General features: G+C 41.7%; 2 protein-coding genes and 1 pseudogene across 14 annotated transcripts in view; 1 reads left to right on the top strand and 2 right to left on the bottom strand.

Moving 5' to 3' along the window:
- Positions 1-32,669, top strand: part of Tmem266 (transmembrane protein 266) — a 110,719-nt gene extending 78,050 nt beyond the window's left edge. For all 13 annotated transcript variants that reach the window (XM_076851173.2, XM_076851174.2, XM_076851169.2 and 10 more), the window contains 6 exons: positions 1,125-1,181; positions 2,347-2,485; positions 7,131-7,246; positions 20,279-20,468; positions 30,115-30,177; positions 31,507-32,669. In XM_076851173.2, the coding sequence (XP_076707288.1) occupies positions 1,125-1,181; positions 2,347-2,485; positions 7,131-7,246; positions 20,279-20,468; positions 30,115-30,177; positions 31,507-32,090 (1,149 nt within the window). In that variant the 3' untranslated portion in view covers positions 32,091-32,669. The remainder of the gene's footprint in view (positions 1-1,124; positions 1,182-2,346; positions 2,486-7,130; positions 7,247-20,278; positions 20,469-30,114; positions 30,178-31,506) is intronic.
- An 11,383-nt stretch (positions 32,670-44,052) lies between these two features.
- Positions 44,053-131,041, bottom strand: Etfa (electron transfer flavoprotein subunit alpha). Its single transcript, XM_076851168.2, has 12 exons — positions 130,889-131,041; positions 115,617-115,763; positions 112,803-112,884; positions 112,624-112,706; positions 107,557-107,656; positions 105,963-106,073; positions 105,040-105,141; positions 103,651-103,719; positions 99,167-99,249; positions 54,528-54,593; positions 50,994-51,074; positions 44,053-44,312 (listed from the first exon to the last, which is right to left on the bottom strand). The coding sequence occupies exons 1-12, from the start codon at positions 130,925-130,927 to the stop codon at positions 44,274-44,276; spliced, it is 1,002 nt and encodes a 333-aa protein (XP_076707283.1). The 5' UTR covers positions 130,928-131,041; the 3' UTR covers positions 44,053-44,273.
- A 4,940-nt stretch (positions 131,042-135,981) lies between these two features.
- LOC143394160 (heterogeneous nuclear ribonucleoprotein H2-like) lies at positions 135,982-136,802 on the bottom strand (annotated as a pseudogene).
- Between the last annotated feature and the right edge of the window lie 7,377 nt (positions 136,803-144,179).

Here is a 144,179-nt window from a genome sequence, read left to right as displayed (position 1 = left end):
ACTGGTTCACTCACAATGCACACCACACAGGGCTGCACCGTGCCAGGGAGGAGGAACGGGAGGGAGAGGTCACCTGGTGTCTCTCAAGCCTTCATTAAGGGATGGGGTGGGTGATGACAAGACATGACACAGAGCTATGGGAGCATGATGTACAAAGCCACAGGAAAGAGGTACCTAGGGAGCCAGGGGGACGGGGAAGAGCTTCACAGAAGTGACTTGAGGCTAGAAGGACAAGAGGGGAGAGGACACAGACCAAGATGCTCTAACAAGAAAACCAAAAGCATGGGCTTCAACAAGGCAAGGTTCATATCTTTCGTGGAAGGACAATTTTCGGGGTAGGCAATTAAGGCTGGTGGTGGCTGGGGGCTTTGGGAGACCCAGAAGTCTTCCATATTATTACCTGGCCTCTCCTGGTTGAAGATGGCTCCCCACCACACCCACACACTCATATTCTAGTCTTTGGGAAGAAGGAAAGAGGAAGAAGAGTAGAGCCTGGTCTATTGAAGGGCACAATCCAGAAGCTATGCACAGTGCTTCTGCTCAACAGCTATTGGTCAGAATCTAGTCACATGCCCACTCCTGATGCAAAGACAGCTGGGAAATGTAGTTGTTAGCTGGGCAGCCAAGCCCCCCCCTGCAATCATCCTAAGATGTACAAGATATGGGGGGAATCAACCCTCAGCCTCTACCACATGCAAAAACAAGGCAATAAGAAAGAGAGTTTTCATGATCAAAGATTTGTAAGGAGTTTTGTGTTATAATGGGAGTGGCAGGAGATGACGTTGGAGAGGGAGAGAGACATGGTCCTGAGATTCATTCTGAGGGATTCGGAGTGTGTTCTGTATGTACTGTGAGCTCTGAAGGGTTTTGAGTGAGGGCTGACATGAATGGTGGTCAGGAGTGGCACAAAAATGTGTGGGAGGGGCCAAGCCTGTGAGCAGAGAGGCCACCATGAAAACTGGAGGTGGGCACTCCACTTGCATTGGGGATGGGGAGGGCACGGGAGTGGGGAAGGCATATCGCTGAACACAGAAACGGTGCTCTGGATTCTGAGCCCTGGAATCTTCTCTGCTGCAGGGAGGCATTGCAGAACAATAACCATTCTTCTCACTTCCTCTCCTCAGACTGTTCTACGGATTGTGGTCCTGGGGATCTGGGATTACATCGAAAACAAAATAGAGGTAAAGATCAGTGGCTTCCCCAACCCCCAACCCAGACATCCTGGCTGCTGGAAAGTGTCACTGTCCCATTCATTCTAGTGTGGGAACCATCAAAAGGCTCAATTCCTCTCTACCCTTGACCCCAAGAGTCTCCTCAGCTGTGCATGTGGGATGGAGTGAGGAGGAGGTGGAGGCTGGGAAGCAAAAGAACATTCTAAAACATTCTCCTTGAAGTTCTACAAGCATGTAAAATTTATTCTTGGGCTGAGGGTGTAGCTTGGTGGTAGAACATCTTCTCAGCATGCTTGAGGGGGTGGGATCCATCCCTAGCACAATAACAACAACAAAATTATTTTTTAATCAACTTGAAAAATTTTTGAAATGTGTTTTAAAACAAATAACTCCATTCCAAAATGACACAGTGGTCAGGAGCTGCACAGGGAAACTAGAAGTCCCTCTCACCTAGGTTTCTGCTCTGCTTTAGGTAAAAGGGGCTGGGTGGGGAGCAGGGTAGAGATGAGGTGCAGGGAACCCTGGCTGTCGCAGGCAGTTTTGTGCACTCGGGCCAATGCAAGGTATCCAGGGTCTGCTGCCCTCTCCTTCCTCCCCTCAGGCCCAGTGCAGGAAACTGGCTTGAAGAGCCCAGCCTGTGAACAGCTCCAGCCAGGGCCAGGCTGGGGCAGGCAAGGGAGGGTCAGGGCCCAGTGGTGCCAGCTGGGCCCCCTCCTTTCTTAGCCCTGCCCCCATTCTCCATGGGGTTAGGAACTCTGTACCTGTCAGAGATGACATGTGGGCCCTGGACTCCAGCTACCCATGCAGAAAGAAGAACCCCCCACACCTACATCAGCCCCCCCCCCCTGCCAGGGATTCAGTTCAGCTTCTGCCCAGGGTCCAGAGCACAGAATGCAGGCCCCATCCTGAGAAGAGACAAAGACCAACCAAGGCCACCTGAACCAAGAGCTGGAGATGGGCTACAGTCACTTGGAGGACCAAATGCCCGGGAGCAGTTCAGTGAGGAGGTTCCTTAGGACCGAGGAGGGTCAGGAGAGGCAGCTGGAGACCGTTGACCTTCTGACAGGCTCAGGCCCCCTGGAGAAGATGACCTGCACCAACTGCCTGCCAGGCTGCTCTCTGGTCCTGGACACGTGGCATGGCCCAAAGCACTGAAATATGCTTCCTTTTGCAGGTGTTTGACGGGGCTGTGATCATCCTGTCCTTGGCCCCGATGGTGGCATCTACCGTGGCCAATGGGCCCAGGAGCCCCTGGGATGCCATCAGCCTCATCATCATGCTCCGGATCTGGCGTGTGAAGAGGGTCATTGACGGTGAGTGGCCTGAGAGGGGCCAGTGAGACTGACAGAAACCAGATCAATCAACTGAAAGAGGAGAGAGCCCTGGGGGGCAGGGGTGTCCCCATCCTTGTTGTGGGGCACGTCAGCAGGGAGAGAGCCAAGCCTGCCCCTGCCATTCAGCATTGTGTATTTGGGATCCACTCACACACTGCTCAGGTGTCACATGTGCACACCTGAGTTTCCAAACACCCCTTGAGAGGGCACTCATTCATTCTGACCCAACCATGTATTGTGTGCCCGCATGGCCAGCCCCTCACATAAGAGCCTCCAGCAGGGCCTGCCATGCTGGGAAGAGCAACTTTTTATAACCCAGGTGTTTTGACGCACACCTGCTGCTGCCCCCACACCCCATGGCCCACAGAGTCAGTGGTGAGTCTGTCCAGGTCATTAAGTCGAGGCTTGCCCCTGCCGGGTCTGTGTCCCTCAGCGACAAGGTGGGTGCCCCGAGCCTGTCGACCTGCCAACAAGCAGAAAACATCCCCATGGGAACGGCTGGCTCAGGCTGGGTTTGGGCCGGTGCTTCACTCATTTTCGGCATCTTCCTATCTCTGCGTTTCCATTCCCAGAAAGAGTCTGATCTGCTCCGGCTTTGTCACTGCCTTTGCTCCTGTCAAGGCAGAGGCTGCCCTTCCCACTCAGCCACCCGTCCCTAGAGAGCTGTGCCCAAATCTGGGCAGCTCTAATATTCTAGAATTGGTGACAACCCAGAGGAGAGAAGCCTTGGTGGGGAGGGGACTAGAAACCTCAAACCCGAAGAATGGTGTGGGGTGTTGGGATGGGGACCCAGAGGACCAAGACACAGGAAGGGCGGCTGACATCATCTCAGGGAGGAGGGAAGAGCCAGGTCTCTGGGTTTCAGAGGGTGCTCCTTGGTTGCAGAGATCATGACAAGGAGGCCCACCTTCTGTCAACCACACTAGGTACAGAGCCAACCACAGAGGTGTTGTCTGACTTTCCCAGCAAGGTCCCCTCCTGGAGTGACATGGAAATCCTGTCACAGTGATTCCCAAACTTTTATCTTTTTCAGTGCCAAAGTCACTGGTGTGTAAAGTGGAGCTGCTTTGGTTGAATCAGAGTAGACAGCCCAGAGCCCACCTCCTTGCCCTCTCCTTGTCCCCAAGGCACCTCTAAGGAGCAGTTGGGGCACAGTTTAGAACCACTGGGATAGATGTCAAGGTCTTTTCCAGCCCTGAATTTTGACTGCTAATGATAGAAACTGTGGCTATGAGATCTGCCAACAGCATTTGCCCAGCACTTGAAGGCAAGCAGGGATGGCCTTCAGGGTTTCCCCTCCCCAGGAGGGCAGCCTCTCCCTGGTCCCCACCCTCCATCCCACCCTGTGAACACAGTGGACATTGATCCTGGTTTCCTCACTGTCATCTCATCTCCAATACAGAATCTTCATCAAACTCCAGTGAGCCGTGGTCCAGCTTTGGAAGGCAGGGAAGGCTCTGGAGATCATCTGGTCCCTTCCCCTCATTTGACAGATGGGTAAATGGAGGCCAGAGGAAATGGGGTCACACAGTGAATCAGGCTCGGAGCTACAAGTGGAGCCCAGGACCTGTGACACCCTCCGGTGCTCTTCTGGCGGTTCACTTCACCCCATCTGCTCAGGGCTCTGCTCTTGGCACCATCCATGAGAACATCCGCTCCCTTCAGTGCAGGAACGGCGCCTTCTGGCTCCTTCTGCAAGCTGTGGACAGCTGCACACCCTCATACTAATGGATTTTGACAGCCCCACTGTGAACACCCTTCCCAGCTGTTCCCCCTTTTCCCTGACACCTCAGGCACTGGGAGCCTCGCAATGGAGACTCACTGGTGAATGCAATGGGTGTTAATTTGCTACTCTCACCCTGGAGTAAACTGGCTTCATCAGGAGCTGGGAGGTGATAGTTCAGGGCAGCTTCTGGACCTGGAGAAAGGTCTCAGGGACACGTGCCCTACTCTTAAGTCTGGAAGCAAACAGAAAAGTCCTGATTTTCTTCTTTGCATGATGCCTCAAATATCCAGAGAACATCTGGAGGTGGGGATGCCGTGGGCGGAATGGGGTCCTGCAGAGTTCTAGAATGCAGTGGCAAGACCAAACGCATCTGAGCAAAGTTTCCGAAGAATCAGGAAGGGCTGGTTCTGAGAGGTGTGAGAAGGGTGTAAAGGTCAGGCAGAGGTCAGGTTAAGTTGATCCTGAGACTTCCAAGGAGCCCATGGCTGCTAAACTCAGAGAACTTCCAAGGGAGGGATGCAGGGGCTGCTTCTAGCTGAGAGATCATGGGGCCTCATGCTCAGAATCTAGCTTTCTCCTCCGGGTCTTACTGTGTGTATGAGTTATGAGTAGGATCATCTGTAAAGGGCCCAGAATAACAATGACCTAAACAAAACAGAAGCTTATTTCTCTCACATGGAAGTCTGCAGGTAGATGGCAGCCATCACTACCGACAGGTATTGATATGGCACTCATTCTCTGCAGTCAAGACTCCAGGCTCCTATTTTGTCACTCTGCTGCACATAGCCTACTTTTCAAAGTCACCTCATGGTCTAAGATGACTGTTCCAATGCTAGACATCACTTCCTCATTATAGCCAGTAGGCAAGAGAAAGGAGAAAGAAGATAAATAAAAGGAAGGCCGACTGCTATGTGTTTATCTATCTGAGAAAACAGCTTTGGTTGATGGGTTGTCTCCAGAAACCAAAAAGACTATGTCCTCATTACCCACATTACCCGCCTCCAGGACCTCACCCTGCTCCACCTGGGAAGGTGATTTAAATTGCCGGTTGGTTTTCCAAGGCCCAGGCCGTTCCCCTTCCTGTGCAGCCTAGCATAGCAACCCGGAACTATTTCCCCCCTTACCTGAAATCCCAGCAACTCAGGAGGCGGAGGCAGGAGGATTGCAAGGTCAAGGCCAGCCCAGGAAATTTAGCCTGACTCTGTCTCAAAATAAAAAATAAAAAGGGCTGGGGGTATAGCTCAGGAGCATCCTTGGGTTCAATTCCCAGTGGCACACACACAGAAAAAGAAGAGGGGAGGGGAGGAGTGTGGGGGGAAAAATTTAGATGCATATAAAGAGTGATACATGGGCAAACAGGAATGTAGCCCATCTGTGGCCCTCAGCACAGTGATCTTTCACTGGCTACAGTGCCCTGTGTGAGATCATGCCTTTCTGAATCAGATCAGGGATTTCCACTGCCAGCCACGAGATGTGGCAGTCCAAACTTGGATGCCTTTCTAGCCCGTGAAGCTTTGAAGTGATTGTTGAGGTGTATTTCTCCACCCCTGTACACCTTTACTGTCTTTCCATCCAGCAGGGAGTGCAATTTCTAGAGCAGTAGTGGAATGTGTGATAGGAATGTCATACTCGATGTCACACTTCTATTTGAAGAGTCATGGATGTACCAGCAATTTCCGAACCACAAGGTCCCTTCCTTGTTGGACTCCAGTCAGAACCAATCATAGTCCATTCTTGTTGTCCTCCACATAGTGGAGAAGGGACTGCTATTTCTCCTTCAGTCACTACACCCATAACTCACAATTTTGGGGTCCAGGTACCCTTCAGCTCTGGGATCCCAGACACGACATCACAGGTCACGTGTCCTTGTCTGCCATCTTGAGCCAGAATACAAGAGCTATCTTTTCTTTTTAAACAACTAAATTGAGATGTAATTCTCATGCCATAAAATCTACCCATTTAAAGTAAGCAGCTGAACGATTTTTAGTATACTAATAGTTTTGCAACTAACACCAAAACCTAAGGTTAGAGCATTTTCCTTTCTCCACAAAGAAGCCTGATACTCCTGAGCAGTCGCCTCCATGCCCCCTCAGCCCTGGACGTGTGTCTGTTCATCTCTGTGAAGTTGCCTACTCTGGGCATTTCAGATATATGATATGTAGTCTTTTGTGTCTGGTGACTTTTGCTTACCTTACTGTTTTCAAGGCTCATCTGTGTTGTCACATTTAACAGTACATCATTCCTCCCAGAGTGTCTCCTTGTAGAGACAGGACACATTGTGTGTATCCCTTCATCCCTTGATGAACATTTGGATTGTTGCCACTTTAGGGCTATTATGAATGATGCTGTCAGGAAGGCTCATGTCCAAGTGTTTGTGTGGCTGTATGTTTCCACTTCTCTTAGGTATGTAGGCATAGAATTGCTGGGTCTTATGGCCACTCTCTGCTTAATATTTTGGAGAACTGCCAAACTGTTTTCCAAAGTGGTCGCACCCACAGCAAAGTACGAGGGTTCCAACACCACCGCACCCCATCAACCCCAGCTGCCTTTTAAGGAAGGCTTCTGGATGCCACAGCATGCCTCCTCCGGTGACAACCCCATTGTCCAGAATGTGTCTTGGCCACTGGTAGCTGCACAGGCTCCCCAGCATTATTATTCCAGCAGCTGTGCACACCTCCAAAATGAAGGGTTTTATCCCCATGGGAAAGGAGGAACATGGATCTCTTGGACACCAGAAGTTCAGGTTGTACTTTCTGGGGTACCTAGATGTCCCCCCTCCCATCTTCAGGGAACTGAGCCAGGGCCTCAGAGCTGATGCTGGCCAAATGGAGGGCCGACTCCTCCCCAGCTTGAGCCCTGCCCCTGCCCAGTTCTTCACGGGCTGTCTCTTTCTTCCAGCATACGTCCTGCCAGTGAAGGTGGAGATGGAGATGGTCATCCAGCAGTACGAGAAGGCCAAGGTCACCCAAGACGAGCAGCTGGAGAGACTGACGCAGATCTGTCAGGAGCAAGGGGTAATGCACTGCCACTCTCAGTTCTGTCTGGTTGTGTCTAGGCCTTGCTGGGGACACTGCTGTGCCTAAGCCCATGTCAGAACTCAGGAGCCCATGGCTGGGCTCATGGGGAACCTAAGGCCCAGGAAGGAAAACACATCCCCATGGTCACTGGTGTTCAGCCCAACCAGGCCTGGACTCAGCCCTGACTCCCATGCCAGGGTCCTTGTCATTACACCATGGTGACCCTTCAGCTCCCCAACCTGAGCTGCCAAGTTACCAACTCAATTTACAGAGTATTCTCAGAGGAACAGAACCTCAGGCGGGCACTAATTCTGTGTGTGAAGGGGGGCTGGGTACCACTATGTACCAAGGACGTGCCCGGTGGAGCCAACGGGAACAGGCAGCTGGGCCAGGGTGGGGCACTGCCCCAGAATCTAGTACCTGCACAAGGTGCAGCTCCACAGCTCCCTCTCACAGGGACTTAGCCACATGATGCCACCTCTGCCCTCATCTGTAAAGTGAAGGGGTAGCGACAGCCCCTTCTACAGGAATTCAGAGGAGGGGGATTGGGGTGCTCAGGGGGTGGGTACTAGCTGGGATCTGCAGTAAGCTGCAGAGTGGGTCCTCACTTAGCCCGGCAGCTCCCAGTGTGGCTCTCATATGGTGGGTGCTCGCCACCATGAGTGGGCATGCACACAGGGGCAGCGTGTCCCCTGCACTGGGTGCTCCTCAGGGTAGGCCTGGCTAGCTCACATGTGTGCCCCAGCCCAGCCCAGCCCAGCACTGTTTGAGGTGGGGCTGGTTAAATGCAGATTCAGTGATTCTCTTGGTCCTCCTCCCCAACCTCTCATAGCAGATGGGGGTGGGAAGTCTGAGGAATGTGACCCCGGGAAAAGTCCCCACAGAAACACACATGCAGCATTTTCAAAATCATCCCCCTGGAATTTCTGTCACAAACCAAATCTTTTTATCTACTTTGGGGACACAAAACCTTTCATTTTAGTATAGGGTGCCTCTGAGTGACAAGAGGGGCCATCAGGGACTCCACCCACAGGAGCACATTGCCCAAGGGACTCTGGGAGCAGGGAAATCTATTAGGGGGTCCTAGACTGAGAAGGTAAACATCACAGCCCCCACACAGCTGCCATCGGCTTCATTCATTCTCTCAGCAGTCCTCCTGCCGCCAGGTCATGGTCCCTGACCTCATGGGACTCTGGGTGACTCAGGGAGTTTGGCAGCCCATGTACCAACAGCAGCAGTCCGGTGCCCTTCATGCTTCTTTAGGGAATTGTCTGGGGCTCTGTAGGCCAGGATGGGGAAGGGTTTGCAGAGGAGTTGACCTTGAGCAGGGTCACCTGGGAAGGGAGCCAAGTGGAAGGGCCTGTGCAAGCCCAGACGTGGGTGTTGTGGTGGGAGCACGAGGCTGTTCTCAGTGTGAGCAAGGGGAGCAGCCAGAGGGCTTGGGGTGGGCCTGGGAAGGGTTCTGGGCTGACCAGGGCATTTGGGCTTCATCTCAGGGAAGAGGAAGCCCAGAGGGCTGGAAGCAGGGGTGGAAGCTGTCTTCTCCAATTTGAGTTTTTGATGGAATTTTCTGGCTGCAGCTGGGGATGGGCAGGAAAGGATAGAAGGGGGACAGGAAGACAGGGTCGAGAGGCCATTGCAACCAGCCAAGTGAGAGCAGGGCTGGGTTTGGGCAAAGCCAAGTGTAGGCCGTGGGGGTAAAGGACGATTCTGGGTGTCAACATGAAACCAACCTGAAAGGATCAGGTAGCTCTCAGTCCACTGTGCAATGGGCAGATGAGTGCTATCCACTGCTGCAGACGGCAAGGGGAAAGACCCTGGCCCAGGGCTGCATCCACCCCTGGTAAATTTATAGCGCTCAGCAGAGAACACGCCAACCTGCCATACACCTCACATCCACAGCACATGTGCCATGTGCCACGTGCCCAGAGGAAAATCCTAATGGCAAGCTCACCTCCCACAGTTTCCACCATGACCCCCGTCCTGAGCCCCCTGGGGACCCCCAGTTTCTGTAGTTCAAATCGCTCCCCACATGTGGCCTCCTTCCCGGGGGGTCTTAGCCAGAGGGAGGCTCCCTTGGCTCCTGCACAGGAAAGAGCCAATAAATAAAGACAGATTCCCTCTAGGTAGTGACATCTGGAAAAGACATGAACAGAAACAAGCCATTTTAATTTAAAAAACACCCGAAGGCTGTCATCTCAGTTAAGACAGCTAAAGGGGCCAGACGGGCTGGAATCCCAGGGGGACACTGGGGAGGCCTGGGTGAGCAGGGCTATCCAGCTTCTGCAGAGAAACCGGGATGGCCACTCTCCAAAGCTCCGGTGCCCACTGCCCAGGGGGAAGGATGGGGAGACCCTGACTTTTCAGCAGTATTTTGAGACCAGATTTGGGACTTGACTGGGCAACAAGTACCCTTAAAGAGATGACAAATTGCCCGTGGAATGTGGGGATCTGCACTTGGATAGCAGCCCATGGAATAGTTAAAAATGGACTTCAGGGGTCAGGGCTGTAGCTCAGTGGCAGAGCACTTGCATAGCATGGGTGAGACACTGGGTTCAATCCTCAGTACCACATAAAAATAAAATAAATAAAATAAAGGCATTCTGTCCATCTACAACTATAAAAAAATTATTTAAAAAAAATGGAATCAGGGACAGACCCAAGTTCAAAACCAGCCCTGCCACTTACTGATCTTGTGATTTTGGAAACGGATTTTGCTAATGTGATAAATGGGGATAGTGATAAAATCCTTGAAGGATGGTTGTGATATTTTAAATAGTGACAGTAACACAAATGGCCCGCCACACCCACCCAAGCTCTGGCTGTCCCACTCACCATTTTAGAAATTAAAAATCCGAATAGTGGTGACTTGCCCAGGAGCACTCAGCTCATTCAGGGCTCTGACAGCCAGAAAAGATCCAAGTGTTCTCAACACTGTCCCCCGTAGCCCACCTTGCTGAGGGGCAATTTACCCAAGTGACCTCTCAGTGCTCCATGAAAACACTGCCCAGATCAGACCGGGCAGCTGGGTCAGCAGCCCATAGCAGCTCTCCCTCCCCGCCCGCTTGCTGGGTTGTCTCAGTGGTATTTCCAGTCTGCTGCCTGCTGCCCACCCAGCCTGTTCCCATCCCCTGTCATTCTAGTCACCTTTGTCACAAACTTGTTCTCTCTCTCCCTGCTGGAGTTCCCAGAGCTTCTTTAACAGAACAGTTCCCAACCTTTCTAAATCCCCTGTTGCAATTAGTTGCCACACCTCCTTGGGCTCCTCTTGCCTATTTCTCAGTTTTTCTTTGTTTTTGAAGATCTTAATGGTTTTGAGGTGCACTCAAGAGTATTCTTGCAGAACATCTCACTGGGGTTCATGTGAGGTTTTTTCTCATGATAACGCTAGGTTTTGGGTTTGGGAAAGGAAGACTGCAGAGGTAAAATGCCATTCTCATCACATCACATCAAGGACATATCTGTCAATGTGATTTGTCACTGTCAATATTGACCTTGATCACCTGGCCAAGGCAGAGTCTGTCATGTTCTCCATTGTAAAATTACTCTTTTTTTTTTTTTTAATCTTAGCTTTTTAGAAAAATTAAATTGCTTCTTACTGGAGACTCTCTGGTGACATGGCTTTCCAATTTGCATGAGACCTTGTGCATTTCATCTGTATCACATAGCAGCTCGTTTCTTGCCACAGGCCCTGCCCAAAGTGCCCCAGAACACCTTGTATTAAAGACAAGAGGCCAAACCAAGATTTGCAGATGGGGAACCCGAGGCCCAGAGAAGGGAAAGTTGTATTCAACGTTGCACCATAGTTTGGGGAGTGGGATGGAAACAGAGGTCTCTTATGGCTCTTTCCAGTACCATCCATGCTGGACCACAGGGTCTCTCCAGTTGTGACAGGGATTCACTGCTTCCCTCATTCCCATGATTCCCACTGTGTGCACTTCATCTCTAAAAGACACCTACCCAGGGAGGGGAGGAAGGCACTTCTTGAGCTCTAGCCAACCCTCACAGTCTGCATCCAGACTGTCCATTGCTATGACAGAGGCAAATCACCCAAATCCAACACCCCCTCAGCTGAAAGCTCTTGTACTCACTTTTACTTGGCTCTCTGTCTCAATTGCAGCCAGAAGTTTCTAATCTCACTGGTACACAGAGGGATTCTCATGGCTGACTCTCAGGGATACAGTGTGAACTTTTTGTCTTTGTCCTGGCTGCTTCAGGAATCAAAGCTAACTTAGACGCAGCAGTTAAATCAATGCAACATTAAATTCTTCTGGCTCGTCTTACAAACCCACTTCTGAAATATTATGTACATCCATGCCCAGGATCTTGCTCTAATACTGAAGCACATTCTGTAACCTTTCTTCTACCTGCCCTTTGCCCTTTAAGGTTTGTTGTTGTTATTGTTTTTTGGTGCCAAAGATTGAACTCAGGGGCACTCAGCCACTGAATTACATCCCCAGTCCTGTTTTGTATTTTATTTAGAGACAGGGTCTCACTGAGTTGCTTAGTACCTTGCTTTTGCTGAGGCTGGCTTTGAACTCATGATCCTCCTGCCTCAGCCTCCCGAGTGCTGGGATTACAGGCATGTGCCACCATGCCTGGCTGCCCTTTAGGTCTTGCAACAGCCTTTGGTCCAACATCATATGATCCAATCTGGTTCACTATGGGAGTTAGTCTCTCTTCTCTGCTTTTTCCTTCCTGGGCAGCCTGAGACTGTTAGCAAAATACTGAGGGAGGAACAGAGGTTTTAATGTAGGGTGACTTAGAGCCCAGCCTCCAGGGAGACCAATGGAACCTGTAAGCCCCTTAGGACAGGTCTATAACTTATAAAAACCTCAGTTCCTAAAAGAGGAGTTGCCTGTAGGTAGTTGGAGGGTGGAGAAAATTCACTTACACAGGGAGCTGGTGGGTTCAATCCTCTGTCCCCAAGACTCAGGCTTTTCATTGGATAAATATAGGCAACAAGGCTGTATCATGTGGATGCTGTGAGGGTTACACTAAATCCAGTACTAGATATAGAGGCTCTCAGTAAGTGTGAAAGAGTACAGATAATACTGATTTGATGTGCATAATGGTGATCATTTACAAATGTGCTGTCATATACTTGAGTTCACGTTGATGTTGATGGTTAAGGTTGGGAAGCCAGGTACTACTAAACCTTTACAGGTGGAAAGACTGAGGCTCAGAAGCTGCCCAGGTACACTTTGTCAAGGAAGGGCTGGGAACAGACCTTGAAGCCTCATCTCCCTAAGTGGAAGTGGGGCATCCATGTGGGGCATTTTAGTCAGGGTGAGTGCCACTAACTGCCACATTAAACAAATCCAGAAATTTCAGCAGCCTAACACACAAAAAAGAGTGCATTTGTCACTAACAGCATGGCATGGGCTGGTTGCAATGTGTGGGACATGGAGGATCTTCTGTTCTACAGTCACTCTGGCCCCCAGGCTCCTTCCATCTTGTGGCTCCTTCTCTCCTAAGGCCACTGGGTCTTCCAAAGTCAGCCAGTGTGTGAGCAAGGAGACTGGAGAATTGGGCACCACAGGTTTTTATTGGCCAGGCCTGGAAGTGGTGATGTTGCTTCTGCCCCTATTTCATTGGCAAGACTCAGTTACATGGTCCCCCACCTAAAGTACCAGATGCTGACAGAAATGGTCTGTGTGCCCAAGAAGAGAAAACAATCACCTACAGAAGTCACCTAACCCATAAACCAAAGAAACAGGCTCAAGGACTCCCTCGCCTTTCCTCATTCCCATACAGCAGGCACCTGGTGGACAGCTCAGCTCCCTGGCCTGTTTCTTGAAGAAACAAAAGATAATGTTTTTTCAGCACTGAGAATTGAACCCAGGCAATGCTCTATCACTAAGCTGCACCCATGGTGGTGATCTTGACTCTTTCTGTTAGAGGTAGGCCGGGGAAAGGAGGTGATATCAGGCCACTCCCTTCCATACTCACATGCAGGGCAGACGTGGTAGGTGCAGGGGGGGTTAGGATGGAAACTGGGGCCCACCTCCCTTTCTAGCCTTGCCCTGGGCCCCGGTGTTCATCATCTCTGAGAGAATGTCCACAGATCTGCACAAACCTCTCACCTTTGAAGATGGTTCCATAATTGGGAGAAGGAGCTTTGCAGGACAGAAATAGCAGGAAAACAACAGGCAAGAGGTTCTACCCTGGTGTGAGGAGGGGGCTTGACAATGGCTTGTTCCAGAGAGTTCCTTCTTTTCCTGCAAAGGCCCAAAAACCCCCAGCTTAGCACAATAGCTTTTGTTACCTGGATTATTCAAGATCTCTACTGTGGAAAGTGATTTTTTTTTTTAAACATGGGAAGTGATTTGTAAAACAGCCGATAGCTTTAATGACAAGCCTATTTAGTTGATAAAATTAGCCATCAGAGGAATAACTTATGTTATCCTTTTGCCATAATTTAAATTTATGGCCAACTACCCGTCATCTTCACAGTGGATGGAAAGGGGCCAAGGTCAATTTCAGCTTCACCCTGCTCCTAAATCATTAGTTTGCAACTGTCTCCTGATTTTTATTGTTACCAACAATGGCAAAACTAATGGAAATAAACATTGGATGCCATCCCAATAGCAGATGGGTTTGAAGGCAGGACAGCCTGTGCAGACAGCACTAATAGGATGGAGCAAAATTATTACATTGCATTAGATACCGTCGAGCTTCTGGCCAAAGTGTGCATTGATCAGGCCAAGGCCCGTGTCAATTGGACTCCACAACCACAGCATTAAAGGCAGAGAAGAGCTGGGTGTGGCCACCCTGGGCCCCAGTGGGTCTGGCCCTGCCAGGGCATGCATTAAAAACCCAGCCCACGGAAGGGGCCCATCCACTCCAGTAATGCACGCTTCGGGCTTCCCTGTGCATCTCAGCTGATCTGGTCAGGTTATCTGATTAGAAATGCTTTGCTAATGATGTGCATTAAGTGGGGCTGTGACTGCACTTTAATTCTGTCCAAGTCTGGGGATACTCTTTTTTTCCTGCCAGTCCAGTTTACCAATGGAAGATTGGCTTTATTCCATCATCAAAGCCACTGTGCATCTTTTCTCCCAGAGGCCAGGCCCATTTGAGCCCTGGGGAGCTGGAGTGCTGTGGGGTTTCTCCCTGTGTTTTCAGCATGTTGACTGCAAGGCGTCTGGGTGTGAGGGTTTTTATCCTACTTAGGATATTTGTGGTTGTTGTTTTTCATTAAAGTTTTTGCCATGATTTCTTTTTTGTTTTGATTTTGTTGGTGCTGGGGATTCAACCCAGGGCCTCACATGTGCTAAGCACATGCTCTACCACTGAGCTACACTCCTAGCCACAGTGATTCCTTTATTTTGTGCTTCCCATTATTTCCTTCTTCTCCTTCTAGGACTCTAATTTTGTAAGTTAGGTCGATTGAGCACATCTCACATCTTTCTCCATCCATCCTGCATTCATTCCCTCCCTTGCCCCTCTCCTTCTGGGTTGTAAGTTTTGGCATTCTTATAAGCCTACCTTCAAATTCAAAAACCCTGTCTTCTCCTATGTCCAGACTGCTGTCACCCCATGCAACTAGGTGCTTAATTTCAGTTACTATATATATTTAAAAAAATTTTTTTTTAGTTTTAGGTGAACGCAATATCTTTATTTTACATTTATGTGATGCTGAGGATCGAACCCAGTGCCTCGTGCATGCTAGAAAAGCACTCCACCACTGAGCCACAACCCTAGTCCCGAGTTACTATATATTAATGTTCTCAAAGTTTTACTCTATTGCTTTTTAGATTCTAATTCTCTGCTGGAATGCTGGATTCACTTTGTCCCTCTATTCCGCTATTTTCTTTAACATATTAAGCATAGTTACTTTGAAGTCTTTAATTGTTAACCCAAGTATTTACATGGGTCTCTTTGTCTTGGTAGTTGATCATTTTTCCCTGATGATTTGCCTGATCAGCAATTTTTACTGTGTGCTCTGCATTGTGGATGATGCATTTTAAAGGTTCTGGATTATGTATCTTTCTCTAAAGAGGAGGTCCTCTAGGAGTGGGACATCTCAGCAGGGAGCGGGGTGGCCCTAAAGGCAACAGCCAGGATTAACTAACACCTGCACTTCATCCTTCCCAGCTCAGGTCCCAGAGCTAGTACAGAGCTCCCTGGAGACTCAGAACTCCGCTAGTCTTTCCTCTTATTGGACACACAGTGAATTGAGGCCAGAGAGGAAAAGGGACTTAGTCAAAGTCAGAATGAGGGAGGGCTGATGGGCCAAGAGCTCAGGCTCTTGCCTCTAGCCCTGACTTTGTCCTTGCTCTTTCCTGGAGCCTGATTCCATCAAGCTGCCCTATACTCTGGCTGAGTCCCTTCCATCTCACTGATGAGGCTACAAGACCTGTGACCCAACACCATAGGGCCTGGAAGCCAGAGGCCCTCTGCTTCCTGCTTGCTGCTGAGGCGCCAGGTAGTCCTAGCCTTTCCCTCACTCTCTCCCCCAGCACGTGGGACTCCTTCCCACTTTCAGGCCTCAATTTACCCATCTGACTGAAGAGGCTCCGACATCCTAGGACCTTTTGATCACCCTTTGGTTGGCTGGGGAAGCACCTGCTACCACATTAAGTATGGAGGGAGTCAGGAGCCAGGTTCGAGGGTCTCCCTAGAACATCCTGAGACCACTGGCCTGTCTCAGGGTTGAGAGCCATTTGGTCATCTGCAGTTTCCCTCTCAGGAGTTAATCATTCTTTCTCAGGGTGAGAGCATCCAGCTCTTAACTCACACCCTCTGGATATGAAGCTTATAAAAATCTGTACCATAGTAGGTACCCTCTCCCTCATCCCCACCCAGTTCATGCCCTGTGCTGACTTTCTCACCTCCTAAACAGTTCTCTTGTCTTCCTCCTCTCTCCATCTCCGCTGTCTCCACCTAGTCCAAATCTGGTCCTCTCTGACCTGGACACTGCAGTAACCCCAGTGTGTTTTCCCATATCCCCCAGGCCTCATCCGACCCATCTCCCTCCGCAGTCAGTGTATTCCTTTCAAACTGCTCATTTGGGTCACTGAACCAACACTGCCCCTGCTCCACCCTTCTGGGTGAAAGATTCCAGTGGTTTCTTGCTCTTTAAGTAAAGATGGAAATCCTTAAATCATCTCTCCATGGCTAAACACTCTGCCCAGTGGCACCTGCCAACCCCGACCCCCACCGCCAGGAGCTGATCATCTGTCTCTTGTACATATCATGTTTCCTCTGTCATAAGCACCACCCCAGGGTCAGCTCTTGTGACTCTCATAGGGGACTTGTTCCCTGTTGTATAGCAGATTTCACATTCACCCCTATCTTGCTGGAGTCATCCATCTTCAAGCTGGGACAGGAATTTTCATTGCAAAATATATAACAATTCTAACATGGTCTGCACAAGGTTTCCCCTGACCTCTTAGTGAATGAATGAATGGGAGAACTACTGCACACTTGGAGTTCACATCTTTTGTTTAAAACTTGTTTCTGTGTGTGTGCCAATGTGTGCACATGTGGGCTTGGGGCTGGGCAAGCCCTGGCCTCCAGCTGTCTGGCCTGAATTCCAGGGGGACTCTCTAGGGCAGCTCCATATCAATTACAAGCCATCAATAATGCATCCCTTCAGAGTGGCCGAGGAAGCCATTAGCAGGGCCTGTAGGACCAGTTGTGTGGCCTTGGAGAAAGCAGGCTGGGTGTGCCCATGGGAAGTTCAGATCAGTCTGAGAAGGAGGGGCTCCCGGCCCAGCAGAGCTCAGCAGGGTTACCTCATGGACCTTCCATGACCTCTAAAAGATCTTGCTGCCAGAGAGGTGGCTCACACCCTTGCCCCCTACACAAAAGACCACTCCAAGACCAACTCTCTCTGAGACTTTCAGCTCCATTTGCAGGCTGGGTGTTGAGGTCTAGAGTCTGAGCCCAGTCTGAGACCAAAGTTAGGGCTAAATCTATGACCAGGATTTGCCTCCGTTTCTGATCCAAGTGAAGGCTCAGAATGGGACTACGATCAGGGCTCAGTGCATGGCCAGGGTCAGGGCACAGTCTTTGTCTCTGCTTTGGGCTAGCATTGGTGTTCAGGCTGTGACTAGGGTTAGGCTCAGTCTGAAACCACAGAACTGAACTAATTAGTTTTATTCATTCATTCTTTCTTTCATTTACCAATCTACCCAGTGCTTCCTGTGTACCAAGCAATAACACAGGCAAGGTCCCTGGTGTTTTGGAGATTATACTCTATGGGGGGGGGGTGGTGAAGGGTGTCAGTGGTGGGGAGTTGTCCCTTACTTGTGTACATTTCTTCCATATTCCCTATGATATCATGTCAGTGACTTGAAATTGGTCATGGCAAGAGTATTTACATTGTAAAATTATCATACACAGTGAATAAGGCTTTCTTCTTCTTTTTCTTATCAGCACACCACTGGAAGTGAAGGAGAGGTAAACAGATCTTACAGAAAATATGGAGGAACCACAATAGTTATCTGTGGTTTTTTTCTTGCTTTTTTTCTTTTTGCACTATCATTTTACTAAAATGATAGTGAAAGTGGAAAAGGCATAAGAAGTAAACTGTCTCTTTAAGTTTTGTCCAGAAGGAGAAAAAGGAAAGAGATTTCAGGGGATTTAGAAAGGTGGAGAATAGATGAGAAAGTGTAACTGATCTAGCAAAATGGAGAATTTATAATTAACGTGCCTACAAAGGAGGGTGGTGAGGGGAAAGGAATAATTCTCCCCGTAAAACCCTGAGGCTCTAGGAGGAGGGCGATGTGGTGAGAATCGACACCAGGCAGGGGGTTGGCTGAAACTCTTCACACACAGTTTTTAAAATCCCTAAGAACCCCTCCCACATCGTAAAGGACCAGGAAACTATGCCGCACCCTGCAAGAGTCAAGAGGTTTGCCCTCTGGAGAAACTGAACCAGGAGACTCTACACGCAGGCAGTGGGTGAGGCGGGGGTCTGGGGAGAGGTGCAGGCTGAGCCTCCTTCCCCTAGAGTAGTGACCTTCTGTTGCTTCCCTGCCCTGCTCCCAGCCCAGAGGCAAACAGAAGAATATCCCCAGGCAGGAGGCTGGAGAATTCTGGAAAGCCCGAGTGGTCCCAAAGACCAAGACACACAGACACTGACACTGGGAAGTTGTCCAATGCTGGTTTGTTGCCTGGCCACAATAGGGTTAGTAAATGCTTAGTTATGTGTATATTCTACTTTCATAAAAATAAAAGTAATTAAGCTGGGGTTGTGGCTCAACCATAGAGCACTCACCTAGCATGTGCGGGGCCCTGGGTTTGATCCTCAGCACCACATAAAAATGAATGAATGGAATAAAGATATTAAAATAAATAAGTAAACACACAAAATCATCAGAATGTGGTAAATGAAATGTAGAGAATCACATAGGCTGATGTGACTGAGTGCCTGGGTGGATGTGGTATGAGAGTCAGGGAAAGTCCTCTGAGGACTTTCTGAGTTGGCCAGGTGATCTGGGTTAGGGGAGCAGCTGGGAAAGAGGCCTGAGACCACCTGTGCTTGGTGTCCACATGGAACAATGAGAAGGTTGTGTGGTGGGGGCCGAGAAAGGGAAGATCAGGTGAGATGCAGTTGGTCAGGTGGGGAGAGCCAGTAAATGCACCCGATTTGTGAACCAAAGGTGAGGAGATTGGGTTTTCTCCTGAGTAAGGTGGTAAACCATCGACACCTATAGACAGGTGTCATGAGGTGGTTTAGGTCTGCCAGAATCCCTGTGGCTCCTGTTGCAGATGGCAGTTGAGGGATGCAGAAACTGTGGCTGCCAGGTGACAGCTGGCAGGAGAGGTGGGGAGTGGGCAGCTTGGCATAGCATTTGGAGGTGGAGCTGGGTTTGGGGAGCAGACCGGACACTGACTCCAACCAATATGAGATTAAAACACCTGAGGAGCAGGTTTGGGGGGAAAGTGGAGTCCTATTTTGGCCAGGTTGAGTTTGCAACTCCTGTGAACTGCTACATGGTGCTGCCACATAGGTAGCTGAAGGTGTGAGTCTGATATTCCAGAGTCCAGTGGGGTTGTGGGTGGTGGTTCAGAGCTTGAGATATGCTTCTGGGCATGAGTGGCAAGTAGAGAACCTTCTAGGGAAGGAACCTCACCCTGGACTCTGCTAGTCCCCTCCCTCCTGCCCATTCTCACTGCACAGAGGCAATGCAATGGGAGCCCAGGACACTAGGTGGCAGTGAAGGCTCTTCAGTGTCAGCCCACCTCCACCCAGAAGTCCTGGGAAGGCTGGGAGTGTGAACAGCCATCCCAGCCACAAACCCAAGAGGCATTTGGAAGCCTTTCTAAGAAGCTCTCCCCAGCAAAAAAATAAAGAAAGAAATCAAAATTAAAATGTGTAGTTTTTTTTTTTTTTTTACAAAACCCTTAGGAAGCAGCTAAAGTCCTCAGGTGAAAACTGCATTTACACACAAGGAAACCAAGACTGGGGAAGGTGAAGGAAATTACTAAGGCCACATCCACAGAGCTAGGGACCACTGCCCAATCCTGTCTGCCTGAGGATCCTCCCCAACACCTCATGGGAGAGGGAAGTGATGTTACTGAAAGGGAAGCCATTGGATGGACAAGCAGGCAGGTGATACCAAGATGGGCTGGTTGCATGGGCCCTGGGTCTCCCTGGGTATCCTGTCAGTACAAGGCACCTGGCGAAGGCTCTCATTTTGTCCAGCACCCCTGGGGGTGGTACATCTGGGCAAGCAGCTAGCACCAGATTGAAACCCAAGTTTCTTGACTCCCCATCGAGGGGTCTTCCCAAAAAAACACGGTTGTGTTTCTTCTCATGGCCTCACAGTGGGGTCCCACGATGCTGTATCTGAGACACAGGATCACACCTTACTACTTGGAAAAGGCTCCATAAACATAAGAAACTCTCATTGTTGGGATATTTCTTCGGAGCACACAGCATTCAGCCTTTGGATGCTCAGCTCTCTCCTCCCGCCTGTGTCCCCCATTCAGGAGTAAAGTGTCAGGGTACAGGTCCCTGTTCCTCCCCTGCCTCTGCAGGCACACCCAGCCCAGCCCTTCTGCCTCTTGCAGTTTGAGATTCGGCAACTGCGGGCACACCTGGCGCAGCAGGACCTGGATCTGGCGGCGGAGCGTGAGGCTGCGCTGCAGGCTCCGCACGTGCTCAGCCAGCCCCGCAGTCGTTACAAGGTGGTGGAGGCCGGCACGTGGGACGAGGAGACAGCCGCGGAGAGCGTCGTGGAGGAGCTGCGGCCCTCGCAAGGTGAGTTCCGGGTCCCCAGAGTCTCAGGGCATTTCCTGCCTCGCTCCCACCCGGCCACGCCCCCCATTCTGCGCATAGATGCTGGGGCTCAGCGGAGCTCCTTGCAGGACTGCGCCCCCTCCTCTGCCTATAGTTGGGAGGCACCGCCAGGCCAGTGCCCTCAAGAGTACCTTTCCAAGTCTAGGACAGAGCATTTAGTCAAGTGACCCTGATCCAAACTAGAACATGATCTTAGAGACTTGTACTGGATGCGTGCTCCAGCAGCACAGGCCGCTCTTTGAGGCTTTCTGCGGCTCACATTGCAAGTGACAGGGGAGGCATGACTTCCCTGTTTTACGGAGGAAGAGATGGAGACACAGGAAAGCCATCCAAAGACACGTCACGAAGAAGGTGGAGCCAAGATGCCTGGGACTTTCCTATTGTACTGCCACCTACCAGGGCCCAGCTAAGAAGTCCAGTCCTGGGGCCAGAACAGCCCAGCACCTAAGTTTTGCAGATAGTAGCAAATTTATGGCCACAATGTGGGTGGAAATGGGAACCGGGGCCACAATCCAGGGCAGGGCATTGTAGAGAAATGAGATGTTTCTAGATCCAAATCCCAGGTTTTCTGTCAGCCAGCTGTGTGGCGTTGGGCAGGGATTTAATCTTTATGCACCTTGGTTTTGCCAGCTTCAAATGGGAACAAAGTGAGCCTTCCTCATGGGGTGGTTGAAAGATGTACTCAGGGTCTTGTATCCAGGAAAGGGTAGAACTGGGTTTGGAACTTGGATTGCAGAACCCAAAACCCCAGTTTGATGCAGTGTCTGGTGGTGACTTCGCCTTGGCATGCCATGTCCCCTTGCTGGAGCAATGAGCAGGTTGTGGATGGGCTCTGCCACTCCCCAGTCCCATGTCTTGAGGCTTCAGTGCTCCTTCCATGAAGTGGACTCAGCTCCAGCTCTGTCTGCCTCACAGAAAGTATGAGGAACTGGTGGCTGGGAGGAAGCTCTGCGGGCTGATGCTGCTGAGAACCGGTGTGGGCAATGAGCTTGCTATGTGATGTTCTGATAAATTTTCAGATCTTAGAACCACAGAATTTGGGGGCCAGAAGGGACTGCTGAAACTAGTTAGAGAAGCCCATCTCTAACTCCCCCAAGAGACCATGAGACCCCCAGCTCACCCTTCTCTAAGAGGTACTTAGCACCTCCCTGAGCAGCCCACCCCCCTTTAAATGGCTCTAAGACCTGCTTCCTAAGACAGAGCTGAGGCCTGTCCCCCACGTGCCTTCCCCTCGTGGATGTGTTTTTTATGCACAGAGAGGTGCCCTCCCAGGTGCGACATCCTTTCACAGACTATTTTCCCCTCCGGGTATGGTCACCTGCATCCTCACAGCCAGTCCTCAGGACACAGACTCTCCAGGTTCTTGCTCACCCTCCCTGCCCTGGGCTCTCCAGAGTAACATCCAGAACTGAGGCAGCTGTTGGGAGCTCCAAGGCCTGGGCAGTAATGAGGGGCCATTCCTGCTTTTTTGTTCTGGACCCCAGACTCCCAGATGTAGTCCAAAGGCTCCTGAGCCTTGCGCTAACTCCCTGGCCTGAGCTCCCAGCAGACCCAGGCTTCACGCTTTCCACACATAGCTCTGCTGAGCCCCCATCCCTGCAGCCCACCTGCGAGCAACTGGCTGTTCATATTCCCATGCTGAACTGGACACTCATCTGGGTTCCGCCATAGCTTGTCAAGTCCTGCCTTCACTCCAGGGCCCGGTAGATGGGATTCACAGCCCATCACCAGTACCTGCTGGGTTTACTTCCTACATATACCTTGAAATGTTCCCTTCTTCATCTTCACTACTCAGTCCTCACCATTTCTGGACCTTGCAAGGCTTCCTGATCTCAGCTTTGTCCCCTAGGTGCCTTCTGCAGTCCCTTCTCCTCACTGTACAGCCATCTTCCCAAAATACTTCATGCCTTGACACCCTTGACTGGTTTCCTGTGTCCCTCAGGAAAACACCCAAGTCCTTTAGGGTGGTATATTTGTTTTCTGGAACCCCTATGACAAAATGCCATCAACTAGGTGTCTTAATAGCAGAAAGTTGTTTCATGGTCCTGGAAACTAGAAGTCTGAGAACAAGGTTTGGCAGGGTTGGTTCCTCTCAGTGCTGCAACAGAGAGCCGGTTCCTAGGTGATTCCTGAGGTTCTGCTGGTGGCTGGCACTCCTTGGCCCTTCTTGGCCTGTAGGAGCATCACCCAATCTCTGTCTGCACATGGCGCTCTCCCTGTGTGTCTGTGTCCAAATTTCCTCTTTTTATAAAGGTCCCATTCATGTTGGATCGGGGCTACCTACTCCAGTATGATCTCCTATTGACTAATTACCCATGCAGCCACCTTGATTTCAAATAAGATTGCCTTCCAGGACTAGAGTTGAAGACTTCAACATCATGAATTTGGGAGGAACACAGTAGTTCATCCCCTAATAGGTGGCAGGAGACCCCTGCTGATCCCCAACCTCACCTCCTTCACCCCTCTTGCCTTTCACCCAGGAGCCTCTGTCAGTGTTCTGAGTCTTTCCACACACTGTTCAGTGGATGGCCTGGACTGTGCCAAACTTCTCATCCTTGGAATCCAACTCTGTGTGCTCCTCGATCACCACACCCAGCCCTCAGGACCTCACATCAACTCCTACTAGGCCCCATGCAGGGCTGCCCTGTTTGTCTATCTGTCTGGCTCCTGTGTCTCCAGGGCTCCTCCAGGCCTGAGCCTCAGCTGCTCTTCAAATACACTGAATGGAGTCTACCAATCTATAACTGAACCAAGCAGGGCTCTGGCTTCATCCCCTCTGGGTCCCTGCAGCTCAGCTTTCTTGGTGCTCAGTGGCTGCCACACAGTCCACACCCAGACACCCCAACCTCCTAACTCTTGACTCCCCAAGCTGAGGCATGTGGAAACCACCATCTTTTTCTTTTTGGTACTGGGCATTGAACCCAGGGGCACTCTACAACTGAGTTACGTGCCCGTCCTTTTGATTTTTTGAGCCAGAGTCTCACTAAGTTGCTTAGGCCCTTGCTAAGCTGCAGAGGGTGGCCTCAAACTTGCCTTCCCCCTTCCTCAGCCATGTGCCACTTCCCCCTGCTCTCTTCCTAAGGAAGGGAAGAACTTTCTGAAAGTTCTTCTGGAAAAGAGCAACAACTTTTGTCCCCTTGGTCTGGCTTCCACAGAAAAGGAGGGGCTGATTTGCAGTCATGAGACCCATCCTGGATTTCCCTCCCTGGTGGAGCAAAGTGAGTGAGAGGCTGCTGTGCGGCTGTCCCTGCTGAAGCCTCACTGCTGAGGCTCACGGGGCTTGGGCCTGCCCAGTTCCCTGAGGCAGGTCTGAACACTTCTGCCCTCCCCAGTGCCTCTGATCTCTCTCATCAGAGCTCTTGGCTCTGAAGATGAGAGTGGGATTGTTGTCCCTTAGCCAGTGGCCTGCAGATGCTGGACTCTGGAGACCACAGTTGGGTCCAAACACACGAAGTCTTTCAAATCCCACTACACATTCTAGCAGTGCAACAAAGCTCTGAGTCGCTGTCCATCCTGCTCCTCCTATCAGCAGCCCACATAGTGGCAACTTCCAGGAGGAAGAGGGAGGCAGGGGCAAGCCCAAGGGTCAACTTTTTTTGGGTGCATGTCATTAGCCAGGTGTCATGGGGGTCTGTGCTCACCTCTCACCCTCCTAAGCACTGGGGAAGAATTCCAAATAAGCAGGCTCAGGTTCCCTGTAGGGGGATCCAACATGCATCCCTGGGAGCAATTGCAAATGTCCCTCCTGCCCAGCCCTGGAACCCCACCTCGGCTGCCTGGTACCTCCTGTGCAACATCACCTGGGCACCTCCTGCTCCACAGGTGCTCACCTGCCCTGCCCGTGCCCGTCTATGCAGCCACGTAATGCATTCCCCATCTACCACTTCACAGCCAATTCCCAGAGCCCTCAATAGCACAGCCCGTGCCTCTAAGGCTGAGGACAGAGCGTGGGGGTGGATGGGAGGCATGAAGGATTCACAGCCTTGAGTGGCCCAGGGCATCCCCTAGCTGAGCTCTCTCTGACCAGGAGCTGTGTACAGGGAGGGATTTTCAGGTCATTAGAAATTATGGTTGGACAAACTGGGGGCATTCTGGGCCACTCTGGAGATTAAGAAAGGGCAGCGTTTGTTGCCTTCCATGACCTTCAGGCCAGTAGGGCTCTGAGACCTGCTGTATTCACAATAGGACACAGGATCTGGACATAAACCTGCAGACATGAGCGATGAGTCACAGGAACCTTGGGAGGGGGCCAGCATCTCCCCTGTGAGGCTGTTGCTCCCCAGGAGGGTGGGGGTGCTGGCCCCAGCAGCAGCTTCAGCCTGGAGAGGAGGAAGTGGCTTCTGCAGTCTCAACAATTGCCAGCAGGTCACAGTCAGACAACGCGGACGGGCTTCTGTTTAGACTTGCTGTAGCACAAATCATTTTTAAAACCTGGGCTGCAAAGTTCCAGGCTTTGGGGCCTGCCAAGTTCACAGTGCCCCTGTGTAGTCATTAATACTTCTCTCCCAAATTTATTAGTCTTGAAGCTCGCCCATAACTTATGAATTACAGCCCCGGTAGGAGTGCCACAGATTTCACTGTATATCACAGCGAGCGGACCTTGGCGTCTCCCCCCACACTGCACCAGCGTCCAGGGAAACTGTCAGAGTTGCCTCCGGCCAGCCCTGGCTGAACCTTCCCCCCACGAGAGCAGTGGGCAGGGAGCTGAGCTGGCTCCAGGGTTTACCTGTGGAGAGGACAGGACCTGTGTATTCCTGGGTGCCTCTGCTGGCCCCCAAGTGTATGTGTGCCTGATGGGGGCGCTGGGATCCCAGGGAGCCCCAGATCTGTAGCACTAGAGCTGAGAGAGCCTCACAGAGTTGCATTTGAAGCAATTATGGACATGGTTCAGGACTCAGGTCCAGGCTGAGTCTCAACTTGGCCTTGAACAAGTTCTCTGACCTCTGAGCTGGGTCGGCTTCATGGACGTGATCTGCGTGATCACACAGGGACCTGAGCTTGGTTTGATGCTCTACTATTGCCCTCTTGAAATTCTTAATACTTTTTGAATGAGAGGCCTGTAAATTATGTGGCCGGTCCTGCCTCTGAGCCCCAACCTTCCCAGAATGAGGACAGCAGCAGCGTCTTTTTGCTGAGGAGGGTTGGGCATTCCATCCTGTGCTCAGCTTTCATGCTTGGTATACAGTAGGTGTTCAGTGTGTGCTGTCCCCTTCAGTGAGGGCTGTCAAGCCAGCAAACTCAGAACCCCAAACCAGGAATCAGGGCTTCCCCCGGGTCTTGGGGGCTTGGGTCTTCAGAGGATGTGAGCTCAGGTACCTTCTGCCACTCTGTCACACAGAGCACGTGAGGCACAGCTGGTTCTGTCGCCTCCAGAAACCTGGCCCAGCTGACTCACCAGCCCTCTCTGTCTCAATAGTAGGTTGGGGCTGCTGAAGGAGTAAAACCCACGTAATGAGTGTTGGCACCTCACACTCCAAGGGCTTTCAGAGGATTAGTCAGGTGGGTTTGAAAGTGCTCACACCCCAGAAGAAAGGCGCCAGGCGGCAGAGAGCAGCAGCCACAGAAGCCACCAGAGACTTTGGGCCAGGGGTAAGCACTGTGGCCACTAGACACGCATCATCTCGGGTTTTTGTTTTTGGTTTTTTGAACTCAGGGCGCTTAACCACTGAGCCATATCCCCAGCCCCTTTTTCAGTATTTTATTTTGAGACAGGTTCTCGCTAAGTTGCTTAGGGTCTCAATAAGTTGCTGAGGCTGGCTTTGAACTGGTGATCCTCCTGCCTCAACTTCTGGATCCACTATCATCTTGGGATCTTTACAGGGCACCCGCAGCTAAGTACTTGCTATTCCCATTTTATGAGTGAGGAAGCTGGTCCTAGGGATTTGCCTAAGGCCACAGAGCAAGTGCCTGCAGAGCTGGAGCTGGTGCCTGGGCAGTTTCGTTGAATCCAAACAAACCCTGCAGCAGGAGCTTAGGTGGAAGAGGGCAGCTCTGGAGGCTGGCTGCACCTGCCTCCCCGCCCGTCCTGTCTCCCAGGCTGCCAGACACCTGGCACTTGTGGGTCTCTCAGTAGAAAGTGTGGGGAGGGGTGAGGCTGCAGGCTGACCAGTGCAGACAGCATCCCCCAGTGGCCCTGTGGCATCTTGGAGTGGGGCCAGGGAGGCTAGGGAGTCTTACAGGCCTCTGACTCAGCCACAGCCTTCTGTCTAGGCCGCCATCAGCACCTGTCATATGCCAAACTCCAGACTGAGTGACAGGGAATCTGAGTAAAGTGTGACTCCTGAGACCCCTGTGGGGGCGCAGACAGAACCCCAGCCCAAGGAGTCAGTTCTGGGAGGTGAGAATCTGGGGGCCAGTGTGAAGCAGAGGGCAGATGAGGCCCGTGTCAGCACTCCCAGGGATGTCTGGACAGGCCCCCTCCCAGACTGTGACACAGGTCTGGATCAGACGGAGTGAGGGCAGGGGGAGAAAGTGCATACTGGTCAGAGTTTCTGTGGCCACCTGGGGCCCAGGCTCTTTGTCAGACACCTGTAATGAGTGAGTGATCCCATTCATCAAACCCACGTAGGGCAAGAGCCCAAAGGGGAAAATGTGAGGTCTCACTTAAGGCTGGACACAGGGCTGCAGCAGAGGGTTCAGGGGTCCCTTGACTGGCCACGACTTAGTGGGAGTCAGGGTGTTGGTAAAGAAAGAAAGGAGGCACAGAGAAGTGACCAGGGTCCCACCGCAGGTGGGCAGAGGAACTAAGTCACCAAGGCGAAGGATGCTGGAGGGGAGGGAGAAGCTGTGTTCAATTTTGGACTTGTTGAGTTAGAGGCACCTGGAGGCCATTCAGGAGAAGTTGCCTGGGGACCAGGAAGACCAGTCTAAGCTCAAAAGAGAGGTCTGGGGGCTGGGGCTGGGACTCAGTGGTTGAGCGCTTGCCTAGCTCATGTGAGGCACTGGGTTTGATCCTTAGCACCAAATAAATAAATAAAGGTATTGTGCCCATCTACAATTTTTTAAAAATTAAAAAAAAAGGTCTGGTCTGGAGGTCACCAGGCTCAGGTTATCTTTACTTGGATTAAGATGTGAGCATCCTCAAATATGTATGGGAGAGGGGTCAGAGACCTCAGCAGGCTGAACCCACACTCAGAATGCTTCCAGCAAGCTGCACCTCAGGGCTGAGATGGACACGCCCACCTTTGCCCACCTTTACCTGGGATGGTGGATGCAAAGCCCTGGTGGGGCGGTGAGGCCTGGTCTGGCTCCCGCTTCTCAGAGGAGACCTGGGCGTCCATGCCAAGCTCCGTGTGAGTCAGTAGAAAGGGTGGTTGCTCAACACACAGAGGATGTTGCGGGGGATGATGGGCCAGACCAGTCTGTTCAATAGTCCCCATCAGGCAGGGCTCTGCTAAGGGTCAAAATGAGCGTGTGCGGCACTGATCAGGACTGGGGCTCCCTTCTTGCCTCCTCCCTGCCTCGGTACCCATCTGGAACCCACAGTGAAGCAGTCAGCGTGGAAAGGCTGGAAAGTAGGGAGGGCCAGAGCTGGGCAGGGGCTACCCGCAGAGGATACTGCTCAGGATGGGCCTGAGGGCCCTGTAAGAGCTGGAAGGTCTGTTGTCTAAACTGTGAGTAGCCCCAGGCTTCTCCTTGGTACCAGTGGGGAAGGCAGAAGCAGGCTCTTCAAGCTTTGCACATAGTAGGCACTTCCTGATGAAATGGAGATTGGCTGTTCCACCAAGGAGTGGACACCCAGGGGGCTCCAACTATGTTCCCTGGAGGCAGGACTCCTGGTCTCAGTAACACCTGGCAGAGGGCTCTGAGGTGATCCTGCACTGGGGGTCAAGGGGATGGCCCAGATGCCTCCGGCCCCTTCCCCCTCTGCTGTGTCACCTGTTAGAGCTTCAGAGCCATCCAACATGGCCACATCATAATCTGTAGGAGCCTCCCCAGCACCTTGGAGGTGCAGATGAAGAAACTAAGGCCTGGAGAGGGAATGTGACCTGGCAGCACCAGGACACAGCTAGAGTGAGGTCCTCCTGCCTGGCCCGTGGGCCTGGTGGTCCTTTACCTCTACTGCTTGAATGACAGCAGCTGTGCCAGCCACCTCCAGCTTCCCAGGGTGGCCAGCAGGACCAGACAGCATTTACAGCCGGCTAATGCTGGAGGGGGCCTGGAGCCAGCCCCGGCCACACCCTCAGCTCCTGCATTACTGTAGACACACCTCTGACCGCAGGCATTGAAAGATAAAAAGAGGCCAAAAAAGCTTTTAAGAGCCAGGCCTCTGCTTGTGCTGTCACTCGGCCTCCTTGTGTGAGGGCAGATGGGCTTCTGCAGCTAACTCAGGTGTGGCCAGGAGGACGGCCTCACGAGCATCACGTCTGCAGAGCTCCTTTCCTCTGAGAAGCCCTTCGGGTGTGGTCTCGGGCTCTGGGCTGCCTGGAGGAGCAAGGCTTGGCCCCACTCTAGAAATCTGACTCAGGGTTAGCTCTTTTCATCTCCATAACAACTCAGGAAACTGGGTGTCGCTATCCCCATTTTATAGGCAAGAGACCGAGGCTCAGAGACTCACGGTGGAGCTGGGGTGTGGAATGGACAATCCCAGCCTGACAGGTTGCCCGTCTGAGCTGAGGTCCTATCCTATCACTCTCTAACCCCTGCCAGGATTCTCTTGTTATCACTTTTTCTGTTCCTGCCTGTCCCATGAGACACTGCCCACCCTCAGGGCCTGTCACCCCCCTGGGGCGTTGTACCTCTTGTTCCCTGCCTGAAGGCTGTCCCCTTCCAGACACTGTCCCTACAATCTTAGGAGTGACCCCTCCAAATCCCACCTGGCCATGTTCAGACTTTCCTGGGGCTCCTCACTGGGTCAGACCAAGCTGCCCAGGATGGCCTTGGAGGTCTCCCATGACCCATTGTTTCCTCCTGCTCTCAGGCCACTCTGGGAATCACCTACCTTCTCTCCTCACTCCTCTCAGGACAATGAACTGATGTTTTTTTAAGACCCTGTTTCATGTCATCTGCCTTGACCCAGTCAGCCTTCAACCACTAAATAGCCTTCTCAACATTACACAGAGTAGGAACTGAGTAGGGATCCCCAGCACTGTCCCCAGGGTCAATGGCATGGAAGACTAGAGGCCTCAGATGGACTGAGCCCAGGGGGACTGTTGTCAGGGATACTCAGTCCTGTGGCTGGCTGTATGTTCCTGCCAACAGCATCTTGGGTCTCCTGCATTGAGGCCAGCAGTTCTGGTGAACCTGAGAACTTCAGGTGGATTTAGACACTGAGGACATCTAGACAGGAAAAGTCCTGAGGAATTATTTCCACACCACTCACCTCAGAGTTGGGGGACAGGGAGGGAAAAGGTCTGTCCAGGTCAGGTGTCAAGGTACATAATGCATCAGAACCTGGGTCCCCTGGTTCCTGGTACAGCCCAGCCCTGGGACTCTGAGACATTGCTCTGTGCAGAACAAGGAGGCTCCCATCCCACATAGGCAGGGCTTCTGAGAGATAGGTGCCTCTTCTCGTGGCCATAGGTGTACAGACAGGAGGTCGGGGTGAAGCATGAACTTGCCACAGTCCTTGTCACCCCATGCACTCTTCTCTGTTCCCACTCCACAGAAGCCGCTGTGAAGGACGATATGAACAGCTACATCAGTCAGTACTACAATGGGCCCAGCAGCGGTGAGTCTGGAACGGAGCTGCTCTGCATGAACCGCTGTGCAGCCCTAGGTCCCTGCGACCCCCTCACCCCCACACCTGAGGGCAGGCACAACTCAGTCCTGCTTCAGAGATGGCAGCAGACTCTAGGGCCAGAGCTGGGGGTGGCCACGGGCTGAGCCTGCGGGTGCTAGAGTGGGGTGTTTTGTGATCACTGACCCAAGAAAGCTGCGGTGGAGCCTTGCAATGTAAGGGGGATGAGATCCAGATGGGTTCCCCCCATCCTGAAACCCCCTCAGTTGAGCCAGGTGGAGGGGAGCTCAGGCCACGTGCCTGGGCCGAGGGGCAACAGGCCTCGGATTGTTTCCTTCTTACCGTGAAGTCTCAGGGAAGCCTAGTGGGTTTTACTTATGGGAAAGATTGGACAAGGTATTAAAACAATACCTTGTTCTTTGGCATCTTGTTTCCTTTTTGCCAACACCTTAAACCCCAAGTTTGGAATTCACAGCCCCTAAATCCTTGCATGCCCATTGTAGAGATAGAATATTAAGTTGCACAATGTATGATGTATTTGAATTTTTTCTTTTCTATCATTCGGCTCCTGAAGACCTCTTTCCTCTTCTCCAAGCCTCATCCAAACTGCTGGTTTCAAAAACCATCAGTCTCTAGTCCAGACCCCTCTCCCCATCTTCCCTCCCTACCCCCACGCAGTTCAGCCCCTGATTTGTGTCACCCAGAGCATAGCTGAGGAGTGTCCCCTGCCCCTGCCATGCTTCCTGACAGGCCAACCAATCTTCTGCAGGCCAGTGGTGATCCGGCCACTCCCCACTCCCCACGCTGGTCTCAAAAACATCCAGTGACTCCGCAGACTGAGAAATCCATGCCCCTTGTCTGGGCACATGGTGCCCTCTGAGTTGAGACGGACTGGGTTAGGTTAGTGTAACAAATGCCCCTGCCCCTGGGTGGCTTAAATAAAGCACCAATGGCCTAAGGCAAGTAGCCTTGGGCTCTGCTCCCAGGTCATTTTGCCCAGTACCCAACAGACAGAGCAGCCACCATTGACTCTAGGATACTGGCTCATAAAACTTTCACTCAGAAGTGCCACAAGTTACTCTCATAGATGACATCAAAATATGTCACATATCTGCACCTGAATTCAACAAGATGAGTGGCAGTGAAGAATGACCAGGAACGGGGGCTCCCCTGAGGCCTCCCTCCTTGCAGGCCGCCTCCCATAGGCGGCCCACACTCACTGCCCACCCCACCAACCCCACTGCTAGCCCCGCTCACACCAGGACTGGGCGAGGCATGGCCAAAGGCGAGGTGTGACCGACATTGCCTCCTTCCTTGCAGACAGCGGGGTCCCAGAACCAGCTGTGTGTGTGGTCACCACGGCGGCCATCGACATCCACCAGCCCAACATCTCCTCAGACCTCTTCTCAGTTGATGTGCCCCTGAAGCTCGGTGGCAACGGCACCTGCGCCAGTGCCACCTCGGAGGGTGCCACCCACAGCTCAGTCACCTGGGCCCAGAGCGACAGCAGCCAGACCCTGGGCTCCTCCACAGACTGCAGCACCGCCCGAGAAGAGCCATCCTCGGAGCCCGGCCCCTCTTCCCTGCCACTGCCGCCCCCACCCCAGCCGCAGATGGCAGAGGCCACGGTGCGGGACCTGCTGTCCTCCCTGTCAGAGGACCCCTGCCCGTCCCAGAGGGCCTTGGACCCAGCCCCCCTGGCGCGGCCCAGCCCAGCTGGCTCGGCCCACGCCAGCCCTGAGCTGGAGCACAGGGTAAGTCTGTTCAACCAGAAGAACCAGGAGGGCTTCACTGTCTTTCAGATCGAGCCTGTCATCCACTTCCAGCCCGCCGCCGTGCTGGAGGACAAGTTCAGATCTTTGGAATCCAAAGAGCAAAAGTTGCACAGGGTCCCTGAGGCCTAGGGCCTGCAAGTTCACTGGGGGAGGAGGGGAGACAGCCATCTTGAAGCTCTCTCGGGATCCCGGAGGCCACCGAAGGCCACACAGGGGTCCAGGATCCTGCCTGGCCTCCCTCAGGGTGCTGCCTGCCTCCAGGGAGGTGACGCCAGACCAGGAGGCCACGTGCCTCAGACCTCAAAGCCCAGAGCTGGCGCCTCCTCTTGCCCTGCTCAGGGGAGGGTGGTGCTCATGGCTGGGGTTTTGGTTTTGTTTTGGGTTTTTTTTTTTTTTAAACCATTTTTACAAAAACCAGCCTGTGGCCCAGTTTCAGCAGGGTAGAGTACGGGGGCCAGCTCAGCCTCTTCCGTTGCCTTCGTTCCTGATGCCCACCCTGGACCCTCGGGAACAGCACTGTGAGCAGGGGCTGCAGCCCCACCCCAAGCCGTCTTTTCCAGGAATCCTGGGTGGAGCCGACACAGACCACCATCTGAGCCTATTTCATCTGTCCTCGTTTCTCATTCCGGCATGAGCATTTCTGAGTTCTTCAAGACAAATCTAGTTTTCACCTTCACACAATGTGACGGACAGATCTGGAGGGTGGGGGGCTGGGGAGGGGGCACAGCCATTTTCCGACCTTGGCTTTAATAATAAAAATCAGCTGCACTGAGACTCCCAGTTGGCGAGGTTTTCCTTCGGCTGTTAGCCCAGGTGGAGCACATGGAGAGGCCCCGGGGCCAGGCTGGTCTGGTGCAAGCCCACCTGGTAGTGCCAGCTCCTCTCTGGCAGCCCCTACTGGTTATGTGACCTCAGGCTAGTCCTCTCCCCTCCACCTGCCACAATGGACCTCAACATTCTGCCTTCCTCACTGGTGACTCCCATACCAAGTCCATGACTCAGGGACCCTATAGAGACCTCAAACTCAGCGGGTCCAAACTTACCCACAGGGTACCCAGCCAGGTACGCTCATCTGGCTGGTCACAAATGTACATGGCATCCATTGGCTCCCTCCTCATCCCCTACGAGCAGTCTTGAATCCTGGCCATTCTACTTTCCAAATTATCTGTCCTCGGCCCCATCACAGCCTCACTACGGCTCAGATCCGCACGGGGCTGGGTGGTGTAGGCTTCCCATTGACCCTCCCCCATATCATCCTCCAGGAGGCTCAGCCTCATCTTCCCTGCGTAAAGGCCCACATTGGTTTTGTGTTTATGATCATCATGTTTTCTTTATGTGCAGCGGGTGGGAACTTATTTTTTAAGGACTCCTATTTCGGCCAGAGAGCTCGAGTGTGGCTCCCAGCTGTTTGTGAGCTGGTCCAGACCTCCTCTCCAATCCATTTCTTCTCCCCTGCACTTTGGGGGTCAGGTGTCCTCCTGGATTCGGCGGCCCCTGGGACTCACCCTGACACTACAGTAATCCCATGGCATGGTCAGCGTCTGCCCTGCCTCCCTCCTATGCTGTTCCTCAAGAGCCTGGCTCAGGCCTGAGTCCTGTTGGCAGTCCAGGACCCTGAAAAAGGACATAGAGTCTTTCAGGAAGATGGCAGAATTGCCGGGCATGGTGCTGCAGGCCTGTAATCCCAGTAGCTCAGGAGGCTGAGGCAGGAGGATTGCAAGTTCAAAGCCAGCCTCAGCAAAAGTGAGGTACTAAGCAACTCAGTGGGATCCTGTCTCTAATAAAATACAAAATAAGTCTGGGGAAGTGGCTCAGTGGTCAAGTTCCCCTGAGTTCAATCACCAGTACCACCCCCCCCACCAAAAAAAAAAAAAAAAAGAAAGATGGCAGAATTAAAATCAAGGGAAATTACCATGTGCTGGAAAAGAGCATTCTCCTGATTCTTGGGGAGATCAGCAGTTGTCAAAAAAAAGTGTTAAAGTAGGGTGGTGGCACAGTAATTCTGTACTTGGGAGGCTAAGGCTGAAGGAGAACAAGTTTGAGGCCAGTCTGGGCAACTTAGTGAGATCTTGTCTCAAAATAAATCTATTTATTTATTTGGTACCAGGGATTAAACCCAGGGATGCTAAACCACTGATCCATATCCCCAGCCCTTTCTTTTTTATATTTTATTTAGAGACAGGATATTGCTGAGTTGCTTAGAGCCTCAATAAGTTGCTGAGGCTGACTTTGAACTTGTGATCCTCCTGCCTCAGCCTCCTGAGTCACTGGGATTATAGGCATGCGCCACAGCGCCTGGTTCAAAAGGGCTGGCCTTGCAGCTCAGTGTTACAGTGCTTGCTTAGCCTGTGTGAGGCTGTGGGCCCTATCTCCAGCAAATGCAAACTAAAAAAGGTATTAATGTGGCAGCATCCAACCAATCCACTCTCAGGATGTCACCAGAAGACCTGCCACGGGGAGGCTTTCAAAGCAAAGGACAAGAGCAGCTGTCGTGAGCAGCTTGGGTCACCAGCACCTAGTTACAAAGTGGAAGGAACTTCAGGCCCGTGCCCGTGTCTACAACCCTGTGAGGCAGGTATTACAGCCCCATTTTACAGATGAAGAACCTGAGGCTCAGGGAGGTTGAAGAAACTTCTTGAGGGTCAAGCAGTAGTCAAGATGCACTGAAATGGGAGCCCAAATCTGCCTGGCACTGTGCAAGACACTGGGGCTCCCAGAGTTTAGAGCTTTTAGAAGCTAAGAGGTCATTCTTGTCTTTTGCCACGTGATGAACCAGAGGGCATCACATAATTTGTAATCTGAAGGACAGGAGCAGCCACCCTCCTAGCCAGGCCCAGCCTGCTGAGCTGTGACACCTTCTTTGCCAAATTCCCTTTGCTTCAGCTCTTGAGCCAGAGCTACTCCAACATGTCACAGTAAGCCGAGTCCAGGCCAGAGGGCCATGGCAAGCCCCAGCCACTGGCCAGGACTCACCTCTGCTGTGGACTTCTATTCCAGGGAAGAACCACAGGAAAGGCAGAAAGCAGTGTCATCTCTGTCCCTGGTCTTCATCTACTCCCATGGCAGCTCTAGGGCCACGTAAAGTCAACAGTGAATGCTCTGGAAGGGTTTTGCCTCACAGCAACTTGTGAACGCCCCAAGAAATCAGCGTGTGTGTGTGTGTGTGTGTGTGTGTGTGTGTGTGTGGTGTATGCACGCACTTGTGCTCTGGGGATTGAACCCAGGGATGCTTTAACTACTGAGTTACACCCTCAGCCCTTTTTATTTTTTATTCTGAGACAGTGTCTCACTACGTTGTTTACAGCTTCACTAAGTTGCTGAGGGTGGCCTCAAAATTGAGACCCTCCTGTTTTGTCATCCCAAGTCACTGGGATTACAGGAGTGTGCCACTGTGCCTGGAAAGAAATCAGCTGTGGCCTTCACGTGGTGTTAGAGCTGCCACAGGAATATACAGACCAGGGACAGGTGGCCCCTGCCTCCCCATCATCTACAAGTCACAGCGTAAGAGGTGCAGACAGAAGAAGCTGCTCATCTTCCTGTGGATGTCTGAAAACCTCATAGTGAAGGAAACTTTTAAAGGGGGATTTTAAAAGAATAAGAATACCAGAATTAGCTTTTTTATTTTTGTGATTTATGAAAGTGATTTTTATGCAGTAGTTTAAACACTGAGATGTAAAATTGACCACTTCCAGAAAATGTGAACAGGGAATTTTGAATTGCCTCCCTGACTTAGAGTCAGGCGTCAAACCATTGAAAACAAATGGGAATGGCAGGGGGACAGGGCAGGACAGCACTGCGGGCAGGGGAGCAGCGGGGTGTCGGGAGGGCTGCTTGGGCAACAGAGAAGTCTGTGCAGGAAGAGGATGATGTGAGCAGGGAGGGAAGGAGCCCTGTGAGGGACACCCTGGGGAGACCCATGGGACAGTGAGGAAGGCCTCAAGGTCAGGCTAGGTTGACCTTCATCCTTAGAGAAAGGACTGCCAGCAGAGGAGTGACCAGGGTGACCAGGGAGGGGCCAGAGCAGGGGCAGAGTCTAGAGGGATCACAGGGTTCACAGGAGCTTCACAGGGGCAGGAGGATGAAGGCCATGGGCAGCTGGGACATCAGAGAGATGGGACTGGTCATGGCACCCTCTGGATGTGGAGTGAGGGGAAGGGAAGCGGCAGAGGGAGGAGAAGCCACCAAGGCCAGTCTGCAGTGTCTCAGACTGGGCTGTTGGGATTACCCTGAGGGTTCAGCGGAGGATGCCTCAGACGGAAAGCATGCCACTCTTTCCTCTGCTGTGTTGGTTTCTTGTTTTTGTTTTCGGTGGCACTGGGAATCGACCCAGAGTCTCGTTCTTGCTAGGCAATGCTCTAATGCTGAGCTGCAGCTCCAGCCCCAGCCTCCAGGGCAGTTCTTTCTGCAAACTTGCCTACCCTCCTTCCTGGCAGAGGGTGGGGGCTAGGCCTGTCTTATCCCGTCCCTCTGCAGGTCCTGGGGTGGGTCCTGAGGGCCTGGAGTACACGAGATGGAGGTAAAAGCTGAGGCTTTCACAGCTCCCCTGAGGGCTGTAGCCCAGAGTTACTGCCGGTGGCAGCTGGGGGCTGGAGGAGATGGGGCCGAGCACTCCCTGGGAGGCTTGCTGCCCTGGAAATGGCTTCTCTGCTCATCCACCCTTTCAGAGAGCCCAGCCTGGGGACCCCGGGGAGCTGTCTGGGGCTCTCCCAGAAGGGAAGAGGGCCTGGGTACCAATTGCTGTCTCCTGCAGGGAACAGAAGGCTGGTAACAATAATGGCTCCCATTAACTCATTCCCATGATGACACGTGCTCTTCATGGTCTCCCCTCCTCATCACAGAGGGTGATATTTTCCCTGCTTTGCAAGGAAGTAAACTGAGGCACCACCGAATGATTAAGCAATTTGCCCATGTACACATAGCTAACTAGTCATTGTAGGAATTAAACCCAGGTCTCTCTGGGTGAGGGGCCATGCTGGATGTGGTCAATCAAACCTGGTGCCATCAGGAAAGCCAGAGATAAAACTCAGGATTCCAGCTCTGTAACCCTGCAGCCACCTCCAGAACCAGCCCCCAGGCTCAGCCTTGCCACTGGCACCTCAAGAGCTAGACCCATGACCAGGGTGCCACCCTGACATGCTAAACCTGGGAGCAAGGACAGTAAGGCTCAGAGCCATAGTTCAGGTGGCAGCCCCAGGGAGCTGGCTGGAGGCACACAGCCTTGGCCCAAAGCCCACGCAGGATGGGGAGCTGTAGGCCTTTGTTAAAGGGAACAACTTAGCCCTCCCCGGCTGTGGGCCAGGCCTCCAACCCAAAGCTTGGTTTTTCAGGTCAAGTCATACAGACCAGGGGATTGAAAGAAGCTGCTCACAGACCCTGTGTAGTTTGAAGCTAGTGGCCTGGAATTCTCTTCGTTTTGGAGGGTGCTGGTTCCATCCACCCGACCTGCGTCAGGAACTCCTTCTCAAGCTCCCCCAGGGCAGTGTCTGACTGCAGCCACAGCCAACAGACCAAGGCTCCTGTCCTGTTGCCATTTGCTGGCCTCTAAAGAGTTAAGGCCCTCCGTTCCCAGAACTGTTGAGAACCCCAATGAGAGAGATCCAAACCCTCAATACGTTGTACCCACCCAACATTTGTGTAGGTTTGCTTAACAAAGACACCCCAAAATTCTGGGGGGCTGAACAAGTCAAACCTGAATTTTGAATGGACATCTCAGGGTTGGAGAGAAGTCTGGTCCCCTGCCTCCCACCCCATCAGGTGCTTACCCAGGGTGTGCCACAGCCTGGCACCTGCATTCTTAGCCCAGCCCCCTTTCTGCCTTGCTCTGTGGCTCCAAGCAAGTCCGTGGAGCTGCTTCTTCCCTCTGCACAACAGGAATAATAACTCCTGTGCACCCGCCCCTGAGAGGGTGGCTGGGATGACTAATGACATAATGGAAGGGAAAGCCCTCTGAGAACGTTTCAAGGGAGACACGAACCGAAGGCATCCTTATAAATAATAGATGCCCGGGGTGCTTTCCTGCCAGTGCACATTCAGCACTTCTGGGGCAGATGCCCAGGAGATGTGCGGTTATTTCATTTGTTGCCAATGATAGTTTGGTATGGGGAGGACGGTAGTGGGAGGGATGTGTGCCCTGCCCCTTCCAGAATGGCAGGCCCTGAGCTCATCCCACCCTACACCCCCATTTGTTCCCCTGTAAACAATACCTTGAAGTCACCAGAGCCAGGCAAGAGAGCATGATTGTTCCCCACACAGGAGGCCCATTACCTGCCTTCATCTCCCTTTTCCAGTACTGGGCCCAAACCTACATCTCCCCCATATTAACCAACGTGTAGGAAATCATAACTATTCTGAAGTTTTTTCTCTACTGCTAAAAAGTTTGGTATTGTCTCCTGGTGAATATTTAATTTAATTATCGAAAGAAAATGATGGAACATTTGCTGCTAATTTATGGCAAGCTACCAAAGAGACAGCGCTGACATAATTTTATGCAGAGCCCCAGGCTGCAGCACAGGGGAGCAGGCTGCCTATTCATCCTGAAACAAGCAAATGAAATTGACTACCCCGGAGATCAATCAAGTCATTAAACACTGTGATGAATGTGGCAGAATTCTTCAGTGCCTGAGATTTACAGGGCACCTCTCACCGAGCACTCCAGGAGCCTCCTCAACATCAATTTAGACCCCATAACTAGGAGGACTCACTTCCACCTTCACTGCTTAAAGAAGGGGCGGGGGCCATGTGAGGTGGCCCACACCCGTAATCCTAGCTGCTCTGGAGGCTGAGATAGGAGGATTCCAAGTCTGAGGCCAGCCTGGGCAACTTAGCAGGTCCCTCCCAGTATACCCCAGTTACATACTGGGGGTGTAGCTAGTAGTAGAGCACTTGTCTACCATGCAGAAGGCCCTGAGTTCAATCCCCAGTATGGACCATACTCAGCGCCCCAAGAGGGAGCCAACATCAGGCCTGGACCCACAATGCGGTGCAAAGACACCTACTTCCTGAGTAAGGAGTGGCTCAGAATGGAGAAGATCAAAGTAGAAGGGGACTCAGGAACGAGGGTCCAACACCTGAACTTCCCAGAGAAAGAACTTGAGTTGGTCATGCTTTTAGGAACTTCTGTGCTTTGCCATGCTGGGCCTTCTGCCTGGGATGCCATCTGGTTGATTTTGACAGCCATTCTGGCTGTGGCTATGCTGCTACACCTTGGTCTCTAAACTTCAGCCCACCCCAGCTCAGCTGGAATAGGAAGTCCTCTGTGCTTCCATAGAGGACTCAGGATGCGGCATGTGGTTGGCAGCAGATTTAGCTGTGAGTCTCTGGGCAGGTGCTGTAAGCTATACAGGCTTTAGTTTCCTGTCTGTCAGGTGGGAATCAACACTACACATTGTTAAAGCCATGATATTAAATGAGAGCCTGTATATAAAGGGCTGAGCACAGCATCTTGGGCATACAAAGCTCTAAAAAATGATTATTATTGCCTCCATCCATCCAGGCTGTATGAGATCTGCCTGCACATTGACAAGTTAAGGCTTAAAGATTACCTAGTTCAAGTCACCATTTCACACATGAAGAGAATGAAACCTGAAAAGAGACGGAAGGAGGCCAGGGTGCCTCTGAGGCAGTACCAGAGGCAGGATGAGAACCCAAGTGTCCTGGTGACCAGCCCAAGGGTCCCATAAAGCCCCACACTGGGAAAGGATCATGAGCTCACAGAGAGCCCTCAGAAGGGAGCAGCAACCTGCCTTGACCCACATGACCCGTTATGGGTGGTGAAGGAGGTGAAGCTGGGGCCAGGCAGCCTCCAAGGACCTCCTTCTCACACTGAAGATGCCACACAAGTGCAGGCCAGTAAATCCTAATTCCACCATTGCTCCTTGCTTCTAGTGACAAGCTTGCTGCTTTGAGGCAATGCACACCAAACAGTGGAGCCCTGGAGAAGCTGGGGGATGGAGAGACAGCCAGGGATGGGGAAAAGGCCAAATCCCCCAGAGCTGGAGACCAGTGGGGGCCCACAGCTCCTCCAGCACCTCTGGTCATTACCCCTTAGGCCCACTTCTTCATCTGCAGAGTAGGGGTGGTGACACTCACTTTGGAGATCTTTTTTTTTTAATAAAGGCACATAATATACCCAACACATAGGGAATTCCTAGTAAGTAACATTTGCTAAAAATTTTGGTTTGTTCCAATTCTACTACCTGCTCCGTGCCCTAAAGAAAACTGCTTCCTTGCCTCAGTACCTGATCTGAATATTTCCTCTTCTCCACCTACCACTGTGATTGCAGTCATAAAAGTGCTTTGTACACTAAGGATTATCTGGAAGTCTTCTTCATTTGGGCTCCTGCAAAAATTAAAGAACCCGAGGGCCATGTGAAATTGAGGCAGTGTATCATCCTCTGTGGACTTTTCACAAGGTTATCAGCCAAGCCTCTGGCTACCAAATCCATCTGTGACCATCAATAGGGTTCTCTAGGTTCCCCAGGTTCTTCAACCCACCTTTCCATAGACCACAACAAAACTTCTAGTCAGAGTCGGCGTGAAAAGCAGCCAAGCTGACCATCCCTTTCAGAGGGAGAACATAAAGTGCATTTATGGCTGGGCTTCCAGCCTCCAGCCCAGCCCAGACACACCCATGCTCTAGAGGGACAGCCCTGCTCTCTGCAAACCTCACCCACAACGCTGGATCCACTTCCACGGGTTCCAGAGGCCCATCTGTAGCCCAAGAGCTTTTAGTCAAACCCATTCAGGACATAAGTTAAAGGATTCCTGCGAGAGCCTCCTAGGTGTGCCTCCACCTTCTCCTCCTTCACCATTGTCCTGAGTATACCACCAGGGGTAGGTACTCCTCTAGATGAGTCCACCAGGTGACCAGCACACTGGTTTCATTAAAGAGGTTTGTGGCATAAAAGTTAACTAGTGAGATCAAAATAAAACACACAGACTCAATTACCTTTTTCTATGACCAGGTCCAAGACGGCTCTCACCTCTCTGGCTCACACCTCGAACCACCTGGTAGGGCAGCAAGGCTTACTCAGGGCTAGCAGGAGAGAGAGAGAGAGCACGCCAGGGAGTGGCCTTTTATTGGGGAACAAGAAATTCAGGGGAAAATTCCATCCAATGAAGGTCGAGAAGGTCAGGGTCAGTGATTGGCCTCAGGGTCAGTGGTCAGTCACACCCCCACACGGACAGGCTCTCGCACCTGGAGAGGGTGGGGAAAGCGCCGACACAGTTTGGCCAGAGCGCCTCACACCCAATCCGGGAGGCGCCCAATCATGTGTGAGAATGGCTTCCCACAGATGAGGTTAAGGGCCTTCTCAAAAACTGTCAATGGCTCCCTATTGCCAGGGAGTGCTTCTTAAGACTTGCTCAGGTGGCAGGGCCTCAGAAAGCTTGCAGCTCTTTGTGGAACACTCACTATACTGACATATTTAACTCTGCCATGCAAACAAGGATCTAGCAGAAGGTATTTTAAAGTATTCCACAAAGTCACCCATATGTCCATAAGACAAAACAAGAGCTGTGAAGGGCCAGGGGCTGCTGACCTTTGTTAATATCAGCTGCCCTTTGTCCATTCACTTTGGGATCTGCTCACACTCCAAAGGAGACAAGGGGTAGCAGAGTTTAAAATTATGCAAGACTTAAGATGGGTACATTTTGATGAACTTTTCTTAAAAATCAGGGAAAGATGTCTGTGGTATGACTTTCGTTTTCCTGCTTCTAAAATGCAGTGTACCTTGAGGACAAAATCTGAGAAACACTGATCTATGAGGAAAAAGGCCTCCTCAGCCTGTCAGTCAATGTCCTCTACAAACTGGTCTCAACCATCACTCCCAACCAACACCTGATTGCCACGTTTCTGCCCTTCACTGCCTTGAGTACCATGTGAGCTCTCAGTTCAGTTTCCACTTCTACCCACTCCCCCGCATTCTTCCATCCATGAGGAAGGGCCATGCCCACCCACAAAGGGAGCGCTCTCTGTATGTACTGTTCACACCGAGGACCTGCAGGAACGGACAGTTTGATTTCCAATAAAACAGAGAAAAAGTGCCTCAAATTGCACCTTCTGGGATATATGAATTTCAACAATTTGCCACCCCCACATGACTGACTTTAAAAAAAAAAAAACTTTATTTTGATTATCTATTTTTATGTGGTGCTGAGGATCAAACCCAGTGCCTCAAACATGCTAGGAACATGCTAGGCAAGCACTTACCACTGAGCTACAACCACAGCCCCCCATGACTGACTTTTTAAATTTTTCTTAATTGTCAATTGATCTTTTATTTTATATGTGGTGCTGAGGATTGGACTCAGGGCTTTACACATGCCAGGCAAGCACTCTACCACTGAGCCACAAGCCCAGCCCCCCATGACTGACTTTTGAAGGTACAATCTAACTGGGCACTGAGAGAACTTTCAAGTTGCATGAAATCCTGCTGGTGAGACCATCCCAGAACACTGTCTCTCCTTTTCTACCAGGGTCCCAAATGTACTCCGCACACTTGGCAGAAAGCACTGGCGCTCTTTACCTGTCACACCCTAACAAAGTCACCACAATGGAGCCAGACTTCCTGGTTCACATTCTGGGTCATTTTTAGGCTGTCTGAATTTGGGTGAGTTTTATAATCTCTCTGAGCCCCAGCTTCCTCATCTGTAAAACAGGGTAGTCACAGCATCTAACTTATACAGTGCTACTGAGGATGAAGGAGCAGCACATGTGTGAAGAGCCAGAACAGCACCTGGCACACGGCAACCACTACAAAGCTTTGTAGTGCATGGTGATGTTTCAGTTAGTGACAGATGGCATGTATGACAGGGGTATCATAAGATTACAACAGAGCCGAAAAATCCCTATCACATGGGATACTACAGTACAACATGCTACTCATGTGTTTGGGGTGATGCTGGTGGAAAGAAATCTATTGTGCTGCACCGTATAAAAGCTACACATGTGGTGACATACACTAGGTGTGTGCTAGGCTAGGGCATCTAGGTGTGTGAGTGCACGCTAGCAGAGTCACACAAAGATGAATCAACACCACCTTTCTCAGAACTTACCCCTTCATTAGGTGACAAGACTGTTCTTAATGCTCTGATGATGATAATGAACTGTATGCAGTAAATGCTGGTTCACTGAACAGCTGCTTGGGGCTGGGCTGGACAGGGCAGCCATGACAACAACAACAGTGAGCAACAGGGAGAGGGACCGACCAGCTCAACTTGCAGTCATGGAACCAGCCAAAGGCACCGCCCGGGATGCTCCTCCCTGAGCCAGCACACCTTCTACTGGGGCTGCTTCTTAACTGTCATGTTTCCCATCTCTCCTACTCCCTGATGACAGTTCTCTTTATTCTATTTGCCAGTCAATTCCTGGTCTTTCTATGACTCCACGTTTTTCTGCAGACCTGGCTAAAGGCTCACCTGCCCCTGTCCTTATACCTGCACTCCACTAGCTTGTGGCCCTTGCCACACCAGGTTTGGGCTGTGCCCCAGGGCAGCAGAGAGTGCCAGAGGTGACCACACAGGCTGGTTCCCGGCCCTGGCTGCTTTCTCAAGAGCGCGAAGGAGGCCACCAGGAGGGCAGAAGAAAGAGCAAAGCATTCTCTGAGCAGGATTTTAAACATTTATAATAATATCAAACTATCTGTTTGCATAAGAGGTCATGCTTTCAAAGCAGCCCCTCCACCACTTGTCCTCCTTAACAGACATAAGTCATAAAAACTGAAAAAATCTTAAAATGAATTGGAAAATTAAATTTATCTTAAGCCGACTAAATACATTCAACAAGGTCAGATTTAAGTCAGGTCTGCTTTTGTCACATTAGCAATGGTTTCTGAAGACTGGGTATGTTTAGGGTAATACTCCCGCTTTGTAGCCAGCTTTTAAACTCTGGGTTTACCAACCTCATTCCCTTCTCCTATGAGATACGTCCTTCCATAATTACATTATATTGATCAGGCTGGTGGGAACTTTCATGTTTAGAATCTGCCTGAAACAAAGCTCTCCACAAACAAGACAGGTGAAGGAAAAATGGTAAGTGAACTTTCACTCCCTTTCTTCTCTTTCTTTAAGAAGTTGCGCATGTCTCTGATAGTAGCTTTAAAGCTGTAGTTAAGGCTTTATTGCAGATTTTATTACAGAATTAGAAAATTTCAAAAAATAATTGTTTGGAACTACACATAATTAAAAAGAAATATAATAATAGTCCCATAAAAAGCATCTGGCTGCTGTTAAATTTTTTCATCAAATTGTAAATTTCTGTGATTTCAGTTGAATACTCTGACATAGCGTTCCTTCTTGACACATGAGCATGATTCATTTTTTCTTCAATAGTTCGGTCATTTCAGGAACCACCTGCAAAAACAAATAAACAAAAAAAGCGGTAATAAGCAATTAGAGCCTTCATTGTGACAGAGCCCCAGCTCTTGGCAGCTCGTGGAGGCCACCAGAAAAGGTCCAACACTCATTACCCTAGGTACATGTATGACAACATGAATGGTGTGACTACTTTGTGTACAACCAGAGACAGAAAAATTGTGCTCCATTTGTGTACTATGAACTGAAATGCATTCTGCTGTCATATATAACAAATTAGAACAAATTAAAAAATTAATTTTAAAAAATTTTAAAAAGAGTGCATCACTGAGTATCAAGTGCCACTCCCCACTCACCGCGGGAGAGTACAAACCCCTGAGCTGGCAACGCCCAGGGCCCACACACTCATGCCTAGGAGCCTTTCTGACACAACCACAACCACAGTGCTGTTCTAATTTAAAAAATTTTTTTGGCTGGGAATTGAACCCAAGGGCACTCTACCACTGAACTACATCTCCAGCCCTCTTATTATTATTATTATTATTTTTTGCTTTGTTGCTGAGGTTGGTGTCAAACTTAAAATTCTCCTGCCTCAGCCTCCTGAATAGCTGAGATTATAGGGGAACCTCTGTATCCGGTGTATTTTTTACCTTCTTGTTTTTCCCCACATTCTTCCTACCCTTACTTCATTCACCACTTCCCTTCAAAGTCCACACCAAAGTCACCGTCTTAGTCAGGACTCCTGCCAATATCCTCTAGCACTTACTCGCTCATTGTTCATTTATTCATTCATACTTATTTCCTAAACATTTCAGTTGCTTTCTGAGCACATTACTATCATGTGGCACATAAATAAATGCACACCTGTAATCCCAGCAACTCGGGAGGCTGAGGCAGAGGATCGTAAAATCAATGCCAGCCTCAGCAACTTAGCAAGGCTCTGGGCAAACGAGCGAGAGAGACCCTGTCTCAAGATAAAAAATAAAAATGGGCTGGGGGTGTGGCTCAATGGTAAAATGCCCCCAGGTTAATAGAAATTACAGCAAAGGGAAACTGACTGAGTTGATTCCTATTTTTAAAATTATTAATTACTAATCCTTAGTCTTGGCAGTTCAGTAACTACTAGCACTCCCAGTCTGGAGCTGCTTTGTGATGGTTTGGACAACAGAGCGAACTGTACGTGGGAACTGCAGGGGAATGCCACACAGACATTCTGAACACCAGCCCAGCCACTTGTGTAAAATATCAATTACCCAGTCTTGCAAGGGGCTGTCGGCTGCCCTAGCTCACAAAGATCCCAGTTGAACTTGCCACTGATGAATATAGCCTCTCAATTATTTAAGAGAGCTACATTTCCATTAGGTGGAAATAATGTGTTCGTACAAAATTTATTAAGGAAATTGTCGACATGTTGTTTCTTCCGAATGTCACTTTGTCTCCAGCCTATTAAAAGGCCCATGTTTACCATGGAGCCAGCAGGCATTTGCTCAGGGGTGGCATTAAGTGCTGGCACCGCTTCTCCTGGCTTTCCTCAGTGGAGGGACCATGAGCTCATGCCAGTCACACAGATGACATGCTAACTGAGCCTCACGTGGGATCAATGTTTTTCGCAAAAAATAGGCTAGAGCCCAACTTATTTCCCCAGGAGGTGAAACATTAATTTGGATTAGAATACACAGTTTTTTTTGTTGTTGTTCTGGGGATTGAACTCAGGGGCATTTGACCACTGAGCCATATCCCCAGCCCTATTTTTTATTTATTTAGAGACAGGATCTCACTGAGTTGCTTAGTGCCTTGCTATTACTGAGGCTGGTTTTGAACTCATGATCCTCCTGCCTCAGCCTCCTAAGTCGCTAGAATTACAGATGTGTGCCACTGAACCCAGGTAGAATACACAATTTTTAAAGACCTTATAGAGGGGCTGGGGTTGTGGCTCAGAGGTAGAGTATGCGTGAGGCACTGGGTTCAATCCTCAGCACCACATAAAAATAAAATAAAGGTATTGTGTCCACCTATAACTAAAAAATAAATTAAAAAAAAGAGAGAGAAAAAGACCTTATAAAATGTCCCACCACCACATTCCCCACAAAAGGGTCGACGGGACTTTCTCTTTCCATCATTATACTTTTTAAATTATACCAACCTCAAATTTTCCAAGGATACCAAACAATGCCTTATTTAGGGAAAAGAAATATTTTAACTCAGGTTCACTGAGTGTCTAATGCACTGGGCATCTGAAAGTCTAGATTCTTTTTCCTTTTTTATTTTTTAATATTACAGAGGCAGGTCACTACTCACTAATATCAAAGAGGCAACTTAATTTAAGTTTATTCAATGGGGACTGAATAGACCCTTCAACAGAGGACAAATGGATATCCATAAGCAAAAAGAATAAAACTGGGCCCCAACCTCACTTCATATAAAAAAAAAGTTAAAATGGACCAATAATCTAAATATTTGAGCTAAAGCTTTAAATCTCTTTGAAGAAAGTACAGGGTGAATAGTCATTACCTTTGATTTGGCAATGGATCCTTAAATGTAACTGTAAAAGTACAAGCAACAAAAGAAAAAATAGCTAACTTGAACACTGTCAAAATGAGAACTATACATTCAACAACTGAAAAAATCTATTAAACGAGAGAAAATATTTGAAAATCACATATCTGGTAATGATTTAGTATTCAGAAAATATAAAGAGCTCCTTCAAGTCAACAAAAAAAAGATATACCCAACTAAATAATGGGTAAAGGACTCAGGGATGTAGCTCAAGTGCAAGGCCCTGGGTTTGATCCTTAGTACTGGGGGAGCGGAGAGGTGGGGACCTTAGACATTTCTTCAAAGACATATAAATGGCCAATAAGTGTAACATCATTAGACATTTAGGAAATGTAAATCAAAACTACAACTTGAGATATTACTTCACACCTACTAGGATGGCTATAATCTAAAAATAGAAAATAACAAGTGTTGGTAAAGATGTGGCAAAACTGGAACAGCTGTACACTGCTAGTAGTAAAGTAATGTAAAATGGTGTAATCTCTATGGTAGGCAAATCAGAGGTCCTTCAAAAAGTTAAACATAGTTGGGAGCATGGCGACACACACGTATAATTCCAGCAACTTGGAAGGCTGAGATAGGAGGATGGCAAGTTTGAGGCCAGCCTGGGCAACTTAGTAAGATCCTCTCTCAAAAAAAAAAAATTCCACAAAAAAACAAAAACCCCACCAAAACCCTAAACATAGAATTACCCTATGATCCAGCAACTCTACTCCTAGAGATACACCCAAAGGAACTGAAAACAGGCACTTGAACAGAAACTTTTCACTACATCAGAGCAGGAAAAAATTTCTTAGATATAATTGTTGGAGTGCAGGTGACCAAAAAAAAAAAAAAAAATAGATGAGTTGGACTTCATCAAAGTTTAAAATGTTTATGTCATAAAGAATGTGAGGACAACTCAACAAATGGGAGAAATGCTTATGTTTAGAAATCATTTAGCTGATAAGGAACTTGTTTCCAGCATATGTAAAGAACCCTTACAACTCAAGAACAAAAGGACAATGCAATTTAAAAATGGGCAAAGAATCTGAATAGACATTTCTACAAAGAAAACAAACCAAGTGGCCTATAAGCACAGGAAAAGAAGTTCAACATCACTAGCCACGAGAGAAAAGGAGCTCAAAACTACAGTGAGATACCACTTCTGTCTCTCTCTTCCTCTCTCTCTCTCATTCACACACATACACATACACACACATACACAGCTACAATCAAAAAGAGACAATAATAAGTGTTGGCAAGTATATGGGAAAAAAATGGAGTCTTTATATATATTTTATTGGAATGTAAAATGGTAGAACCATTCTGAAAAGAGTTTGGCAGTTAATATACAGTTACCATGTGTGACACAGCAATTCTATTTCTTCTATACATATACCCCAAAAGAAAAAATGCATGCACAAAATCTTATACACAAATGTTTATAGCAGCATTATCCATAATAGCCAAAAGTAGAAACAACTGAAATATCCACCAAATGATGAATGGACAAAATGTGGCATATCCATATGATGGATATTATTTGGCAAAAAAAAAAAGAAAGAAATTACTGACACATGCTAGCACACAGATGAACCTTAAAAACTTATGTGAAGTGAAAGAAGTCAGCCAAAAAAGGCCACATAGTATATGATGCCATTTATATGAAATGTCTAGGACTGGCAAATCTACAGAGACAGAAAGTAAATTAGTGGTTGCCCAGAATTGAGGAGATTATGGGAATAGGTATTGTAGGTATGGGATTTCTTTTCAGTGTGATAAAAAAATGTAATGGAATTAGAAAGTAGTTTGCATAACTCTGTGAATATACTAAAAACCACTCATTCATTTTTAAAAAGTGAATCTTATAGCATGTGAATTATATCTCAGTAAAGCTGTTATATTAAAAGCAAAGTCAGGTAGTACACTATGCCCCCTCACTCTAACTCCTTTTATATTATTTTTATTGAGCACCTACTATGTACCTGGATGGAGAGAATATAATCAGGTAGGCTAATATTTATCACAGACTGTATTGGGTACTATATAATCTCATTTAATCTTTCTCACAATCTTTAAGGTGGGCAGTGTAGTATCTGTGTTACAAAGGAGGAAAATGACATTTAGTGAGATTAACTAACCTGGCCAAGATCATTTATCTAGTATGAGACCAACAGAGAATTTGAATTGAAGCTCTTAATCTCTGTATCATATACTTCTCATATTTTATGAAGGGGTGTGAAACTTGTCCTTTCTAATTCATGATTATTGAAGGGTGAAGTAAAACAGTAAATATAAAAGAATAAAATATTATGCATACTAATTTTTATTCTCTATATGGTTACATTTGGTGAGCTAAATATCACCTCAGAAATTATTAGTCTAATAACTGTTAATTATTAATTATTAGTCCAATACTTGTTACATATGATAGTCTGCAATTTAAAATTTGTACACATAATTAACTCTAGATCCTCTTTGGCTGGGTTTGGTGGTGTGTGCCTGTAATCCCAGTGACTTGGGCGGTTGAGGCAGGAGGATCATAATTTTGCACCAATGTCAGTAATTTAGACAGACAGTTTCAAAACAAAGTTTAAAAGGGAAGAGTAGTAGAGTATGCTTGGGTTCAATTCCCAATACCGCCAAGAAAAAGAAACACATACCTGGCTGGTTTTATTTGTGAGGTAGTAAATGAGACTCTGTACTTAAAGCAGTATTTTAATATGTTCATAATCATTAACTTGTTTTTTTTTTCCAACCTCCATTTTAAGGGCTGAGTAACTTCTCTACCTTTGTATTAATCCAAAACATCTTAACTGCATTTCAGAACTTCTGAGGGTCAGGGATGTGGCTCAGTGGTAGATGTTGCTTAGCATGAGGCCCTGGGTTCAATCCCCAGTACCACAAAACAAAAATAGAAAGAATTTCTGAGCAGCATGGGGTGGTTGCTGCCTTCACACAATGTTAGCCAAACCCAAATAATGTGCTGTCTTGGTTCCAACAGTCTCTCTCTAGTCAAATGTGGGTCTCTTACGACATCAAAAAGAGCTTGAAAAGAGCTTGAGAACCTGAGGTTGGAAATCCAATTGTCGAAAGTTTCAAGGTCCCTGTTCACTTTGCTGTCTTAGGACTTTCTTTCATTTGAGATATCTGAGTTCACAGACTTTCTCTTTCCTTTTTCTCTCTCTCCTGCTAAAACTGAGGGCTGCTTTTAATGCAGGAGGCAGGGTCCAGTGCCATTCCCTCAACAACTGCTAAAAATAGGCTCCTGCCCCAAGGCAGATATCCATCCACTGGATGAACACTGATAATTTCCAACTGTTAGACACTTCATCTATTTATCATGTAAGCCCCCGACGAGAACTGCAATACATAGTGCACTGGCAGACAGAAAAACACCTTTAAATAAGCAAAATCACTTACAAATGTATTGAAATATCCTCTTGTAGAAAACAAAAGGCAAACATAGCAGATGCCTATTTGCAAACATGTCAATATAGTACATGGTTAGGGTTTAGAAAATTTCATTTCACTTTTAAATAATAGAAATGTTTACCCCTCTATTCACACCGTAGTAAGAACTAAATTCTTGCTACTTGAACAAATAGCTTAATGATTAAAGTATCTTTTTCTTGTGGGAAAGCAAATACAGAGGTGATGACAGGGTAAGAGGAAAGCTCAGAAGTGAAGAGAGTGAGGAGCGGGAAGGAAGTGCTCTCCCTAAGCTTGTTACATGTGGAAGGTTTTACCCTCAAACACAGCAAGCAAAGCACTCCTGATACGCTGGCCTCAAGCGCCTGCTCTTCCCCTGAAAGGCTCCACCATTCTCAGCAACCCTGAGTGAGCGGCCTTGATGGTCTTTCTTCAGGGTGGCTGCCAAATACAATTCGAGGTGATGGCGACTCCAGTCACTTTGAGTTGTGTGCTAAGTGAGATGCCGAGAGCCATGTGGATATTCTAAAGACAATTTGGACTCCTTAAGGGGACAGTTATAGTGCCCTATATTAACAACACATATTTATTTGGGCAACTTAACTTTAAGTAGAGGAAAAAAATGTGTGATATATTAATAGTATGTACACAAACACATAGTCTTTGTTTAATAGCTTCATCCCTCACCAACTCTAAAAGATTCTTAGATGACAATCTGGACAACAGTAATTTCTCTCAAGTCCATCTTACCTTAAATAAATCTGCAACTATTCCATAATCTGCTACTTGGAAAATTGGAGCTTCTGGGTCTTTGTTGATAGCCACAATTGTCTGTGAAATAAAAACAAAGCATTTGGTTTTTATCAAGAAAACATACCACACAGATTGGTGGTTCTATTTTTCACTTCCCTCTTACAACATACTAACATTCTTAAAATGTCTATCAAATAATATGAATTTGATGCTTCTATGCCAATATTATAAATTTATTAGAAGTTTCTGGGTTGCACGATAGTAAAATTATCTCATACTCACCACTAGTTTGTCTTAATATAAAGAGTTTAAAAATCACTGTTTTTTAAAAAAAGTTTTAAGTTGTTGATGGACCTTTATTTTATTCATTTATTCATATGTGATGCTGAGAATTGAACCCAGTGCCTCACACATGCAAGGAAAGCGCTCTACCACTGAGTCACAATCCCAGGCCTAAAATCAATATTTATTTACAAAGTTCTTTTTGTGTGAAAAATAGTGTTTGGTTTTGGGTTAAAAAAGGATAGCAAGTGTACACCCAAATTCACAGCCATTGTAGTTCAAACTATTTTGTCCTCCACATAGTCTGTCCCATTTATTATTTTAAATTATTATCATGGGTCTGTTATGAGAATAAAAAGCTAGTCTTGGGGCTGGGGTTGTGGCTCAGTGGTAGAGTGTTTGCCTTGCATGCATGAGGCACTGGATCCGATCCTCAGCACCACATAAATGTAAAAATATTGAGAAAAAAAAAAGGTAACTATCTTGTCAACCTGTTAATATTAAAGGAGAATTTTAAAAAATTAAGTCCTTATGTATGCAAAAAATAAATGTCATAAAACAAGCAAATTGCTGTATCTCTTACAAACTTGTCAAACACTTCTCACACTTCTAATAAATGTATTCTTAAAAATGAAAGGTGATGTGAGATTATTAACAGTGAAGTAAGAGGAAGTAATTCAACAGCTGGGGATATAACTCAGTTGGTAGGGTGTTTGCCTTGCATGTACAAGGCCCTGGGTTCAATCCCCAGCACTGTAAACAAACAAAAAACAAACAAACAAAGTAGTAGTAATGTGGTATTCCCCATGGATCCTTCTAAGACCACTGCAAGTTTTTAAAATTAGAGTTCGGACTCAAATATGGTATTATTTTAATAGATATCAGAATAATTCAAATCTCTAGAAGTAAAGCTTTAACCTATTAATGCACCTTGAAAACCACTAGTATCAATATATTAAGTATTTTGATATAGTCTGACCTAAAATACAGGCTAAACAACATACATGTAATTCCCTAAGCAGGGCTCCTCAAATATGGGCAGAATATCCCAGAATATCTGAGACTGAAGCACAGGATAGTCCAGGCAATGGCTAATCAAGAGATAATGGTGTTTCAGATAAATCTCAAATTCAAAGTCATAAGGACAAATACTTAAAATCACAGGCACTGATTTTCACTGAAGTGTTTCTCTTCTGGGAATGTGTAGCCAGCTTCACAGCCATAAGCAGAGATTTATTTAATTAGTAATGGCTAACAATTCTCCTGGAAGTCACCTACTCAAAAAACTCCACAGTTTAATCATCTGAAAGCTTTTTAAATCCCACTAAACAAAAGTTATTCTAAAAGAGCACTTAATTGTGGAAAAGAATCACTATGGTGACTTAAGGAAAAAGATGTGGGTTGCTTATCATTTTTCAGATTACTAAAATGATATTGCTGAATTATCAACTGTAAACAACTATGATAAAGTCTTGCTTGTGTCTAAGAGCTTTCAACAGTTCCTTATAAATTCAAGCTCTTCTTCCTAACAGTTTTTAAATGCACATATCATATTCAACCATATTATTATGTATATAGTTAAAAAGTGCTTTTATTACATTGACCCATTTGATGTAACAGTCAAATCTCGAATTCTTTCAAGTAAACCATGATGATAATTAAAATTGCAGCTTATATTAGACAATGCGACTGCTAGATTTAAGCCATTCTAATACCCCATTTTAGAACCTAACCAAAATAACAACTAGAAATCATCTGTCTCCCACAAAAGAAAGTGACAACAGGGACTGTCTTTGTCATTTAACTATCCCTAGCATCTATTACAAGGAATATAGTTAATAAATATTTGTTGACTGGATGGAAACAAAGTCTTAGCTGAACTTTATTCTCATGGATTGTCCCCCAACATGGGTCTCCTTACTTCAACTGTTCTCTATTTGTTTTGCATATACTATTGTTTGTTTATTTCACAATCTAGCCCTGTTGGCATGGGAAGAGAATTTTTACCAGGATCTTCTTGGCATGTAGAATTTTTATTTTAGGGAAACAGAATTCTAGATCTGTCTAAACTGGTCTACCTGAAGATATATTTTAAAGCTGCTGGTATAGAAGGTTTTTTTTAAAATGCATAAATCTCATTTTTCCCTATTGGCACTGATGTTTTCAGAGCTTAGTAAAGAAACCTGCCATCCAACTGTGAAATCTGACTGGTTTTGGACCAATTCATTTAGAAGCTACAAAGAGGTAGTGCATGCATTTCTTCAAGTCAGAAGTTAAGCCTGTTAAAAGTTTTATTATCTTTTATATCAAGCTTCCATCTGAATGGATAAATGCAGTAGTGTCAGAGGCATCTCCAACTTCATGAAAGATAAGTTCATAATTCAAACTGTACATTGTTATGCATGAATTAATGTGTCATATTCTGAAATATATGTTCACAGAGTCATTACACAGGACTTTCAGAAGTAGTCCATGAAGTGAGTTAAAATCAAGTGTTCTGTCTCACAGCACACTTTTGGTAATTACTGAGGTATTAAAATAGCCCGATACTCCAACCCAAAATGTGCCAGTCACATTGTTTGGTAATAACCCAGAAGAGGGACTCTCCTGACATATGAGAGTAGAACAATTAGGGGACAGACTGAAGGGACAAAGAGAGATTCAGGGATGATGACTTCACAAACCACTGAGATGGCCAGAACCTCATCAGGCTATTGAAGCCTAATGTTTTCTACACACACAACCTCAGAGCTGAGGGCTGGGGATATAGCTTAGTTGGCAGAGTGCTTGCCTTGCATGCTCAAGGCCCTGGGTTCGATCCTCAGCACCAAAAAAAAAAAAAAAAAAAAGAATGTCAGAGCTGAAGAGGATGCTCGTGGCCATCACCTGACACCAGTGTTCTGAGGCCCAGACAGGACATGCCATGTAGGAAGTTAGTGGTGGAGCCACCACTGGGGCCAGGCACCCCCATGACATAGCACTGACCATCCTGCCAGCAGAACATCTTCAGGCAGTCAACAGTGGCTTCTATTTCGTTCAGTCCCAGCTTCAGTGAATACGAAGGGTTTAACTATACACACTGAAACTACACGGAAATGCAGTGAAACTTAAACATGGGACTGAGGATGTGGCTCAGTGGCAGAGTGCTTGCCTGGCGTGCAGTAGGCTGTGGGTTTAATCCCCAGACCCACAAGGAAAAAAAAAGTGAAAATTTTTTCTCAAAGCAACATAGTTATTATGTACAATTACCTTGCTGTCTTTCATCCCAGCTAAATGTTGGATGGCTCCAGATATTCCGACAGCAATATACAGCTCCTGAAGCAAGAGACCATATTATTAATGCATATTTATATTATACCATACCTCCCAAAGTGTTTGTCATGAGAAATTTTTAGGCAAATGATACGTTAAGTAAAATAGATGCAATATGCATTACTTAAATTATGCTTTCCCTTTTCCCTAATCTTAACCCAGTTCTTTTTTTACAATGAATTCCTATAGCAGTGGTGGTCTAATAATAGACTCATGAATAATAAGAATTGTTAAGCATTTACAATGTACCAAACACTGTGCTAAGCATCTTACAGCAACTGTCTCAATCTCACAAAAATCTTCTTGTTACCTGTGGCACTCATTTAGATATTACAGCGCAGCATAGGTGCTGAATCGTCCCATCCACAATATGTACACATTGTATATTAACATATGCATGCTATATTCAAATATATTAAAATAGGTTTTGATTTAGCTGTCTGCCTTCTCTGAGAGTATTTGTGAAAATGGTAATTAGGTTAGCCTATCCCAAAAAACCAAATGCTGAATGTTTCCTTTGATATAAGGAGGCTGATTCATAGTGGGGTAGGGAGGGGGAGCATGGGAGAAACAGATGAACTCTAGAAAGGGCAGAGGGGTGGGAAAGGAAGGGAGGGGGCATGGGGTTAGAAATGATGGTGGAATGTGATGGACATTATTATCCAAAGTACATGGATGAAGACACGAATTGATGTGAATATGCTTTGTATATAACCAGAGATATGAAAAATTGTGCTCTATATGTGTAATAAGAATTGTAATGCATTTTGCTGCCATTTATAAATAAATAAGTAAAAAAAGAAAATGGTAATTAGGAAATATTTATTAAACTTCATATTTAGGAAGAGTAGAAATCAGTGTCAAGAGGTTATACACACACACACACAATTTCCTAGAACAAAAAAAATAACATTTCTCAAAGACATGGGCTGAAATTTTTCAGCACCTAACTAAAGGGACCCCACATCATAGTTTCTCAGTAAATGGTGATGATATTTACACCTCTCACTGAGCTTTTTCCCCTAATAATTAGAAGAGAAAGATGACTGACTACTGTTCTATCCCCTTATTTAAAACTTTTAAAGTATGTATGTTTGAAAATTAAACTCACTGCCATCATGGAAAACTGATTTAAAAAGTGCTTAATTAAAAGAACTTAGCTGTTGCATTCCACCTACTAGGTATGATTAAAGGTCTTGCTGAAAACATTTCCCATACATAAACTGAACTAACAAGCCCCAGCTTGGGTAGGAGGTGCACCTACCATGTAGCCAGACTGACACTATAGTTGTGTCACAGCTGACATTAAGGCTTTCATCAAGATGGACAACATGGAGAAAGTACTGAGGTGGCTCTGTCCTATTTAGTTTTATTACAGGGCAGATAATTCCAAGCCAATGACAGTGTCACGTGGTCCCAGCTTGTGTTCTGCACCCTTGTGATCTAATTTAACAACTTCTCACTCCAAAACAAGAGAGCATCTCAATTAGGCTCTGGGAATAATGCTAAAGACTCCTAATGTCATGATTTTTATAGCACCTGAGTGTGTATGGCCAATTCCCCACGCTGAGTCTCCGTTTTCCTAACTGTGAACAGAGGAGGAATGGTTCTGGCATTGGTGCTCTTCCAAAAGCTCCCCAAGATACTCTACAGAGCATCCAAAGCTGAGGATCACTAGGAGAGAAGACCCCTCAGCTCTCCCGCAGCTTGAATCCTGTGACTCAGTCCAGCATATTGGTAGTATAATCCTGGGCCTTCTCTTTAAAGGCATAAAATGCCCAAATGCTTCCAGAGCAGCTGGATACCTCTATATAACATAGAAAAAAATCAATATTGTCCCCAAAGTAAGTTATTCATCTAAAAGATGAGCTGAGCTTGTTTTCTGATTTAACTTGTTCTATAGTTACCCTCAAAAGCCTGAAGCAGTGTGGTTTAAAGAAGCTGTCTCAGGGTGGGGAGGTCCCTGCAGAAAATAAAATGTAGGGGTAAAAAGCTAACATAGGTTTCTTGTCTCTATCTTGAACCTACCCGGTGTGTCAATCATGCCCTTAGCAACTGGACAATGCAATAAGGCCCTGTCACTATACTGTCTCCTCAGACTCGGGGCAGTCGAATGAATGATAAACAAGTTTCTTTGAATATGCACCACTATTTTCTATTTCAGATGTACAGGTAACTTCAATTGATGATTTTAAGGTCATTTCAATTTATTCTGACCAGGATTTCATTCATAAAGGGACACTCATTAAATTGTTAATCAAAATACACTTAATAAAATTCATGTCCAAGAAAATCAAGCCGACAGATTTTAGTATAATGATTTTTAAAGCAAGTTATTTAGATAGATAGAAAGGGCCTCACTAACCACTCGTCTAGGTATGCTCTTAAAGCAAGCACTGGAGAAGATCAATAGTCCTATAAATAGCCCTATAAATGAATCTTCTGACATATATGTCAGCATTAAAATGCAGCGAGTCTTAAAAGCTCCAATTCCATCATGAAATGCTAATAAAAATGTTGATTCACTCTGGCAGTAAACACAAACATAGTATAAATGTCTGCTTTAAACTTCCTGTCCACCCCCTCCCACAAAAATGAATTCCATTGACTTTAACTATAAATGTGCTAAAGAAATAACAGATTCCAGACCAAAGCCAAGTAAAGACAGGTGCCCGGGGCCATATCTACCTTTTTTTTTTGACCAGCACAAATAGCCCAACAGGACTTCATTTCACTGTCTGGCAAACATGGTTCTGGGAATAAAAACAAAAGCACTGAAACAAGAAGCCAGCAGGGATTTGGGCCGCTGCACTGGGGCTCTGACAGCTCTCTCAGGCAGGAAGGGAGGCTTTCTTCTTCCTCTTTAAAAACACGTACAGGCAATTAAACTAATATCCTAGATGCTTCCTCATGGTTCAGAAAGCATTTCTGTATTTCAATAATAATAATTAATATGTACAAAATTCTCTACAGATGCTAATTTATGGAGCACTTCAGATTCTGCTTCACAATATAACAAGGCAATCCCTGCCCTGAGGCACCTTCCTTCTAAATCAGTAAAATAATCAGGAGAGAAAATGAGCAAAGATGTTCCAAAGAAGAACAGCAATTAAAGGTTCAAAAAGAGGAGGGATTAAAGAAAAGAACAGACACCAAAAGAAGGGGTAGTCTTGGAGATAGTCCTTGAAGCTTTAGCAAAGGCAGGAAGGAAATCCAGGAGAGCAGGACAGATCCACCCACATGGCTGGGAGCAGTGCTGGCTGGTCACTGTGTAGTACCAGAATGGGGACCTGACGGGAAGAGGACCGCAGGGCACCATGAAGTGCAGAGAAAGAACAGCACTCACCCAACACAAACGAGCAGTGGCAAAAGAGAGCACAGATCCCCCTTCCTTTGCCAAAACCTGAAAAACATGGACTCTTCCAAAGAACTCGGGGCTGAGGTCTTACAATGGACTGAGCCATAGGACTTAGAAACTGCTACGTCTGATGTGGTTTTTAACAGGTTTGCCAGAGGAATATATTGCTGTGGTTAAAAACCAGGCTCTGCAGTCTCATGGCTTAAGTTCAAATTCCAGCTCAGCCAACTAAAAATCAATCATTTAACATCTCATCCCCCCTTGCCCATCTGAAAAACTGGGATTATAATAATTCCTACTTTTTGGGTTACTATTAAGGCTTCAGTGCTCACCAGAATTATCTAGTTTTCTAAAATATGGGTGTGCCTCTCATGGATTAAGGTTTATTCAAACATTATTAATTTCCTCAGCCCACTGGGTGGTGGAGAGGGGTCCTAGGGTAGTCCCAGGATGACCACGAACAGTTGAGCAGGTTGTACACTGAACAACTCTAGAGGGAGGTACCATTCTTAACACTTACTGACCTGCATTTTTATTACAATAACTTTCCAACAGATTGCAGTACAATGATTTGAGAATGGGGTATGCTGTACACTTAAACAAAGGAGTTACTGAATGGACTACTAGAAATGCTAGGCAGCCAGAATCCCCTTGTGGTACAAATATTATAATTTTCTAAGTGTGCTATAAAAGGGGAATAGTCAGTGGTGCTGGTGAGCTGATTTTATTGTTAATTAACATTCTTTTGTACTTTACAGCTAATACAGGATAACAAATTTTCAGTCCCCTGTCCTCAAGAAGCTTACATTCGAACAACACAGGCCAAGCATGGTCATAATAAAGGAAAATAGCAAAGAAGGGTGACAGAGCTCTGGTCTCTTGTGCAACCCCTTACTTGCACCTGCCTCCAGGGAGTGGGAAAGGTTTGAAGAGCAAGAAGCAGTTCAGGGGGTGAAATATGTACCCTCTGCCAAACAGGACCCTGCTCTTGCCATCTACTCTCTGCTCCCTCGGGCTTTTCAAAAGGCTTTTTAAAGGTCCTACTTGTATGACAAAACTTCATGCCTGAGAAACAAAAAGGCGACCAGATTGAAATCTTAATACTTTTACAGAAATCTAACAATGTCAGAGAACGCTGGTAGATGACTAGGTTCTGGCTCCACTCCTGCTTTACCCAACCTTGGGCAGGAAACCTGGATTCTAAGGGGTATTACCTGAGCCCTGCTTCAGTTTAGTGCTGAAACCATGGGGAAAGACATCCCTTAGCTGCACATTGTAATTTTAGTCCAATTTACTGTTAAGCCCAAAACAGATATTCGACATAAGTATCTTATAAGACACATATTTAATTTAAAATTCTAATGTTATCTCAGTTCAGACTTAACCACATCTCAAGTGCCCCCAAACCATATATGGCTTAGTGGTTACCAAGTTGGAGAGCACTAATCTAAAATAATCATAGAACATAAGCTCTACTAGGGTGCTATGGCCTGACAGCAGATCTAGAGACAGAATGGCTTGCACTGGCTCAGAAATCCATCTATAGATTGTTTTCAACTCAGCGAGGGTGGACCGAGAGGAAAATCAATGGTGTGGCAGAGCTGCAGATGAGGATCAGAGACAGGAGGCCCGAGCCAAAGAGCAGCCAGGGGACAGAGTCACAGACAGATAATGCAAATCCCTCACCCCTGTAGGGAAACCAACAGTGGCTAAAAACTAGAATACAGGAAGTTTTATATTTTGAAAAGCAACACTCCAAGGACCAAATTCTTCTCTCGGTAAGTTGTACATTTTTTTCTTAAAACTCTATAAGGACTTGAAAATTTTATCCTCAAAATCCCACAACTCTCAAAATAAGCACCTAAAGTATTTGAGTTGAAAAATTAAAACAGAAATTAAAAAATAGTTGGAACAAAGCACCAAACATGGCAGAGTGTGTCACAACCTATGGGATGCAGTTCACATGATACTTAGAAACACATTTATATAACCATAGATGCACACGAAAAAACAAGGAGGGCAAAAACTTGGTGGGCTACATTGGAACCTCTATTCAAATTCCCAGGCAGAACTGGCATAAGATGTTGGACTAAATTTCTTAATAAATCTCTTAATAATATCCATGCAGAAATACACACTCCAGATTCAGGTACCAAGACACATCACATAGTAAAAAAATAAAAATAAATAAAGTTGAAATCCTGAGTTTATGACAGACAAACTCATAAATCACTTCTCTAGAACTGGAACAGTATTCTGCCTGCAGCAACTTCAGATCCTCTTTACTAATGGAGAGAATTAAACATTAACTTTTTGTTTATATGAAACATGGGGATGCTTCGAGTGATTAAATCTGGAGCATTCGGAGCAGGAAAACCAAGTTAATATGGCTTTCTCTTTAAAAACTAAGGTTTTTAATTTCTTTTCTACCAACAATCTCCCTTTCTAGATAGAGTTGGGCAAGAAATAAGAAAAACTGCATCTCTTTAAATAAAAAATTTAAAAACATCATGTAAGTAGTTCTTACTGAAGTTAAGAGGTCCAATGTTGCTGGGCTCAGTGGCATATGTTTATAATCTCAGTAACTCAGGAGGCTGAGGCAGGAGGATAATAAGTTAAAGGCCAGCCTCAGTAATTTAGCTAGACCTATCTCAAAATAAAAGTTAAAAAGAACTGGGGATGTAGCTCAATGGTAGCACACTCCTGGGTTCAATCCCCAGTACTGGAGGCGGGAGGGAGGGAGAAAGGAAGGGAGAGAGGGAGATTGATCGCTATATGATTAAAAACAATATCCCTAAACTGCTTCAGATAGAACAAGAGTTCTAAAGAACTAAAGATTTTCTCAGCCTTCTTTACTCAATAGACTCTAGGCATAACCTTAAATAGAAACTGTTACAGCTAAACATAATACATATAACACAGGATAAATGCCAGGTTAGGAGTTAAATGAATTTATCATAGCAAATAATGAATGCCTTTGAGCAGTAGATTGACTGAACTCTATTTTCTAATTACTGAGAACCTCCTGTGCATTAATCTTGCTATATTTCATCCTGCTGCTCATTTAAAAGGCCAAACTATTTCCTCTGTTTGCCAAATTGTGTTTAAGACTCTTCTTTTTGGAAGAGGCCCCAAAAGAGAATACAATTCTCTATGGCTCTGTTCTCAGAAGAGCCCTCTGCCTGTGTTATGAGACTCTCAGGCACGATTCTGCTAAATTGAGTATCACATTCTTGATTTAAAGCTGAAATTATGTCCCAACCATCAGACAAAATGTTCCTGCAGAGATGGGCTCATGTTTTATCAGAATTCAAAACAGCTTACCAATCACCACAACTGCATGCACTGCCCATGATTTGCCAGTAACCACACTGTATTTTAGATATATTATCTCACTTAACTACAACATCTTTATAGGGCAGAAATTATATCCATTTACTAGAAGACAGCAGTGGCTCATGCAGGCTTGCTGAGTGTTCCAAGGGTATATATTTAGTGAAAGGCAGGCTTTTACTCCAGCCTTTATTAAGGTATTTTTGGAAAAAAAAGGGAAAGCATACAATGTACAATTTAACATATGTATATGTTGTGAAAGATTACCACAAAAAAGCTAATTAACATACCCATTACCTCACAGTTACCTATTGTTTTTCTTTTTTGGCAGTGAGAACATAAGATTTAATCTCTTGGTGCCCAGGACAAGGCTCAGGGATAGTCCAGCATGCATAAGGCCCTGGGTTCTATCCTCAGCACCACACACACAAAAAAAGATTTACTCTCTTCGCAAATTTCAAGGATTTGATCCAGCATTATTTGCTCTGGTCACCATTCTGTACATTCAATCCCCAGAATTTATTCATCCTGCACAACTGAAACTTTCACCAACATTTCCCATTTCCCTCACCCCTTGGCAACCACCATGCTTTTTTTTTTTTTAACATATTCTTTTTATAACTTTATTTGTTTTTATGTGGTACTGAGGATTGAACCCAGTGCCTCACCTGTGCTAGGCAAGCATTCTGCCACTGAGCTACAGCCCCAGCCCCCACCACGCTCCTCTCTTAAAAGGTACTTGTTAACTTCAGTCCTTTGATTCTATGTTCAGCACTTTTTCTACTATACCACACACGACTCAATGTGGATGGCACTGCCTTCACTGATGTCACCAGTCTATTAAAATTCCAACAAATATATCTATATTAGATGGAAAAAACTCTAAAAGAAGATGGGATCAGGTGAATAGCCAAATTACACATTTGCATATGTTTAAAAAAAGTACTGTCAATTTTAGCTAATTTTAGCTTTAACCCTGTGCTACTAGAAGTACTAGTCTGTACATCATCTCTAGGCACTTTACCGAACATATTGACTTGAGCAACACCCTTTAGCTTTATTTTCTAACAACGATCACATGTCAGTGAGAAGGCCTCTAGTGCAGATGTCAGATGTGCATCAGCTCCAAGGATACCAAGGAGACTGACTCACAGAAGGGGCAAAACTGAAATTATTTTTTGATTAAAAAAAAAAAAATATATATATATATATATATATATTTGTTGTTGTTGTTGTTGTAGTTGGATACAATATCTATTTTTTATTAATTTATTTTTATGGGGTGCTGAGGATCAAACCCAGGGCCTCATGTGTATTAGGCGAGCGCTCTACTGCTAGCTACAACCCAGCCCCTATTTCTTGATTTTATAGATGATAATGCTTGTTAGTTTTAATTTATGAGGCCTGTACTGAAAACTAGCTTATACTTTTTGGTTAAAATTTTGGATCTGGCTTTCAAATAACTGTTAAAAAGAAATGTTGGGGCTGGGGTTGTGGCTCAGTGGCAGAGCGCTTGCCTCATGCATGTGAGGCCCTGAGTTCGATCCTCAGCACCACATAAAAATAAATAAACAAAATAAAGATTTTTTAAAAAAGGAAATGTCAGGAAGCAAAGCCAGAAGATTTAGTGGGAGAAGAAATGGTAGTCCTCACCTAGCCCCTGAAGATTTTTCACATAAGTGGACATTTCATGGCACAGCAGATGGACTGGTGCTTATTACTCGGAGAATATGTGGCTTGGTCTTTTTGGTCTAAGATTCTCTGAAACTGTAAATTCATCCGTAGACATAAATTCCTCCATATTCTTTTTACCAGCCCATCTTTTTTCCTAAGTAGAGGGAATCAAGTTAATGTCTTTTTCACAACTAGCCTAATTATAAATATGCCAAAAGCAGACAGCAGTTTATACCACTACTGCGCCACTACCACGTATTTCATCATGTACCTATTTTTTGTTCAAAATGTTAATTTAATAACCCATTTGTTCAAATACAAAGTTAATTTTTTTTTAGTTGCAGATGAACACAATACCTTTATTTTATTTTAAGTGGTGCTGAGGATGGAACCCAGTGCCTTCCTCAGTGGTGAGGACTCTACCACTGAGCTACAACCCCAGCCCCAAAGTTCAAATTTTTTAAAACATGAACATTGACTATATTGTGAAATGCAATTCAAAACTTAAATGTAAACCAGAAAAACTGAAATTTCAGCCCTTAATCTTTTCATACTGTTTTTTAATTGCAGATTTCAATTACACAGAATGTTCTGGATCTGAAACAAGTTTTTCTTAAGTGAATATTTTCTCATTAAAATGTAATTTTAATATTTAATTGATTTGCATTTACCTAATTAGCTTCTACAATAATTCTCAAATTTTTCATTATAGGAAAATATACTTCAAATATATCTGAAAGTATACTTGGTCAAATGTATGCAGATAGATAATTCACACTGAAAAACTTGGGTATATGACATCAAAATAGTTGGATATATAAACAAGTCTATTACAAAAGTTGCATTTTAACAAGTTATATACAAAGTTCACTTTGATATCAAATTTTAATCATTAAATTTCTTAACTGATCAAAGTCAAAATATGTTAAATTGTACATATTTATATAGGGTTTTAGAACTGTGAGGAACCTTTGTGAGTATCTACATATTATCTCTTTATCAATAAAAAAATCGAGGCCACAGGAAACAGCTGGCATTAGAACCCAGGTTTCCCAACCTTCACCACTTGGTGAGTGGGAAGAAGCTCATGAGAGTCATAAACAAACCAGAGAAAAATATCAAAAGCTTATACACAGAATTATCATTTGACCCAGAAATTCTACTTCTAGGTCTATCCCCAAAAAAACTGGCAGCAGAGACTCAAATAATTAGACATTTGTATGAGTGTTCATAGCAGCATTATTCATGATGGCCAAAAGGTAAAAATAAAACAACCCAAGTGTCCATCATCAGATGAATGACTAAACAAAATGTTCATGAATTATTAGACTATTCTTCAGCCATAAAAAGATATGAAATTCTGATACATGGTACAACATAGTTGAAATCTGAAAATAAGTTAAATTAAATGTCAGTCACAAAAGGACAAATATTGGGGCTGGGGCTATAGGTCAGTAGCAGGGCAATTGCCTATCATATATGAGGCACTGGGTTTGATCCTTAGTACCACATAAAAATAAATATTTTTATGCCTTAATTTTTAAAATATTTTTTTAATTGTTAATGGACCTTTATATTATTTGCTTATTTGTATGTGGTCCTGGGAATTGAATGCAGTGTCTCACACATACAAGGTAAGTACTCTACAGCTGAGCTACAACTCCAGCCCCTATACCTCTATTTTATTTGTTTATTCCTTTATGTGGTGCCAGGGATCTAACCCAGTGCCTCACACATGCTAGGCAAGAGCTCTACCATTGAGCCAAAACTCCAGCCCCAATAAATAATTTTTTTAAAAAAATTATGATTCTACTTATATGAAATAACTAGAGTAGGCAACTTCACAGAGACAGAAAGTAGATCAGCAATTAAAAGAGGTTGAGTTAGACAGTAATAAAGAATTATTTATTGGTTAATGGATACAGAGTTTTTGTTGGGGTGATGAAAATTTTTGGAAACAGACAGTGATGATAGTTGCATAACACTGTGAAGATAATTAGTGTTACTGAACTGGACATTTAAAATGGTTAAAATGGCAAATTTTATATTATGCTTTCCCACAATGAAAAGCCATTAGAAAATGATCACTTTGATAGAAACCATCACAAAATTTTCCACTTTAATAAAATTCTAGAATCTTGAGATTTTTTGATAATCATCAAAAATAAAAAGTTCACATATACTAACAGGGAATTATAACAGAGTATGTTATTTATGGGAATCCTCCGTACTATCTTCATAATTTTCCTATAAATCTAAAATTGTTCTAAAAATAGTTATTTTTTTAAAGCAACTTGAGAAGTGAAGTTCAGCCCAAGTTATACAAAACTTCCTTTAAGCACCTTCTGAAGTTTTAAGAATTGGAATAGAGCTGATAGTATAGAAAAAGGTAATGCCAGTAGAAAAATAATAAATTTACTTTGCACCCAACCTTACTGAAAATCCTCTAAAGCAATCTCACTGTAAGGAAATGGAATACATTCCCCTACCCCAAATATCATTTTCCAAATTCTCTTTCACACTAAGTTTGGTTAACATTAACATAGAGTTAAACTGTTATTAATATACTCTTTAATAATCTTAGTACTCTTCTCTTTGGCTCTGAAGTGAATACAAGTATTGAATCACATATGCCAAATGATGAATTATCCATTGAACAAACATTTCCATTTGGTACAGCATCTTAGGTTCTTTGACATTCATAGGCATTTCTATCATACCTTGAAGCTATACATGAGAAAATAAATTAGTTTTTGTATAAAAGAACCAAAATTACATGGTGTTGGTTTCTCAGGACAGAAATTTAGAATAGTTTTATTCCTTTTAAGTTACCACACCAAGATAGCTACAACATAGATTTGCTCTCTACTCTTATCGATTTCCATGCCAGTTGTTAAATTAGATTGACTATCTATAAGACAAGTCAATTTATCATATCAGTGGCATGCTTTTAGCAGTTAACAGTATATATGTTAAAAAAAAAAGAATCTCTGAAACTTCTAAAACTTTTAACTTTATATAATGAAATGGTAATGGATTAAAAAAAAAACTTCCCTGATATTAGTCCCCCGGAATAAATTTTTAGCAAAAGCAATCTAATAAAAATTAGCTGAGAAAACAAACCAAAGACATAGTTAGAACTTCTAATTTTTGGCAATTAAATTGCACAACCAAATAACTTACACATCCTAGCCATAGTTTATAAATTCTACAACTTCTCCTTTGTCATTTTAAGCTTCACTGTAAGGGCTTTGATCATCCAGGCCATGTAATTACCTTTAAGAAGCATGCTTAGGGTGTTTTCTGGACAGCAGGTCCATACAGCATTTCTCTTTGTCCTCTTGGGAATAGAACATCAATTGCTTTCAGCTAAATGCACTCACATATGAATATTTTAGTACAATTTAATGCTTCTATACCAACCCCAAAGGAACAGAGCATCAATTTGTGAACACAGTTCTCTTGGAGTTAAAAGCCAAGCTAGATAATGCAGTATGAAAGAGGTTGTCAATCTTCAGCTTTTTAGCAAGTTAGAGGACAGCTCATAAATTCAGTCCCAGTTGTATACAAATAACTCTATAAAGTTTGTTTCTATGAAGACTTCTCAACACTAGCGAGCTTACAAAAGAAAACTTTCAAAAGAAAACAACAAAATTTATTGTTTTGGTAAATTCTCCCAAAACTATTTATTCATCTGGTAACTATAAACTGACTCCATTCACTTAATCTCAGAATTATAAATGAACAGCTGGTCTGTTGGTAAAACACCAAAATACAGGCAAAGTAATCTATCCCCACTAAGAAGTTGCACCAAGTGTAAGAACACATTTCCCTGGCATCAGATAACAGGTTCTTTAATGGTTGCAATATGCTTATATGTTTTGATAGTTAGAAGGTAATGTTACCATTGTCAACAAAGCTAAAAGAAAGCAATCCAGAAATAAATATAAAACAGGAACTACCACCAAAAATGCTGAGCCTTTAAAAAGCCATACTAATTAAATTCTAGTCATAAAATAAATTTGAAACTCTTAAGCTCAACAAATATTAATGTGCTAACAAAATCCAGTGAAAATGTCAAACATCAGTTACAGAAATAATTCAACGCTTGTTCACAATTTCAAAAGAAAAAAATAATCTCTTATTAACAAAAGAGAATTTGTAATAGTAACTAAAAATAGCCAACGTATAACATATACAACATACCAGGCACAGTTTTAAGTGTATGTATATACGTATGTATGAGTGTGTGTGTATATGTATGTATGTATATATATATGTGTGTGTATATGTGTACATATGTACTAATTTAATCTTTACTGAATGAAAAGGAGACTATTATCACCATTGTACAGCTGTGAAAACTGGTATAGAGAGGTTAAGTGATTTGTCCAAGGTCAAACAGTATACAAATTGTAACACAAAAGAGCAGAATTCAGGCAACCTGGCAAGAAAATCTGGACTCTTAACCATCTTTAACCATTTATGTGACACTGCCTTGTTGTGGGAATTTTTCTAATCTGATACAGGGTATCTACCAAAAAGAGACAGTAACCATCAATTACATTCCTACATATCTATATATCTATATAACAAAAGTAGAAATCAGCCTGAGTGCATATTTAAGCTGCTTATGAATCTGAGTGAAACTATCCAGTCTATTCAGCAGCTGTTTCTCAGCTACTTTCCAGGCAAGATCATATCTTATGCTCCAATGTAACTACAAGCAAAAGCAACACAAAGAAACATCCATTTTGAGATTTCTTTTTTTTCCATCTCATCACTTGGTCTAACAATGCTTCACAGTCATTTATTTCTGCAGTTTCAGGAGCCCAGAGGAGGAAACTATCTATCTTTTCTTTGAATCTGATGAGAGCCCCTCTTCTAGCTTACTCCCACACACCTTGAAACTACTGAATAACAAATGGGATTACAGACCCGTGTCTCACCTCTCATTATCAAATCTCATATGGGCAATTCTTCTATCAGTATGCTTTCATCTTAAAAATGGCTTTATAAATAAATTATGGTCACAGGTAGAAGACCAAATGTTACAAAGATACAACTCTCTCAAAATTAACCTACACATCCAATGTTCCTCACTTTAACTTTTTGCTATCTGAATATTTGTTTCAAAATATATGGATATTAGCTAGTAGTTATTTGCATTTACCATCTATCTTTAACATTTTCTCATTATTTACACTCTAGTGCACGTTGGAGCAGTGTACAAAAAATATCTGATAATGTATGGTAATCTGTCCAAAACACACAAACTAATGAATTTAGTAAGTGTTAAGTAACTAAGCATCTGATATTTTAAATGCTTTATATTATGCAGAAAATCTTGAGATTTTTATATAGGTGTTTAAGAAGATTTTGAAACTTAGGGAAAATTATTTAAGGTTTTGCTTGGACTAGGAATTAGTTATTAATACTCGCTTTTTTAATATTTATTTTTTAGTTTTAGGTGGACACAATGTCTTTATTTATTTAATTATTTTTATGTGGTGTTGAGGATCGAACCCAACACCCTGCACATGCCAGGCAAACGTGTTACTGCTTGAGCCACATCCCCAGCCCCAATACTCGCTTTTTAAGGTAATAAAATATAGACTTGGATACTGTGAAGCTTTAGTGTTTACAAAATTTCTGGAATAGTCTAAATTTGGGTAATAAGTTATATCTATATTTCCTTTTTTTTTTTTGAAAAGCCAAGCAAGATAATTTTATTATGAATACGAGAAAATTAAGACTCAAGCAAAGTACACTCTCAAGAGAGTGAGTGGGTCGTCTCTGAGCAGAAAACAGCAAAGGAAATAGTGCTGCTTCCAAATTTATTGTTGTTTTATATTTTCCTTGAAAGTTGGGGTCCATTTTATGCAATCTTTACCAAACAGATTCAAATCTCCTCCCTCATGTTGGACTGGGGAGTTTTTAACCATAGTTGGTCCTTTCCAGAATTGTCATGGTGACCATCCTATTCAGGGGAATTTTATCCACAAGCCAATCCTATGTTAACATGGGTATTGGGGTCAGTGACTGGAACAACTTTAGTTTACCTGTGCTACTAAAGAAATTTTCCTTCTGAAATACATTGAGAAACATGACCATATATCCTAACTTTACAATGACCTCAGTAGATCCTGTCAGGAGTAAGCTCCATTGATCTTTTCTTCTTGACATATTTCTTAATTGGCTCCCTTGGCTTCAAACTGTTTATTCTCAGGGTTAGTACACCTTTTGTTCTGCAAGTTACTTCATTGTTCATTAAAGACAATTCAGAGAAACCCTATGATCCTGCTATGTTGTTGGTTCACATTTCACAGCTCATTACTAAGTCTACTACCTAACAGCAATTGAATGAAAGGTGTGGGTTTAGGAGCCATGTCCATTGCTAATGTGATACATTAAAGTCAATTTACTTCTTTTAACTTTAGTTTCATCTTTGAGGTAAAATAAAGGGTTTTATTTTGATCCTAATTTTGCTTAAATTTTCAATTAATTCCTATCTTACAACTAGTGGGGGGAAAAGCCCTTCTATATCCTATAGGGACATGAACTAAAAGAAAATGTGTACAATACATACAATCAACAAAATATTTTTAGCCAGAAATAAAAAAGAACTTCCAATTAGAGAAATGCAAATCAAAACTACTCTAAGATTTCATCTCACTTCAGTCAGAACGGCAGCTATTAAGAATACAAACAACAATAAGTGTTGGCGAGGATGTGGGGGGAAAGGCACACTCATACATTGCTGGTGGGACTGCAAATTGGTGCAGCCAATATGGAAAGCAGTATGGAGATTTCTTGGAAAATTGGGAATGGAACCACCATTTGACTCAGCTATCCCACTCCTCAGTCTATACCCAAAGAACTTAAAAACAGCATACTATAGGGACACAACCACATCAATGTTTATAGCAGCACAATCACAATAGCTAATCTGTGGAACCAACCTAGATGCTCTTTAGTAGATGAATGGATAAAGAAAATGTGGTACATTATACACAATGGAATATTATTCAGCAATAAAAGAGAATAAAATCATGGCAGGTAAATGGATGGATCTGGAGAATATAATACTAAGTGAAATTAACATATAATAATTAGCATATAATAATTATTAGCATATAATAATAATTAGCATATAATAAGCAATCCCAAAAAACAAATGATTTCTCTGATTTAAGGATGCTGATTCATAATATGCTGCAGGGGTGGAGATTAAATGAACTCTAGATAGAACAAAAGGGGAAAAGGGAAGGGAGGGGAAGGGAAGGGGAATAAGGGTAGGAAAGACAGTGGAATGAAATGGTCATCATTACCCTAAGTACATATATAAAGACACGAAGGATGTGATTCTACTTTGTGTACAACCAGAGATATGAAAAATTGTGCTCTATATGTGTAACATGAATTGTAATACATTCTGTTGTCATATATAACAAATTAAAATTTAAAAAAACAAACTTCCAAGAATTGATAAGAAAAGTACAAACAATTCACTAGAAAAATGGCAGAAGATATGCATATGAAATATTCCAGGGATAGGACCATAAATGAACATTTAGCATATGAAGATGCCTCACTAGCAATTAGGAAAGAGCACATAAAAAGCATAGTGAGATTTAATGGTTATCAGACTAACAAGACATCTTTAAAATGTGGTAAAATATAACAAAATTTACCATTCTGATCATTTTAAAGTCTACAATTCTAGATCATTAATTTATATTCGCCTTATATAATTACCACCACCATCCATCTCCAGAACAGGATGAAAACAAAGGTGACTTAAAACTGTTGATAAATGTAAATTGGTATAACTACTTCAGAAACAATGTGTCAGATTCTGGTAAAGATTCCAGAAGATTCCCTAAAACTGCACAACTTCCTTCATTGGAATTTCTCTAGTTAAATATATATAAGAAGACACATGTAAGAGTCTTCATGGTAACATTATTTGGAAGCAAGAAATTATAAACTACCTAAATAAATACCCATGAATAAGAAAATGGGTAAAATGTGATATATTCATATGATGGATTACCAGATGTCAATGAAATACAAGGGAAAAAATGCCACCTGCATTAACAGATGAATCTCATAAAAAATTGACTAAAATAAGAGAAAACAACACACACTACTACCAACATAAAGTTTTAATGCTCCCCAACTTTTTTCATCATAGCACACAGAAAACAGCATCTGTTTGGTACACTGTGGCAGAGGAATAAGGCTGGTCTACTGTTCTGAAGGCCGAGAGAATCAACATCTGGCCCTCTATCATCCCCAGTATTCAAGTTGGAAAGCTCAGTTACATACTGTTTAGGGGTCTGTAGAAACATAGTAAAAGCAAAAACTAAATGTAGTGGAATAATCATCATCAAGTGTAAGATACTTGTTACTATTGAGGGTAGGGAAGGATAAGCATTTAAGGAAGAAGACCTTTCAACTGGATTATAATATTGCTTTTAAGGTTGGTGGTAGAAACATAAATATTTACTGTTGTATTTCTACATGATTTTACATATTTATATAAATTCATATGTAAAAATTTTAATGAAAAGGAATTTAGTAAATGTAAACTACTTTTTCAAGGATACTTTGAAAGGAAACAAGACTGCTGGCTAAAGAGGGGGTTCTCTTTCTGAGGTTACAAAAGAGGAGCCAGTAGAGGAGGGGAGACACTGAACCCAGAGGGAATGGGTAACAAATGGGACACTGTCCCAAAGAAGGCAGAAAATGATGGCTCCAGAAGACAGGGGGGAGAGATTAGCATCAAACAAAGAAAGGATCATGCAGTTCTTTAACACATATGGATAACATGGGTTTTTGTTTTGTGTCATTTCTGCTTTCGTAGAGAGTATAGTAAGTTTATTTGTGAAGTAGAAGAAAAAGTCAATGTCTGACAAAAAGTGAATGATGATAAAAAAGTGTTTTAAAATTTGGTGACGACTTAATATTGTATATTAAAGTATAATGTAGTATATTTAAGATAATGTAGCATATTAAAGAATAAAACCAAAATTCAGTTCAAGTAGACATATTTATGCAGAACTACCTGAGGCTATGCAATCCACCAATTTTTTTTTCTGGGCAAGTGTTCTACATGCTAGTCATTCTGCAGAGACTCACTCCCTCAGAAAAATGAGAAAGAGAGAAAGAACTGTGCCAGTAGCATAATACATATACCACCCAATCTCACTTCTTCCTGATAAAATTTCATTTGAAGAAGGGCCCTACAATTAAATTGACAGTCTGTAATTTTGCCCTAGCACAAGTCTAAACAGAAGACACACATACACAAATGCACAAATTTCTGCCCTTCATAAAAATGCACTTAATATTAGGCAATTGGCCTACATTCAGAGACATTATAAAACAGTCCTACGAAACTACTGTCCTATTTATAGTAAAGGTATTGTTGAGGATGTCAATCAATAGTGTCCTCTTTATGAGGACTCAAGGGATACATAGCTCTCTGATCTTGATACCAATCCAAATGATACTTCCCATGTGTAACAGTTTGTTTTTTACCATTGGGACATTGTTAATCAGGGCACTGATCTTGTTTCTCAATAGAAATTGGCTTCTAGAAAACCTAATGCCAAATTTGCAGCCCACTTATAGCAAATGGACAGGACCACATATAATTTATTTAAAATATCTCCTCTAAGCCAGGCATGGTGGTACATGCCTGTAATCCCAACAGCTTGGGAGGCTGAGGCAGGAGGATTGCAAGTTCAAACCAGCCTCAGCAACTTAGTGCATCCATATGCAATTTTGGAAGACCTTGTCTCAAAATAAAAAATAAAAAAGGGATGGTGATGTGACTCAATGATTAAGTGCCCCTGGGTTCAGTTCCTGGTATAAAAAACAAACAAACAACAAGAAAAAAACCTCTTGCCTAGTTTCAATACATCTTTTCTCAAGACCATTCAGACTGTCATCCACCACCAAGAAATAAAGGCAGAGTCTGACTGCCATAAGTAGAGATGTGGGGAATAAGGCAGGAACACTGAGAAACTCTTGAGGTCTAGGTGCAGAGGATCTGCTAAAAAGTAAGGCTAAATAGGAACTGAGATCATCCCTTCACAAGAACTGAACCACAAAGGGATATGACAACATTCAAAACTTGACTCTAAAGTAGATTTATATTGGGGATGGGGGTACTGTAACTAATATTATTAGGCTAATAGATAAAATTGAAATATAAAATATAGAAAACAGTAATTTGAAAATGAACTGACAAAACTGGCACATAAAATATAACTACTGTGGATGTATAAGAGAATATTTTTATTCTTAGGAAATATACACTGAGGTATTCACTTTATTACTATTGTCAAAGTTCGGGAAAAATATATGTATATGCATATATGTGCACACATGTACACACACACACACACACACACACACACTGTAATATTTTGTAATTTCATTTTTTTTTTGTTTGAAGATATTTCTTTCTTCTTCTTCTTCTTCTTCTTTTTTTTTTTTTTTTTTTTGGTACCAGGGGATTGAACCTAAGGCACTTAGCCATTGAATCACATCCCCAGTCCTTTTTATTTTTGAGACAGAGTCTTGTTAAGTTGCTTAGGGACTTGCTAAGTTGCTGAGGTTGGATTTGAACTCGAGATCCTCCTACCTCAGCCTCCCAAGTCACTGAGATTACAGGTATGAGCCACCATACCTGGCTTGAAGTTACTTCTGAATAAAAAGTTAAATTAAAAAACAAGAAGAATCTTTCTATAATAATAAGATTGGAACTAGTAGATTCCAATTACTAGATCTGAATTATTAGAGGAAGCCTGACTCCATAAGAATAGTGTCCATAAGGATACTAAAAAACTGTTTCATATATATGTGCCAAATAATCTTTCATATGTGTAAATTATAGTGAATGACAAAGCATTTAAAAGTCTAAAATCATAATATATTTTGAATATTACATATTTTCTCACATAAATAAAAATGAAAGTAAAATTATTATTTTGTGAGGGTAAGAACTCTGACTTTATGTAATCCCTTACTTGAAATAGAGAACTATTTACTACTTACCATCAGAACAGTGTTTATGTTTTTCCAAAGTCATTACAAAACAGTAACAAAACACAAAATAAAAGTTATCCTCAAAATAAAGTTGAAAGTGAGTAGAAAAGAAATCAAGTTTTACAAGATTCAAAAGGCCAGGCATGGAGGTGCACACCTCTAATACCAGGGACTTGGGAGACTGATACAGGAGAATGACAAATTCAAGGCCATCCTAAGCAACTTAGTGAGCTGCTGTCTCAAACAAAAGAGGCAGGGAGCAGGGAATGTTGCTCAGTAGTAACAATCCAGGTTCAATCCCAAATATGGCGGGGAGGGGAAGATTCAAAAGGCTTCGTGATAGGGAAAACAGATCCAAATTAAATATGGATAAATGAAAACACTGTATTCAGCTTTACCTACAAAGAAACATCACATTAGTACTAGATGAGAGATGTGGTTTATTAGTAGGCAGTTCAAATGGGAAGAGATTTCTGGATGTTCACGAGTGTAATTCTTGCCAATATGGAATATGGCTGCCAAACCCCTAATGTAACATTAAAGAGCATTAATTAAGATATTATTAAGGGGATAATAGTACAATCTGTATTCGTCAGAGCACATGGGGAAGTAATGCATTCAGTTCTAGGGCTCAGGACTCCTGCTTATCGACCTGAGGGAAAAGCTCATATTGGACTTACCCTTCTGCTAAAACAATATAAAACCTGTTTAAAATTAGATAGATAGCAATTGCCTAGATACATTGGAGATCAACCCAGATAGGTAGCATCTGAGAAGCCAGAACTCTATATGAGAGGGAGACATATTGAAATGAGTCTAGATTGCTCCTCTTTTCAGTTGGGGCATTTGCAGATCCTCCAAAGGGATAAAAGCCCAATCAGAAAGCAGGTATTCAGATAAAAATCTATAATCTTATTAATTGAGAAAAACACACAGAAGACAGTATTTATAGGAGCTATTTAAGCTGGAAAGGAGGAAAAAGTTCCAAAAAGGAAAGGACAAATTTTGGATATCTATTCACTCAAAACTCTGGCTGCCCCCTGCATTAGGCATATATGATGTGGACTCTAAGCCACCAGTTAGGACTAAAAGGACTGAACAAAGAAGACAGAGGTTGGAGTTAGAGTTCAGGCCCATTAACTGTCCACTAAAACAAAAAAAATTAATATCCTCAATAAAATTATAGTCCATAAATTCTACAACACATTATTCAATATCTCAACAATTTAATCCTTCAATATTAGATAATAATTCTAAAAAGATGGTCTAGATAGTTCTGTGAGCCCAAGATCTTATGGAGGGTCTGCAACTAGTTTCACAATAACACATATACGCCCTTTTTTCTCTCATACTCCCACAAGTATATAATGGAGTTTTTCAGAGGCTACCTGACTTTTGAAGAATTCACCACTCTGATGGCTAATAGAATGCATCCATCTATATTTTTATGTTTCCTAAAAATTTTTAAGATAGGACACTTTAGGTATAAATATATGTGTGCTTAGAGAGTAACTCAGTTTGTTGTCAGTATAATCCAGCAATTTGTTCACTTAAGAGTTATAACTTATATAAGTTCTACTATTTCATTATTATTCAATGTCAGTATTTAAAATCCCAATGATTTCCTTGCACCTGCAAAGAAATGCAAGAAGCAGCATACTTTGTTGTCTTAAATGGAAATAACACTTAAAATTTTTAAAACTTCAAGATATTTAAAATTTTCCTCTAAAACTATTATTTTAGATTTTGATAATATTTACAACTAAAATAAACACAACTCACTTTTTCAACCCTCAGCTGCAATATCCATGTCTAAAAATGCTGAAAAAGATGAAACTGAAAAGAGTTCTCTAACTTATGGAAAAGAGGAAATCTACCCTAAAAATGACTATGTCAAATTATAAAGAAACAAAAATGAGTTATATTTCTCTTAGCTTTATAGATGTTAATAATTTACTGTATCTTAGATAAGGAAAGCAACAGCCATTTTAACAATCATTCAGAATTCAGAGTAAAATAAACTAGACTTTATTTGAACATAGATGTGATGCGTTGAAAGGCAGTTTATTTAACTTTCCAAACTTGAAAAAGTCACTGAAGCATCTTAAGTTATCAATCTTTCATTGTCCAAAGAAGATTAATAAAGGTAACTATCAATATAAGTAAAGATTAAGAAAAGGGACTTTGCTGTATATCTGTTTGATAAAAATTAGCAAAAGAAACTATGGCTCTGACACATTCCAATGTATAATAACTTGCTCAATAAGAGAGTTAGCTATAAACATCAATACTAAGTCAACATAATCTGTAGATTGTACTGGTGCCTAACAGACAAATCTACAGATGTGATTGGGTTTGCTGCTCTACGTGCATTTATCCAGCATTACCACCAACTAATCACTGAAGAATAGATATTATTTTTCAGTGTTGGGAATGGAATCCAGGACTTCACACATGCTAGGCAAGTGTTCTACTGCTGTGCTACATCCACAGTCCTGAGGAATTATTTTATGTGAATTATGTGAATGCTTGGTAACAAACACAAGTGATGCCAAAATACTTAACATATTAAACAACTTTTTTGACTCTCATGGTATATGCTGGAAAAACTACACTGATATTTGTACTGATGATGTGAAAACAATGGTGGACCAAACTGCTGCAGCCTCAGCATGAACAAAAGCAGTGGAACCAACTAGACTAGTCATCCTCATTATATTCTTCATGGCCACTTATTCCATTGTTAAAAAAAAAAAAAAAAGAAGAAGAAGAAGAAGCCATTTCACTTAAGAATGTCCTTGATAAATGAAGCAGTAAGAATTATTAATTTCACTAAGTCTTGATCTCTGATTACTCATATCTTTAATATTCTGAGTGACAAATTGTGAAATATGCAGAGGGCACTTGTGCTGCATACCAAAGCACAATGACAGTCTTGAGGAAAAACACTCGTGATGGCTTGAGTTGTAAGCAAAACTAGCCACTTTGTCATGAAGCACCATTTTTACTTCAAAGAACAACTGGTACACATTTGTGCTTTTGGCAGGCATTTTATTGAAAATAAAATAAACGTCAATTCCTGAGAAAACAACTGAAAGTATTTCTTCTCAAGAACAAAATTTGAGCTTTTAAGTGAGAATCAGAATTAAAAAAAAAAAAAAGCTTGTATCCATGATTATGAGCCTCAAAGATTCATCTGATGAGTAGTGATATTAATGAATGTGGGGGCTTTGGAGGGTAGGGGTGGGGGTGGGGTACCAGGGAGTGAACTTAGGGTACTCAACCACTGAGCCACATCCCCAGCCCTTTCTTATATTTTATTTAGGGACAGGGTCTCACTGAGTTGGCTTAGAATCTTGCTTTTGCTGAGGCTGGCTTTGAACTCACCATCCTTCTGCCTCAGCCTCCTGAGCCACTAAGGCTATAGGCAGGCGCCACTGTGCCCAGCTAATGTGGGGGTTTTTTAAATATTTTTTTAGGTGGTGATGGACTTTTATTTTATTCATTTATATATATGTTGTGCTGAGAATTGAACTCAGTGCCTCACACATGCTAGGCAAGTGCTCTACCACTAAGCCACAATCCCAGACCTGTTTTTTTTATATAATAATAAATGTGTTAACATTTGGAAGATATGAATAATTCAGTAAATCATCATTTTCTAAATGAACAATGTATAAAGTCACAAAATAGTAAAAGACTCATTCAAAGTGTAAGACACACCAGTGGATTTCAATGTAAGAGTATGAAAAGTACACTGATGTGGTGTCAGATTCTATACTACAAATAAACTTTAGGAAACTAATATATGTCGTTTGGATACAATGTAAGTAAAGAATATTCATGATTATCTAAAAATGGTATCAAAATACTTCTTTTTATAAACATCTATCTGTGTGATGCTAGATTTTCCTCATACTTTTCAAACCAATATATAATACCACCGGAAGCAGAAATGAGAATTAAGCCAGAAATCAAGCCAAAATATAAAATAGTACTACTATTCTCATTAAAGATGTTATTTATGTAACAAATGCTTTTATTATTTTCAAATAAGTTAGAAAATATTTAAATTTTTCTGGTTTAATTTAATACAATAAATATTGATAGATATGATACACATCAACAAATGCCATACACAACCCAAAAATAAGGGGTCCTACACATATGATGAAACAGGAAAAGTTGTGAAATATAATCTCAAAAGAAACCAGTCTTCAAATTACTCAGATTTAGAATTAGCATGTGTGGATTTTAAAGCAGCTATCTATGGTCAAGCATCTAAGGGAAAAGATATTTATAATGATTGCACAAAAGAAATATCAGCAGAAAAATAAAAAAATTAAAAACAACCAATAAAAAATCTAGAACTTCAAGAGGAACATACCCCACATACATCATAATCAAACTTCTAAAAGTGAAAGATAAAAGAAAATCTTGAAAGCAACAAAAAAATACATAGAGAAGAATAATACACATGATGAATGAATTCTCATTAGGAAAAAAATAAGACACCAGAAGATAATGGAACAATGTGTTCCAAATACTAGGGGAAAATCTACCTGAAAGTCTATGTCTAGGAAAATGTCTTTGAAGTAGGAAGTTGTAATAAAGATATATTCAGATTAATGAAAACAGAGTTTATTACTGTCGTACGGGTACTACAAGAAATGGGGAAGTTTCTCAGACTGGAAGGAAATGATATAAGAAGGAAACTCATTTTCAGATGGAATTAAGACTACCAGAATGGTAAATATGTGGTAATAAATATAAAAAGTATCTTCTCCTATCTTAATTTCTTGAAAATACACAGAACGTTTAAAATAAAAACTAGTATTGGGCTGGGGATGTGGCTCAAGCAGCAGTGCGCTCGCCTGGCATGCGTGCAGCCCGGGTTCGATCCTCAGCACCACATACAAACACAGATGTTGTGTCTACCGAAAACGAAAAAATAAATACTAAAATTCCCTCTCTCTCTCTCTCTCTCTCTCTCTCTCTCTCTAAAAAAAAACAAAACAAAAAAAAAAAAAACTAGTATTAGTGGGCTAGGGTTATGACTCAGTGGTAGAGCACCTGACTAGCATGCATGTGGCACTGGGTTCGATTCTTAGCACCATATATAAATAAATACAAGGTCCAACAACAACTAAAAAAAAAAAAATTAAAGGGCTGGGGTTATGGCTCAGTGGCAGAGCACTTACATAGCACATGTGAGGCACTGTGTTCAATCCTCAGCATGACATAAAAATAAATAAAGGTATTGTGTCTATCTATATCTATATTTTTAAAAAAGTAAAAAGAAAAAAAAAACTAGTTTGGGAAACAACTGTCAGAAAAGAAAGAATAATCCTAAAGGCTCATGAAGACCCAGAAGTAGTTCACATTCCTAGTGGAAACAGTGGAACGCCTCATAATTCATGGGACATTATGCAGAGTTCTCTAAGGGACTGGCTCAGCAGAAAGGAAAAGTTAGTCATAGATTAAAGGCAGTTGCTCTGCTCGAACATAATGAAGCTCAAAGGCAAAATTTAAAAGGATCAAACTGCTTCAAGTAACTTCAACTGCATCTCAGCTCAAGAATGCTTACAGAAATACAAAAATGTCCAGCATTCTCCAAAGTAGAATGCACAATGTCTGGCATCCAAGAAAAAATTTACAGGCATGAAAAGGTGCAGTAAAATATGACTCATAATAAAAATTCAACTGACATCTATCCAAAAATGAAAAAGATGAGAGAACTGACAAAGTGGTATATGAAAATTATAAGAAGATTCTGAATGTTCAAGAAAGTAAAGATTGAAAATGTTAGGCAGAGATAAAAAAGACCAAATCAAACTTCTAGAGATTAAAAACTATAATGTCTGAGATTAATATATATATTAATATATAATATACATTAATTTTGATGTTTCAAATAAAGTTGACTTTAAGACAAAGATAAAGAGATAAAGAGAGGAATACATAATGACAAATGGATCCATATTAACAGGAGGACAATAATCATGAATATACAAATGCCCAATAATAAGAGTTTCAAAATACATCAAGCAAGAACTGGTAGAATTAAAGTAAGAAACAAAAATTTCACAATCATGGTTGGAGATTTTAATACCTTCTCCCAGTCATCTATGGTATAACTAGACAAAAATAATTCAACTGGACATATAAGATATAGAGTAGTCATCAGGAAACATTTTCTGGAAAGGGTTAGATAGTAAATACTTTCAGTTCTGTAGTTCTAGAATCTCTGTCATAACTATCCAACTTTTCTGTTGTACAGCTGAGGCAGCCACAGAAAAATAAGAACATGAATGATCAAGGCTATATACTTCAACAAACTTCATGTACAAAAACAGGTAGCAGTCCAGATTTGGCCTGTTGACTAATATTCACAGAACATCACACCTGACAAGCGCAAAATACACGTTCTTTCTAAGAGCACACGTTATGTTCACCAAAAGAGTGCCTATGTTGGGACATAAAATAAATCTAAATAAATTTTAAGACTAAAACATAGTAAGAGCTATTCTCTGAATACTATGAAATTAAATTTGAAATTCATAATAGAAAGATATCTAGGAAAAAACTACAAATATCTAGAAAGCAAATTTTTCTAAATTAGAAAATACTTTGAGGGGCTGGGGTTGTGCCTCAGTGGTAGAGTGCTTGCCTAGCTTGCATGAGGCAACTGGGTATGATCCTCAGAACCACATAAATGTAAAATAAAGATATTGTGTCCACTAAAACATAAAAAATAAATATTAAAAAAATACTTTGAAGAGCCACCCCCCGCGCCTGCAAGGTAGGCGCACCTGCCACCCACCGGCAGGTCAGGCCCTGAAACCCGTGGAGGGGCACAGCTGCTCCACGCGCCTGCAAGGTAGGCGGAACCATGACCACCGACAAAACAGGCCCAGTGGCCCGCCAGACACATCGCTCCGGTTGGGGGAGGGGCAGAGCCGCCACCAGCGCCTGCTAGGTAGACAGACCTGCAACCGACAGACAGAACAGGCCTAGCGGCCAGCGGAGGGGCAAAGCTGCTGCTCACACCTGCAAGGTAGGCGGACCTGCAACCCACTGGAAGAACATGCCCAGCGGCCTGCAGAGGGTCTGAGCCTCCGCCCGCGCATGCAAGGTAGGCGGACCTGCGACCACCAAAAGAACAGGCCCACCGAAAGTACAGGCCCAGCGGCCTGCCGGCGTGGTAGGCACATGCCCCAATTGGAGGAGGGGCAGAACCACCACCAAAGCCTCCGAGGGAGACTTTGCAACTATACAAGAGCAATATAAATATATAGGGGGAAAAATCAATAACACAACAGTTTCACCAAGCAGAAAGAAACGCGATCAGTACGAAAAGACAAGGAAAGAAAGGACCACAAGCAATGCAGGTCAACTCAACTTTAGAAGAGGTAATATCTGCAGCAGATGGAATGTCAGATAAAGAATTCAGGATATACATGCTTCAGATGATCTGGAGTCTCAAGGAAGACATTAGACAGCAAAATCAGACAATGAAAGACCACTTCGACCACTTCGACAATGAATTACATAAACAAATCCAAGAAGCAAAAGATCAATTATACAGGGAGATAGAGGTTATAAAAAACAAACAAACAGAAATCCTAGAAATGCAGGAAGCAATAAACCAACTTAAAAACTCAATTGAGAATACTACCAGCAGAGTAGAACACTTAGAAGATAGAACATCAGACAATGAAGACAAAGTATTTCAACTGGAGAAGAACATAGACAGCTCAGCAAAACTGTTAAGAAACCATAAGCAGAACATTCAAGAAATATGGGATAACATAAAGAGACCAAACTTAAGAGTCATTGGGATACAGGAAGGTATAGAGGTCCAAACCAAAGGACTGAGCAATCTATTCAATGAAATAATTCAAGAAAACTTCCCAGACTTGAAGAATGAGACAGAATCCCAAATCCTAGAAGCCTACAGGACGCCGAATGTGCAAAATCATAAGAGATCCACAACTAGACACATTATAATGAAGATGCCCAACATACAGAATAAGGGGAGAATTTTAAAAGCTACAAGAGAAAGGAAGCAGATTACATTTAGGGGTAAACCAATCAGGATAACAGCTGATCTTTCAACACAGACTCTGAAAGCTAGAAGATCCTGGAAAAACATATTTCAAACACTGAAAGAAAATGGGTTCCAACCAAGAATTGTGTATCCAGCGAAATTAAGCTTCAGGATGGAAGATGAAATTAAAACCTTCCATGATAAACAAAAGTTAAAAGAATTTGCAGCTAGAAAACCATCTCTTCAAAACATCCTCGGCAAAATATTACAGGAAGAGGAAATGGAAAATAACAATGAAAACCAACAGCGGGAGGTAGTACAGTAAAGTGGGGGGGAAATAATCAAAGAGGAAAACAAACCATGTTTAGTAACATAAATAAACAAATATGGCTGGAAGAACAACCCATATCTCAATAATAACCCTAAATGTTAATGGCTTAATCTCACCAATTAAGAGACACAGGCTAGTAGAATGGATCACAAAACAAGACCCAACAATATGCTGCCTTCAGGAGACGCATTTGATAGGAAAAGACATACATAGACTGAAGGTGAAAGGTTGGGAAAAATCATATCACTCATATGGACTTCGGAAACAAGCAGGAGTGTCCATACTCATATCAAAAAAAATAGATTTCAAGCCAAAGTTAATCAAAAGGGATAAAGAGGGACACTACATACTGCTCAAGGGAACCATACACCAACAAGACATAACAATCATAAATATATATGCCCCAAACAATGGTGCAGCTATGTTCATCAAACAAACTCTTCTCAAGTTCAAGACTCTAGTAGACCACCATATAATAATCATGGGAGACTTCAACACACCTCTCTCACCACTGGACAGATCTTCCAAACAAAAGTTGAATAAGGAAACTATAGAACTCAATAACATAATTAATAACCTAGACTTAATTGACATATATAGAATATACCACCCAAGATCAAGCAGTTACACTTTTTTCTCAGCAACACATGGATCCTTCTCAAAAACAGATCATATATTATGTCACAGGGCAACTCTTAGACAATATAAAGGAGTAGAGATAATACCATGCATCTTATCTGATCATAATGGAATGAAATTGAAAATCAACGATAAAAGAAGTAAGGAAAAATCATGCATCACTTGGAGAATGAACAACAGGTTACTGAATGATCAATAGGTTATAGAAGACATCAAGGAGGAAATTAAAAAATTCTTAGAGATAAATTAAAACACAGACACAACATATTGGAATCTATGGGACACATTGAAAGCAGTTCTAAGAGGAAAATTTATTGCTTGGAGTTCATTCCTTAAAAAAAGAAAAAAACCAACAAATAAATGATCTAATACTTCATCTCAAAGTCCTAGAAAAAGAAGAGCAAAACAACAGCAAAAGAAGTAGAAGGCAAGAAGTAATTAAAATCAGAGCTGAAATTAATGAAATCGAAGCAAAAGAAACAATTGAAAAAATTGACAAAACTAAAAGTTGGTTCTTTGAAAAAATAAATAAAATCGACAGACCCTTAGCCACGCTAATGAAGAGAAGAAGAGAGAGAACTCAAATTACTAGCATACGGGATGAAAAAGGCAATATCACAACAGACACTTCAGAAATACAGAAGATTATCAGAAATTATTTTGAAACCTTATACTCCAATAAAATAGAAGATAGTGAAGGCATCAATAAATTTCTTAAGTCATATGATCTGCCCAGATTGAGTCAGGAGGATATTGACAACCTAAACAGACCAATATCAATTGAGGAAATAGAAGAAACCATCAAAAGACTACCAACTAAGAAAAGCCCAGGACCAGATGGGTATACAGCAGAGTTTTACAAAACCTTTAAAGAGGAACTAGTACCAATAGTTTTCAAGCTATTTCAGGAAATAGAAAAAGAGGGAGAACTTCCAAATTCATTCTACGAGGCCAACATCACCCTGATTCCTAAACCAGACCAAGACACTTCAAAGAAAGAAAACTACAGACCAATATCTCTAATAAACCTAGATGCAAAAATCCTCAATAAAATTCTGGCGAACCGGATACAAAAACATATCAAAAAAATTGTGCACCATGATCAGGTAGGATTTATCCCTGGGATGCAAGGTTGGTTCAATATACGGAAATCAATAAATGTTATTCACCACAACAATAGGCTTAAAAATAAGAACCATATGATCATCTCGATAGATGCGGAAAAAGCATTCGACAAAGTACAGCATCCCTTTATGTTCAAAACTCTAGAAAAACTAGGGATAATAGGAACATACCTCAATATTGTAAAAGCAATCTATGCTAAGCCTCAGGCTAGCATCATTCTGAATGGAGAAAAACTGAAGGCATTCCCTCTAAAATCTGGAACAAGACAGGGATGCCCTCTCTCACCACTTCTGTTCAACATAGATCTCGAAACACTGGCCAGAGCAATTAGACAGACTAAAGAAATTAAAGGCATAAAAATAGGAAAAGAAGAACTCAAATTATCACTATTTGCAGATGACATGATTCTATACCTAGCAGACCCAAAAGGGTCTACAAAGAAACTATTAGAGCTAATAAATGAATTCAGCAAAGTGGCAGGATATAAAATCAACATGCATAAATCAAAGGCATTCCTGTATATCAGCGACAAATCCTCTGAAATGGAAATGAAGACAACCACTCCATTCACAATATCCTCAAAAAAAAAATAAAATACTTGGGAATCAACCTAACAAAAGAAGTGAAAGACTTATACAACGAAAACTACAGAACCCTAAAGAGAGAAATAGAAGAAGATCTTAGAAGATGGAAAAATATACCCTGTTCATGGATAGGTAGAACTAACATCATCAAAATGGCGATATTACCAAAAGTTCTCTATAGGTTTAATGCAATGCCAATCAAAATCCCAATGGCATTTCTTGTAGAAATAGAGAAAGCAATCATGAAATTCATATGGAAAAATAAAAGACCCAGAATAGCAAAAACAACTCTACGCAGGAAGTCTGAATCAGGCGGTATAGCTATACCAGACTTCAAACTATACTACAGAGCAATAGTAACAAAAACAGCATGGTACTGGTACCAAAACAGGTGGGTGGACCAATGGTACAGAATAGAGGACACAGAAACCAATCCACAAAATTACAACTATCTTATATTTGATAAAGGGGCTAAAAGCATGCAATGGAGGAAGAATAGCATCTTCAACAAATGGTGTTGGGAAAACTGGAAATCCATATGCAACAAAATGAAACTGAATCCCTTTCTCTCGCCATGCACAAAAGTTAACTCAAAGTGGATCAAGGAACTTGATATCAAATCAGAGACATGGCGTCTGATAGAAGAAAAAGTTGGCTATGATCTACATACTGTGGGGTCGGGCTCCAAATTCCTCAATAGGACACCCATAGCACAAGAGTTAATAACTAGAATCAAAAAATGGGACTTACTCAAACTAAAAAGTTTTTTCTCAGCAAAAGAAACAATAAGAGGGATCCAACATGGCGGCCGGCGAGGAAGCTGCACTTTCAATATCTCCACATTAACGGGATCAGAAACACCAATTAAAACAGCTACATTCTACCTACTGAGGATCTTCTAGCAAAATTCCGTTGAAAGGAGACCTGCCGAGAATTAGTAAGTTTATTAGACGTGACAGTTTGCCCCAAACAAGTGAAACTTGACTGGCAGCGCGGGCTCAGAGTCCAATCCCGCGGCCACCCGCCGCTTCTGCAAGCGGCAGGCGGCCCAGAGCAGCGCGGCAGAAGGGTCCCCGCCCAGCCAGCAGACAGCGCCCGCCATCCCGGCTACCCTGGCGGCCCTGCTTTCGCCCGGCGAACAGCCACCCCACCCGGCTGGTTCTTAGCCACGCCGCTGCAGACACCCGGCTTTACAAGCACCCCGGCGGCCCTGCTCGGCGAGAAGGGTCCCCGCCCTGCCGGCAGACAGCTCCCGCCATTCCACTCTTGTTCTGCAAGCAGCCACCCCGCCCGCTTGGTTCTTAGCCACGAGGCTGCAGCCGCCCGGCTTTACAAACGCCCCCGGCGACCCTGCTCGGCGAGAAGGGTCCCCGCCCTGCCGGCAGACAGCTCCCGCCATTCCGCTCTTGTTCTGCAAGCAGCCACCCCGCCCGCTTGGTTCTTAGCCACGAGGCTGCAGCCGCCCGGCTTTACAAGCGCCCCCGGCGACCCTGCTCGGCGAGAAGGGTCCCCGCCCTGCCGGCAGACAGCTCCCGCCATTCCGCTCTTGTTCTGCAAGCAGCCACCCCGCCCGCTTGGTTCTTAGCCACGAGGCTGCAGCCGCCCGGCTTTACAAGCGCCCCCGGCGACCCTGCTCGGCGAGAAGGGTCCCCGCCCTGCCGGCAGACAGCTCCCGCCATTCCGCTCTTGTTCTGCAAGCAGCCACCCCGCCCGCTTGGTTCTTAGCCAGGAGGCTGCAGCCGCCCGGCTTTACAAGCGCCCCCGGCGACCCTGCTCGGCGAGAAGGGTCCCCGCCCTGCCGGCAGACGGCTCCCGCCATTCCGCTCTTGTTCTGCAAGCAGCCACCCCGCCCGCTTGGTTCTTAGCCACGAGGCTGCAGCCGCCCGGCTTTACAAGCGCCCCCGGCGACCCTCCTCGGCGAGAAGGGTCCCCGCCCTGCTGGCAGACGGCTCCCGCCATTCCGCTCTTGTTCTGCAAACAGCCACCCCGCCCGCTTGGTTCTTAGCCACGAGGCTGCAGCCGCCCGGCTTTACAAGCGCCCCCGGCGACCCTGCTTGGCGAGAAGGGTCCCTGCCCGGCCAACAGACAGTTTCCGCCATCCCGGCTACCCTGCCGGTCCCGCTCTTGCCCTGCAAACAGCCACCCCGCCCGCCTGGGTCTTAGACACGCAGCGGCAGCCACCCGGCTTTACAAGCGCCCCCGGCGGCCCTGCTCTGCGAGAAGGGTCCCCGCCCTGCCGGCAGACAGCTCCCGCCATTCCGCTCTTGTTCTGCAAACAGCCAGCCCGCCCGCTTGGTTCTTAGCCACGAGGCTGCAGCCGCCTGGCTTTACAAGCGCCCCCGGCGACCCTCCTCGGCGAGAAGGGTCCCCGCCCTGCCGGCAGACAGCTCCCGCCATTCCGCTCTCGTTCTGCAAACAGCCACCCCGCCCGCTTGGTTCTTAGCCACGAGGCTGCAGCCGCCCGGCTTTACAAGCGCCCCCGGCAACCCTGCTTGGCGAGAAGGGTCCCTGCCCGGCCAACAGACAGTTTCCGCCATCCCGGCTACCCTGCCGGTCCCGCTCTTGCCCTGCAAACAGCCACCCCGCCCGCCTGGGTCTTAGACACGCGGCGGCAGCCGCCCGGCTTTACAAGCGCCCCCAGCGGCCCTGCTCGTCGAGAAGGGTCCCTGCCCGGCCGGCAGACAGCTCCCACCATCCCGGCACTCCTGGCGGCCCGCCCGCTCTGCGAAGGGTTACCCCACCCGGCTCTTAGCCACGCGGGCGCCATCTGCCTGGCGCTGAGGGAGCCCCCGGCGGCCCAGCGCAGCCAGAAGGGTCCCCGCCTGGCCCGACAGAAGGCACGTGCCCTTCCGGCTCTGCTAACAGCCCTGCCCACCCAGGAAAGGGCTCCCCACCTTGAGAGGATGGGAAGGAAATCTAACCAAGCCTCTATGAATTAGCGAACTGGGATCTAAAACCAGAGATTATATCAGACCAGAGACAAGCCAGTTCCACCTCTCCCTTCGGTCACTCCTGCAAGGAGCCAGGGGCCCGCCATAGCAGAGAGGGGAAGTCACCAAAGATCGGCCAAAGAGATTCCTTCCCAGCGGACTCTAAATTAGCAGGAGCGGCGAGGGAGCCGGACGGAGCTGGCGGGAACCGCGGCAGCGGCACGGGAACCGGCGGGAGCTGAGGCGACGCTGACGCAGGAGCCGGCGGGAGCCGCGCGGCGCGGGTCTCCCAGCTACAGCCCCCACCAGTGCTGACAACTGAGGTCTCTTGCACCAGATACGGGGGCGTGGCTACCAGAAGAACGAAACGCGATCAGTATGAAAAGACAAGGAAAGAAAGGACCACAAGCAATGCAGGTCAACTCAACTTTAGAAGAGGTAATATCTGCAGCAGATGGAATGTCAGATAAAGAATTCAGGATATACATGCTTCAGATGATCTGGAGTCTCAAGGAAGACATTAGACAGCAAAATCAGACAATGAAAGACCACTTCGACCACTTCGACAATAAATTACACAAACAAATCCAAGAAGCAAAAGATCAATTATATAGGGAGATAGAGGTTATAAAAAACAAACAAACAGAAATCCTGGAAATGCAGGAAACAATAAACCAACTTAAAAACTCAATTGAGAATACTACCAGCAGAGTAGAACACTTAGAAGATAGAACATCAGACAATGAAGACAAAGTATTTCAACTGGAGAAGAACATAGACAGCTCAGCAAAGCTGTTAAGAAACCATGAGCAGAACATTCAAGAAATATGGGATAACATAAAGAGACCCAACTTAAGGGTCATGGGGATACAGGAAGGTATTGAGGTCCAAACCAAAGGAATGACCAATCTATTCAACGAAATAATACGAGAAAACTTCCCAGACTTGAAGAATGAGACAGAATCCCAAATCCTAGAAGCCTACAGGACGCCGAATGTGCAAAATCATAAGAGAGCCACACCTAGACACATTATAATGAAGATGCCCAACATACAGAATAAGGAGAGAATTTTAAAAGCTACAAGAGAAAGGAAGCAGATTACATTTAGGGGTAAACCAATCAGGATAACAGCTGATCTTTCAACACAGACTCTGAAAGCTAGAAGATCCTGGAATAACATATTTCAAACGTTGAAAGAAAAGGGGTTCCAACCAAGAATTGTGTATCCCGCGAAATTAAGCTTCAGGATGGAAGATGAAATTAAAACCTTCCATGATAAACAAAAGTTAAAAGAATTTGCAGCTAGAAAACCAGCTCTTCAAAACATCCTCGGCAAAATATTACAGGAAGAGGAAATGGAAAATATCAATGAAAACCAACAGCGGGAGGTAGTACAGTAAAGGTGGGGGGGAATAATCAAAGAGGAAAACAAACCATGTTTAGTAACATAAATAAACAAATATGGCTGGAAGAACAAACCATATCTCAATAATAACTCTAAATGTTAATGGCTTAAACTCACCAATTAAGAGACACAGGCTAGCAGAATGGATCACTAAACAAGACCCAACAATATGCTGCCTTCAGGAGACACATCTGATAGGAAAAGACATACATAGACTGAAGGTGAAAGGTTGGGAAAAATCATATCACTCATATGGACTTCGCAAACAAGCAGGAGTGTCCATACTCATTTCAAATAAAATAGATTTCAAGCCAAAGTTAATCAAAAGGGATGAAGAGGGACACTACATACTTCTCAAGGGAACCATACACCAACAAGACATAACAATTATAAATATATATGCCCCTAACAATGGTGCAGCTATGTTCATCAAACAAACTCTTCTCAAGTTCAAGAGTCTAATAGACCACCATACAATAATCATGGGAGACTTCAACACACCTCTCTCACCACTGGACAGATCTTCCAAACAAAAGTTGAATAAGGAAACTATAGAGCTCAATAACACAATTAATAACCTAGACTTAATTGACATATATAGAATATACCACCCAACATCAAGCAGTTACACTTTTTTCTCAGCAGCACATGGATCCTTCTCAAAAATAGATCATATATTATGTCACAGGGCAACTATTAGACAATATAAAGGAGTAGAGATAATACCATGCATATTATCTGATCATAATGGAATGAAATTGAAAATCAACAATAAAAGAAGTAAGGAAAAATCATGCATCACTTGGAGAATGAACAATAGGTTACTGAATGATCAATGGGTTATAGAAGACATCAAGGAGGAAATTAAAAAATTCTTAGAGATAAATGAAAACACAGACACAACATATCGGAATCTATGGGACACATTGAAAGCTGTTCTAAGAGGAAAATTTATTGCTTGGAGTTCATTCCTTAAAAAAAGAAAAAACCAACAAATAAATGATCTAATACTTCAACTCAAAATCCTAGAAAAAGAAGAGCAAAAAAACAGCAAAAGAAGTAGAAGACAAGAAATAATTAAAATCAGAGCTGAAATTAATGAAATCAAAACGAAAGAAACAATTGAAAAAATTGACAAAACTAAAAGTTGGTTCTTTGAAAAAATAAATAAAATCGACAGACCCTTAGCCACGCTAACAAAGAGAAGAAGAGAGAGAACTCAAATTACCAGCATACGGGATGAAAAAGGCAATATCACAACAGACACTTCAGAAATACAGAAGATTATCAGAAATTATTTTGAATCCTTATACTCCAATAAAATAGAAGATAGTGAAGGCATCGATAAATTTCTTAAGTCATATGATTTGCCCAGATTGAGCCAAGAGGATATTGACAACCTAAACAGACCAATATCAATTGAGGAAATAGAAGATACCATCAAAAGACTACCAACTAAGAAAAGCCCAGGACCGGATGGGTATACAGCAGAGTTTTTCAAAACCTTTAAAGAGGAATTAACACCAATACTTTTCAAGCTATTTAAGGAAATAGAAAAAGAGGGAGAACTTCCAAATTCATTCTATGAGGCCAACATCACCCTGATTCCTAAACCAGACAAAGACACTTCAAAGAAAGAAAACTACAGACCAATATCTCTAATGAACCTAGATGCAAAAATCCTCAATAAACTTCTTGCGAACCGGATACAAAAACATATCAAAAAAATTGTGCACCATGATCAGGTAGGATTTATCCCTGGGATGCAAGGTTGGTTCAATATACGGAAATCAATAAATGTTATTCACCACATCAACAGGCTTAAAAATAAGAACCATATGGTCATCTCGATAGATGCGGAAAAAGCATTCGACAAAGTACAGCATCCCTTTATGTTCAAAACTCTAGAAAAACTAGGGATAACAGGAACATACCTCAACATTGTAAAAGCAATCTATGCTAAGCCTCAGGCTAGCATCATTCTGAATGGAGAAAAACTGAAGGCGTTCCCTCTAAAATCTGGAACAAGACAGGGATGCCCTCTCTCACCACTTCTGTTCAACATAGTTCTCGAATCACTGGCCAGAGCAATTAGACAGACGAAAGAAATTAAAGGCATAAAAATAGGAAAAGAAGAACTCAAATTATCACTATTTGCAGATGACATGATTCTATATCTAGCAGACCCAAAAGGGTCTACAAAGAAACTATTAGAGCTAGTAAATGAATTCAGCAAAGTGGCAGGCTATAAGATCAACACGCATAAATCAAAGGCATTCCTGTATATCAGCAACAAATCCTCTGAAATGGAAATGAGGACAACCACCCCATTCACAATATCCTCAAAGAAAATAAAATACTTGGGAATCAACCTAACAAAAGAGGTGAAAGACTTATACAATGAAAACTACAGAACCCTAAAGAGAGAAATAGAAGAAGATCTTAGAAGATGGAAAAATATACCCTGTTCATGGATAGGTAGAAGTAACATCATCAAAATGGCGATATTACCAAAAGTTCTCTATAGGTTTAATGCAATGCCAATCAAAATCCCAACGGCATTTCTTGTAGAAATAGAGAAAGCAATCATGAAATTCATATGGAAAAATAAAAGACCCAGAATAGCAAAAACAATTCTAAGCAGGAAATGTGAATCAGGCGGCATAGCTATACCAGACTTCAAACTATACTACAGAGCAATAGTAACAAAAACAGCATGGTACTGGTACCAAAACAGGCAGGTGGACCAATGGTACAGAATAGAGGACACAGAAACCAATCCACAAAACTACAACTATCTTATATTTGATAAAGGGGCTAAAAGCATGAAATGGAAGAAGGATAGCATCTTCAACAAATGGTGTTGGGAAAACTGGAAATCCATATGCAACAAAATGAAACTGAATCCCTTTCTCTCGCCATGCACAAAAGTTAACTCAAAGTGGATCAAGGAACTTGATATCAAATCAGAGACATGGCGTCTGATAGAAGAAAAAGTTGGCTATGATCTACATACTGTGGGGTCGGGCTCCAAATTCCTCAATAGGACACCCATAGCACAACAGTTAATAACTAGAATCAACAAATGGGACTTACTAAAACTAAAAAGTTTTTTCTCAGCAAAAGAAACAATAAGAGAGGTGAATAGGGAGCCTACGTCCTGGGAACAAATCTTTACTCCTCACACTTCAGACAGAGCCCTAATATCCAGAATATACAAAGAACTAAAAAAATTAGACAATGAGATAACGAATAACCCAATCAACAAATGGGCCAAGGACCTGAACAGAAATTTCTCAGAGGAGGACATACAATCAATCAACAAGTATATGAAAAAATGCTCACCATCTCTAGCAGTCAGAGAAATGCAAATCAAAACCACCCTAAGATACCATCTCACTCCAGTAAGATTGGCAGCCATTAGGAAGTCAAACAGCAACAAGTGCTGGCGAGGATGTGGAGAAAAGGGTACTCTTGTACATTGCTGGTGGGACTGCAAATTGGTGCGGCCAATTTGGAAAGCAGTATGGAGATTTCTTGGAAAGCTCGGAATGGAACCACCATTTGATCCAGCTATTCCACTACTCGGTCTATTCCCTAAAGACCTAAAAAGAGCACACTATAGGGACACTGCTACATCCATGTTCATAGCAGCACAATTCACAATAGCAAGACTGTGGAACCAACCTAGATGCCCTTCAATAGACGAATGGATAAAAAAAATGTGGCATTTATACACAATGGAGTATTACTCTGCATTAAGAAATGACAAAATCATAGAATTTGGAGGGAAATGGATGGCATTAGAGCAGATTATGCTAAGTGAAGCTAGCCAATCCCTTAAAAACAAATGCCAAATGTCTTCTTTGATATAAGGAGAGTTACTAAGAACAGAGTAGGGAAGAAGAGCATGAGAAGAAGATTAACATTAAACAGGGATGAGAGGTGGGAGGGAAAGGGAGAGAGAAGGGAAATTGCATGTAAATGGAAGGAGACCCTCAGGGGTATACAAAATTACATACAAGAGGAAGTGAGGGGAAAGGAGGGAAAATATAAGGGGGAGAAATGAATTACAGTAGAGGGGGTAGAGAGAGAAGAGGGGAGGGGAGGGGGGAGGGGGGATAGCGGAGGATGGGAAAGGCAGCAGAATACAACAGACTCCAGAATGGCAATATGTAAATCAATGTGCAACTGATGTGATTCTGCAATCTGTATATGGGGTAAAAATGGGAGTTCATATCCCACTTGAATCAAAGTGTGAATTATGATATATCAAAAACTATGTAATGTTTTGAACAACCTACAATAAAAATTAATTTAAAAAAAAAAAAAAAAAAAGAAACAATAAGAGAGGTAAATAGGGAGCCTACGTCCTGGGAACAAATCTTTACTCCTCACACTTCAGACAGAGCCCTAATATCCAGAATATACAAAGAACTAAAAAAATTAGACAATAAGATAACAAATAACCCAATCAACAAATGGGCCAAGGATCTGAACAGACATTTCTCAGAGGAGGACATACAATCAATCAACAAGTACATGAAAGAATGCTCACCATCTCTAGCAGTCAGAGAAATGCAAATCAAAACCACCCTAAGATACCATCTCACTCCAGTAAGATTGGCAGCCATTAGGAAGTCAAACAACAACAAGTGCTGGCGAGGATGTGGGGAAAAGGGTTCACTTGTACATTGCTGGTGGGACTGCAAATTGGTGCGGCCAATTTGGAAAGCAGTATGGAGATTTCTTGGAAAGCTCGGAATGGAACCACCATTTGACCCAGCTATTCCCTACTTGGTCTATTCCCTAAAGACCTAAAAAGAGCACACTATAGGGACACTGCTACATCCATGTTCATAGCAGCACAATTCACAATAGCAAGACTGTGGAACCAACTTAGATGCCCTTCAATAGACGAATGGATAAAAAAAATGTGGCATTTATACACAATGGAGTATTACTCTGCATTAAAAAATGACAAAATCATAGAATTTGGAGGGAAATGGATGGCATTAGAGCAGATTATGCTAAGTGAAGCTAGCCAATCCCTTAAAAACAAATGCCAAATGTCTTCTTTGATATAAGGAGAGTAACTAAGAACAGAGTAGGGACAAAGAGCATGAGAAGAAGATTAACATTAAACAGGGATGAGAGGTGGGAGGGAAAGGGAGAGAGAAGGGAAATTGCATGTAAATGGAAGGAGACCCTCAGGGGTATACAAAATTACATACAAGAGGAAGTGAGGGGAAAGGGGGAAAAATATAAGGGGGAGAAATGAATTACAGTAGAGGGGGTAGAGAGAGAAGAGGGGAGGGGAGGGGGGAGGGGGGGATAGTAGAGGATAGGAAAGGCAGCAGAATACAACAGACACTAGTATGGCAAAATGTAAATCAATGGATGTGCAATTGATGTGATTCTGCAATCTGTATACGGGGTAAAAATGGGAGTTCATATCCCACTTGAATCAAAGTGTGAAATATGATATATCAAGAACTATGTAATGTTTTGAACAACCAACAATAAAAATTAATTTAAAAAATAGTTTGAGATGAACAACATAGCAAAACTTGGGAAATGCAGCTAAAGGGATGCTTAGAGAAAAGTAGGCAGCTTTATTATTTACATTTAAAAGCATGAAAAATACAAAATTAATAGAAGCATAGTAAACCCAAATTATAAGGAAGAAATAAAATATATAAATCAATAAAATGGAAAACGGGTAAAGAATGGAAAAAAATTAACAAGCATGGAAGTTGGTTCATTGTTGGTATAACTGTTCTGGAAAAACTGGCAATTCCTCAGAAGGTTAAACATTAAGTTACCATATGATTCATCAGTTTCACTCCTAGGTATATAAATAAGAGAAATGAAAACATGTGCACACAAATGTGTACATGAATGTTCACAGTAACATTATTTATAATAGTTAAGAAGTATAAACAACACAGATGTCCACCAAGTGATGAATGCATAAATAAAATGATACAAAGAAATACTATTTGTCAATAAAAAGGAATGCTACATAGATGAATCTTCAAAACATCATACTAAATAGGAAAACACTGCAAAAAAACAAATATTCTGATTTCATATAAATAAAATAAAAAACTTCAAATAAATAAAATATTCTGACTTCATATATAAAAAGCAAATCTGTATGCACAGAAAGTAGATTAGCAAATTGCCCAGAATAGGGGAGTTGGAAAGAAAATATGTATGGAGTTTCTTTTTGTTGTTGTTGTTGTTGTAAATGGATATAATATCTTTATTTATTTATTTTTATGTGGTGCTGAGGATCAAACCCAGTGCCTCACACTTGCTAGGCATGTACTCTACCACTGAGTTACAACCCCAGCGCCTGGAGTTTCTTTTTGAAGTAATGAAAATGATCTGAAACTGAGGTATACCACTCCACGAATACACACACAAAAAAAAAACCCCACTAAATTTAAACACTTTATTGGGTGAACTGTATAATATGTGAATTACATTTCAATAAAGGTATTATTTTTTATATTTATTTTTTAGTTTTTGGTGGACACGACATCTTTATTTTATTTTTATGTGGTGCTGAGGATCGAACCCAGCACCTCGCGCATGCCAGGCGAGCGTGCTACCACTTGAGCCACATCCCCAGCCCCTAAAGGTATTACTTTTAAAAGTTGGGTCACTAAAAACCATTTTTTAAATTTTCATAAGCTTCTGGACAGACTGATGATAAAGGGAGGGGAAAAATAAGGCACAAACTACCAATACCAGAAATGAAAGAGACTATCACTCTAGAAATTACAGACAATAAAAGGAAAACAAAGCAAGATTATAAACAACTTTATTAAACACACTTGACACCTTAAAAGAAATGGGCCAACTCCTTGAAACACACCCCATAGCAAAATCGAATAAAAAAATCTGAATATTCCTAAATATATGAAAGAAACTGAGTATATTATCAAATATGCCAACAAAGAAAATTCCAGTCTCAGATGGCTACACTAATGAATTCTACCAAATATCCAAGAAATAAATAAATAACACCAAGTTTACACAAACCCAAAGTATACAGTGGGAACACCTTCCAACCTTTTATAAAGTCAATGCAATGTTGATACTGAAACCATACAAAGAAATTCACAAGCAGTGTAACTCCTCATCATGTACAACAAGAAAAACAGGAGGTTATGTTCCATGTATGCATAATACGTCAAAATACATTCTACTGTCATGTATAACTAAAAAGAATTTTAAAATTTTAAAAAAGAAACCAAAGACTTTTAAAAAAGAAAATCAGAGAACATCCTGATAAAGTCAGACCAAAAAAATTCTTAATGATGTATTAATAAATAAAAAACAATAATAAATTAAAATGAGAACATATAATCAGCTATGGTTTATCACAGTAATTCAAAGAGGCTTAACAAATAAAAACCAAGCAATGTTGATTCAACATATTAAAAAAATAAGGAGGAAAAATGTGTATATAACAAGAAACTCATTATCAGAATATACAATTTACAATTCAATAATAAAACAAGTAATTCTATTAATAAAGGCAAAAGATTTGAAGAGACACTTCTTAAGGAAGCTATATAGTCTTTAAGTCTCTCATGAAATCAAAGTAAGAATGAGGAACAAAGATTAAAGGGCACAAGACAAAGGTAATGCAATTCATGATTCTGAACTAGATCATTCTGCTATAAAGGACATTATTGAAATAATAGGCAAAAGTGAATGGAGTCTGATGATTAGATAGTATTATTAATGTTCTGATTTTAAAGGTTGCACTGTGGATATGTAGGAGATTTTGCTTTATAACATATTTAGGGATGACAGGGTATCATCCCAGCAACTTTGTCTCAAATAGACCACTCACAAAAAATGGTGTGTTCTGGGGCTGGGGTTGTGGCTTAGCAGTAGAGCGCTCGCCTAGCACGTGTGATGCCCTGGGTTCGATCCTCGGTATCACATAAAAATAAATAAACAAAATAAAGGTATTATGTCCAACCACAACTAAAAAATAAACATTTTTTTATTTTTTAATATTTATTTTTTAGTTATCGGCGGACACAACATCTTTGTTTGTATGTGGTGCTGAGGATCAAACCCAGGCCGCACGCATGCCAGGCGAGCGCGCTACCACTTGAGCCACATCCCCAGCCCCAAATATTTTTTTTAAAAAAAAGGTTTGTTCTGTTCTTGCAAGTCTTCTGGAAATTTGAGGTTATTAAAAAAAAATTAGAGTTTAAAAAAAAAAGATACACACAAAATATCCATACCTAACTCCAGAGTTAATAAATCAGAATTCTCTGGGGAGCTGTATGACTTACATTAAAGTCTTCAATGTATTTAATATATATATTTTCCTTATCAAAAAATTTAATAATTCTATATTCATAAGAGCAATGGTGAATAAAGCTGATTCTATGAGTTAATTACATACAAAAAAGGATGCTACCAGTTACTCCCTGCCCTCTGTTATTAAACAACCACAAAAGCTCATTTTCTGACAAAATAAGTAAAAGTTTGTCACCTCAACTCTGAATTTCTTGTAGAAGTATTTTTTATTAGGAGAGCTGATGATCCTTTATTCAGGCCTGAAGATGTCTACTCATGTAAGACTGGACAAGCAAGATTTCCACAAAAAAAATATATGTGTGCCACACCTAATTAAATGCCATGGAAGGCTCAAGCTCATCTGCTCAATAAATCCACTCTCACAGCCAGACTAATGTAGTGTGACAAGCAAGCAGGTCACATGGTGTTTTGACTTAATTTATGAATAGTTTTAGTGCCTGTATTAAGTTTTGAGATCTTACCTGACTTCAAATGAGCAGAATAACAAAAAGAAGCCAAAAGAAGAAAGACGCTTCACTGGACTTTATCAAAATTAAAATAAACTCAGGATACATATCTGACAAATAATTTGTATACTTTATGTAAAGAACTCTTAAAAAGAAACAATAAGAAACAAGTAGCCCAATTTTAAAGGGCAAAAGACTTAAGCAGATAGTTCAAAACAAACTTCAAAGATAAGCCTTTAAAAACTATGCTATTTTGAAATTTTCAGTGAATAGGGCACTGAGATATATTTTTTAAATGAATATGATTTAATATCTTGTTTTGAAGTAATAAAAAACACATTTTGCGGGCTGGGGCTGGGGCTCAGCAGCAGAATGCTTGCCCAGCACGTGTGAGGTACAGGGTTTGGTCCCTAGCACAACATAAAAAAAAAAGTAAACAAAAACAAAGGTCTAAAAATGTTTTTTAAAAACCACACACTTTGCTTTTAATTACATAAACACATTTTCTCATGCAATAAAGGATTAAACTGGCTGAAAATAAGATTCACTAAAAAATTGTTATTACCTAATAAATATGAGCAGTCATTAGATATTATCTGTGAATTTTGAAATCAAAATTTCCTACTGTGCAAGTTTTGGGAAGATTTAACTCAAGAAGTAACATTCTAGTATCACTTATCTACATGAATCAGAATTTTACTACCAAACAAAATGTAGAAATAAACTAGGTGTTCAAGAAGATATAAGACAAAAATTGTCATTCACAGCTCCCAACTGCAAAATCCCTGGCTTCATTAAAAGAGGTTATAATTTTTACTGATTGATTTTATACTCTAAAGACTTTCTGGCAAACAATATGAATTTACAAAATCAACTTAATAATAAAATAATGATGGGAATATAGCTCAGCTCTTGCCTAGCATGCACAAAGCTTTAGGTTGAATTCTCAGCACTGTACATATACACACAAAATGTAATAACAATAACAATAATAAAATGCTACTTTTGTAAGTTTCATAGTTGATGTTATCATATGATTTCATTTAATGAAATGTTCTGCTGGTCTGAAAAATTTGAAAAATAATTCTGGTTTAAAAACTACTAAACATTTTATTGAGATCAAGAAATCTGCAGACCTTGTAGAAAGGAGACATCCACACTGGGCATGGCAAACTGCTCAGAAACATTTAGTAAGGTATAAATCACTGAGATTATTGTTCAACAAATACATACAGTGCTTATCCCCACAGAATTCTGCATGGCATATTTTATGGCAATACTTACTGGTGCTACTATTTTTCCTGTCTGACCAACTTGCATGTCATTGGGAACAAAGCCAGCATCAACAGCAGCACGGGAAGCACCAACTAAGGAGGGAAAAAGGGTAATTTTTTTTCAAGCTTTATTATTTACCTAGTGATATATTCAACAATTGCAAACAAAGACATTAATAAGTTAGAAACATATATTATAAAGGACTTACTTTTGAGAAAATCCATGTCATGAGAATTCTAAATACTAATAGTACATTTTCCAAGAAAATACCTTCTACTTAATACACACAAATTTCAGATTTTGAATTTGACTTCTTTTGCTTGCTTTATCAGAAAGGCATTCATAAAATCTACATTATAATCCTATAGGATGTCATTATATAATGCTCCTTTAAAAAGTAATAACTTTAATAAGTAATAACTTCACAAATTTTGAAGAAAGGCACTAAAATATCAGTATCTCTATGACCAGATGAAGAATTCTATATAACACAAGATAAAAGTTTAACCAATGCTTGCTCTCAAATAAGCAAATAAAAATTTAACTGGTTTTCTATCCTTATTCAATAGGAGTCAACAAGGAAACTTATCCTTAGAGTAAAACCACTCCTTCCCCCTGCAAGAATCAAAGATGAACCTCAGGCCTCTTCATCACTGGCTAGAGAGGACAAGAGGGAGCAATAGACAATATAACTCACTACCCCCATCACTCTCAGGCTCACCACCACTCTCTCTCTCTAGAGTCAGCCAGGACTAATCACATCCTGCCCTTTACTTAAGACATACTGCAAGAAGCCCCAGACTAGCCCAAGACCTTCATAATTCCTACACTGCTCCTTGTAGTACTTTTCAAGCTCCCTAATCTGCAGGCATCTTTTATTCCTCCTCAATTCTAGGAACCCAGAACTGTGATTTCTGAAACTCATCCCGATATCAGCAAACCAAAATTCTTTTTTTTTTTTTTCCTGTTCTAACTAAAACATACATATTCCCTGAGGACACCAACTTCCCTGCAATCCTCTCCAGCTGAGATAACTTTGTCTGCCACCACCTTCATAACACTGGGCCTGGAGGTGGGACTTAGAAAATTCTTCCTCTTTCCACCATAAAAGCCTTCAGCTGTGAAGCTCATGTCATCAGATTATGCCACCCTTTACTACTGTGTCATCGTCTATCAACCCGTAGGTCAATCCCCTTCATTTTACAATGACTATTCTGGGTAATTATTATCCTCTGCAACCATCTCGATTTCACTGATTTTCTGTATTGGTTTCCTGTTTTCAATTTCACCCATTTGTACTCTAATTTTTATTTATTATTTGTTTCTGCCTACTTTGGATTTGATTTGCTCTTCTTTTTCTTGTTTCCAAAGGTAGAAGCTCTGATGAGTGGTTTTTTAGCTTCTAATATTTGCATTCAGTACTATAAAAGACCCTCTCAGGACTACTTAGTCACATTTTGATGTCTTCATTTTTACTTAGTTCAAAATATTTAAAAATATCTCTGGATATTTCTTCATTTATTCCTGTGTTACTTAGAAGTGTGTTCTTCCACCTTCAGGTATTGGGGATTTCCCAACTAGCCTTCTGTTATTAGTTTTTAGTTAAAATTCACTGTAGTTTGAGAACAGACATGGTGTAGTCTCTATTCTTAAATTTGTTAAGGTGTGATTTACAGCTCAGAATGTGGTTTACCTTGGTGAATGATCTATATGAACTTGAGAAGAGTATGTTGTTGGATGAAGTCTACAGATAACAATTATATCCAGATGATAGATGTGCCCTTAACTGATTTTCTTGCCAACTAGCTTTGTCCATTTCTGAAAACAGGTTGAAGGTTGAAGTCTCCAACATCTATTTCTCCTTAAATTATATCAGTTGAGGGGGTTTGTCCTTTTGATTTGTTTTTGGTACTAGGGATTGAACCCAGGTCCTCATATATGCTTAAGCAAGCATGCTGCCAAGCACTCTACTACTGAGCTACATCCCCAGGCTTTTTAAAAATTTTTATTTTGAGACAGAATTTCATTTGCTAAGTTGCCCAGACTGGCTTCAAACTTGAGATTTTCTTGCCTCGGCCTCCAAATTAGCAGGGGTTACATGTATGCAACACCAGGCCCAGCTTAAATGCATTTTTTAAAAATATTTATTTTTTAGTTGCAGTTGGACACAAGACCTTTATTTTATTTTTATGTGGTGCTGAGGATCTAATCCAGCACCCCACATGTGCTAGGCAAGTGCTCTACTGTAGACGCCACAGCCGCAGCCCCCTTCCTTAGCTCTTAATCTTACAGTGTCTATGGCTTAGTTCTGGTAATGCCTTTTTTTTTTTTTTATTGACATCCACTCCCTGATTTTATCCAATCTGGTGGCTTTAAATACCATCAAAATGTCACCAATTTCCAAATTTATAACACCAGCCCAAATTTCTCCAATGAACTTCACATTCCTATACCAAATGATTAACTGACATCTCTACATGTCTGTCTTAGACATCTCAAAATTTGATATACCCAAAACTGAACTCATGATCTCTCTTTCTGGAAACTCTTCCACTTGTGGTCTCCCCATCTCAGCTAATCGCAACTAACTACAGCCTATCAACATCTAGGATACTTTCTCTCATAATCCAAATCTGATCTGTTGGGAAACCCTGATGGCTCTACCTTCAAGTATATATATCCAAACTAGCTATTTCTCCTCATATCTACTGCCATTATTCTGGTCCAGTAGCCTATCAGTATCTCTCACCTCCTAATTTGATCTCTCTGTTACTACATTCATCCCTCCACACCTTATTCTCAAAATTGCAGCTGAAGTGATCCTTTTAAAATGTGTTTGGGGCTGGGGCTGGGGCTGTAGCTCAGTGGTAGAATGCCTGCCTCGCACGTGTAAGGCACTGGGTTTGATACTCAGCATCACATTAAAAATAAATAAATAAAGATAAAATTTTTAAAGAAAAAAAAATTTAAATATATTTGATCATGTCTCTCTTCTACTCAAACCTTCCAACAGTTCCCCATTTTATTCAGAGAAAAGCAACCTCCTTACAATGGCCTATGATGGCCCTGTGTGATCTAGCCCCACTATCACCTCCCAATCTTATATCCTATTACTTTCTCTTTTGCATTTTAAATTCCAACTCTGGACTCCTTGCTACTCACCAAACAGGTCAGATTTTTCCTACCTTTAACAGGCTTTTTACATGTTACTGGTCCTCTACCAAACTAGCTCCCTCAGAGGTGCTCATAGCTACAACCCCAGCCCACATATTCACTTCTTAATCCCCAGAATTTGTCAATCTTAAGTAGGTGGCAGCAGGTAAGATATAAAGTTCAGGATCTTGGGACAAGGAGCTTATCCTGGATTATCTAGGTGGGCCCAAGATGTGTTTACATGTACACTAATAACAGGGATGTAGATAAAGACCCAGATGCATAGAGAAAGTGATATGAAGACAGAAGCAGAGATTGGAGTGATGTTGCCAGAAGCCCAGGAACACTGGGGCAGTGACCAGAAGCTGCAAAATAAGAAATTATCTACCCCAGAAAAAAGAGAGTCTCTATGGGGGAGTATGGCCTTGACAACACCTTGATTTCAACACACTCCTGGCCTCCAGAACAATGAGAGAACAACTTTGTTATTTTAAGCCATCAAGTTTGCAGTAATTTGTTACAGTAGCCAGAAGAAACTAATACAGGGTATGTCTTATCCAAATAGAGACCTAATTTCCACAAGGGCACATACTTTTATTTATTTTGTTCACTGCTATTTTCTTAGGTCCTAAAATAGTGCCAGCCTTATGGCAAACATTTAATAAATATTTGTTCAATGCAACAATGAATGAAATAAACATCCTCAAACACCAAACTGGTTATAAAGAATCAGGATTAAAGCAATTATTATTTTGATGGGTATGTATATTACATAAGGAAAGCATAGAAAAACTGTAAATTATCCATGAAATCCTTAAAATGTGAGAAAGACAGATTTTTTTAATAAAATAAGGTAAATTCATATGGTAATTGTATAATTTAAAACTAATGAAATATTTTAGATTTTTTTTAAAAAATTCCATCTCATTGATATACTTTTAATAAGTCTTTCTTTTCTGTAAATAATTAATGATAGTTCTGAAACAACTTTAAATGTTCTTCTATTTGTGTATTAGACTACCCAAAAGATGAAATAACAAAACATTCCTGAATCTGTATCAGGCACTGAAAGTGATCTTTCAGTATTTTAAAAGTGAAAAACAAATAAATGAACTAGTAAGATTTGGCAAATGTAAGAATAAAAGTACTAGGACATCCTCTTCTCACTGAATTCTAGATCATTTATTGGAAGGCCTAAGAAAAACTATTTCAGAGAAAAAAACCTGAAAACCACAGAAAATAAAATAGCTTGCAGCTGTGAGTCACTTATACGTAAATGAGTAATGAAGAAAAATGTTTCCAACAAAAAGGCAATATCATTCTACTGAAAATAACTTTACCTGCAGCATGAAGTTGATCTGCCAAGTCATACAATAGCTTAAAATTTTCTCCACTCTTCAAACCCCGACCTCATTTAAAAAAAGAATAAAAAAAAATACAGTAAACACAAACTCTGTTCCATAAAAATTTCGCTATTTTTGCATACCTGAATAAATTTTCAAATTATGTAATTGCTATATTATGCAAACCATGTCCTCTGTAAAACCTTTTCTGACTTCTATGACACCACTATATTTCTTCTACAAAGTATTCAATGCTGCTACAACTAAATAGCTAGTTAAGCAACAGAGTAATCTCCAATATCTATTCTTCCTACTAGAAAGAAAACTCTTCAACTTCAGGTTCCATATCTGTCTAGGTTACTGCTATATTTGCAGTATTTGGTAAAATTCAGTATGTAGTATTCAATAAATATATTCTGAGTGACTGAATGAGGTTATTTGGATGGAAGTCACCCACTAAACTTTAAACTCTTTGAGAGTAAGAACACTTTGCCATATCATTTTTATTTCTCCAGGAATTTTCTACAAGCCTGGCATAGAACAAATACTTCATAAACATTTCCTGAATAAGTAAGTGAATAAATAGGTCAAATATATCTTTTTTAAAAAATTAAATTTTACTTCTCAATGTCACTTGCAATAGAAAGGTATCTGGGAGACTAATTATTTTGTTTGATGTTTAAATTGTAAAGATTTTAAAATCTCAGTAGTTATGGCTGGGGTTATGACTCAGTGGTAAAGCACTTGCCTACCATGTGTGAGGCACTGGGTTCGATCCTCAACACCACATATAAATAAATAAAAAATTAAGGTACATCAACGACTAAAAAATATTTTTAAAAAGTCCTTACTTTTTTTCAAAATGTCAGGCTATAAAATGTTTTTTTAAAAAAGGAGCATAGTATACAAAAAGAAGCAAGTCTTGTACAATATTAAGTTTTGATATTAAACATGAAGAACCTTTCAAAGTGTTATAACAAAGACCTAAACAACCCTGGAAGTCCTTTGAAAGCAGAATGAAGGAGCGGCATTACATGCAAAATGGCAATGAGGGTCCAACAGTTTTTCTATGATTCAGAAGCCAATCATACACTGCAGAATAACATGGAAGTCTATCAGTAAGACAAAGTATTAAGTGGCAAAGTTAGAGATGAGATTTGTACCATGCTCCCCCTGGTGCCAATGACATAGATGTGCAACAGAAAATCCAAATTGTGTATTAAGCTCATAGTTTTATTTTCCTAATTGGTAAAATGGGAACAAGACTTGCAATATCAGCTTCTTACGTTTAGAGGGAAAAAAACCTGCTCTGCTTTAAAATAACTACTTTAAAAATTTAAAATATTGCGAAGTTTAGTCATCTTCTAAGATTAATATTGTACTTACCACCAGACACCACTACTTTGGCACCAGTTAGCTCTGGTCGATCACTTTTCGTTAACTTCTGGTCAAGCCACTCTGACATTCCCACTGGTGAAGTACTTGATGCTACATACATTGATACGTATGATTAAAAAACTGATAATAATTTCAAGTCCTAAAATAATTATTTTTAAGAGAAACACAAATATATAATTCCATGAAATTTAAGTTTATTAATTACTCTGAATTTTCTGTGCTCTTAATTTCATTTTATTTGATTATGAAATGTCTTAAGAGGACAAGATTCTAGGCTTTGCCTCATTAGCTATAAGAAAAATCATTTAATTCTCTGAGTCAATCTATAAAAATCAGAAAAATCTCTCTATGGGGTTCAAATAAGACGCTATCTATGATAAAATGCACCCCCATGTATTTGCCATTATTACATTATTCTATTATATTGAATCATTCAAATATTATAATTAGAAATAGTGAGAAGAAAGTAAAAAGTCATGGGGCTGGGGTTGTGGCTCATCAGTGGAGCACTTGCCTAGCACGTGCGACCACTGGGCTCAATCCTCAGAATAAAGGAAGAAAGGAAGAAAGAAAGAGTAAAAAGTCCTAACATCAATGTAACAGATTAATCTTGATAGACCTCCTCTTTTCACTCTCTTGATCTACCAAAGCACTATTTTAGTACCAAACATGATGTGAAAAAGACATAATTGTTTCTTATTTTTGTATAACCTTGGGAATATCATTTAGATATAACTTTTAAGAACTCTGCATTAGCAATTTAACCAGAAGTCATCTCTTATCTAATGGAATCCATGAATTAAAAAACAAGGAAAAAAAAATAGTTTCCTATGGGTTTGGAAATGTAGCTCAGTGATAGAATGCCGGCCATGAGGTCCTGGATTGAATTGGGGTTAGGGGGAATCACTCACCTTTTTCTGAACTGGCACTACCTCCACTTGTTGCTGCAGCTTCAAAAGATGTTCCTCGGACAGAAAACACCTTCACTTTCTCATCACACTTCACTGTACATAAAGCATTTCCTGAAACACACAATTTATTTTTTTGAAAGCAACCACAAAAGGTAAAACACAAATATTCCTTCCAGGCTCAGAATACAGAAAGAAAAGGCAATAAATATATATGGACCAGTTGTTTTCTACCTCTAATAAGTAGAGGAAAAAGAGGACTATAAGACTGAAGAGGGCTGGGGTTGTAGTTCAGCGGAAGAGCGCTCTCCTGGCACGTGCAAGGCCCTGGGTTCGATCTTCAGCACCACATAAAAATAAATAAATAAATAAAGGCATTGTGTCCAACTACACCTAAAAAAAAAAAAAAAAAAAGACTGAAGAAATAGCTGGGCATGGTGGCACATGCCTGTAATCCCAGTGACTTGGGAGGCTGAGGCACAAGGATTGCAAATTCAAGACCAGCCTCAGCAACTTACTGAGGCCCTTAGCTACTTAGCGATACTTTATCTCAAAAGAGTGAAAAAATGTATCAGTGGATATCAGTACAACTCCTATTGTCTTTAAAAACAGGACAGGTGCTGACAGCCTGGAAGCAAGAAACTGAAACACTGATTAGTCACACTAAGAATATAAACAAACAGGAGGGGCTGGGGTTGTGGTTCAGCAGAAGAGCGCTAGCTTAACACGTGTGAGGCCCTGTGTTTGATCCTCAGCACCACATTAAGATAAATTTAAAAATAAAGGTATAATACCTTTGTGTCCAACTACAACTAAAAATAAATATATTTTTTAAAAAGAATATGAACAAAAAGAAATATTGAACAAAGCTTCTTTCTCTTAAAAACACACATTCAGTAACTTACAAATATGAGCTGCAACAACTTAATGAGATTGTAGCTGCTATGCAGGCTGAAGGAGGATATATATAAAAAACACTTTAGGACATAAAAAACAAGTTCAGATGGACCAAGATTTTAAAAGGATTTAAGACATTTCTTATGGATTAACGATCACATTTAGAATTACCTAAACAATGATCAAATATTTACCCTCAAATGTTACTAAAGATGAAAGGTCTGATTTGAGAACTGACCATTTACACAGAAACATACAAGTTTGATCAAATGGAACAGAGTTCTCCATCTTCTCCAACCCCACCAGAGACCAGTGTGCTCAGTAAAAGATAAATCAACTAAAGAGGCACTGAAATGAATTTCTTAATGTACATGGAAATGGAGTAGGAAAAGCAAAGAAGATTGAGAATGCTATTTAAAAAAAAAAAAAAAAAGTTTTGCTTTCTCAGGTGTCACTTATAAAATAAATTGAATCTAATTCTTATTGACTACTGGGAAAAAATCTCATTCTGCAAACTGAATGGGCAGGCAGGAAAGCACTGGGATCTCAAAGAAAATGCCATGTCATGAGCCAGCAGCAATGCTAGACTAAGAGGATCCATATAAAGCATAGTATGGCTTTAGAACCCATCTTCAAGACTTGTTTATACTTTTTAACTGAAATTTAACATGTTGATTAATTATCTTTCTTGGGAACTCACCTGCATAAATAGTTCTCACAAATGTGTCAGGTGACTTGATTGCAATGATGTCAGAAATTGGGGCAACATCAAGTTTTGCTGCTATTCTGGGCAGAAGGTTCTAAAAGGAAAATGAACTGTGAGTTACACACATACATACTGGTGGATGGCTATAAATTATGAGCATTGACATCTTCCAAATATATATTCAGCAGAAATTTAAATCAAATATTTCATATTTTAATGCATATTTGCATATACTACATTGTCAAGCACAGCTTTTTGGATAGACTTTGAAAGCAAGTGACTGCCTACCATTACTCTAACTGGAGTTGTATGTACAGCAGTAAATCACCTAAATTCAGTATGTTAAATTATGACTATTTTCTTTAATAAATATCGAAGTGTGACAGTTATGGATCACTGAATTTAGAAAAATTTAGAAGAATAAAATTTTCAAATACTTGAAAAGACTATTCTTGGATTTATTTACTAATGGATATGAGAGAAATTATTTCAGCAGACATTTCACCTGTTTTTGAAGTTATTATTTCATAAAAAGATCAAAACTAACCTGAACCAAGTAGCCTATGTATTATATATAAAAAAGAAAAACAAAACACAAGTATATATCTGGAATTAATTAACATCTCTGGAATCAATACATGTGCTAATTTTTCTCTCACTGGTCAGGATCTTTGTGAAAGTCATGATCTCTCCAGGCCTCAGTATCTTCATCTCATAACGAAGATAATCTCTACACTTCTACTTTAAAGCTCTATGACCTAAAGCTCTAAAACAAAAGTTAGTTAATGAAGAATGAATCCAGTACTTTCTGGATTCAAGGTTTTTTTGTGTATGTAATTTTTTCTAAAGTGAAATGCTATGATTTGATTATACAAATAGAAAAGCTGAATCATACACTGATTTCCCCCAAATACCTTAGTTCTTACTCCTGAACTTGGTACAATACTGCATTGAGTGGGCACAATCTCAATATCATCATTCAAGTTCCTCTCTGTTCTCTAACAAATCTCCCAGTACTGTCCTGTAATTACTACTTTACTCTGCCTCCTTTACTCTGCATGTAAAATTACACTATATTAAGTGGCCCTAACATGCATTTTATTTTAGAATAATTTTAATATATGGTTTATATTAGCCTCAAATAGATTTATGGGGCTGTGCCTTCTATTTCTCATGTTCCTCTCCCATATCTAACAAGTGGTTCTCTATAAACTGATGATAACAAGGATTGACAGAATGAGTTAATTTCCCTCCTGCTATTTTTCCAATATGAGAGGTATTCTAATTTCCATTTTATCATTACCTATAATACACAGTAACTTTCTTACACCTGTAAAAAAAAAAAAAAAGAGCTACTGAGAAGTATCTTAATTTGTAAAACCTCAATGAGAAAAAAAAATTAAGATCTCACAGAAAAAAAAGAGTTTGGGGAAACAATTAAAGTGCCATTAAATATAGTTCTAATTTGGTTAAATGAAAGGTTTTGGAAGACATCTACTTTATTTTTTTTTCTTTTTTTAATATTTATTTTTTAGTTATAGGTGGACACAATATTTTTATTTTATTTTTATGAGGTGCTGAGGATTGAACCCAGTGCCTCATGCATGCCTCACTAAGTTGCTAGGGCTGGCTTTGAACTCATGATCCTCCTGCCTCAGCTTCCTGAGCAGCTAGGATGACAGGAATGCACCACTGTGCCTAGCTGGACTATACATCTTTTAAAGTTTTAGAACTTTCTTAATTGCTTGAAATGCAATATCTTTTGTACTTTAAATATTCTTTGTTTTAAAAAAAATCATCCTGGTGCTTAAAAGCATGTTTTTCTGGGTCTGTCTTCTATCTAAATACCTGAGAGTGGATGGAATACAGATAAAACTATCTCTTTTTTTAAAAGTACACTGACTTTTGATAGTGTAGGTTTGATCACATGGCTCCTGAGAAGAAAAAGAAAAAAGGGTTCTTTCCTTAAACAAAAAAATGAGATCTTAAAAATTCTAGCATACCAATATAAAAGTGTATCACCTTAAAGTCATAGTTGGTATTATAATTTTGATCTTAAATGTCCCACAAATACATCTGCTGAAGGCTTAGTCATCAGCCTGTGGCAGTATTGTGAGGTGGGAGAACCTTTAAGAGGAAAATTGTTGGGGTTGTGCCCTTGAAAAACATATTGAAACCCCTACCTGACCTTCTTTATCTTTTTCAATCCTAGCTGGCAGTTCTGTCCCACAGTGTGCTCCCCACCAAAATGTTCAGCACTATGACAGGCCCAAAGGGACTGGGCCAACAATCAGAGACTGAAATCTCTGAAACCATAAGCCAAAAAAATCATTCTTCCTTTTAAGTTGATTTTCTCAAGTATTTTGTCACAGCAACAGAAAACTAACAGTTGGTAAAGGAACATCACAGATCTATTTAGCTTCTTCTAATGGACTCTTTTCTCCTTCCAAGCCCTTTTACAGTCTGTGGTATCAGCTTCTATTATGTGATCCTTATTCTCAAAACTCCCACCTGTCACAACACACTAGTCAAAGCCAGAGGATTAAAAGCTAGCTACCAAGACACAAAAAACACCCTTGCTTAGTCTATTTTGTAGGTAAACTGTTATCATAGAAACTCAAGATTTATAAAGTTCTTTAAATCATCCAACATAGAAACAATACTCTCAGAGATAGAATGGTCCACAGAGATCTTTTCACCCATCAGGTAGGGGCAGGGGAAGTGTTAAAATGTGTAATAGCAAGTTTTGGCAACTTAACTACATATATATACATATATATATATATATATATATATATATATATATATATATATATATATACACATATGTATATATGTGTATGTGTGTGTGCATATATATATATATATATATATATATACACAAAAAAAAATACAGAGTTCTTAACCCACCTATTTCACTTCTAGAACTCTATTCTAAATAAATACCAGTGCATGTATTTAAAGATGATTGCACAGAGATGTTTCCTTGCAGCAAAGTCTATAAATGCAAAGGACTCCAAAAAATCTAAGTATTCTTGGTTAAATATGGAATATTGATACAGCCACTTAAAAAAACAAAAACCCATACACATTATGAGCTTATATTTTCAAGACATACTCTTTAGTTAAAACTACTAGTCACAAAATACTTGGTGCTTTATTATCCATTTTAGAAGCAGAAATATATCTGAACATGTACAATTTTAAAATCTATAGAAAGAGACCTAAAACAATGCATAATTGCTAATAGTTATACTTCTAAAGAGGGAAGGATGAACTGGGAATAAGAAGATGGGACTCTCAAGCTTGGTACTGCAGTACACAATTGTAATCCCAATTACTCAGGAGGCTAAGGCATGAGTTTGAGGACAGCCTCAACAATTTAACAAGGCCCTAAGCAATTTAGAGAGACTCTGTCTCAAAACAAAAAAAGGTTGGGGATATAGCTCATGGTAAAGTACCCCTGGGTGGTTCAATCCTGGTACCAAAAAAAAAGGAAGGTGGGACTTCATACCTTGTTTCCATACTGCTATCCTATGTGCACCCTTTCTATGAATGTATTTGTGTATAACTTACTATTTTTTTAAGATTATGAACTATAGTTTAATGAAGATAGAATAAAAGAAAAGGGAGCTAAGATGATATGTGGCCAGAGAGAACAACAAAAATCCATGAACAAATTCTTGTTCTTCTGCTCCCCGCTCCCTTCCTCCTCCTCCTCTTTTTTTTTTTTTTCCTCATAAAGATGAAGTCTTGCTACGTTGCCCAGACTGGCCTGAAAGTTTTAATCCTTCTCCTTAGGCCTCCCAAGTAGATGGGATTACAGACACACACCACCATGCCCTGCTCTAAATATCCATCAGTCACACAAGTAAACCACTTTTTAAGATAGGTTACTAACAGGAATCTACCTAGTGCCCATTAACAGATGAATGGATAAAGAAAATTTGATATATATATATATATATATATATATATATATACATATACATACACATGGAGTTTTATTCAACCTCAAAGAAAAATAGAAGTATGTCAGTTGCAGGAAAATAGAAACAACTTAAAAGCATTATGTTCAGCAAAATAAGCAAAATTCAGGAGTCAAGCGTCTTATTTTCTCTCATAGATGCTAGAGAGGAAAAAAGAAGTGGGGGTGTCTTATGAAAATCGAAGGAAGACCAATAGGGTAGAGGAAAGGGACCAGGGGGAGGGAGAAGGGAAAGGAAAGGGGAAATACAACAAATCCCACCATTATGTACAACTGTAATGCACCAAAACTAAATAAGGAACTTGGCATGGTGACACATTCCTTTAATCCCAGCAACTCTGGAGGCTGAGAAAGAAGGATTACAAATTTGAAGACAATCTCAGCCAATTAGCAAGACTAAGCAACTTAGTGAGACCCTGTCTCAAAATAAAAAATAAAAAGGGCTGGGACTGTAGTTCTGTGGCTGAGCACTCCTGAGTTCAATCCCTGGTACTAAAATATATGTTGAAAAAAAGATGGGTCACTAATAGAAACAACACACACATTCTCTCTCTCTCTCTCACACACACACACACACACACACACACACAGAAATGAACTGTTTTTCAACTATTTTAAAACAAAAATAATTTAACAATGGCCTTAATAGAGTTTTCTCCAAGGCAAAATTTAAAAACGTAGAATAGCATTCTCATATGACAAAATCTTGAGAGAACAAAAGAGATTTCTGTGACAAAATTTGAAAATATGTAAATGGCATTTTAACAGAAAAATTGACAAAATCTTGAAAGAATAAAGTGTAGCAAAAGTACCCCATTAATGTGGATAAATCTGGATCACCTGTCTAAACAAAGTCTGTTGTACATTTTTTTAAAATATTTTTTAGTTGTCAATGGACCTTTAAATTATTTATTTATATGCGGTGCTGAGAATAGAACCCAATGCCTCACACATGCTAGGCAAGCACTATACCACTAAGCCAAAACCCCAGCTCCTGTTATACATTTTTAACACAATGAAATCTAACTCTTTCAAGTAGGTGACATGAGACTCCACATTCCCAGTCTTCTCACCTTTCCAAAGGCAGATGCTCCAGCACAGATGTGTGTATAATTGAATTGCTTCTGAGTTGCCAAAATCAATGGTGTTAGTTCCTCTGAGAATTAAACACATTTGATAAAAAAGCATCTCATAATATTTTCACATTCATATAATCAAGCATAACTCACACTTTTCCAATGCAAAACCTCACCTGGAAGGAGGCCTTTGTAAGCATCATGCTGAGCCACCAGAACTTTTGCTACACCTGCTACTTTACAGAGATCTTGTGCCACCTGTGATTAAAAGATAAGTTTCTAATCATCCATCTATCAGAAATATCCAAATAGAGGCACCATCAACAGCATAAAATTTTAACAGTTAACTACAAAAATCATTCCTATTAAAAGGGACACCTAGGAATAAAACAAATGTTGTTGTTTTATTTTTTTTTAATCCTTAAACAAAGAAAATCTTCTGCCAACTGATCTAAGTATTCACTTTACATAGACTTTTCTTTTTAAATATTTTAAGTTGTAAATGGACATGATACCTTTATTTTATTTATTTATTTTTATGTGATGCTGAGGATCAAACCCAGTGCCTCACACATGTTAGGCAAGCGTTCTAACACTGAGTCACAATCCCAGCCCCAACTTCTATCAACAAAGAATTTCAACAAAAATTCTACCTTGAAAAACAAAAGTACTAATTGATAAACCAAAATCAACATTGCTCTCTCTCATATTAATAATGCAGTCAATACATTTTAGAATTAGGGTTTCCTAAAGGTGAAAAACAAGTCTTAAACATCTTACTTTAAAATTCACTGCATTTTACTGGATATTAAAATTAATAAGATGAAAAACAAGACTTAAACATCTTACTTTAAAATTCACTGCATCTTACTGGATATTAAAATTAATAATGTTGAGCAACAAATAAAATCTTATAATACAGCCTACTGTCAACTGCTGAGTTCTGCCCACATACATATATTTATCTATAACAAAACATTTGTCATATTTTCTTTTTTAATTTTTCATTTTTCCTCTTTGGAATCAAGATAGGTTTCTAAGAAAGATTTTTGACACTCAGATTTTCTATATATAGAAGGTAATCAGAATTCTCCCTTTTAGTATCTTTAATACAGCAGGATCAGTTTCTGTTTATCAGAGTCATACCAGACATATTACCATCTTCTTGATGATTCCAAGATGATTCAGGGATCCACTAATGAGTGGGCAAAAAAGGCTGTGCCCCCTTCCCACTCTCAATGGTCCAACAATATTCAATGAAGAAAGAATGCAACACAAAAGTCCACCTTCTGAAAGTACACTATCTTGTACAGGAGGCCCATTATTATGGATGCCTCTGTATTTAGCTTCTCTAATTTTAAGAGAATTTCTAATTACAAAACCAAGTTAATTCCAAAGTAGCTATAACTCCCTAGATATAAAATGGGGACAGAGTTTTCTTATCAAATCTTCTTTCTTTCTTTCTTTCTTTTTTAACCCAGGATGTTTTCCCACTGAGCCACATCTCCAGCCCTTTTTAAAAATTTTTTATTTAGAGATAGGGTCACACTGAGTTGCTTAGTGCCTTACTAAATTGCTGAGGCTGGCTTTGAACTTGCAATCCTCCTGCCTCGGCCTCCCAAACTGCTGCACCACCATGCCTGGCTCAAATCTTTCTTTCTTTGGGTGGTGGGGGCAGGTACTGGGAATTGAACCCAGGGGCTCTCTATCACTGAACTGCATCCCCAGTCCTTTTTATTTTTATTTTGAAACAGGGTCTTGCTAAGTTGCTGAGGAAGTTTGAGATCCTCCTACCTCAGCCTTCCAAGTCACTGGGATTACACATCTGTCTTACCTTTTATCTTCTGGCACCTCACAAAAGAATCACTTTCTATTTATGATAAAAAGCAAAAAAAAAAAAAAATACAAAGTTGAAATTTGCCTACATTATTCATAGGCATTTGTTGTTTTCTTTAAGATTATAACATGACATAACACTGTAACTAAGTAGATATCATTTCAAATATTGTTAAGACAATATTAGAATAATATTTAAAATTATAGCAAGACAAATCCAAAATTTGTATGTATCTGAAAATTGAGTAAACAAAAAAGATAGTTCAGCCATATTGTCAGATGTTGTGGTTAATATCAACTATATAAGATTCAATAAATGTTAATAGTTATTAGGTAATGAGTCCACATTAACCCTAAACCTGCTAGGATACGTTCTTTGAAAATACCAATTTCATATAAGGAATTACACTAGCATTCAGAACCTGAATTATCACATGCCCTGCATTGATAGTTTAGTAAAAAAATAAAAATAAAATCGCCTAAGAAAAAACATACCCTGTCCAGATTTACTCTTCTAAGAGGTTCAAACTCTCAATCATCTACTTGACTACTCCTTTAGAATATGAGAGGACTCAAATGGCATGAGCATACTGAAGTACTCATTTTCACAGCAGCTCAGTGCACAGACCCTGCAACCCACATTACAGCATCTTTCCTGAAGGTTAGTTTTCAAAGTTTTCATTATCTTATTTATAACAATGACAAGAACATTTTTTAGTACCAGCTATAATTTGGTAAGAATAATATATTTGAATTCTCCTACCAATTAAAAATTAACACCCATGATATTTTGTCGAGATTTACCACTTTCAGGAATTAGAAGCAATTAGTAAGTATATTCATCAACACAAAAAGGGATTGGCTATTAACCTTTAAGGGGACTCAAATATTATCATTCTACTTGGTACCTGATGGCATATGATGATGCCAGTGGAACTAAATCAAGTATTCTACCTCATTCCAAAAGATAAAATGCTTAGTGAGCAAACCTTTTAGTTCCTTTTTCACACACAGTAATGGTTGTGACACTGGCCATTTAATGGGGATTAGAGCCCAGTTTGGGTTATAGTCCTCAGCATAATTCTCTGTTGCCATCTTTTCCTGTCTCTTGATGGAGATTATATTTGCTATGGCTGACCTTAAAAATTTCTCACCTTGTCACATTTGGTTCCAGCTACTAAGCAAGACACTTCACCTCCAAGATGTTTGGCTGCAGTGATGGTATTTAAGGTAATAGGTGCTAGGGAGTCATCTGCATGCTCAGCTATTACCAGGGTACTCTGAAATCGGAGCAATGAAGCCTAAAAAGGGGGGGAAAGAAAAAAGTTATTCATAGGGTTTTTTTTTTTTTAACTCTAATTGTTAAGTTTCTGTGCTTTAAAGAAAACTATTCTGTACTTAATACTCTGTAAATGTATTTCTGGAATACATTTATATCAATAGTAAAAATTGGGTTGTGTCTATCGTTGTAATAATGTTCTTACCTAATAAAAACTGAAATGCAGATAAGTTCTTTTTTATTTTTAGTTGTAGATGAACACAATATGTTTTATTGATTGATTGATTGATTGATTGTATGGTCTGAGGATCAAACCACACATGCAAGTCAAGCACTCCAGCAATGAGCTACAACTCCAGCCCCCCAGATGAGTTTTCTATTGCTAGAAAATGTTTAAAAATTATTTCAAACAATTTTGCCACTAGTCTATGTTCAATGTGTAACTGTTATATATACCTAAATTTAAAATCCTTAGATGGAAAATGTTAATCATCAGAGTAGGAACTGGTCAAATTCTACCACCAATTACACACTAAGGAGCACTATACTAAAGAGTAAAATAAGTTCAGAAATAAAGGGCTTGAAAACAACTACTAAAGTTGATTTTTTTTGTGCCAAGGATTGATCCCAGGGGCACTTAGCCACTGAGCTACATCTCCAGCCCTATCTATTTATTTACTTATTTGTTTTTTTATTTATTATTTAGAGACAGGGTCTCACTAAGTTGCTTAGGGCCTCATTAAGTTGTTGAAAATTGTTTTGAACTTGTAATCTTCCTGCCTCAGACTCCCAAATTGCTGGGATTGTAGGTATGTGCTACCACATTTTGCACTAAAGTTGATTCTTATTGCTTTTAGCAAAAAACATTCAATACTAAAATTATAAAGGAAATCTATTTTTAAAATATGACAATAGCCAGGCATGGTGGTGCACACTATAATCCCAGCAGCTCAGGAAACTAAGGTAGGAGGATTGAGAATTCAAAGCCAGCCTCAGCAACTTAGTGAGGCACTAAGCAACTCAGTGAGACCCTGTCTCTAAATTAAAAATACAAAAAAGTGATGGAGTTTGGTTCAGTGGTTATGTGCCTCTGAGTTCAATACCTGATACCAAAAAAAAAAAAAAGAAAGAAAGAAAGAAAGAAAGAAAGAAAGAAAATGACAATAAACAGCAATTTTACTGGAATTTTAACTGCTCAAATATGCCTCTGAATTAAAAAGAAATACTTGTAGATAGTAACCCCCATGCTCAAAGATTTCACAAGAAATAAGACTTATTCATGTACATTATACAATAGAAGAATTTTTCAAATAATGAAGAGAAACAAAATGAAGTCTGCTGATCATGAAATACAGTCAAGGAAGTAAAGGAAAGAAGTTTAGGTGTTTCTGTCATGTGAAAAGATGAGGAAGGTCAGCACTACAAGCTTTAGAACTACCCTTGTGGAAAATGGCAATATGAAATGAGAAAATGGAACTGAGAATCAAATGGCATGGTTGTGTGGTTTAATTCAGCAAAAATTTTCAGCTCTGGAGTTGGAATAAAGAAAGCCTAGTAAGGGCTGGGACTGTGGCTCAATGGTGGAGGGCTTGCCTAGCATGTGCATGAGACAATGGGTTCAATCCCCAGCACCACATAAAAAATACTAAATAAAGGTATTGTGTCCATCTCCAACTAAAAAATTTTTTAAAAAAGAAAGCATAGTATGAAATTTACTCAAAGCTAGAAACTTACAAGGAGGGTCTGAAGGCAAGCCAGAAATAAGACAATGGAAAATACTGGTTACACAACTAATATGCAGTTTTCATAAAATTATGCTTTTTTCATTTATTATATTATAAATATCAATTGCTATGTTATCATATTCTTCACCTTTTTTGTTATCATAGTATATAGGCTTACCAGTGTAAGATCTGGATTATTCACAATATTTTATTATTATAAGCAATGCAGAGAAGACAATCCTCTTAATTAAATGTTTGTACTCAACCTCAACAGATGAAATTTCCTTCTGCTGTAGAACGGACCTTCCTCTGACTGGAACTTGGCCAGTTTACTTATTCTGGAAGCTTTGATTTCCTAAGCCAGATTCTGTCCAACCTGTAGCAAGATGGATACCTCATTTCCCTAAACTACTTATCCCTACCACTTCATCCCCAGCCTTCTACACTTGCTTTACCCCCAAAGAACTAAGATCACGGCTAGGGCCGGAGACCCTAGGACATGCAACAAGAGGTAGAAATGCTTCAGGGTCACACTACCCTGAGGATGGGAGAAGAAAGAAGACACCATAGCAGGATGCACCAGAGGAAGCAGTCACTACATTGTGGTACCAGTAGATGTCTTTTCTTATCTTTTTCTCACCTTATTGTTTACTCAAAGGTAGCAAGGAAAGGACAGAAAATGAGAATTGCTTACTGCCAAATCAAGTTCCTGTTTATAGAACTTTTTTCTTTTTTTTACAAATAAAAAAATTTCTAGTAAGAAAGGAGGCAGCTCAAATTAAAAATTAGAAATCTACGGGGCTGGGGATGTGGCTCAAGCAGTAGCACGCTTGCCTGGCATGCATGGGGCGCTGGGTTCGATCCTCAGCACCACATAAAAATAAAATAAAGATGTTGTGTCCACCTAAAACTAAAAAATAAATATTTTTTTAAAAAATTAGAAATCTTTATGCACATCTCAAGATTCCTTTCTTGCTGGGTGCAGTGGGACACACCTGTAATCCCAGCAACTCAAGAGGCTGAGGCAGGAGGATCACAAGTTCCACGTCAGCCTCAGCAACTTAGCAAGGCCCTGTCTCAAAATAAAAAATAAAAAGGACTGGGGGGCGGTGGCTCAGTAGTAAAGTGCCCCTGGATTCAATCCCTAGTACCTTGCCTGCCCCCCACAATTCCTTTCTTAAGACAAATTTCCAGAAATAGCAGATTAAGAAGTATAGGCAAGCTTTCAAGGCTTTTTATAAAGACTGATACAAATGGTTTCTCAAAACTCTTGTATTAGCCAGGCCTGTAATCCCAGCACACAGAAGGCTGAGGCAAGAGGATCATAAGTTTGAGGCCACCTGGGCAACTTAGTGAGACCCTACCTCAAAAATAAATTAAAAACTGGGCTGGGGTTATGGCTCAGCGGTAGAGTGCTTGCTGAGTATGTGCAAGACTTTGGGTTCAATTCTCAGCATCATATAAAAATAGTAAGTAAAATAAAGATATTGTGTCCAACTACAATTAAAAATTAAAATTAATTAATTAATTAAAAATGTCAACAGTGGAGCTCAGTGGTAAAGTGTCCCAGTGTAGGGATTAGGGGGTGTTTGCCAATTCATAAGAATTCACAATTTCTAGAATGGAGAGAAGTTCTTGGAAAGCAAATACCATACCTGTTCATTTTTCTAGGCTCAATATCTAATACAATGTTACTTTTAAAATTTACATCTGAAGAATTAATTATATATTTTTTCTCTTTTAATCAGAAGAGCACAATATAAAAGACTTTCTAATTAAGAACCAATAACATAATTTATGATTTGACTATTTCACAAGAATTGCTAGTAACTATTACCAATATATATCAGACATCATATTTTTTATTATGTATCACACATCATTTACCATAAAAATTATGAGATTTTCATCACCATTTGAAGAATAAATCCAAGATTTGGTGGCAGAAGGCCCATATTTGCTGAAAATTATAGTTCTATCATAAAATAAGTTGGGTAGTTCTCATAAGGAAGTGTGAGACTTTTTTAAACTTCCAGTGAGAGTTGCATATGCTTTTTAAAAGATTGTTCAAAATTCAATTTCTAAGTAAACAACAAAATAATATAGTTGAGAACCCTTTCACATCAGGCACAGAGGCATATGCCTGTAATCTCAGTGATTCAAGAGGCTAAGTCAGGAGGATCACAAGTTTGAGGCCAGCTTCAGCAACTTAGCAAGGCCCTGTCTCAAACAAAAAATAAAAAAGGACTGCGGATGTAGCTTGGTGGTAAAGCATCCCTGGGTTCAATCCCCAGTAATAAAACAAAACAAAACAAAAAGCCAACCCTCAGTTCATCTAGCAGATCAGATTTTTACTAAAAAACCTACATACATCAAAAGGGCATGCTAATCAGTTGACTTCTTTATTTTTATTTATTTATTTTGTGTGTGTGTGTGTGTGTTGTTTTCTTTTTGGTACCAGAAATTCAACCCAGAGGCATTCATCCACTGATTTCCATCCCCACCCCTTTTTTTATATCTTTATTTAGAGACAGGGTCCCTTTGAGTTTCTTAGGGTCTCATTAATTTGACGATGCTGGCTTTTAACTCATTCTCTTCATGAGTCCTGAGATTTTTTAATGTAGGGGAAGCAATATCTCAAATCCAGAACAAAAGTCTGAAATCCAGAACTTCAGCCGAGCTCTCCATAGGTCTCAGAATAAACCCCTCAGTTGACTTCTTTATAATTTAAAAAATATTAAGCTTCCTTCTAAGTCAATGTTTTACCTTTCTGTCCTCAGATCTTAATTATGTGGCTTAATTCAGCAGTTAGCTGTTGTATGGAGCCTAGTGATCTTTAAAATGTTAGTACTCAATCTGAAGCCTAATTTCCTCATATGAAATGGTGGAGGATGAACTAGATCGTAAGTTTTCAAACTACCCTTCATAGAAGAGTACCTGGAAGGCACCTCAGGAACCACCACGCAGGTTAAGTTGGGACCAGGCAATCAGGGCTGCTAGAACACACCCCTCAGCTTTGTTTTAACCAGATGTATTAAATTAACAATTATAGAGCACTGTACAAAGTAGTTTTACTTTACAGGTAGTATCTTATTTAAAACACATAAAAACTCTATGATGCAAGTACTATAGACTGACTTTACAGAGGAGGAAACTGAACTTTTCTGTGGTTACATATCTAGGAAGCATATTCTAACTCCAGGTAGTTTGACTCCAGTGTTTGGGTTCTTAATTATTAGCTCACATCAAAGTACCACCATTTATAGCTGTTTTAAATATGAGACCTATAAGATTTCATTTGGCAAATATGTTCCTGCTTTTTTAAAAAATATTTTTTAGTTATACATGGACACAATATCTTTATTTTGTTTATTTGCTTTTTTTTTTTTTAATGTGGTGCTGAGGATCGAACCCAGGGTCTCACACGTGCAAGGTGAGCGCTCTACCATTGAGCCACAACCCCACCCCTGTTCCTGCTTTAACAACAACAACAACAAAATAGCACTGGCCAGGCACGGTGGCATAAGCCTGTAATCCCAGCAACTCTGGAGGCTGAGGCAGGATGATCACAAGTTCAAGGCCAGCCTCACAATTTAGCAAGACCCTGTCTCAAAATAAAAAAAAATAAAAAGGGCTGAGAATGTAGCTCAGTGGTAAAGTGCCCCTAGGTTCAATTTCTACTACCAAAAAGAAAAAATAAAATAAAGTAAAATAAAATAAAAATAACAATAATAAGAAGAAAGGAAAATATTAGGTAATATTTCTATCTAATAATCTTCTGTCACTCCAAAATCCTATTTTAAGTACGAGAGTAGTACAGAATAAAGAGTCAACAAATACAATTCATTACTGAAAAAGCTGTAAAGCAAAAATATTTTTCATTTTATTATTTTATGACCCACTGCCTCTCTATACTTTAGGACTCTCTTAGCTATGGGAGGCCAGGGGCAGTGGCACATGCCTGTAATCCTAGTGACACGGGAGACTGACACAGGAGGATCGCAAGTTCAAAGCCAGCCTCAGCAATTTAGCAAGGCTGTAGGTAACTTAGTGAGACCCTGTCTAAAAATAAGAAATAAAAAGGGCTGGGGATGTGGCTCAGTGGTAAAGCACCCTGGTTCAATTCCTAGTACCAAAACAAACAAACAAACAATGGTTATAGGAGGAAAGACAGCCAATTCTTAAACTTCAAGATAACTACTGAAATACTTAACAATGTGACTGCCCAGAAAAGGAATCCCAATCTCTTCAAAACAGTGCTTATTAAATTAAAATATATTAATGCAGGTCAGTAACATCCATAAATTTTTGGTCACTGGCCTTACTGGAGTCCAAAAAACTTGCCTTACCAATATTACAATGCCTTCTTTGTCAGCATTCTCACCCTCCATGTCAACTATTTCAAATATCCTGATGTTTCTCAAGCTGCCAACCATTATGCACCTACTTTAAGAGAGCCTCACCTCCTCCTTCTCAATGAACCTAAAGCCAGCATCAGAACCTGCTTCTCCTCCTGACAGAACACAGAGATTCCTGACCCTGCCCTATTACAATGGAAACAAGAGGGTCCTCCTTTCCTCCTGGGTCTTAATCCCTTCACCTGGGCTCTAGATACCATTCTTACAAATCTACTCAGAGACCAAACACTGAACACCAAATGCTGTCAAGTATGTGGAACGGAAACAACTCTCATAAATTTCCATAGGAATGAAAAATGGTATAGCCACTTTGGAAGATAGTTTAGTACTTTCTTATACAACTAAACATACTCTTGACATACAATCTAACAATTACACTCCTTGGGACTTATCCCAAATGAGTGGAAATTTATGTCCACACAAAAATCTGCACACATTCATTTATAACTACCCAAAACAGAAAGCAACCGAGATGTTTTTAATAGGAAAAAAAAAACCAAACTATGGTACATTCATACTACAGAATATTATTCAAAAGTAAAAAGAAATGTGCTATCAAGTCATGAAAAGACATGGAAGAACCTTAAATGCATACTGCTTAGTGAAAGAAGCCAGTCTCAAAAGACTACATGCTGCATTATTCCAACTATATGACACTTTGGAAAAAGTAAAGCTATGGGAACAGCGATAAGATCAGTGATTGCCAGGGTTTACAGGGACAGAGGGATAAATAGGCAGAACACAGAGGATTTTTAGGACAGTGAAACTATTTTATCTGATACTACTGAGGTAGATAACATGTCATTATACATTTGTTCAAACCCATGGAAGGTACAACATCAAGAATGAACCCTAATGTAAACTACAGGCTTTGCATAACAACAATGTCAATGTAGGTTCATAGCTATGACAAATGTACAACTCTGATGCTATACACTGACAGTGGGGGTGGTAGTGGGTGTGTGGGTCAAGAATATATGAGAATTCTCTGAACTTTGATCAGATTTTGCTGTCAACCTGAAACTTCTTTAAGAAATAATCTACTTTTAAAAACACGTTGGTGATAGCTGAGCATGGTGGCACATGCCTGAAATTCAAAAACTCAGTAGGCTGATCAAGATAATCACAACTTAGAGGTCAACCTCTGCAACTTACCAAGACCCCCAGCATCTTAGCAAGACTTTGTCTCAAAATAAAAAATAAAAAGTTCTTTTGAGACTAGCTTTTTTCACTAAGCAGAATGCACTTAAGATTCTTCCATGTAGCTTAGTGGTAAAGTGCCCCTGAATTCAATCCCCAGTACAAAATTAAAAAAAAAAAAAAAAAACTTTATTGTTTTAAAAACATTAAATTATTTTATAATTATTATTTAAAAATTATTTATTAAAATTTATTATTTATTTATTTATTATTAAAATTATTTTATAATTTTACTCTATAAATTGAGCTGTAAAAAGCAATTTTAAGACTCTAACTCAGCCATACTTCAACACTATTCCTTTGAACCACAGAGAATAACTAAAATTACTTAATTTTTTGAAAAATGATTATAGCTACTACAACCGTATACACAGAAGTAAGAAATTGATTCATTATATACTGTGGATGCTTATAAATGTTTGTCACCACCTTTCAGTTATCTTCCTTTTGCATGTAGCAGGGTAGGTGCTTAGAGCAAATTCTTGAGACCTACAATGATCAAGGAATACGACTGGGCAGTGGGAGAAGCTGAACTGCACTATTGTCAAAACAAAGACTGCAGCTGATCCCAAGGGACTGTTGAAGCTGGGATGAGCCCTCAGAGATGGTAATTGAAACAGGAGAGGTCGGAGATTTTCCTTTTCATATTATGTCTAGTTATTCTAGAACTATTTTTTCCTAATTTCCAGGGTCGCTTCAATGTGTTTCATATTACTTTAGATAGAATCCACATGGGTATAAGTTTTTGTTTTTAATTTTGAATAATCAAACTAATAGGCTTTCATTTTTTCTACTTCAACAGAAGTAGAAATGATACCGTATTTAAAAAAGTAAAATACATATCTAATAAGAACACATATGAGGAGCTAGGGTTGTGGCTCAGTGTTATAGTGCTTGCCTAGCATGTGGGAGGCACTGGGCTCAATCCTCAGTACTGCATAAAAAATAAATAAAGATATTGTGTCCATCTACAACTTAAAAAACAACAACACATATGATATGAACAGAATCAAAACAATGATAAAGTGATTTAAGATACACAAAATTCAAAAAACAAAATGACATTTTTAATCTAAAGAAAATCCTTCACCCTTACTATTACTTTATCCTACAATAAACAGTTTGAAGGACCTTAATTTACAAAGTACTTTCTTTTTTTTTAATTTATTTTTTATTATTTCTAATCAGTTACATGACAGCAGAAAGCTCTTAGATTCATTGTACACAAATGGAGCACAATTTTTCACTTCTTTGGTTGTACATGAAGTAGTGTCACACCATTCATGCAATCATATGTGTACCTAGGGTAATGATGTCCATCTCATTCCACCATCTTTCCTACCCTCATAAGCCCTCCCCGTCCTTCCCTCTGCCCAATCCAAAGGTTCCTCCATTCCTTCCATGGCCTACAAAGTACTTTCACAGAGATGCTTTACTTTTTCCAGCTTCCTAACAAAACTGACCCTCTCCCTATCTTATGCTCCCCAAATGCCATATTCATTCTTACTCAATACTGACCACACTCAATATGTTTATTATCTGTCTTCAATCTATTTGCAGCACAAGGGCAGGGACAAGGGACTTGTTCTCCACTGTGATCTCAGTACCTACCTTTGAGCCTGGCCCACAGCTGGCACTCAATGAATGCTTAGAGACTACATAAAAAGTTTTCCTAAATAATAAAAAACTAAAAAGCAATTATTCCTATATCATTGATAACCATCTACACACACTTAAGGGCACCTCAGCAGTACATAAACTTGTTAAATCACTAAAACAGACACCCCATTTGCTTTTAGAGAATTATTTAGACTACTAAATAGACTTGGTTCCAAATAGCAAAATGTGAAAATTTTTCTTCTGTTTACCAGCTGCATACTTTTTTAAAATTGATGGGCCTTTACGTGATAGCATACTTCTTGAGGTCATAATTCTCTCTGCACCCTTTCAGAGACAAACCACTTAAAAATAACACCCATAGACACCAATTATATTGCCTCACCTCCCTTCTTCTGTTTTATTAACAGCACCCTGGCTTTCAGTTGTAACACAACACTGAATCTGACCTCTTCAAAGTCACCAAGAACCATACTAAAGTCAAGTCTAATGAATACATTTGGTCCTTAATCTTATTTAACCTCAATAGTTCTTGACACGGTTTTTACTTCTACAGTTCTTTAGAGTTCTTCCTGTGACTTTAACCGCATGTTCATGCAATTAACTACCACAGATGTTGGAAGAAGAAAAAACAGCTGGAGTCCAACTCCCTACTAAACCCTGTCAAACCCATTCATAACCTAAGCAGCTAGAATAATTTTAGCTTACTTCCCAGCAACCATCTTTGAAAACTAAGTGGGATGAGGGACTAGGATGGGGGAGGTGGAGGAAGGTTTTTTTGCTTCTTAATTAAAAAAAAAAAAAAACAGTTGTAAGCTATAAAATCTTTCAAAGTTCTTCTCAAAAGAATAAATCATATAATTAAAGTCACCTATCCCTATTTTAACATTTCATAATAATAAAATGTATATTGTATTTCTGTACTTAAACTAAATACTTTAACCTCCTTAGTAATAAAATATAGCACCTTTAATCATAACTAGAAACATCATATGACATTGATTACAATATTAAAAACATAGTCAATTTACTTCATTTTAAAATCAGACAAGACTCTTAAGACACATTGGCAGGCAGCATAATTTTACTAAATTCATCTTATGCAATAAATTTTCTTTTAGAGCCACACCAAAATTGGCTCTCTTTCTTCTTTCAAAAGAAATTAAAATTTGCATGTGAATTAGAATTAAATCTCATTCATCAACGTTAAAAGTAGACTCTGAAAACTATCATGTTCCTTTTCACGAGTTTCACAGCTTTTCAATAATGATAGACATTCCTTCCCATCTGCCTAAGGACACTCAAAGACCCTGCAAGTATTGCTTCCCTCTCCACAGAATATTTATTTTTTACTTTTTGGCATCTTTTTATTAGTCATCAAATCCACTTAAAAATAAATCAACAAAATATAAATTTAGATTAGTCACCCTGCAAGAATATTAGTGACTAATTGTAGCTGGGCATGGTGGTGCACACCTGTAATCCCAGAGACCTGGGAAGCTGAGGCAGGAGAATCACGAGTTCGAGACCAACCTAGGCAACTTAGCAAGGTCCTGCCTCAACATAAAAAATAAAAAGGTCTGGGAATGTAGCTCAGTGGCAGAGACCCTGGATTCAATCCCTAGTACTACCAAAAAAAAGAAGTTAACTAATTGCAATTTCAATTTTCTGCCTCTCCATTTTCTCCTTAGTGTGTTCTCCAGCTCTATATTATAGATGTAATAACCACCTTTGTTAACAACTGACTCTGGGGATCCCTCCCCAAGATGAAGGACATTGCTTGGTAGCACAAATCAATCAAAACTGGAAACAGAATATAGATACTAAACATAAGTCATTTAACTTACATTCTAAAAGTTTAATAATCTTTCTTTTTTAATTTTTTGAAAAATTATAGTTTTTAAAAAAAAACAAACTTCTAGAACTCATAAAAGAATTCAGCAAAGTAGCAGGATATAAAATTAACACCCATAAATCAACTGCATTCCTACACACCAATAATGAATCAGCTGAAAGAGAAGTTAGGAAAACTCTCCCATTCACGATACCCTCAAAAAAATATAAAATACTTGGAAATAAATCTAACAAAAGAGGTGAAACACCTTTATAATGAAAGCTACAGAATACTAAAGAAAGAAATTCAAGAACTTAAAAGATGGCAAGATCTCCCATGTTCTTGGATAGGCAGAATTAATATTGTAAAAATGGCCATACCACCAAAAGCACTCACTATACAGATTGAATGCAATTTTTTTTCTTTTCTTTTTCTTTTTTTAAGAGAGAGAGAGAGAGAAAGAGAGAGAGAGAGAGAGAGAGAGAGAGAGAATTTTTTAATATTTATTTTTCAGTTTTTCGGTGGACACATCTTTATGTGGTGCTAAGGATCAAACCCAGCGCCCCAAGCATGCCAGGCGAGCGTTACAGCTTGAGCCACATCCCCAGCCCCGAATGCAATTTCTATTAAAGTTCCAATGATGTTCCTCATAAAAATAGAAAAAGCAGTCATGAAATTCATTTGGAAAAATAAGAGGCCCAGAATAATCAAAGCAATCCTCAGCAAGATAAGTGAAGCAGGAGCATCACAATACTAAATACCTTCAATTATACTATAGAGCTCCAGTAACAAAAACAGCATGGTAATGGCACCAAAACAGACATGAAGACCAACGGTATAAAACAGAGGACACAGAGACAAACTCACATACATACAGTTATCTCATACTAGATAAAGGTGTCATAAACATACTTTGGAGAAAAGATAGCCTCTCAACAAATGGTGCTGAGAAAACTGAAAATCCATATGTGGCAAAATGAAATTTAACCCCTATGTTTAATCCTCAGCAACAGATAAAAATAAATAAATAAAATAAAAGTATTGTATTCATCTACAACTAAAAATATTTTTAAAAAATCACAGGGCTGAGGTTGTGGCTTGGTGGTAGAGTGTTCACCTAGCATGTGTGAGGCAACAGGTTCAATCCTTAGCACCACATAAAAAAAATAAATAAATGAATAAAATAAAGGTATTGTGTCCATCTATAACTAAAAAAAAAGAGCTTAAAAATCAATCAAATTGAACTTATATTATTTTCACAACATAATAATCCCACTTTGAGGATCAAAATAAATACAGGTAAAAAGAGATGATAACTTACTAAATAAGAATTCCTGAATCCCTAAATACATAAATAAGCAAGAAGGGACTGTTACTCAGAATAAATACTAACTAATAAATGTAAACAGTGGAATTAGAAAATCACCATTTTGCATCACAGCAATAATTTCTCAGGCAAGATTCATCAACAAATCCTAAGACTAGTAGGTGATATTCATGAGAGTTACCCCACCTAGTAAAATTACAGAGAAGGAGTTATTACTTGACAGTGGAGAAACTTGGCAAACAACTTGCTACCTAAGTGACTAAAGTTAACATCACCAGTAATGAGACAAATTAACGCCAAGTGCCTCTTAATATGATGCACTGAGACAGAATGTCACTTTAGTGACATCCCTGCCAAGAGTACATGGCCAGAGTCTAATCATGAGGGAAATACCAAACAAAACGAAGTTGGGGGCTGGGGTTGTAGCTCAGTGGTAGAGCACTTGCCTAACACTTATGAAGCACTGGATTCGATCCTCAGGACCACATAAAAATAAATAAACAAAATAAAGGTACTGTGTCCATCTACAACTAAAAATATATATTTTTTAAAAAACTAAGTTGGGTAACAGTCTACAAAATAGAAGACCTGTACTCTTCAAAAATGTCAATGTCATCAAAGTCAAAGAAAGGCTGGAGAAATTTTCTAACAAAGACTAAAGGGACAAGAAAACCACATGCAAGAAATCTGGACCATACCTTAGACCATAAAAACAAAAATTGCTAAACAATATAAACAAGGTTGGCAAAATATGAATGTAGATGAGAACACTGTATCACTGTTACCTTTCTGATTTTTCCAATTATACTATGGTTATGAAACTGAAACCTTTGTTCTTTTGATATACCCTCTGAATCACTTAGGAGGAAAGGGTATATCTGCATTATAATTTCAAGTACTTTGGAAAAATAATAAGTTATATTATTTAATAATTATTAATAATTCCTGTCAATATATTTCCTGTATATATATGTAGCAAGAGAAAGCAAATGTGCCAAACTATTAACCACTAGTGAACCTAGAAAGGGAATTCTGAGAATTCTTTGTACTATTCTTGCAAGTTTTCTCCAATTTTGAAATTACTTAAAAATTTAAAAAGCTAAATGTGTTATGTGTATCTAGATGTCTGTATTAGAAGAGTTTCCACCATTTTTATATGCTTGAAGTTCTAATCTAAAATATTCTTAATCAGTTTAGAGCAACTATTCTACTATTTGACTTCAAATTTTAAAAATAAGTCAAGGTCAAAGTCCTTGGCAAGCCACCAAAAAAGTTAGGAAATACTGTCTATGTATATTGGCCAACTGTGTAGGATATTAAGAATTACTTAAACTAATCATTCCACTTTTTATTAGCTCTCCAAAATTACTGAGTCCTAAATTCCCTCACAATTATGCCATAAGCGCAATCTGCCCACAAAACTGCCTTCCAACTCCTACGGAGAGGTATTTTACAACTCTGGCTCTGGTTCTTGGAATTTTCCCCAAAACATGACATTTACTTCTGTCTAGATCTTTAAGGGGGTTAAAAAAAAAAAAAAAAAAAAAGTCTCCTGAGGGAAAAACAGGACTCTGAGGTGAAAGATGTGAGTTGCTCGAACTTTTTGGAAGAGGTCAGGACTTTATGAAAGGAATAAGTACAAGGAAAAAAACTGTCTACAGACATCCCAAAAAGACCACCAGCTATGGAAAAATCTCAGTGGTGCATGGAAAAATACATATACACTAAAAAAAAAAAAAAAAAAAAAAGGTGTGTGTGTGTGTGTGTATGAAAGTTGCACAATGTCAGACATTTTTTAACCCAAGATTAGCAATCTCTTTTACTGGTGATTGAACCCAAGGCCATGGACATGTTAGACAAGTGCTCTACCAAGGAGACACAGGCCCTTTATATTTTGAGACTAGGTTTCTTTAAATTGCCTAGGCTGGCATGGAACTTGGGGGTCTTTCTGCCCCGGTCTCCCAAGTAGGTAGGATGACAAGCGTCCTAGCGAGTTTAGCAACCTAGCTTCTCGTTTAACCTAAATGTAAATTAGAAAACCCACAGAATCCACAATATAAATTGACTTGTAGTTTGTCAGTCTCCAATTACTGTTCTCCCACAGCATTAGGGCAAAAATATATTTCCTGTCAGTCCCTCTCACAACAACAACAACAAAAAAGACATGATGCAGCTGGGGTTGTAGCTCAATGGTAGAGCGCTTGCCTAGTATGCATGAGGCCCTGGGTTCGAACCTCCGCGCCACATAAAAATATTGTGTCCATCCACAACAAAAAAAAAAAAAAGAAAAAAAAAAGAAATGATGCAAACTCATGATTTGTCACTACCGAAAACATCAAAAACGTACCACTATCGTCGACAGTTCCCTAGCTATTTCTACAACCTGGTTTAAAGGACACCTGCTTCTTCAAATTAGTCAAAGCCGTCAAACTGATCCACGGGGCTTGGCACACACAATCACCTCAACTCAGCGCTGGCCCATTAGGCAGAAAGCAGAGCAACTTGGCATTCCCACACCCCGCCCCCCCCCACCCCCCCCACCCCCCCAGCCCTTGACGACGAGTGGGTCAGAGCAGCCAGTAGGCGCCAAGTGAGTATGCTTCCAGAAATGTCGGGTTCCGGGCGGACCCGAGTTTTAAACTTTCTCCAGAGGGCATTCCCCAGAGCGACATCTTGCTCCCTTGGGTCAAGATTCACCGGGAAGGCAGCTGCCCATTCCCCACCAGGTGTGGAGAACGTGGGTGGCCAAGAAAGCCAAGTCGGGGCCAGAAAAGTGAGAAGTGAGCAAGGGGCGGGCGGCCGGGGAACAGCAGCAGCAGCAGCAGAGCAGTGCAGGCTCACTATTTGATCAGCCTGACGCCCGATCTTTGCTCCAAGCTTGAGGCCCGGGAGAAGTCAAGGGCAGTCCCTGGGCCTGGCCTGGGCCTGTCGGAGCTGTAGGAGCCGGTGACCTTCGCCAAGACCCTCACAGGGACGGCAGATTGAGGCCGGACAGCCATCAGCTCGGCCCTCCCCGACCGGACTCACCGCCCGCCGGAGCTGCCCTGGAGCCGCCACCCGAAACATAGTCTCTGCTCTAGTGGGCCAAGCTGTCACCTCGGCCTCAGCAACTTCAAGCCCCGCGAAGCTGCACCGCCTCCGCCAATCACCCTAACACTCGCGAGACGCGCGAACGAGAACGGACGCCCTTGGCTAGGAAATCGAGCTTGAGGCTCCCGCCTGCCCATTGGGCGGTCGCGCAGCCAATGGAGGCAGAGGAAAGTTAGGGGCTGGGCTTGGAGTGGGGCAAAGGTGAGGTAGTTGGCTGGGCGGGTGCGGGGGAGTTCCGGCCTCGAGCTGCCCAGGCGGAGCCTAGGAGGTGCTTGGGACCCAGGCTCAGACGGTCTCCCAGCCCTAAAATGGGCAAAGTTTTTAGGATGAACCGGCCAACTTCGCAGTTCCTTCCTGGCTTCCCTGCTCTCCGGATGAAGGCCACCCTTGCACCACTCATTCTTTTGTCCACTCATTTATTCACAGTATCGGTGCTGCACTTGTGCCAAACACTTTCCCAGGCGAGGGGGATATGATAAAAGGATTCTTAAGGTATTGTCCTGTCCTGGGGGCCTTAGGAATTCTGGAGAAACCATAAGCATATTACTTTATTATGGGAAGAGGGGTTCACCGAACTGGTTATATATGAGCTGGATTCTAGGAGATGCACGTAGACACAACAGGGAAGGGAGATGGTGCAAGGACGTGGCAGGAGGCCGTGTGCACGCCTGCAGGAGGCAGAGCGGCTGGGGAGGTGGCTGGAGCTGCCCAGGCAGAGAAAGGCTTTGAACTCGAAGCCCGCCCTGGCCCTCTTTTCTCCACTCTGCCTGTTGCTGGGCAGTGCCTCCCACATCTTGACTTCAATACCAGTGACTACCAAATCTCCATATCCATCTGCCTTCTGGGATGTCTCCTCCGGATGTCCCTCTACACCTCTAAACCTTTCCCAACCTCACAAACTTATCTTTATTTCGTCTTTAAAACCCAGCTCAAGTTACATTTCTTGTGTAAGAGCATCTCGATCCTCCTGCATGAATTAATCTTTTATTCTTCACTGTCCTGGTTCTAGGAACAAAGTGAGAACCCATCTTAAACATAAATCTGTACAGCAGCAATAGAGTAGGGCCGTGGACCCCCCCTTCCCCCCACAAGTAGCTGTGGGAGGAGCTTTTTAATATTCCATTTATCACTGCATTTGCCTTCCAACCCAGTTTCCCATTGAACTCAAATCCAAGTCTTATGAAAGTGGAAGAAAGAGAGGATACCTTAAGTTGAAAGAAAGAGCCCTGTTGCGGGGGGGGGGGGGGGGGGGGGGGCGGTGGAGAAAGAAAGAAAGATTTTATTTAAAACTATGTTTTTAAAAATTGAGATATGAACTAACCTCCTTCTCTGTCTCCCCACCCATGACAAAGCAAAACACAAAAGGGAAGAGAAGCTTCCCCACACCTACTCCACTGGGCAGCTTTGGCACTTCCCAGGCTCCAGTGAATCAGCAGCAGCAGCCTTGCCCAGCAGAGGCACAATGCCCATGGGACTTGATTGTTCCGGGCAGAGCAGGGCAGAGCAAAGGAAGAGACAGAAAATAGCTGAAGTCTGTAACAACTGACCAAACTTGCTCTGGGCACACATGAGATGCTCCCCAGGGACCTTGGAAGGGTATGGAATGTGCATGCAGGTCAAGTACCAGAGAAATGTGTGTATGAAAATATTGATGTTAGAGGATTTTCCCCATAGGTGTTTACGTGTGTGTTTTTCTCATTCAGTTATGCGCTGTCTTGGTGGCAGGATGCATAGTTTCCATTAGCTGCCTCTTATTTGTGGCTGTTCAACGAGCATTTATAGAAATGTTTGTCCAGATGGAAAAGAAGAAAGAGAGCTGGAGGAGTTGCCACAGCCAGCCTTTGAAGACGGGCTCCACCCAGGCAATTTTAGGAGCTGCTCCTCTAGGACTCTTGCTGGAAATTGAAGAGGAAGGTTATTGGGACAAACTATAGCCCCAGCTGCTGCAGTTATTTGGGGATCACCACCACTGGTGCTCATTGTCTCCTTCCTCATCATCCATTCTGAATGCCCTTCTCTCTGCTAGTATCTCCACCAGGTTCTGGTTTACCTGATCCCTTATACTCTGGAGATTTGTGGTCCCTTGATGACCACCAGGCACTTCTCAGACTGGGATTGCTACACTTCACTTGCCTCTCTGTATTCACAATTGGGCAAGAGAGTGCTAAAAGGCACTCAGGTGACTCCATCTTGGCCAAGATGTTGATGACTCTTCTTGACTTCTGGTTTCTGCACATAGGGTTCACAAAGTGCCCAGGTGGCATCTATAGCTTGTAGCTCAAGAGGACTCTTGCTGAGTCATCTGGTGGAAGATTCCTCCTTTAGATACAAAGACCTTTAGCCCAGCAGGTCCCAAAGTCAGAGCATCATCTTTGATTCAAGATGTACATGGCACCAGGTGCCATGGCACATGTCTGTAATCCCAGCAGCTTGGAAGGGTGAGGCAAGAGGATTGAGATTTCAAAGCCAGCCTCAGCAAAAGTGAAGTGCTAAGCAACTCAGTGAAACCCTGTTCCTAAAAAATACAAAATAGGACTGGAGATATGTCTCTGCAGTCAAGTGCCCCCGAGTTCAATCCCCAGTACCCCCCAAAAAATGTACATGGCATCCTCATCCTTGTAAAGTACTGTCTCCAAACCACTACTACAATTGGGTTCTCAGCAGGCCATTCCAACACCTACCTCAGAATATCTACCTAGATGCCAGGAACATCTAAATGGTAGAATGCTTAGGGAATCCTAGACTCATTTCTGCACCACCATTGCAGTAAATTGTTATGTGAGATCCAGTGCTGGTGAATATATACTTGATTCTCTCTCAGTGATACTAAGTTTCTGTGAGCAGGAAAATTAAACAGTACCTAGAATATATGTCAGTCCCCATCAGGATGAATCATGGCTCTTCCAAGGTGGAAGGGGTTCAGTATACTCAACTTCCCCCATAGGGCCAGTTGGTCTAGAGTGGGGCTCAATCAGCAGCAGTAGCTAGATTAGCCTCTATAAGTGGGAGCCCATGCTGTTAGGGAGACTGCCTCTGTCTCTGCCACTGTGGTCATTTTATGTATATGCCCTAGTGTCAGCACTAGGTGGCTGATAACAAAGGCTAGCCAAGATCAAGTGACCAAGACATTTTTGTCTTCTTGACTTCTTGGTACTCTTCCATGGTGGCTTTATGGTGGGTGTTAACATTCAGCCTCATGCTTCTATCCCAGGTCTCCTTGTCCTCAGTCTTCAAATCTTTCTGCTTCTAGGCTCCTAGCTAGCCAAGGAGGCCTTTCATCACTGTCCCTGAGCTCATATGCATTGTAAACTTGGGTCACCTCTCTGTCCACACAAAGTGGATGATCAAGTGCACCTCCTGAAGCCCTGCCCACTCAAATGTTTTCCTTCACCATTCTCTTTCAACCCTGCCTCTATGTGAGGCTACAGAGCACTTGCCCTCCATTTTCAACTTGAAATCCCATTCTGAGCAGGTCCTCCATAAGCCACACATGGGATTTTTCCTCCTCTTGTCAGCTGGTTGTAATGTATCCTGCATATAGCCATAAATGGGAACTTGGGGAGAGGGGCTGGTATAGCAGCGGTCATGGGGTCTAGGATGCCAGCTCATGAACATGTGTGTGCCCTCTGGTCCTGGTTGTGCTCAGTTGCAGATGTACCAGTTCCATCCTACCCTGGATTGTTGCTGCCTGTCTGATATTATGATCTGGGTTTAACGGAACCCAGATTATTACAGATAATACCTGACATGTGGTCACTTGATGTCCCATAAGCAGACCCAATAGCACACAAGCACAACATTTTTTTCTTCAAAAGAACATAAATCTCTGCTGCAGATGGCATGACCTAGCTCTAATCCCATGGGGGCCTGTGTTGTAGTTTACCCCGCAGAGCTTGCCATAAACTCTGCACAACACCTTTTTATGCCACTGATAACACTATGCAAACACAAATGGCCAAGTAGCAGGACTGCCTGTACTGTAGTCTGGACCTGCTGTAAATCTCTTCTGCTCTGAGCTCCACTTACAGCTAGTAAGTGTCACCTGGCATATGGTCTAGGGCAGTATTTGTAGGTGGCATATACTGTGTCCAGAAACCAAAGAAGATTATCAGGCATTATGCTTCCTTCTTTTTTCCCCAGTTTTTAAAAGGAGGATTTATTTAACAAGTTTCACTTGGTACAATGCATCTAAGTGGAACTTGTAATACAAGGAAAGATTTAAATCAAAGCCTCAGAATATCATACAAACAACATGACAAAACTCCTAAGTATTGGTATTACAGATCAAAATTGTCTTAGATCTTAAAATAAAATGAAGGTGTACACTCACATGTCTTCCAGGATATTAAATCAAAAGCTAGAATTAATAAGCATGCCAAATATTTTCACTTTGAATCACAGACACAGCTCCTATATTTGAGTTTTACAGAAGAGCATGTTTCTCAACACGCAGCTAAAGTTTTCAATGTATTGTGGCATAAGGCCAACATTTTTTAAAAATAGTTTTTTAGTTGTCAATGGACCTTTATTTTATTTATATGTGGTTCTGAGAATTGAACCCAGGGCCTCACACATACTAGGCAAACACTCTACCACTGAGCTACAAACCCTGCCCTAAGAGCAACATTCAACATAAGTGAAACTGCTTTAACCTAAATAAGCTTGCTGCTTAGATATACTCCTACAACATCACTAACTTGAGGAAAGCTAGAAGTTGTTCTAACAGTTATGAACTTTGCTATTACATCCTAGATGAATGTTTCAGTGTTCAAAAACTAATGAAAACTTAAAGTTTTAAAACAATCTTGACTTCCACTTTACAGTAAGCATGAATCACAAGTGTGTAATGCGAAACTGTTAACTTTGTTTGTTTTCTTTAAAGAGGAGAAAGAAAGTTGACCAAGAGTGATCAGAATTATTTACCACTTACCAATCATACTGGATATTCTAGACGTCCCTCCCATTCTCTTCAGCGCCCATAAATGCACAGCTTTTATTTCTGTAGTAGCTGTTCAGTGCTCTTTCTCTCCCTAAGCAAGGTTCGACTGATAGCCACTGGAGTCTTCTGCAGAACTTGGTCATGGCCACTCATACTACTCTGACCACCATAGCCACCTTCATAAACACCACTCACCTGCTGGCTAGCAGGACCCCTATAACTAGACTGGTTGGATAAGACCATTCCTCCCATCATTTGACTACCATAAGCACCACCACTTGCCCCTGCTCTAGAATTCAAAAAGACTTCCACATAGCTGTGATCATAAGCCCCTCCACTTGTTCTGCAGTAAAATTCAAAAAGAATTCCACATATCTGTGTTGCATATTAGCTTTATCTTTTGCCATAACTGCCACAGCATCTTAATGAGTAGCAAATTCAACATCTGCCTCACCAGTTACTCTGCCATCTGGTTCAATTTCAATGTGTACGCTCATGGGGTTAAGAGGGGAGATAAAAATTGTAAATATCATTCTCAGTGGCTCTGTAAGGTAAACCCCTCATATGTACACAATGCCCTGTGGTGCTCTGGAAAAATGATCAGACATTCCTGAAAAGCAGTAACTAATGTCTCTTCCAAATCTATCAGACCCCATAGTATAGCCACCATAGTGATCATAGCCTCCCTACCCCCCACCACAGGCATATTGCCTCATCGTCTCAAAACCAGCTCCTCACCAATGCTATTATACCCTCTGCCAGCTCCTGACCTATCATAAGGACCTAGAAGCTGCATAGCCATGAGCTCTCAAGGGGTATCATAGTGGGTTTGGACTGTCAACTTTGTTATTCTGAAAAGTACCTGTGCCCTATTCTTTCCTTGTGTTTCTTTAAGGTCTTTTCAGCGATCTCCTGTGATATGCTTCTTCTTTATTGTGGGAAATACCCACCCTAAATAGGTACTCTTTTTTAGGGGAGCATACTGGGATTGAACTCAGAGGTACTTTATCACTAAGTCATATCACCAGTCCTTTTTATTTTTTAATTTTGAGACAGGGTCTCACTAAGTTGCTTAGGGCTTCTCTTAAGTTTCTGAGGCTTGCCTCAAACTTGTGATCCTTCTGCCTCAGCCTCCCCAGTCACTGGGATTCCACTCATATACCACCATGCCCAATTTAATTTGTCTTTTTCTTTGGATGGGATATCCTGGCATGCCCCGACTCTGGACCCCTAAACATCTTATTTATATAACAGGTCCATAACATTTATAGGATTTATCTCCCACCCTATGAAATACATGTGACAGTCCAAGACCTCTGGTGTGTGAGCCATTTTTTGTCCATCAGACGGAGTGTGATGTCATCCATGTAATGGATCATTGTAATGTTCTGCACTGTGTCCAGATGGTCCAGATCTCTTTAGGCCATGTTATGACAGATGCTGAAAGCTGATAATGGCCCTGGGGCAAAACTGTAAATGTATACTGTTTTTGTTCCATGTGAATGCACACTGGTTTGGATCCACTTTTCTCACAGGGATAGAAAAGAACCCATTTGCCAAATGATTGCCCACGTAAAATGTACTTGAGACCATGTTCACCTGCTATAGTAAGGATAGTAAAGATACCAGAATTGGTGTGGTGGCTGCCACACAACTACCGCTTGTGTGAGATTGTGTACTTTACAGGTCTACCATCATGTTCCAGCTTCAGTCTGATTTCTGCAGGAACAACACTGGTGAATTAAATGGGAAATGGTCCTTAAAGTTCAAATACTTAAAGTTCACCTCATTGTTTGCTGCCAAGGAGGTCCTCCAGCTTTTATACATGGCTCTCAATTACCTGTTAATCATTCCTAGTCTTTTGTATTATTTTCCTAGGGCATCCTTGTGGAGGTTAGCAGTTGCCACCCAATGCCATTGTCCTTGTAGTTACCCTCTCACCCATATTTCTCAAATGCCCAGTATATTCCCTTTCGTGAGCATTCCATCTCAAACCACCACCAATAAGTTGTAACAATTGGACCACCACCTTATGCTAGAAGCTGTGGTCCAGATACCAGCCGTGATGGAGTCCTTGGTACCCATCTGGCAAAGAGTAATATAGTTCCCAAACCCATCTTATCACTTGCCCTTCCAGACTGCTCATGTACTCTTGCTTCTTTTGGAAGCAGACTTTGAGACAAATTTAGATACAAGATAATTATTAAGGTATGCCCTTAGGATCCACCCTTGTGTGAGAAATGTGATGAAAGCAGAACTGGGCAGAGGGAGAAGCTGGGCCCATACACAGGCCTGAACAATAATCCAATGGAACATGAATTATTCTGTTATTGAATGGCACAAAGTATTGTGCAGTGATGCTGAAAGAATATATGTGTACATTAACAAACTAACCACTTACCACACAGTCCCAACTTTCAGGAGAGCAGCCATCCGAAAAATTGGAAAATTTTAAGTAGAACATGTTATCTTATATGAGACATTTAAAATAGATTATCTCATTATATCAGAATTTCTTCATAAATGTAAAGAATAAAGATGAAGATGGCTGGGCATGGTGGCACATGCCTGTAATTCCCAGTGACTCTGGAGGCTGAGATAGGAGCATCACAAGTTCAAGGTCAGCCTCAGCAATTTAGCAAGGCCCTAAGCAACTTAGCAAGACACTGTCTCAAAATAAAAAATAAGGGGCTGGGGATGTGGCTCATACGGTAGCGCGCTCACCTGGTATGCGTGCGGCCCAGGTTCGATCCTCAGCACCACATACAAACAAAGATGTTGTGTCCACCGAAAACTAAAAAATAAATAATAAAATTCTCTCTCTCTCTCTCTCTCTCTTAAAAAAAAAAAACGGTCTGGGGTTGGGGCTAGGGCTGTAGCTTAGTGGTAGAATACCTGCCTGGCACATGTGAGGCACTGGGATATTCAGCACCACATAAAAATAAATAAATAAAGATACTGTGTCCATCTACAACTAAAAAAATAAATAAATAATTTTTTTAAAAAAAAGATCTGGGGATATGGCTCAGTAATATAGTTCCCCTGGGTTAAATCCCCAGTACCAAAAAAAGAAAAAAGAAAAGAAAAGAAAATGCAACCAAAGTAGGTTTCCAAGTACCTCATCTGTTCAACAAGGAGAGTCATTTTACTAATAGTGAGCTGATAAAACTGTTTGAATATAGCAGCTGAAAAAAAATGTGTCCTGAGAAAATTAAGTTGTTTAATACTAGGAGGTTTTATGTGAGAAGAGGGGAGGACATGGGAACAACATCTATCATCAATTGTAAAGCAAGCAAATTATTTCAAGCAGTTTTCCTTGGCTTTGGATGAGTTCACAGATATTACCAATTCTACTCAATATTAGTTGAGTAGAATTACTGTCTAATATAACTGTTATTATTTGAATACTGTTTATTCAAAGATTCTAAGGCCAAGCTTAAGGTGATTGTAGGCTTGGCCTTTGTGAGGAGTCTGAATGGAACGATGGGATTTTTCAAAGAAGTTGAGACAACACTGAGTCAGTGTAACCTGAAGAGGGGAATCGGCTAAGATATACTATCAACAGATGGTGCCAATAATATGTATGGAGTAGAAAAGGACAACTTTGAAAGCTTGTGAAAACATAAGGTGTGTAAAGCCTACAGTTATTCATCATGTTCATCACCAGGTACTATGCTGAAAATATTTTGAATCTATTGTGTGTTATTGTGTTACAGGGTCAATGGTGGACACTTCATTCACTCTCATGGACAATTGTCAGTTCTCTGAATTTTGGTCAGAAATAGAAGCTGAATATTCCGACTGTCCTAACATACATGGGTTGGATGGCTTAGCAGTAGACCTAGATTGAAATTATACTCAGATGTTTATAGCAGCTTACTTTATCATACCTGAAAATTGGAAGAAATCTAAATACCTGTTAACTGATCAATAAATCTATGGTCTGTTGTATTACATTGTATAACATAAAAAGGCCCATGCTCCTGATCCATGCAACAATATGGATGGCTCTCAGAAGCACTATGGTAACAAGCCAGACTACAAAGACATACAGCTCCTTTTCTATGATATTCTTAAAACTGGAGGGACAGTGGTTGCCAGGAGCTGGCGTGAAAGGAAGGGATTGATGGCAAATGGGCATAAGGGAACTTTCTAGAGAGATAAAAATGTTCTACATCATGATTTTGGTACATCAACAGCTGTGTACCTTTATCAAAACTCCACAGACTGCTCGTTTAAAAATTAATGAATGTTATTAGATGTAAGTAAGTTTCATTTCAATAAAACTGACTAAACCCAGTCACACGAACACACCTATCAGGTCACCAGTTTGAAACCTCTGCTTATATGACTTACAACCAGAATGTTGAGAGAAGTATAAGTGTAAGTATTTTATTTTTAAGTCTGACCCAGATCCTACATTCATCCACTGGCAAATCCTGTTGGCTCTAGCTTTCTGCTTCTACCAAGACCAAGCCACCATCACCTGTCATTGGGACGACGACAGTAGCCTCTTAACTAGGCACTGAGCCTCAGCCTTACCTTCTCAGGCTATATGCTTCAAAACAAATAATTATCCTCTTAAAACATAAATCACCTTACACCATCTCCTCTCAAAACCCTCCCATTGTGCTGGGGGCCGCTGGGCGGGGGATCCCAAGCTCCTGCCAGGGCTTCAAATCCCAGCTTGATCTGGCCCCTGGCTTTCCAACCAGTCTCCTTCTGTCACTCATCCTCCAATGCATAAGCATGGTATTGCCTTGGGGCCTTTGCATTTGCTGTTCCTTCTGTTTGGAATGCGTTTCCTCCTGGTCTTCTCTGTGGCTGGCTCCCACTCTTCCTTCAGGTCTCAGCTTAGCTACTACTTCCTAGGAGAGGCTTTACCACTTTATCTAACCCCTTCCCCATTTTGTCCATTTCTTTATTATGCTTTATTTTTCAAAGCAAGGACTTTGTTCTGCTCACTGTTGTAGATGTGGCTCTTAAAACACCATGTGGCACATGGCACAGGTAAGTACTCAATGTGTCCTTGTGAATGAGCAAATGAATGCATGGGTGAACTGAGGGGCATTTCACCTGAGAAGCCTTCTCAGACTACCTGGCCTGCACTTATCTCTCCTTCTTCCTCATTCCTCTGGCATTTGCTGTTTTTGTTTGTTTGATTGTTTTCATCAATAGCTTTCTTGAGATATAATTCACACACCCTACAATTCACTAATTTAATATATGCAAATCAATGTTTATTCATATATTGTACAATCCATTGTATAATCCATCACAGCTTTAGAGCATTTGCATCAACTTAAAGAAACCTCATACCTTCTAGCTATCACACCCCTTCGCTGTCGCCCCATCCCCTTCCCAACAGAGTACTGATGTGGATCTAGAGAAACTGCTACCCATCACATTGCTGGTAGGAACCCTCATAAATGGTACAGCTGGCTTGGTAAATAGTCCAGCAGTTCCTCAAAATGCTGAACACTGAATTGTCATATGACTCAACAATTCCATCCCTAGGTACTTGCCTAAGAGAAATGAAAATGTATGACCCACAAAAACTTGGACATAGGGACTGGGACCATGACTCAGTGTCAGAGCCCTTCCTTAACATTTGCAAGGCCCTGGGTTTGAGCCCCACATGTAAAAAAAAATGTGTACATGAATGTTCATACAGCATTATTCATAATAGCCAGAAAAGTAAGATAACCCAAATGTCCATCAACTGATAAACTGAAAACTAAAATGTGATATGTACATACCATGTAATATCATTCAGTAATAAATTCAGGTACTGGCACATGGTACAGCTAAGATGAACCCTGAAAACATTATGGTAGATGAAAGAAAGTAGTCACAAGAGACCACATACTGTGTTGCATGATCCATTCATGTGAATTGTCCAGAATAGGCAAATCCATGAGGTGGAAAGTACAACAGTGTTGCTTGGGGTTGAGACCAGGGAGAGAGGAATGGAAAAGGACTGCTTACAGGTCTGGGCTTTCTTTCAGAGATCATGAAAATGTCCCCAGATTAATTGTGGTTATAGTGGCATAGCTCTGAGAATATGCAAAACAAGCAAACAAAAACCCCTTGAATTATGCACTTTAAATGGGTAAATTTCAGTTCTGGTGGTACACATCTGTAATCCCAGCTAATAGAAAGGCTGAGGCAGGAGGATTACAAGTTTGAGCCCTGCTTGGACAACTTAGTGAGAACCTGTCTCAAAATAAAAAGGGGTGGAGATATAGCTCAGCGGTGGAGTGACTTTGGCTTCAATTCCCAGGACCAAGTAAGTAAGTTAAAAAAAAAAGTATATATATATAAATTTCATCCTTGTGAATTTTATATTATGAAACACATGCAAACACTGAGAGAATGAAGAAAGGTTTTAAGTCCTCTCATTTATTTTTCATCCTTAAAAAAATTAAAATTATTTGAAAAGCCAGTAATTTAAGTAGTCATCTGACAAAGATCTTGTAGCCATCTCACATGCTGACCTCCACTCACCAGTGCTTCAGGGCTCCGTGAACAAGAGCCACTGGGACACACAGCCTCCTTCAGTTCTTGGTGCCATCCATCTGGATGGCTCCAGTTCTACTTCCTATGGCTTCTGCAGAAGTTCTGGATAGGAAGGAGGCTCAAGGGTTTGTCTGGAAGCTCTGTTTGCACAGCAGACCCAGCGTCTTTACTGAATGTTTGGAAGCTGGTGGAGATGAGACCCTAGAGTACTGCATCTGGGTGGTCCCCCTGCACCATTTCAGTGTGGGCTGGGGAGAAACAGGCCCATATTCCCGAAACCTGCTTCAGATTTTCCATGCTCCTTTGTGTTCTCAAACAAGCAATTATCTTGCAAAACATTTCGCCTTTCTACGGACAGCACGTGAAAATGGACCTACCTTCTTAGCAATGTCTGCCAACAGGGTTTCTTTCTTTGTGCTAAAAACACTCACAGATGATTCTAACCGTGCTGCTTTCAGATTCTCTTTTCAACATATCTGTTCCTTCCCATGCGTTGTCATTTCTCTACTTGAAAATCATGACCATGAAACCTCGAACATTTCTGGGTTATGCAAACAGCTTCCCTTGGTATATTTTTAATAATCGCTACTCTTATTATTACCAGATGTTGAAATTCCAGACGATAACAGAGTGACAGACTTAAGGGAAAGATTATTTGAGCAGGAGAAATGTGATGATTTTGTTCTCTGAGAGACAACAGGTGTGGGATCTGGGTTTGTATCCATTTTCTTTTATTTTGGGGTTTAACTGAGATGTTTCACACAAGCATCTTTGTTGCACTGATCCTGAGTCCTCTCTGGTAAAAGAAGGAGGCCAGTGCCTTCCTCATGGGAAAGAAACATGTGGGATTCTATGAGGAAAGCAAAATTAGCAGCTTGGAACAACATTCACTACCTTACGTCATTTCTGGGGTTCAGGAATCATTGAGTAGCTGAGCTGGGTGGTTCTGGGGCTCAGGGTCTCTCATGAAGCTGCATTCAAAGCAGTGGCCAGGGCTGTGGTCTCTGGAGACTGAAATGGGACTGTTAGATTTGCTTCCAGGTTCACTTGTGGCTATGGGCAGGAGGCTGCTGTAGCTCACCAAGTACCTCTATATAGGGCTTCTCTCCGAAGTAGTGGAGGAGGGGGCTTCAGCCTTCTCTCACCTAAACTCAGTAATGAGATGCCAACACCGTTGCCATATTCTGTTGATCAATCACATTATTCAATGTTGGCACAGTGTAGAAGATAACTACCCTCGGGGGAAATGGCAGGAATCAGGGATCACTAGGGGCCACTCTGGAACCTGGCTACCACCCATTTTTAAGGCCCACTTAGGGATAGCTGGATAGCATTAATTCAACAACCATTTACTGGGCACTTATCGTGTGTAAGGCCTCTTCTAGGTCCAGGAATATAGATATAGTGCTTGCCCTCAAGGGCTTTCACTCTAGAGGTCCATCGTAGGTATTCCAGAAAGAGAAATTTTCTCCCCAAGAGAAAGAAAAAAAAAATCTTCCTAAAGGGAGTTCTTGGTAATTAAAGGCACAGCCATGATCCAAGTGCTTGGGAAAGTAGGGAACCCCCGCCAACCCCAGATGTGATCATTAAAGTTAGAGCACTCTGAAATTTGGGGCTTAGAAGCTGAGAATGTGTACTAAGGATCCCAGTGAAGTGACAACAACCATTATAATTGTCTGGGAGAAAAAGATGTACTAAGTAGGTTGTTATAGTCCACAGTTGTGCAAGGGTGGTTTTTCCAAAACTGTTCTTTCAGACACTGGCTGCACC

This window comes from Callospermophilus lateralis, chromosome 3 (genome assembly GCF_048772815.1).
Source record: "Callospermophilus lateralis isolate mCalLat2 chromosome 3, mCalLat2.hap1, whole genome shotgun sequence".
NCBI lineage: Eukaryota > Metazoa > Chordata > Mammalia > Rodentia > Sciuridae > Callospermophilus > Callospermophilus lateralis.
This window is presented reverse-complemented; position numbering and strand designations above follow the sequence as displayed.

Bases quoted from the DNA above. Each gene is read 5' to 3' on its own strand.
- Etfa (XM_076851168.2), bottom strand. From the start codon at position 130,927: ATGTTTCGGGTGGCGGCTCCAGGGCAGCTCCGGCGGGCG. The intron at 115,764-130,888 runs GTGAGTCCGGTC...CCCCCTTTTTAG, and splicing joins CAGGGCAGCTCCGGCGGGCG to GCTTCATTGCTCCGATTTCA. The intron at 54,594-99,166 runs GTAAGTATTGCC...CTCTTGCTTCAG, and splicing joins CAGGAAAAATAGTAGCACCA to GAGCTGTATATTGCTGTCGG.